Here is a 143,255-nt window from a genome sequence, read left to right as displayed (position 1 = left end):
CCATTTGGCACCTCTTTGGAAGCGCAGGGGACCCTGTCCGCTCTCCCCGGGATGTGCAGGGATGCAGCACGCTGACACCGCCGCGTCTGTGCTGGAAAACTCCCCAGCTCCACGCGTCCCTCTGCCCCTGTCTCTCACAGATGTGTTTCATTTGGAAGCGAGGGCAGATGGCGTGAATTCATTTCTTTCTACTGCGTAAACAGAAAACAAACCCCAAAACGGGACGCGCAAGAAGAGGCTGTACTCTGTGTGCTGATCCCAACATCCTCACAAACACAGCTCACTCCTGCAGGATGCTACCAGATGGAGACTATGGTAATTTTAAAGAAAAAAAAATACAAATATCACTTTGTGAGGGGTGGGGGGGTGTACATTTAAGTTTGCATTTGGCAGAGCAACACACTTTATGTGCCTAAAATACACCACCTAGAGCGGCACTCCACAAAAATAAGCCTTTGCTTCTACCTCCCCCACTGCCCACTCTTTTACTGGAGCTCAGAGCTTGTGTAGGGTTTTGGGTGGTGGAGCCACCCACCTCCTGTAGGATCCAGAAGAGGAGAACAAAAATTGCCCTCCAACAGAAAGAAGAAATTCAAGGAGATTGACAGGAACAAGGACACAGCAGTGAGGTCTCAACATCCATCATTTCATGGAAAAGACCAAGGACCAGTCAGTAACTGGCCAGCAGGTGGGTGGGACAACAGCTTTAAACCATATTTTAAAGAAAAAGCTGGCTTCACCCTGGTCCTGTGCAGGACATACCACTACAAATCACACTCTCACCTGGCTAACCCAGTGTTTTCCTTGGTTGTTCCATCCCAATGCTGACCAGCTCTGGAACTATTCAACCATTCATAACATCTCTGTGGATCTAAAATAGAAGGCAAAGCTCTTGTGTTGCCAACTCTTCCAGCATAAGTTTTCACTGTGGATCATAGCCATCTGCATGCACACAGACACTCATTTCTGTAATCTAGTAGAGGTATTTTTCTCCCAAAGGCTAAAACGCAAAAACCAAAAGAGCATGAAGAAAGATTATTTCTGTAATCAAAGACTCAGATGGTACATTCAGTATCTGGAGAGACATGTAGGCTGCATCTGAACTTGTCCTGATACCATGCCCATGGTGATGACTTCAAGCTTGAATTCCCCAGCCATTTTCACCACTTGGCTCTTGGGTCCAGCTGCGCCCGTCTCCTGCATGTACTCCAGCTGGACCACCAAGCAAAGCATCAGCAATGGTCATCTTCACCTGGCCAGCCCCTGCTGAGCCCCTCCACACAGACAGACAATGCCAGATCACAGCCTGCATCCTCACCCCACAGCCCCCACAAGGCTCCTCCTCAGAACTGCACAACGCTCAGCCTCCCGACATAGAGGATGGTGCCACCATTGTAAGTCCATGGTTTGTCACCTCTGGAGCATGTTGGACTCAGAGGGCAGTTATGCACTTCTTCTATGTACGGACAGAGTAGAGGATGTGCAGAATACAGTTCAGGCAGAGCACCAGCAACAGCTATGTCTGTAAGGACACTGCAGGAATCCTTCATGAAGAGGAAGGAGTGCTGTACCATTCTCCTGGTCAGGTATACCAGCAATGAGCAGCCTTCCTGCAAGGGCAGGCTGTGAGGCCCCCATCCGGGAGGGTCCCCTGGCACTGACAGCCTGCAGGGACAAATCACGAGCTCATCTACATCTCCTGTGCTCAGCCATGGGCCACCCTCTGGCACTGTACGCAGCAGCCAGACTCCCTCTGCCCCAGCTTGCAAGTCTGGCTACAGCCCTATTACCCTTGACACTCCAGGCCAGAGGAGACCTGACTCCACCATGCACTTGCTCTTGGGACAAACTCAAGCTTCTACCAAGAAAGAGCAGTGGAAGGTAAGCGAATCTGTCTTTGAGTTATTGGTCTTCCCAAGGGTGGCTGATGGTTTCAGAAGCACGTGCTCAGTTCCACCACGCACCCTCTTCTCAGGGACACTCTGCATAGGACACAAGCTCCAACAACGGTCCTTATTAATACCACCATCTTCCAGACATCAATGCCCACCCAGCACTGGAGGGGATGTGCCATCTACACCACGTTCAAACTGCAGGGAACAAAGATGACTTGCCCCATGTGAAAATTTGTGGCATGCACAACAACTAAGGTACCCAGCCTTGACTCCAGCAGCAGCCTTCCTCCTTCCCCAGGTTATGACTCCGAGATGGCTCCTGCTCCCTGTGTTACCCATCCCATGACCTGAGCTCTTACCACTTACTGGCTCAGGGAGATCATCCCAAATGCCCTTATAAGGCTCAGTTCTCGGAAGCGAGATGAGGGCGGTGAAGATGTGGGCATACGATCAATGGCAAAGCAAAAATTATAGCCTCGCCTCATTGCCAAAATGTGGGAAGGCGAGAGCATCATATAAGAAAGAAAGACCTGGTCAGCCTGATTAGGAAACATTTCACGTGACACGATAAAATGAGCTGCTGGCAAAAAAAGACCAGGAAATAAAAAAAAAACATCACTCAAGAGATTGGTGTAAGTCAAAAGAAGACAAGAAAGAGTACCTGCCTCGGGTCTTATTGCAGAGTCAGCCCATATGTCAAAAAAGGTTGGGATCCTGAACTCTGGATTGCAATGTCTGTGACCTTCCAGTGCTGCGAGACATAAAAGATCACAACAGCTCATGTCACAGCCAGTTCCTTCCAGGGCATTCAGGCGCCTGCTGGAGATCTGCATTGACCTGAGGATTGTCACACCTGAGCACCATGGAGGCCCCATCACTCTCAACTCCACAAGCACCCAAACCCCTTGTGCAGAAACAGGATGGTCTTGTCAACGTCTCACACACGCTTTCATGCCCAGTGTGACAGTCTGGGTCTATCTGACCCTATCTGAACAGTGTTCAGCACTAATCCAGCCCTCTGACTGTACTCGGAGATAATGGGTATGACAAAGGGGGTTACCCGCATGGGTGCCCCCAGACAGCTTCGGCAGCTTTATGAGAAGAGAAAGCAGCATTGCTAACTTCAAATATGAAATTGCCCAAACAAACCCCAACCTTGAGTCTCTAGGGGTTTGATTATAAAGGGTTACACTACGACTAGAAGTGTAAAGACAGCTTAGGTGAGACATGCTGAGATGCCTTCATTCATACATGATGCTTCAAGGTAAAACAGAGATAGGAGCTGGAGGCTTGATATGACAACAGTGAAAAGCTCTTCTCCACCAGTGGCTTCTAACCACGGAGTCCACCACTTTTTCCTTCCTTCCCTAAGTTGGGAACCTTTTGTGAAGTGGTAAGGGCACGATACCAATGTTGTGGAAGATATACTTTGAGCTGCAAGGCTTTCAAGGTGCACGAAGAAACCCAACTGTCTGACCAGGTGAGGGTTGCAAAACTGGGATTTGCAGAAAGCACCTGTTAGGAAAAGCAGAAAAAGGCTTTCTACTTTTAATCTGAACCCATACGAAATGGAAACACTGGGATGCAATGACTTCATAAAAGATCACAAGGGAGCATATAGAGGATTTAAGTTATTCCTTGTCCTGGTAAGGCATACCTCTGAATCCAAGCACAGCCCCTCTCATCACAAAAGAGCACTTGGTCTGGGAATGAGGGCTCCTGAGAGCAGATCTAGGACAGTGTGGGTCAGTGCTGGGGACTGGTCACCACCAAAAATGTTTATCACACCGGCCACTAACAATCACAGCAGTTTCCCAAAAGAACTGTTAAAAACTCACCTGCTGAAATCTCCTCTTTCACCTCTCCTGGAGGCCGTTCCTAGTCCTCTTCCCATCATCTTGCCCTTCATCTTCCCACCATGAGCAGGCAGGCAGCAGGCTGCAGCCTGGCTTTTCCACCCAGTCCTGCTCTGCGTCCCTGCAACAGCCTCTCCAGGGGAGAACCAGCTCCAGACTCAGACAACCATGGCTTGACTCATTTGCCCACACATGAGCACCGATTATCATTTTTACGCGCCCTGAGATACCTGAAGCATCCCTAGGGAGCTGGTACGTAGGGTACATGGAGCTGCCTACGGTACAAGACCAGAGGCACGTGCCCTTCTGCGGCGGCAGAGCACGGCTGGAGAGCAGACTCCAGGGAACTCCACCTGGTGCTCATGTTGAGGTGGCTGAATCACATCCCGCATCTACCTTGCTTATAACGGGGGGTTACGTCCCCAGGCACATGTACACAGATGCATTTAAGCCACTGAATCCAGGGCCAATTCCAGCCTTCTTTGAGTGCCTCAGTTTCCCCATCTATACAGTCGGCATGATGATACTCTATTTATGTAGCACCTTGGAGGACGAGACGAAAACGATGTCATCAGGCTGAAACAAAAGCAATCTCAGTGTGGGCTGCCTCACTTTCTTCACTGAGTTTCTCTTCTTCCACCTTGTACCTGAGCAACAGAGAGGTCCCCTCTGCGAGCACGGGTCTGCTCCAAAGCCCTATGGGCAGTTAATGGTGTCTCATGCAAACAAAGGTGATTTTGTTGAGCAAGACCGTAAAGAACTGTCCTCTTTACCATGTGCGTAGGAGAAACACTATGATCCCTCGCATGAACTGGAACAGCAAAGGTTTCGTGCATCTGGGGTTTTTTTCTCAAGGTACGGCGTTGTCCTTGTATGTGGTTACCAGGGAGAACCTCAGCTGCCAAACTGTCAGTTGATGAGACCACGAGATGGTAACAAAGCTGGACCAAATTTCAACACTAGAAAATTGAATTCCTGTTGCTGCTGCTGGCTACAAATGCTACACTTTTAGACATCTAATGCCAAAAATCCTTACTGTCTTTCTACATCTTGGTTTCTTCCATTCTATTTCTGTTTACTAATGGGAGCTGCCTTGCACATTCTAAAAGCAGTAAAAGAATCTTAAAAGCAGTAAAAGAATCAGAAAAAGGCGTAGCTGTTTTTTCCATATTATCTCCAAGCTGGACCTCTGAGCTGCTCACCGTTGCCTCCATCCTCATAGAATCATAGAATCGCCCAGGTTGGGAGGGACCTTTCACAGAATCACAGAATCTTCATGGTTGGAAAGGACCCTTAATATCATCGAGTCCAACCCAACAACCTACAATCTCTATCACTAGAGCATGCCCTGAAGTGTCACATCTAGACGTTTCTTAAACACCTCTAGGGATGGTGACTCAAGCCCCTCCCTGGGCAGGCTGTCCCAGTGCCTGACCACTCTTGCAGTAATGTAATTCTTCCGAATATCTAATCTAAACCTCCCCTGCCGCAGCTTCAGACCATTTCCTGTGGTCCTGTCATCATTCACCTGGGAGAAGAGGCCAACACCCACCTCTCTGCACCCTCCTTTCAGGGAGTTGTAGAGGGCAATGAGGTCTCCCCTCAGCCTCCTCTTCTCCAAGCTAAACATGCCCAGCTCCCTCAGCCTCTCCTCAGATGACCTGCTCTCCAGACCCCTCACCAGCCTGGTAGCTCTCCTTTCAGGTCATCGAGTCCAACCATCAACCTAACTCTGACAAGAACCATCACTGAACCGTATCTCTAAGCACCACGTCTACCCATCTTTTAAATCCCTCCAGGGATGGTGCCTCAAACACTTCCCTGGGCAGCCTGTTCCAATGCTTGATAACCCTTTCAGGGTAAAAATTTTGCCCACATTCCCCCTTATTTTCCTCCTGAGCTGGGAGAAAAACTCATTTTACTGCTATCAGTCTCACCCTCCCCATGGGGTGGAAGATTTCTCTGCGTGTCCATATTTTCTGTGCTCACCTAACTGCAGTCAAGGAGTTCCCTGCTTTTTCGGGTAAGGACTCAGACAGCAAAACCGACTCCTTCAATCAATGCTTTAAAGCTCACAGCAGAGTGGATGCCACAGTGCATCTGCCCCTGCACTGAAATCAGAATCTCTCTGAACTAGAAGCAACTTCTTTAAGAGCAAAAGAAACTTTCTTTTGCCACTTTTGGAAAAATATATATTTTTTCTTTCTGACAGTTTTTGTCCAGTTGTATTAGCTCGTTGTAATTCCTAAAGCTTTGCAGCTTGCTAAGCCTCGGAGTCCCCTTTTTGGCTCTGCATGAAAGCAAATATAGGCACAGACAGCTCTAAAGTAGTGTTTCTGTGTTAACGCCTTCGCCTAGCCATTTCCCACCCCAGAGGAAAATGTGTCCAAGCAAAGAGTGCTACAGCGTGAGACACAAACTGTGATCTCTGGAATGAAATGTTACATTTTATTAACCTCAAATATAAAGCCTCCCTGTGCTGGCAAGGAAATTATACCGTTCTAACCAAAAGGAGTTTTTAATAATTATTGTCAGAGAGGCGGTAGCTGTAGGAAGGTGAAATAACCTCCCAGTAAAACTCTACTGGTGTTAACGAATTGTAAATTGGATACTGTGAGCACCTGCCCACTGCTGTAAATTGTTTGCTTTTGAAACAGTCTGGCCCTTCCTCCTCTGGGTAAAAGGATAATGAGACTTGATGGTATAGTCTCGTTGCAAGAAAAAAGGAGGATCTAACAGAATAACTGCATGAAACCGGGGATGAGTGTCATGGCAATGGCCACGAGGTGGGAAGCTGGGAGGTGTTGCCTGGGGGGCTACAAGTCACCTTCATTCTTCGGTCCCCTCATGGTTCGGAGATATGACACTGAGTTGGGATGAAATCATAGAATCACAGAATGGTTCGGGTTGGAAGGGACCTTAAAGACCATCTCATTCCACCCCCCTGCCCTGGGCAAGGACACCTCCCACCAGCCCAGGCTGCTCCAAGCCCCATCCAGCCTGGCCTTGAACCCCTCCAGGGATGGGGCAGCCACAGCTTCTCTGGGCAGCCTGGGCCAGGGGCTCACCGCCCTCACAGCAAAGGATTTCTTCCTAATATCCAATCTAAATCTACCCTCTTTCAGTTTGAAACCGTTACCCTATGTCCTATCATTACACTCCCTGATCCAGAGTCCCTCCCCAGCTTCCCTGTAGGCCCCCTTCAGGTACTGGAAGGGACTCTAAGGTCTCCCCAGAGCCGTCTCTTCTCCAGGCTGAACACCCCCAACTGTCTCAGCCTGTCCTTACAGCAGAGGGGCTCCAGCCCTCTGAGCATCTTCGTGGCCTCCTCTGGCCCCGCTCCAACAGGTCCATGTCTTTCCTGTGCTGAGGCCCCAGAGCTGGACGCAGAACCCCAGGTGGGGTCTCACCAGAGCAGAGCAGAGGGGCAGAATCCCCTCCCTTGCCCTGCTGCCCACGCTGCTTTTGATGCAGCCCAGGATGCGTTGGCTTTCTGGGCTGTGAGCGCACATTGCTGGCTCATGTTGAGCTTCTCATCCACCAGCACCCGCAAGTCCTTCTCCTCAGGGCTGCCCTCAAGCCATTCTCTGCCCAACCTGTATTTGTGCCTGGGGTTGCCATGACCCAGGTGCAGGACCTTGCACTTGGCCTGGCTGAACTTCATGAGAAACGAGGCCCTTCCATCCAGCAGAGGATGGTGGCTGTCAGCAAACTGCTCATACAGCAGCAAGGGGAGAGCTTGAAGACTCTGGCCGGCCATGGGCAACAGGCTCAGGGGCAGGAACCGGACAGCTCAGGAGAAGAGCAATTAAACATCCCGCTGAACAGACGGGCAGGGAGTGCTGGCACGCGCAGCCAAAGCGCAATGCTGACGACGGCTGGGGACTTCAAAAGCAAATGAGTGATATGAGTTATACTGCTGGGTTATTACTCAGTCACGTTTCCAGTTTCACTTGGAAGCAGATTGCTGCAGACACTTTGCCTAGTGCCCTGCAGTTGTCAAAATAAAAAAATAAAAAAATAAAAAAAGGCAAAACAAAGTATTCAGCTGAGTCAAAAAATAGCAGAAAAATCTGTAAGTTCCTTTATATAACCTGATGCACACCCTCACCTGAAACACCCTGTTCTTTTCCAGCTCTGCTATTGAAGAGAATGCAGTGGAAAGCAGAGCAACTGGGGACAAGCAACGCAAATGCTTAATGGCACGTAGGAAGGGCTGAGAAGATTGGGATGGCTGGGTTAGGGAGAAGACAATGTGTACACAACATGATGTAGATGAAATGATGACTCAGACTCGAGCAGGTAAATTTATCTCCAGAGTGCCATAAACTGGAACAAGGGAACGGCTGATGACGTTTATGGAGCACATCTGAGGAATGGGCTGCTAGCGGTACAAAGCAAAATTAGTTAACGCTAAATATCCCAGGAGAAACAGCTCATCAGGTTTTTCATATGCTATCAACCACTTCTGTTAAATTATAAAATTAAAAATAGAAGGATAGAAGATAAAAATAGAAACAAACTAAAAGGAATTAAAAGTGAAAATAAATAATAAAACAAAAAGAAGAAAAGAAATCTTACCCAATTCGGGTACAAGCCTCCCTCAGCACGAAAAGATTAGGTGGAAATCAGGGTACTGAGCAATTATTTCCATGTTTTCCAATAATGTATTTCAGTGATAAACTTAGGAAGAATTTTTCTGCCAGAAGAAAGTAATTACAATGTGCAGGGTCAGTCCTATTAAAATGCACCATCAAGCTTGGCTGTAGAAGACAACGCTGGGTAGTTATCTGTGGTGCGGTGTTATTAGAGGCTGTGATTTTCAGTGGTCAGTCTTCTGCTTTTGCTGCCCGAGACTCTCTGAGTACAATCCTTTTCTGTGCAAAATCAGCTGGACGCAGGATACCCGCACGGGCACAGAAAAGGGCCCCTCATCCAAGGTGATTTCTCCAATTGCGATGAAATGTGCTCAAAACAACTGCTCTGTAGTTCTGCCCCGCTATCTGGAAGCTCAGCAAGAGCAAATCTGCCCGCACTCCTCCTTCCCAGGGCACCGGGGCTCCTAAAGACCTCACGTTGCTGCCCCGGCGAATCGCAGTTGCTTCTCACGTAGTGACAGCGCTGCTCGCCCTACGGACAGAACAACGTCCATCAGCCTGGCCGTGCTTCCGAGCCGTGACCCGTGTCACCCTACTTCCGTGCACAGATGTGGTGGATGAGCAGCACCGTTCCTTAGGATCCAGCTCCCAGGTAACGTCGTTATGACTTTCGGGATGGGGCCACTTCACAGAGCCACCAGACTGCAGTGAACAGTAGCAATAACAACAGTAAGAAACCTAAAAGCCATTGCCGTTGCAAACACAGCCCGTCAGTGTATCAAAGGCCAAGCAGCAACACCCATCAAAGCAACCAGCAATCAAGATACCGATGCATAACGAGCTGCTGCTCATGACTCAGCCGCAGGCTGATGGAAGGCGCTCGGCCCATTAGAAAACAAGAAGTGAAAAGTGCTTGTTTCCACCCCTGTAAAAGTGTTTTCTTACATAAAAGCCGGAGGTTCGTGCTGGCGGAATTTACTTCACATTCGCAGTGGCCTGAGAGTACACATTTTCTGTAGCTAATCAGATGAGCAATATCTTGGCAAATCGGAGTCACCCAGTGCCTTGTGACAGCCTAGGCACACTGTCTAGACCTGGCTCCGCGTCTTGGACATCCCAAAGTCCCCTGATGGCTCACTCTCCATTTTGAGACTACTTCCAACCCAAAATCAAGCAGAACTCAGTTCTGATTTCAACTGACGTTCCTCTCTCATCGCCTTTGGAGATGCTCAGATCCAGGATTCTGGTTCAGGTCCATTTGGGAGAAAACATAAGGAAGGATTTATCGAGAGCTGCTATTAGAGGAACTGGCAGCAAGACTGGCAGGATCCTTCTGCTGTCGCTAAGCTTTGACAAGCTGGCAGGAAGCAAGTGTAGCTCCGATCAAATGATGAAACAAAGAAGTTCCTTTTTTTGTTTTAATCACTGAATTTTGTGTTATAGACCAGAAAGGCACCCAAAGAACAGTTCCTCTCTGAAGTCCACGGCTTTAACTGATCTTGCAGCTCTGTGCCAGCAGAGGCTGCAGTGGGGAGAAAAGTCCCATCCCACCCACCCTGTGCCACAGGGCTTTCAGGAAGGGATGGCCTATGAATGCTTGGAAGTCAACAACCTTGGCTGGAAACCCCAAACTTGATCTTTCTGAGATAGGGCAAGCAACACAGTGAGAGATGTTATCTGGGGCTCTGCTGTGGGAGTTAACCACAGCTCCAGGAGTAGGGTGGCCTTTCCACCAGTGCTCTTCTTACTTCACTGGGAGCCACCAGGTTGGCTGCGCAGCTCTTTGCGCAGCATTTTGGGGGCTGAGGAGGCTTTCTGAGCTCCAGTGCTCTTCCCCTCATCCTGGGCAAACCAGTCCCCCCCAGCCTTCATGTCTTCTCTCACCTGGCCATCTCAGCTCCTCTTCTGCACTCCCAATTCCTCTCCCCTTGGACACACGCCTCACCCAACCTCCTGCTTTTTGAGGGTCCTTCTCTCATCATCATGGAATAACACAATTCTGTGGGCAGAACAGCACCTAGCCTGGCTCCTCTCCTTAATTGGTTCTGTTGTTTATCTACCTTTGCTCCACTGCATAACCATGCACGCACACCATAAAATCCCTTCTACAAATAAGAGGGTACCAAGGTTCAGTAGTCTGCTCACGTGTGATGTTCTGGACTCCCAAACCACAACTTAGAGAGTTTAGTCTTACCTCCCAAGCACCTCCATAGCCTGGTTCATCCTGGTTTCCTCTTCTTCTCCTTTAGATAATCTAATCACGGCCTCTCGGTGACCTCCTCTCTCGCTGTCCTACATCTTCAGGTGGTTGAGTAGTTAATTGTTATGCCAGAGGCTTCAAAAACTGCTTTTTGCTGTGTTAACCTCTGTGGCATCTCCCGCATTCATCACCTCACGGAGACAGTGCTGAGTCCCAGGGGCTGAAACCAGCGTCACCTTTTCTGGTCCGGCCGTGAAGCGAGGCACGGCAGTGCACAGAGGAGCACTTTCCTTTCAGCTTATCGGCCTTTTCAGAGCTGCTGCACACCGCAGTGAGTACAAGAAAATACACAAAGTGAAATCTAGCTTGACCTTATTTCTTTCCCTTTCAGGTGATCTAACCTTCTCCTTGGCAATGCCCCTCTCCCTCTCCTATCTCTTCCGATGCCTTGCCTTTTTAGATGTAAGGCCTTCGGGGGTTGAGACTTGCCATCGGAATGTGCTGCCTAGCAAGGGCTGCCTGATCTTAGGAAGGCTCTTGAGACATAGTTGTGATTAAACACTGCGTCAACCGGTGAAAAACATATAGTTCCTCACAAATGCTAAATAAAAAAGGGTCAGGGAGACAACCCAAACACTGGACCATGGATCCTCCCCACTGCCCAGCTATTGCCTCTGTCCCTGGCCCTGTTTTGGACCATCCTTGCTGCCTCCAAAACCTATCTCCTGTAAACAGACGCTAAAATTCTGAGCCTGTTTTATAACCTGGTTCTTCCTCAGGATGCCTTTACTCAGCCAGTGTGTCCTCCCGGGAGCCGCGAGTCCTCAAGGAGTGAGAATATGCAGCGGGGATGGGCAAATTACAGGTCTAGGCTTAAACAAACAGGTTATATTCATTTAAATTTGTATGCAAATGATTGGAGAAGACTCCAGGCAAAACCTCTGCATGGAGGCAGACACTCGCAAAGTGGCTATTACGACGACAAGAGGTTTCTTATGCTAGCAGAGCTCCTCATTCAGCACTACCTTTTCTGCAATGTGCTGTCATTGTCACCAGACAGTGGGGACACTGCTTTAAAGCTCCTGCCTTCGAACGCACGCAGCTGCCGTCTGAGGGAGATAATAGCACAAATCAGATTCGCATCTGATTGCAGTACCTATCTTTAGCGCGTTGCAGGGGCTACTAGAACCAGAAGAATTAGGAAATTCATAAACTTTGCATCACACTATCCACACAGTATCAGAGTAAACGCATAAACATCGGCTGGCAACCCCATTCTTTCTGAAGGCTGTGGCAAATCTCCTATGTGCTCCGAAGAACTTAGACGCTCTGGATTAGCAATAGCATGGTGCTATCTATTTTAACAGCCTGTAGGAAATATTCAGCAGTTTGGATGAGAAAGAGAGGGTGAAAGATCTCTGCTTATCAGAGTAACAAAAGCATAAATAATTACAGCAGATTGATCGGCTCATGAGCAGCGTTTTCCAAAAAAACACCAGAAGTGCCAAGGCAGATTAATCAGTTTGGTTTCACTTAAAGATGTTTCAGAAAGAACTTGATGTGAATGAAACCATGTGAAGCCAGCAACACTTCTGGGAGCCTAGGAGAAAAACAGAGCATATTTTTTCAGGATGGGAAGGGAAAAGAGGATCGTATTTATGGTCTACAAGTTTTCATGTTACTTGACTACATAACAGATTGAACTACGTGTGGTGGAAATTTTAGTACGGCCTCCCCCAGGAGGTTCCTGCCTGTTTTGGCAATATGTGCAACACATTGCCACTGAGTCATAGAATCATAGAGTGGTTCGGGTTGGAAGGGACCTTAATGATCACCTAGTTCCACCCCCCTGCCCCGGGCAGGGACACCTCCCACCAGCCCAGGCTGCTCCAAGCCCCGTCCAGCCTGGCCTTGAACCCCTCCAGGGATGGGGCAGCCACAGCTTCTCTGGGCAACCTGGGCCAGGGGCTCACCACCCTCACAGCAAAGAATTTCTTCCTAGTGTCCCCCACACTGCTTCCCTCGCTTTCGTTCCTTGAGCAACACTGACCAGTTCTGGAGCTGTTTGCACTTATAGAGGCATTCCTGAATTACCCATCATTGGACCATCGGGGCTGCATGTTATCCATGCCACAGATACCAAGCCTGGGTATGTTGAAGAGTATGTATTAGCTCAGAGAGTGCTCCACAGAAATAAAGGCCGGTTTCGGTGCATCTGATTCGTTGTGGTGCATGGTTGGCATTAATACACCCGTTGGACCCAAGCTGGTCTCTCACAGGGCTCCTTGGCTTTTGAAACTGGGGTCATGGTGCAGGCAGCCGAGGTGGAGTCAGCTGTTGGCTGTAACACATCCTTGCATTTCAGATCCAGTAATCCTGAAGCTCTGGGCTCATCCTAGGATTGTGGAATCATAGAATCATTTAGGTTGGAAGTGACCTTTAAGATCATTGAGTCCAACCATCAACCTAACACTGCCAAACCCACCACTAAACCATGTCCCTGAGCACCATGTCTACACATCTTTTAAATACCTCCAGGGATGGTGATTCAAAGGTCTTCCTGGCCTTTGAGGTCTCCAGTGGTCACTAAGACCACCAAAGATACATTTTGCAGATATTTCAGAGCTAAAAATACAAGACTGAGAGTTTTCAAGAGACTATTAATCTTAACGCCTCTCTTCCAGCACGGCATGAAGTAAGAAACAATGCAAAATCCCATTCTGCACTGTCTGTTGCTCAACGCGTACACGTTACACTGGACTATTACCATGATTCATTTCCTTTGTCACCCCTTCCTCTCTCATTTGATGTATTTTGTTTTGTGCTACGCAGTGGCGTGTAGGAAGCATAAAAAGCCCCCAGTGAATACAGGCTGACTGATGAGGTGGAAGAAGAAGGTTATTACAAGGACTGGTAGAAGTTCAGGCTGCAACTGCCGTGTAGATGGTACTCGTCTCTGCAAAACAGTATGGACGATAATAAGGAATAAATAAATGTATCTGCTAAACAAGATGTGCAGTTTGGGGTTGTTTGTGTCCTATAAAAATAAATGAAATGGTTTGGAAATAGCGTGAAGAGCTATGAAGATGGAAGACTGCTAATGAACTATGAGCTACTTCTTAAATCACTTACTGGAGTCCTTCAGCTCTGGCAGCAAATTCAGCTGCCAGACCGAGCTAGAAAGGCAAGCTGAACTGCTTAGAAACAGCTATGATTAATCTCAAGTGGGATTTTATCTAGTGTTCAGGGCGAGGGAAAGGGAGGCAGAACAACAGCTTTATGTTTCCTATTCTGCAAGGTGAATTGCGGTGTGAAAATTGAAAGGTCTGCACCAGCAGAGCTATCTTGGCACAGTGGGTCCTGGAGACGAGCGAGCTTTCCTGCTGGCTCACCTTAACAACGGATTCCGTCATGAACACAGAAGTTCAAAACCTCGGCGACTGTATTCAGCAGAGATGTCGCCCTCCAGGCGTACCAAAGAGCCACCGTGAGCTTGTGAAGCCCACGGAGAAGGCAGAGCTCAGCAGGAGCGTGAGCTCACTGTCCATCAGTCTCCAGCGCATCACAAGGCACCGACCATCAGCTATCATCTGCTAATCATCTCCATAATTAGTAGGTGGGGGTGAGCGCTCCTCATGCTTTCTTCCTGTGGGGCAATTTTCTCTTGGAACTGGCTTGTTGCTTATACAGATAGTTTTATTTTTGGTAAGAAAAGGACTAACCTGTTTTGTGCTTAAATAAATGACATCTGCCGCGCAGCATGCTAAACACCAGCCGTGGAACGCAACAGATTTATGAGTTACACAGATTTCTCTATTTCTTCAAAGTTAATCACTGGCTGTGCAAAAAGGTAGCTCAGAATCCATTATTTTTTTCAAATAATTCTTATAGCTGGATTATTCCCAAAGCGAATTACTCACTAAAAGGTTCCCTCCCTGGCATGAGAGTATACTTTCTCATCTGCTTACTGCCAGCGAATAAGCCTCAGGAAAACGTACGAATCTTAAAGGTAGTGAAGGAAAATGAAAAAGAAGCTCTAGCCAGCTAGTCTGGATCCAGACTTCAAACAACCTGAAATCCAAGCATGTTTGGATTCAGGATTTTCATGCACGCTCATCCATTGTAGGCAGTATTCCTTTATTTGAAAAAGAATAGAGGCTATTTAGACTAGAAAATGCTTTCTTGGAAACTATTTTTAAAATGACCCTTAAGGAAGAGTGAATTCTTGCTGTGCAATTTGCAAGATAAGTGCATTTGAAGCAATCCGCTGATAAAACAGCGTGATGAAAGGCGGCAGCGAGTGATTGACTTCACGCTAGCCCGCAACGTCAGAAACAGCTCAGGTAGCTATAAATATATTATTCTAGAAGAATAAATATGAGAGAGATTTAATTTGTATAGACACCATTGTTTCTCCAGTTGTGCACATGTGCACACAGCTGAGAAATACTGGAAACAAAGAGTCAGGAGAGGACAACCACCCCAGGGGAGAAATGTTCCCAAAAAACACAGCCCACGCCATCTCGCTTTGGGCAAGGTGGGAGCAGCCAGGGGAGAGATCACAAGAGACCAACAAAAATAAAGGCTGGTGCACGTGGATTCAGGTGTTCCAGCGCACTACAACACTACCAGGGGTGGGCTCCAGCCATACAGCAGCTCTTGGGACAGGGCAGCTTCACAGCCGGGCAGGCAACACGAGTTACGAGTGCTATCAAAAACGGTGCCGGGTTTACTGATCACATCGCGTGTAGGAAATGGGTTGACTCCACTTTTGGAAGGTTTCTGTAAGGAATCAGCAGTGCCATCGCTGCTTCCCTCTGACAGGGAGGGAGTGCTGCTGCTCTCCGACTGCCCCAGCTGGGACGGCACCAGAACAGGAGGAGACAGACTCATGCCACTCTCTGAAAACCAGAAAGCCACTTATCTAACCCCAAAGTTCTATGAGGAGTGACTTCGGGTATTTGGAGATTTGTTTAGCTACATACCACTTGCCTGGGGAGTTCCTTTAAGTGTTAATCATGCCACTGGGTGATCAGCAGAGGTGTCACAGCCCACAGCCCAGACACAAATAGCTGGGACACGGGATGGGACACTTTACTGCAAGAGTGGTCAGGCACTGGAACAGCCTGCCCAGGGAGGGGGTTGAGTCACCATCCCTAGAGGTGTTTAAGAAACGTCTAGATGTGGCATTTCAGGGCATGCTCTGAAGGGCAGAGATTGTAGGTTGTTTGGTTGTGGTGGTTTGTGGTTTTGTGGTTTTTTGTTTTGTTTTTTGGGTTTTTTTTTGTTTGGTTGGGTTTTTTTGCGTGTGTGTATGGTTGGACTCGATGATCTCAAAGGTCTTTTCCAACCATGAAGACTCTATGATTCTATGGTCACCCTTCACAGATGGAAGTCGTAGCTACCACTTGTCTGCTATTGTACAAGGAGACCGCGATTTGACGTGTTCGGTTTTCATGCCTTGCTCACAAGGTCACCCTTCCTTCTGACTCAGTGAATTTCTGGAGCCGATTGATTTTTCTAAAGTGCAGCCTTGCACTAAGGAGGTTGGTTTGATTTTGTTTATTTGGGACTTTTTTTCCTATTTGGGAGTTGCCTCCACTCAAGCTGCGATCTGGTGACCTTTAAAAAGACCGCACGCTGCGCAGAGTGAGATATTTCTTTTGCCTCTTGACACCTTAGTGGAGACAATCCCACGTCACTTTTTCCCTCGGTGTCATTGCTGGTCTAAGCACAGTCTGACCCCGACTGCTCATTCACGTCTCCAACACATGCCTTCACTTGTGTCGATACACCAAGCAAGGGTGGTCCGGGAAATCCAGCCAGGGAGCTGAGCTCCCACCACTCAGGTTTTGTGGCCCCACAAATAATTGGCAACGCGATGCAGAGGTGAGGCCGGGGGCAGGAGCTCCTCCAGCTCGCGTGGCAGCTCAGAAATCTGTAGTAGCAATAGCACCTGAGAGATCAAATGCTCCTTTCATGCTTTTCAGGAATACCATCGTACACTGCACTCTGTGTGCCACACCAAAATGTGACACGACCATCCCATCAACCAGTTGGACACGACTAAATTTAAATTTGAAATCCACCAGGAGATATGCTGCTGAGTTACCACCTTGTTAAGTCCAAAGTGTCAAATTTCTGCCTTTCACATACAGAAGATTATTAAGTTTGCAATTCCTTGGAGTTTCGGCCCAGCATAGGCGATCTGAGGGCACAGACAGCCCTGTGCACCAAATGGAGCTACGCAGCATGACACAGACATGGAAAAAAATCCCCTATGTCCAAAAGAATAAAGAAGTTCTATGGAGACAGTCCCAAAATCGTCATACAAGTTAAAGGAACCTTTCTGTTTGACTAATTTCCAGAATTAGAAAGCAAAGCTCTGATTCCACCCTGGAGGATTTGTTCAAAAGACAGAGAATGTCAAAATCAAACTGATTTACTAGATAGCGGATTAATGGGGAAAGACCACGGATAACAGATAGGGGAGGTCATCGATCAGACAAGGGGAAAAAATACACCGCTGAAGGAATCCTTTCTTGTGCTGAGGAGAGGAGGACAGACAGACCTTGCAGCTATTATTCTCTCCTTTAAGTACAAATAATACAGTGTCAAGATATGCGAGCAGGGTAGTTTTCAGCCACGAACCTCTCCAGAGAACTGAAAGCTGTTCTTAGGAGATGACTCTCAAACTCTTCCTTAAGTTTGTCTAACACAACAGAATGTAGAACAAATAGAGCCGTGTAAATTTTAACAGGAGACTAATTACATATAGCACCTTATAGCCCTGTGTGTGCATCAGCAATTTTCCTCTTACAAATTCCTACTTTCAAACTCTTTCTGTGACTATTTTGTATTTTTTTTACCACCTACGGCTTTGCAGATTTGTGTGTGCTGATATATACGTGTACATACATGTGTATATGCATGCCCACCCTTTTTTAGAGGCAAACTTCACATTCATCATGCAAGTACTGTGATGGAATAGTAACAAGGACAGTGTATTCCTGGAAACCACTTCCAACATATATACGAATGACAGGAATGTGACTGGGAGTAGTCATCATGGATTTAGGAAAAGGAAATGGTGCTTGACAAATCTGACAGCCTTCTAAGATGAAAAAACTAGCTTGGTGGATGGGGAGAAGAAGTTGACGTTGTTTAATCTTGACTTTAAAGAATCACAGAATCACAGAGTGGTGGGGGTTGGAAGGGCCCTCTGGAGATCATCTAGTCCCACCCCCGGCCAGAGCAGGGTCACCCACAGCAGGTGGCACAGGAACGCCTCCAGGTGGGTTTGGAATGTCTCCAGAGACGGAGACTCCACCACCTCTCTGGGCAGCCTGTGCCAGGGCTCTGCCACCCTCACAGCAAAGAAGTTCCTCCTCACGTTTAGGTGGAACTTCCTATGCTCAAGTTCGTGCCCGTTACCACTTGTCCTGTCCCCGGGCACCACTGAGAAGAGCCTGGCCCCATCCTCCTGACACCCACCCTTGAAGTATTTATAAGCGTTGATAAGATCCCCCCTCAGCCGTCTTTTTTCCAGACTGAAGAGACCAAAATCCCTCAGCCTTTCTTCATCAGAGAGGTGTTCCAGCCCCCTCAGCATCTTGGTAGCCCGTTGCTGTCCCCTCTCCAGCAGTTCCCTGTCCTTCTTGAACTGGGGAGCCCAGAACTGGACACAGCACTCCAGGTGCGGCCTCAGCAGGGCAGAGTAGAGGGGGAGGATGACCTCCCTCCACCTCCTGGCCACACTCGATACACCCCAGGATGCCACTGGCCTTTTGGCCACAAGGGCACATTGATGGCTCATGGTCATCCTGTTGTTCACCAGGACTCCCAGGTCTCTTTCCACCGAGCTGCTCTCCAGCAGGTCAGCCCCAACCTGTCCTGGTGCGTGGGGTTATTCCTCCCCAGGTGCAGCACCCTACACTTGCCCTGGTTGAATTTCATAAGGTTCCTCTTTGCCCAGATCTCCAGCCTGTCCAGGTCTCTCTGGATGGTGGCACAGCCTTACGGTGTGTCAGCCACCCCCCAGCTTTGTGTCATCAGTGAACTTGCTGAGGGTGCACTCTGTCCCCTCATCCAGGTCATTGATGAATATATTGAATGGAACTGGACCCAGTACTGACCCCTGGGGAACACCACTCGTCACTGACCTCCAACTGGACTCTGTGCCCCTAATCATGACCCTCTGAGCTCTGTCTTTCAGCCAGTTTTCTATCCACCCCACTGTCCATTCTTCTAGCCTATACTTCCTAAGCTTCCCTATGAGGATGCTGTGGGAGACCGTGTCGAACGCCTTGCTGAAGTCAAGGTAGACCACATCTACCTCCCTCCCCTCATCTGTCCATCCAGTCCTGCCATCATAGAAGGCTGTCAGATTAGTCAGACATGATTTCCCCTTGGTGAATCCATGTTGAGTACTTCTGATAGCTTTCTTTTCCTCCACATGCCTTGAGACAACGCCCAGAACGAGCTGTTCTTTAGTTAGACTTTCGACAGTGTCTCTCATAACGTCCTCATAGACAAAGAGATGAAGTACAGGCTAGATAAATGGACGGTGAGGCGGACTGAAAACTGGCTGAACAACTGGGCTCAGAATCACGAAGTCCAACTGGAGGCCAGTCACTAGTGGTGCACCCCAGGGACTGGCACTGGAGATAAGACCTGGATGATGGGACAGGCTGCACCCTGAGCAAGTTTGCAGTTGATAAAGTGGGAGGAGTTGTTGATAACACCAACAGTTGCACCGCCATTCATAGAGGAACCTTGACAGGCTGGGGAAATGGGACGACAGACACCTCATGAAGTTTAGCACAGGAAAACAGAAAGTCCCGTCCCTGGGGTGGGATAGTCCCAGGCACCAGTACCTGTTGGAGGCCAACTGGCTGGAGAGCACAACACCCCTGAAAGGTGACTAAATATTATGCCCACAGTAAAGGTAGAAAAGCTGAAGCAGAGCAAGGACAGCAAAAGGGCATCTGGAAACTCCAAAACAGGACGAGTCTTAACTCTCCTGCTTTAATACGCACACAATTCCCTCCATTAACTGGATATCACAGAGACTTCTATTTTTTCTTTAAATGTGTTATCTAATCAGTAAAAGAATGAGAGTGACTGCTTAAAAATTCCAAAACAGACTGGTAGGAATGAGGGGGCGACATGACCTGAATTTCTGCTGAATCTATTGGTCTCTCAAAGGGCCTTAATCCAGTATCGCCTCTCTTGCCGTTAACTGGACTTTTGCTATTGACTCTGTTCTGACCAGGCCACTTTAATGAGGAAAACAATATTATTTTTTTTCCTTTCCTATAGATGAAGACTGGGATACATCAGAAGGGATATTTTACAAGGACACAGAAAGCACTCAAATTAATAATTTTATTTCTGGTAATGAGAACAACTACTTTTGAACTGGATCAGTGTAATATGCGAGGTAGACCTGAAAGCATTTGGCTCTGCTTTCTCTGGTATTGAGCTACTTAGGAGATAGCAATTATGGCTTAGATTAGAGAAACATTAACAGAGACGAAACCATCCAAATGGCTGATTTCTTTTTGATATAACAATTGATTTTTCTTGAACTATCGAGAGTCCATCTGTAACTTGCATGTTTCTAATTTTGTTTGCACCTCAGAGGGAGCTGGAGGAGTTTGCTGGATGAAAGTCTACCTTAAACACGAAAAATCAGCACCGCAAACTTTCAGTGACATAAAGTATACACAAACTCAAACACTTGACTTTTACTGGTGGAGGGACCCATAACATAAGCATCTTTGAAAATCTCCCAGAAGTCGCTGTATTTGCTGGTGTAAACCCAGAATTAACGGGATGCCTTCTATTTGCTGCATACTTGAGTGAGCAGCACGAAGAAGAAGCAGCAGGATAATAACCTTCATAGACGACTTTAACTGCTCTCCTGTTGTGGTCCTCCGAGTTTTGTTTGTTATGATTCCGTATGTTTTCCCATTTGCTTCGCTCTCTGAGTTCCAGGAGAATCCAGATTCCTCTATGAAAAAGCACAACGCTTCGGCGCTAGAGCCCGGGGGCAAGGCTACGTTAGACCTTGCATTCACATCTTTGCCAGTACCGGGAATTTACTGGTTTGCACAACGCCTCCCCTAACGCCCTTGCAGCCTGATGAATTGCAGAGGGCTCGGCAGGAGCAGGAGGGCTGGGCTTCGCTATCCCAGCCTTTGGGTAGCAGGAGCCAAGAGGTCCTTCAAACCATGAAGGAAATACCTAAAAAAGGAGGGGATGGAAGAAGCAACATCTACCTGAGCCAGTCAGAAGCACTTCTTCTGCAAAAGAAGGCATCATTTATACATAACCAGGTCAGGCCTGGCCGATGAAGGGTGCGAAAGGGAGGGACTGTTTTCCTATGGATCTTCAGATCACCCAACATTTTGGTTCCCGTTCTGACTACGACTTTTATGGACATAAAACGCTGTAGCTAATTGTGTTGTAAGAATTTGTACGAACAGCGTGTCACCGCATTAATTGGTATTGTGTTTCTATGTATTTCTATTCCAAATGCAGTTGACTTGTGAAGAGGCTTAAGAGTCCTTTAGGGACTTATCCTTGTTGGTTTTGCAGAGAAATACAATGAGAGATTTCATGCAACTCTTTTGAGTGCAGATTTTCTCAATACTGTGATATGGTCAATTAATTTTTAAAGCAGCCACTAGCAGAGTTTGCCTGTAAACTAGATGTTAGTCTTAGGAGAATAAATAGTGACAGATTTTTTTCAATTAACCCAAGAGCAGCACAGCAATTAGTGTATCAGCGTGTGCTGTTGTATCGCGCGTCCTCTCATGTCTGAATCATTCTTCTGCTTTTCAGTTTGGATGTCTGCAAAAGATTTCTAAGGACTCGCTGCTCCAGATAATAAACAGAACATTAGCTTGGAAGGAAAAGTTGGATTTTATTCAAAGTCCCTTATCTGCTCTGTTGTGTTGTTAAGCTCTCCTCTCGGTTTTCAGAGATATAGCTCACTAATGGACATTATTATCTGCTGACATTTATGAGTAAGAATTTTTTGGTATAAAAGGGTTATTAAAGTAAATGCAGGAAAGTATATTGATTAGCATTATCTTCAGTAGATCCAAGAAGTAAGGGTGCTGGTAAGAAAGCTACCGAGTAATTCAGCCAATCCTCATTACTGTTCCCACTAGTATCACTGCAAAAGAACCTGCCTAACTAGGGGCCCATCAGTTCAGAAGAAATAAAAAGAGCCTAATTCTGATCTTGAACCTGCAGTTTTGTATTGGCATAATTCTATCCATTTAATTCTTGTTACCCCTTACTCAGTGTACAAATTATGAGGAGAACGTTACCTGCCATGTCCCACGTTGTTTTGCAAAGACTGCCAGATCACAAGAAGGTAGTGAAGGAAATATGCCTATAGACACTATTTAGCTGGTGGTGCCTCTGTTGCCTGCACCACGATGAATACAGTAGATATTATTGAAAGCACATAGAGGAGAAATTACTTATAAACAATTATAGCCATTAGTATACCAGTATTATGCAACTTTTGTGCTGAAAGTTTTTTAAATTCTTTTGCCTTTGGAAAAAAAATGCATCCCCTTATGAAAAGTTCATGATAGTAATTTCAGAGGGCATAAGAAAAACATGAAAAGAAACCTAAGCAGCAAATCCCAATTCCAAAGGTCTTGCCAAACATTGCCAGGATCCTAGGGTCTTAATCTAGCCTTAAACTTCCACAGTATCGATAGCTATATGTAAAATAGTCCCTGTAGGCTCTCTTTCTACTCAACAGGGAGAAACAGGCACTTGTAAGTTGTGACACATCTGGCATATTTTCAGTATCTATGTTAGAACGAGCTGAAGTGTCCATTACTCTCCCACCGACTACTAAAGTCGATTAGATGATGAGATCATATGTGTAGGTGTCTCCGTTTGGTCAGATGAGGCCCACCTTTTAATATTATTTTTGAAAGGGGAATGTGGAGAAGTAGCAAACTTGTTTGAATCTATAGCACTGACTCACTCATTAGCATGGGGAGCAATCTAAGTTGTCCTTCACCAGGAAGCACCAGTCGAAATATTTCTCTACAAAAACAAGGAGTTTTGGACAGTCTGTTCCCCCAACCCACCATTTGACTTCTGTGGGCATACGTATCTGCTGCCTCACTTACAATACAGAGCTGGCAAGATGCTAATATAAGATGCAAGGCAGGTTTGCTGCATCCTCCTCAATTCCATTCCAGGCTCAAGAATAGCCAAGACCAAAGAATTACAAATCCTAAAACAGTTCAGAAATTCAATTCAGTGGGTAAGTCAGTGATGAGCGTGTAGCTTCAGGTACTTCCCATGTATACAAAAGCACGCTCTCAGGATCTTGATGGCCACCGTATAAAACTACTGAGTAGCCTCAAACATCCGGCTCAACCACCTCTTACACAGTCCTGGAGAAATGGATGTTGGGAGAAGTCCCGCATCAGTGACAACATAAGGTTTGATATCTCGTGATTCCACTGGACTAGAAAAATGAGATTCCAGCTCTCCAGCAGGGAACTGATCAATTCCTTCTAACACTTTGACACTAAAAACATGGCGTTGTAGATGGAATATCTATTTTAGGCTTTTTTTCGTGGGTTTCTACGATGTGTTAGTTATAAATTATCACCCCCTTAATGGCTTGCACAGCTATACCCAGGGTGCTTAAGACAACCGTATTACCAGCAGAGGACAAAATTTTACAACTCTTAGAAATTTTCTGTAGGCTTCCCCTGTTCAAATATACGGCACAGTGTGACATGTTAAGAGTGATCCCAGAGTTCCAGCTCTTCACCCTAGCCTCCAGCTAAGAGTTACAGATGAGAAATGACAAAGGAAAACTCTTGCCCCAGATCTGGCACCGGGTCAGTGACCTACAGCCTGGCCCTTGCCGTGCTGTTGAAGAGCATCCAGCAAATGCAAAGAACGGTAAACACAACGCACCCACAGCAGTCCCACTGCCGCTAACAATGTTCACCTCTTGCTAGGAATGGTGCTCCCTTATTTTATCCAGGTCCCTACATTTTATTCAGGTAAGATTTAGGGTCAAAGGAGGCATCTTATTCCATTAACGAGAAGATTAAAATGGATTAAAATTGAGATAATTGGAAGAGTTGTACAGGAAAAGTCCTGTGTGACCCACACTGGAAGGTTCTTAGATATATGTCTTGTTTTTACTGTTATCTGGATGTCTCCTATCTACTGTGGAGGTAGACACCAAGATCTCCAGCTGCTTAACTTGTCAGGGGCCTCCAACTTCCATTAATTTTTCCTTTCTAAAAAGTCCTAACCACTGATTTTCCACAGAAAAGACAACATGGGAGTAAGTAACACAGGTGATTAGTTCTCTTCTTCGTCTCAAGCTTCCTTCACTATTTTGATCTTTTGCAACTTTGTGAGAATAAAGTGGTAGAAATTTGCTTTTCAAGGAATATATCAGACTGTCCCTACCTAAAGTCGGGAACAAAATGCTTCGGTTCAGTCCCAGTTCCTACCTTCATCTCCCTCTAGTACATAATTAACCCAAGGGTGGGAGGGAAGCCTGAGAATAATGTGGAGATGATTCACTAGCGAAAATATAAAGTATTACTGCATGCATCAGTGGAATTAAAGAAGAAATTAGTCTGAGATCACTTGTAAACAGATCCAGTCAGACATGATGGTTGCATGAATGGGAATGCATAAATTAGGCTTTGCCAAAGGTTACTAGTAATTCATAGTTTGGGCGTTTTGGAAGCTCCAAGCACGACGCTACTTATTGTATTGTTTATTGAACAAGTATGCTTAACCGGGCAGTCACAGTACCTAAATGCTACCTTGTCTCTCAAATATATCTTGATTGATGAGCAACTCTGAGGTGTCATAAGCCAAACACTGCTTTTGAAGTTGGAAAACATCTGTCGATTGATGCTTGCCTGAAGAGCTGTCAGAGGGAACATGGAAGAAAGAATATATGTGTCATAACATGCCTAATATTGAAGTGTGATGTGTTTCTTTTTCATTATTTCCAAAACAGAGTAAACTGAAAGATGGTTGATGACACAGCATTTAAATGCGGATAGGCTTTTTCGACATGTGTGTGGAAATAACTGATGACTTTGATATAAAGAACACTGTAAATAAGTAAAAGAACTAAAAGAACGAAAAGAAACACAAAATAGGTATGTCTGGATGCCTTTGATCCCTGGCAGTCACTGGGGAATTCCACAGCTCTGCCCTGTGTGGGGTGCTGATTAAGAGCGTAGCTCCAACTATTCCTTGCATGTGAACCCATATCATGTTAGAGTGTCATCTTTTTTATAGCTTAGGAGCTTAGCAAATCAAAATCATTATCTTACCAGTAGCTGGACAGAAGACCTATTTAGTGGAAGCAGTAGTTTAGATTTGAAAGACGGCATTCTTCCCTTGCTCCTGCAAATGCCTCAGCTTTGTGCTGAGACGGTCTCGTGCTTTCCTGAAGATAAGAAGAAATAGTGATCATTTGTTAGCCCCACCAAGTCATGGTGATCAGCCCTCTTCCAACGTGAGCAATTCCTCTGCCCATATTTCAGTAGGGTGTGAAGTCTGTCTCTGAACTTCCCCTCTGATCTCTATTTACTGTCTTCAAACACCTCCTTCCCTCCTCTCATTTGCCATACCCTTCACTTGATAGCCTTCAAGCTGTTGGAGGTTGGAGGTTTTTCTTGACCACCTCTTTGTTTGCTTTGACTTCACTTAATTATGAACTCCACCATGACTAGAGTTGACTTTGCACTAAACTCTCTCATCCATCCTTATTTTCTGATTCCTGTAATGCCAAATTTGAATACTTTTTTCTTTATCTAGAGTCACAATTTGGGACAAATGGGTTCTCTACTGCAGTGATCTCATCTCCTATCTGGGAACGTGGGTTTTACATTTCACGTACACCTGAAAAGATCCGTACGTGAAGTCACTTAACTTGCAGGTATCTGGTGCAGAGGGTAAGACAAAGGAGAGCATCAGCAAGCCACTGCGGGGCAGCATGAGCTAAAACACGAGGGAGATACACCAGAGAAGCAGATACCATTGTCAAAGTAAATGAGACTCCTTCACCCAAGTGAGAGGAAGGAGAGCTGGCAGTACCCCAGCAACCTGGAAGTCCCTTGCCTATGCAGCCAAATTAAACCCTGTAAGTATGGTTTTCCAGAGCATAACTTTTTGCCCGAAGAGACGGCATGTCCATTGTCCCGCTGCTGCCTTCACGAGCACTGACTGGAGGTTACGGGTCAGGAACCTTCACTGCTCCTGTCACAGCTGCTGCCGCATTACTGAACACATCAGCAGCAAATGGAAGACAGAAATGATGTGCTGCTTTATGGAAAGTTCGTTGCCTTGTGCTAGATGAGGGCATGTCTTCGATGTGCTCATCTTCTCTGTCTCTTCTTTAATAGCAGGAGAAACATGCTGCTGGAAACACTGTCATAAATCTTAGTGCAGTCGTTGCGGAACAAGAGCTGATGTCATGTTGAGCTGAATGTTTTCACTCACATAAACAACAGGAGGAAAACTTACCTCAGGGCGAAGAATTGAATTCAACCCTGACGCACAGTGGCAACTCAATTAGTTAATGAGTTTTTAAGGTATTTAGATAATGACAGATAGAAAGTCCCAATTTCTACTATACTCAGTAACGCTGAATTGGGTTCTTGAGAACACTATTTGCCATCAATCTACATATTTAGACACCTAAATACTTTTTTTCTTTTTTACCTGTCCCTTACTTGCCCCAGCTCATGTTCTTTCTACAGGGGGGTTCAATACCCTTCTTCTTCTTTTTCTATCTAACGTGAGTTCCTGGCTGCTGCCTGCACCCACCATCTCCTCCACTCCTGTCTGGAGGAGGAACTCGGCACAACGCTTCTTGGCAAGCCCAGGCAAGGCAGCCCCTCAGCAGCAAACTCACCTCTTCCCAGCACGGGAAGTGGTCCTCTTGCCGAACACGGCATCCCTGACATATCAGGCTCCGGTATCAGCCAGGCCAGGCTGCCCAGCGCTCACTGGGCTCTGCCGAAATCAGCAGGCTGTGAAGTACAGCAGAAGACGGGCCGGCTCCCAGCATTCATGACATGAGGTGCACTGTGCCTCGTACGATGTACTAATGTGAATTAGGAGCATGACATCTATGTGACGTCGTCTGCAAGAGCGCTGGGGAAGCAGCAGCAGTGCACGACACGGCTCTGCGGCCCCAACGTTATCACTTGGACCTTCCTTCTCCCTTGGCATCACCTCACTCTCCCAGCAGCCACCTGAAAGTCTGGATTGTCACAGACCCAGGACAACAGGTCACCAGTTCAGCCCGTGTGGTGCATGGTACAGGGCTGCCCCATTGGGTCACTCTAGGTCTGTTCCACAGGAGGAAGCTCAGGAAAACCATGCACCATCTGAGATCCTTGAAACACAATTTAAGAGGTTTGTACGTTGTCCTGGGCCTCGGTGCCGGGATGACTCTTATTTTTAATAACTTGCCAAGCCTACAAGTCAGGTATTATTGGCTGATTTGCTCTGCGTATGGACAAGGAATGTGTGTGATGGATGGGGAAACGGCACGGGAGAAGGGGAGGCAGGGAGACTACGTAGAGTCCAAGGGAAAACAAGCGCCTCTACTCCATGTGCAATGTCAGCAACCCGGCATCAGCAGTGTTGCTTACATGAATAGTGGCTTCAAGATGGGGGGACGTGTCCTGGCCTCTTAAAAAGAATTGAAATGTTGTGTTATCTTTCCTACTCTATTATTCAAAAAGCCAAAAATGTTCATTTCTTCCACCCTGGAGGTGTCTGCAGCCTCCCTGCAGCTGGTTTCTCAGTGCATTATGGGATGTAAAATAACAGCCCGGGGAGCAGCTGGGAGGAGACGCTTCCTCGACGGTTTCTGACTGTTCCAAAAACACCAGCCGCAAGCTGTGTATTCTCATGGGAGGCATTTCTGCCCATGCACCATTCACCCACACACCACTCACTACGGAAAGGCAGGTCAGCTCAGGATCCGGGGAACTACAGGCCTGTCAGCCTGACCTCGGGACCAGGAAAGATCATGGAGATGATCATCTTGAGTGAGCTCTCACGGCAAGTGCAGGGCAGCCAAGGGATCAGGGCCAGCCAGCATGGGTTTAGGAAGGGGAGGTCCTGCTTAACCAACCTGATCTCTTTCTATGACCATGTGACCCGCCTTCTGGATGCGGGGAAGGCTGTGGACGTTGTCTATCTGGACTTTGGTAAGGCCTTTGACACCGTCCCCCACAGCATTCTCCTGGAGAAGATGGCGAATCATGGCATAGACAAGTGTACTCTTGGCTGGGTTAAAAACTGGCTGGATGGCCGTGCCCAGAGAGTTGGGATTAATGGGGTGAAATCCTCTTGGCGGCCGGTCACCAGTGGTGTCCCTCAGGGCTCAGTTTTGGGGACAGTTTTGTTTAAAATCTTTATCGATGATCTGGATGAGGGGATTGAGTGCACCCTCAGTAAGTTTGCAGATGACACCAAACTAGGTGGGAGTGTTGATCTGCTTGAGGGTAGGAAGGCTCTACAGAGGGAGCTGGACAGGCTGGACCGATGGGCCAAGGCCAACTGTATGAGGTTTAACAAGGCCAAGTGCCGGGTCCTGCATTTCGGTCACAACAACCCCAAGCAGCGCTACAGGCTTGGGGCAGAGTGGCTGGAGAGCTGCCCGTCAAAAAAGGACCTGGGGATGTTGGTGGAGCCAGCTTGACATGAGCCAGCAGTGTGCCCAGGTGGCCAAGAAGGCCAACAGCATTCTGGCTTGTATCAGGAATAGCGTGGCCAGCAGGAGCAAGGAAGTGATGGTGCCTCTGTACTCGGCACTGGTGAGGCTTCACCTCGAGTGCTGTGTTCAGTTCTGGGCCCCTCTGTACAAGACGGACGTTGAGGTGCTGGAGCGTGTCCAGAGCAGAGCTACCAGGCTGGTGAGGGGTCTGGAGAGCAGGTCATCTGAGGAGAGGCTGAGGGAGCTGGGCATGTTTAGCTTGGAGAAGAGGAGGCTGAGGGGAGACCTCATTGCCCTCTACAACTCCCTGAAAGGAGGGTGTAGAGAGGTGGGTGTTGACCTCTTCTCCCAGGTGAATAATGACAGGACCAGAGGAAATGGTCTGAAGTCTTCATCGTCTTTGAAAGGTCATGGGGAACAGGAGAGGTGCCTGAGGACTGGAGGAAGGCTGACATCACTCCAATCTTCAAAAAAGGCAAGAAGGAGGACCCAGGGAACTACAGACCGGTTAGTCTCACCTCTGTCCCTAGGAAGGTAATGGAGCGACTCATTCTGGATGTCATCTCCAAACACATTGAGGAACAGGAAGTTATTGGAAGTGGTCAACATGGATTTACAAAGGGTAAATCACACTTGACCAATCTGACAGCTTTCTATGATGTTATAACGGGTTGGCTGGATGAGGGGAGAGCCGTAGATGTCATCTACCTTGACTTTAGCAAGGCTTTTGATACCGTCTCCCATAACATCCTCATTAGGAAGCTGAGGAGGTATGGGCTAGATGACCAAACTGGGAGGGGTGGCTGACACTCCAGAGGGCCATGCTGCCATCCAGTGTGACCTGGACAGGCTGGAGAGCTGGGCAGAGAAGAACCTAATGAGGTTCAACAAAAGCAAGTGCAGGGTCCTGCACCTGGGGAGGAAGAATGCTAAGCACCAGTACAGGTTAGGGGTGGACCTTCTGGGAAGCAGCTCTGAGGAGAAGGACCTGGGGGTCCTGGTAGACAGTAAATTATCCATGAGCCAACAATGTGCCCTTGTTGCCAAAAAGGCCAGTGGAATCCTGGGCTGCATAGGGAAGAGTGTGGCCAGTAGGTCGAGGGAGGTCATTCTCCCCCTCTACTCTGCACTGGAGAGGCCACAACTGGAGTACTGCGTCCAGTTTTGGGCTCCCTGGTTCAAGAGGGACAGGGAACTGCTGGAGCGGGTCCAGCGTAGGGCAACTAAGATGATTGAGGGACTGGAGCACCTCCCTTATGAGGAAAGGCTGAGAGAGCTGGGACTCTTTAGCCTGGAGAAGAGAAGGCTGAGGGGAGACCTTATTATGGCATACAAGTATCTAAAGGGTGGGTTGAAGGAGGATGGTGCCAGACTCTTTTCAATGGTTCCCAGTGACAGGACGAGGGGCAATGGGCACAAGTTGGAACATAGGAAGTTCCGTTCAAATACACGGAAAAACTTCTTTACGGTGAGGGTGACAGAGCACTGGAACAGGCTGCCCAGGGAGGGTGTGGAGTCCCCTTCTCTGGAGATTTTCAAGACCCGCCTGGATGCAGTCCTGAGGGATGTGCTTTAGGCAATCCTGCTCTAGCAGGGGAGTTGGACTAGATGATCTCTAGAGCTCCCTTCCAACTCTGAAGATTCTGTGGATGCTAAAGTTCTGTGGATGTTGTGGCAGGGGAGGTTTAGATTAGACATTAGGAAGAATTACTTTACTGCAAGAGTGGTCAGGCACTGGGACAGCCTGCCCAGGGAGGGGGTTGAGTCACCATCCCTAGAGGTGTTTAAGAAACATCTAGATGTGGCACTTCAGGGCATGCTCTAGTGGCAGAGATTGTAGGGGTTTGGGTTTTTTTGTGTGTGTATGGTTGGACTCGATCATCTCAAAGGTTCTTTCCAACCATGAGGACTCTATGATTCTACGATTCTATGATTGTAAAAGCCTTCTGAAATGAAGTTTCTCCTGCAGTTCCCCCAGCACACCGCCATGCCCGCAAGGCGTGGGTGCAGGTTCAGCTCCCTCTGCCAGCGACCTCCACTCTTGCTTTCCTCCTCCTGAGCAAGAGGCAGGAAGGGCAGAACCCTGACACCCTCTCTGGAGGACTCTGTCTTTCATTGGCCTCTTCCCTTTAACTAGACTAGGGCTGCACTTTCCAAATAGCCAATTTTAAGACCGACGGTGAAGTCTCAACCCACCTGAAGTGAAGGCAACAGAAAATGTGAAACCAGGGGGCTATTTACTTGTAGCACAGTCAAATTTAATCACGCATGAGACATCCCCACTGACATGGACGTTTCTTATTGTAGCTAAGATTCAAGCTATAATCTTTAAATTAAATGCAATTTTTTATACCGGAACACAATCACCCTATTAAATACATCCAATGAAAGAATAAACCAAGCACATGCCATACACATCTGTTTAAACTCTCATCCATCAGTCACGTCCAGGAGGCAAAATGAGCTCTTTGCCAACTAATTACAGACCAAATATCACTCTGGAATTACTCATCTACCAATTTTAAATCAGGAATGAACTCTGAGAAAATTGTGAGCAACCAGCATCGAAAACCAGTGAAGTCCACTGAATAAATCACTCCCGATTAATTTCTTGCTCAGCACTATTATAGTGCCAGGGATGAGTTGTTGGAGATTGGAAATAATTAGTGAAGAACTTTAGGATAAAGGATTTTTTACTTGAAAGCCATTTTGGAGTTTCTTAACCATGGGTCTACCCAGGGAGCAGATCTTGCTAAGAATGCTTTGCGAGAACTTTGGTTTTTATTGCATTCTAATGTGATTTTAAAGCTCATTAAAGCAACCCCTTCTGTGCTGCCAGCAACGAAAGCCTTAATGTTAAGAGTCCCCTGGAGTCCGCAGTGCAGATAAGCACCGTTGTTTTTCACTAAGCCCAGCCTCGTAAGCTACCAGCTCCCAGACAGAACAGGAGCTTGCTGCCAGCAGCAACCTGGAAGCCAGATTTCTAGATAACGCGCTGGCAACAAAGACACGGCCCTTGCTGTACAAAAATGCGTGAGCCACAGAAAATAAGCAGCTGCGTGTTGCACGCGGTCCAGGCTGTAACACAGAACATGTGCTGAGCGCTTCTTAAAATCACTTCTTCCACCTTTTACTTACCAAGTGTTCAGAGGAGAAACATCCAGGTGACATTACTGCTGCTTATCTATTTGGAATGCAACGACGAGTGCACCTTTTAAAAGCCATAATTAACTTTCAAATATAATTCCTCTCAAAAAAAAAAAAAAAAAGCCAGCTCTTGGAGCCTCTCTACCTGATCAATGGCTCCACATCAAATTCGTCCAATTTGCAAGTAAAATCGATCGGGTCTTGTTCCTAACTGACAGCATATTCAGCAGAGGATCAGGAAGTCGAATTGGTTGGGTTTTATTGACTTGCAAATCACCCACTAGTAATAACGATTTTGTGATACAAAAACTAAAATAGATTGCAATGCATTCTCCTGTAGCATATGAATTTTCCATGGAAATTAATAGAATTGAACTTCAGGATCTGCTTTACTAATTTAAAATATGTCAGTAAAGGGGGACAGATCTGCTGAGTCAGCAAGGGGGTGGGTTGGGCTTTCTTTATCTGTAACGGGGCTAAAAGGAACAATTATTGAATGAACTGCTTGTCCAACAACTCTGCATTCCAGTTAAAGCGCATTATGAATGCCTGAAAAATACATTCAGCTAAAATTTAAGGACAGAATTTTCACAGGTGAAGCTGTAAACTCGTAACGGCTCTTGTTCTCAATGAAAACTAGATACCTGCACTGACTTACCCCATAATTCTGTAAAACATTTCATCTCCCCTTTACTATTAATCTTGGCAACCAGTACTACCTTTTTAACCTTTGTGGGTGCAACGGGGTGCTTGACTCAGCAAGAACCTTAAATGGAAGCAACAAGATCTTTCTTTCGTTACATATGTCACAAAATGGAAAAGGTGCCCTTACTGCGAGAGCAGGAGTTATTTTAACTTTCACCTCAGGCAAACGCTGTGGCGTAAGCACCTCTGTGATGTGCAGACAACCTGGCCACCCTGGTGGGGTTAGCTACACTGCGCAGGCTCTGGTCCGGTCTCAGAGTCAGGACATCTCTGCTTATCTTCAGGTATTCTGTGTTGGTAAAGACCACGTAGGCTGTGGGCAGTGCAACAACATCTCCTACACACGTTGGCACAGCCCCCAACTTGCTTTTGACCATGGCCAGCCAGCCCTTGATCTCGAAAAGGCGTTCTTATGTGGTTTCTGGATCATCTCGTATAGTAGAAAGCCTTTTGGATTTTTCCCTAGGAGGGGAGCGGATACAAGACAACACATCCATCATAGTTAGAAGGTTCCTAGCTAAGGCCTGGACACAGTGCTGCTGGTGTGGAGAACCTCTTTAACAGCATTTCCCCTAAAAAGCTAGTGGACCTCTTCGGGCCATGCATAGCTGGTGAAAGCTGTGATGATTTATGGGCTGTGCACAGTGGTGAGGAGATATTTTAGTTTGAAGAATGGCTTTGGAGTGTCCTTCCCTGCCCATCACACCAGACTCCCATAATTTATACATGACTCTAAAAACCATGATGCCCTAGATCCTGGACTTCTGACTGACTCCAGGCCAAGCTAACTTGCGTCAAGACAACCCTCATACCCTTTCACTGTATGCTGGGCTACCAGGCAATCCCCAAGAGCTCGATTTGGGAGCTCCCTGTCACCAGAGCCTCCCTGAGGAGGACTCGCTGTGTAACACAGAGCCTTCAGCAGGTATCTAGAGTGCGGGACAGCAGCAGAGACGTTTTTCCACCTCAGAATTGCTCTTGATGTCTCTGGAAATGTTCAGGGCGGACCAACACATGCCTTTTCCCACCAACTATTGGACAATAAACTTATTTCTCCTTGATCACTCTTCTGCGTTATGTTCCTGAGTGTTGAAAAGAGGCATTTAGATGTCTTCCAAGTGAAGAGATACTCCAGTCGAATTCCATAAATGCAAATGTCAATGTTCCAGTGGTGAGCAATATTGTACAATGACTATCCCCACTGTAAAGCTAAAGTGAGAAACAGTTTACAACCAGCGTTAGTGCTGTCTTTCCCCAAATCATCTTATAATTCCCAACAGGGCAGTTCTCCTTATGACTGTATGGGAGTGATGTGACTCATCTGGTCTGTTTGGATTGTGAAGTTCCCCAGGTGCACAGAGTTCTGCCTACGCCCCCTGTCAGTAGTTTGGCACCTATTTCTACTCAAGCCAGACCCAAAAATTAGGCGAAGGAGCACACAGACCCCCTGGAACGCCTGATCAGATCAGCACGTGCTCTCACAGCGTGCCTAACGCTCCAGCAGCCTACTCATAAAATACAGGTGTAACTCCTTAAAACACAGGAGGAAAGAAAGCCAACGTCAGAGTATCGCTCACCTTTTATATAGCAGCTTCGTGTTACTGCATTCACCTGGGGGGTGAGAGACCCCAAAACACCTGAAACCACTCTCAAGAGGTGTGTTTTTCAGTCCCTTTGACCTGAACACAGATCTCCCACATCCTGGGCAACCTCATTGACCCTTCAGCTGTGCTAAGAAACGTCATCAACGTCTCTTCTTTAACAAGACCAGTTCTTTTCCCATTACTGATTTTGGAGATATACATCACGTGCACTAAACTCTGGCAGAGCAGAAATAAATGTAAGACCTTGAACATAAGTGCGTAATAAGAAAGCGTATATTTTTCTTAATTGAGTAATAGGATCATTAGTGTTAATAAGAGCACTACTGTAGACATTAGGATTTAAAATGTCTCTATACTAAATCACAAGGGTATTTTAGATTAAGATGTGCTCGCCAGACGCACAGTTGTAAATCTTACAACTACTTGCACTTGTGACTGGTGCTAAGGACTGTAAGAAAGGATGAATGTAAGTATACTAAGAGCTATCACAATACGATATTCAGAGAACAGACTACACTATACAATGGAGTATATGACCCGAGGGCTGGAGCCCCTCTGCTATGGGGACAGGCTGAGAGAGCTGGGGTTGTTCAGCCTGGAGAAGAGAAGGCTCCGGGGAGACCTTAGAGCCCCTTCCAGTACCTACAGGGCCTACAGGAGGGATGGGGAGGGACTCTTTATCAGGGAGTGTAGCGATAGGATGTGGGGTAACGGTTTTAGACTGAAAAAGGGTAGATTTAGATTAGATATTAGGAAGAATTTCTTTCCTGTGAGGGTGGTGAGACACTGGGACAGGTTGCCCAGAGAAGCTGTGGCTGCCCCATCCCTGGAGGGGTTCAAGGCCAGGTTGGACGGGGCTTGGAGCAGCCTGGTCTGGTGGAAGGTGTCCCTGCCCAGGGCAGGGGGTGGAACGAGATGGTCTTTTAAGGTCCCTTCCAACCCAAACCATTCTGTGATTCTATGATATCGCTATTGCCTATACCCCACAAATATATACGGAAAAAAATGTATGGTTTAGGAATAAAAACAATACTCTTAAAAGCTCAGAAAGAGAGAACTGATTGGCCAAGTTGAGATCTCTGGTATTCGTCATTTGGGAGTGTGAGTATGATAACTGCAACGATTTCACTTGGTTAATGTGCTTACTTGATGCTAGTGCTAAACCTGTATCGAGATTCTACTGCGCCTATTTTTCCCATATTGCCGTTGGACTGCTAAGGACAAAGCTAATTTTAAAAAAAACTATTATCCTATCACTTATCTATTATCTAATAATTTCTAACAAAGTGGTCACGAAGAAAAGGAAAACTGGAGCCTCCGTAATACTGCCTAGACTTTGTTCATTATGGGAAAAGAAATATGAGTAATACTTCAATCTCCTGTTCTAGTGAGTCTGATTGTTCTTACTCAGTGTCTTGCTTCCATAATATATGAGATAAGCTAATCTGTTTATCGCTACTGGAGGACCATCCTTGCAATAACTCTTACACTGAAAGTCATTTATATGCATAGATGTCTCAGTGTGCCTTCCCAATAACACCCACGCTACGGCCAACATATAAATATAGAAGCTTCTCTTGCTCATTTTGGCTGTCAATGAAGAAAAATGGCAGTAATGACCATTTAGAAAGAACTTCTTTTCACACATGCTATAAAGTTTGTGGTCTGGGGGAATCAACAAAAACCCCCTTGCGCCCTTTTATATTTGCAGGACTAGAGTGGGATTTTTTTGGTTGTTTATTTCACTTTTTTTGCTCTTTCTCTGCTACTAAACCCTTTAATTCCCAGCATGGCCCAGAGCCTCAGCTTAAGTGGGATCCTCATCTAAAATGGAGATGACCTGAATAGATCAGACTCAGTCACCTGGAGAAAAAGGAGTTATATGTTTTTAAGAAAAGGAAAAAATCGTCAAGATATCAATGTGCACAAAGCTTCACTGTGGCTTTGGTAAACAAAACATCTAAAGCTCCACATGTGGTCACAAAACTATGTCATCGCGAGAACAACAGAGACTTGGTGAGACTGCTCACACGCTGGCCTACTGCCAGGGATGGATAAAAGCTCTTCAGAAAGGACGGGCAGGAGAATGAGAATGGGGGTTGCCATGTGAAGGAGCAGCTCACATACATGCAGGGAGCTTCTCTACAGGACGGACAACAGTCAGGTTGGGAGCTTATGGGTCAGGTGTGGAAAAGAAGCCACTAAGAGGAACGTTGTGGTGGGAGTGTGTTACGAACCAACCTATCGCAGTAAGGAAGTGGGCAAGCCTTCTCTAACCAGCTCTGGATCACATGCCCTTGTTCCCATCGGGGACTTTAACCTCCTTGATATCTACTGGAAGAGCAGCATGGTGCAAGCAGTTCAGGAGATTTCTGGAGTGCGTCGGGGATAACGTAGAATCATAGAATCAGATCATAGAATCATTTTGGTTGGAAGAGACCATCAAGATCATCAAGTCCAACCATCAACCTAGTGCTGCCAAAACCACCACTAAACCATGTCCCTCAGCACCACATCTACATGTCTTTTAAATGCCTTCAGGGACGGTAACTCAACCACTTCCCTAGGCAGCCTGTTCTAGTGCTTGATAACCCTTTTGGTGTAAAAATTTTGCCTAATATCTAATCTAAACCTCCCCTGGCACAACTTGAGGCCACTTCCTCTTGTGCTATCGCTTGTTAACTTTGAAAAGAGACCAAACGCCACCTCACTAAAACTTCCTTTCAGGTAGCTGTAAAGAGCGATAAGGTCTCCCCTCAGCCTCCTTTTCTCCAGACTAAATAACTCCAGTTCCCTCAGATGGTCCTCATAAGACTTGTCCTCTAGACCTCCCACCAGCTTTGTTGCCCTTCTTCATAGAGGTACTGGATGGGTCCTCGCCAGTCAAGGGCGATACACAGCTTGACCTGTTGCTCACTACCATGGAAGGACTGGTTGGAGATGTAATGATCATTGGCATGCCTGGCTCTAGTTACCATGAGACAGCAGAGACCTGACAGGCTTTGTTCAAGAGGGCTGAGAGAACTGGCCGATGCCACAGACACAGTAGCAGTCATCTTTGAAAGTTTCTAGAGATTAGGAGAAGTCCCTGATGACTGGGGAACAGCAAATATATCACATCTGTCTTCAGAACACACCAAAAGGATGATTCAGGGAACAGCAGGACAGCCAGCTTAACTTCGAACCCTGGGAAATTCACAGATCAAGTCCTTCAGGAGAAAGGCTCCTTGGAAGCCACGTACAGGCAACTTTAGCAAGGCTTTCATCACTTTCTCCCACAACAGTCTCATACTCATTGGGAGAAGCCATTGAAACTCTTGAGGGCAGGGCTGTCTTCCAGAGAAACCCAGACAGGTTGGAGGAGGGGGTGCACAAGAACCTTATGAAATTCAAAAAAACCAAAATCACAAAGCCTAAGTCCTGCCCCTTGAAGGTTGAATTGGAGATCAAGGGGTTGGGGAGCAGCTCAGCTGAAAAGGCCTTAGGGCTCCCGGCAGGTGAAAAGCAAATAGACCAACAGCCTCCAGGGCTGAATGAACAGGAGCAGAGCCAGAGGATCCAGGGAAGTGATCATCCCTCTTGTAGATCATATCTAAAACACAGTGTCCACTTTTGCACATTCACACATCCCAAATACAAGAAAGAAAATGATAAAGAAAAAAATAATTTCCCCAGGGGAGAGGCTGCCCAGAGAGGCTGTGCAGTCACGGTCCTTGGAATCCCAAATGGAAAAAGCCTCGAGAAACCTGGCCTGACACCTGGGTGACCATGCTTTGAGCAAGAGGCTGAACTAGAGATTTCCCATCTCTCCCGCCCTGAATGATTTTGTGATTCGAATGAGATAGAGAGAACCTCAAATGAGACACATCATACAGACCACCCACAACGGTAATGATAAATTCATGCATATTATGATTTGTCTCAGCTCTTTTCATCCTTTTTCCCAGACTGCTCTTCTACTGGGGAGCTGAATATCTTCAGTAGCCATGAGCCATCGCCAAACAAAAGAAAGAGAATCACGACACTGAAGATGTGCTTTATGCTCCCCACCACAGTTACACATTCGTGACTGTGTGTTCTGTGTTTTGTTGTTGCTGCTGGATTTTTTTAACGTGTTTTTTTTTCCTCTCCCTTCTCCTCCACCTCAATTTCAAATCGACCTTTACACCACCAACCACTTAGTCAAGCAAATTTGTTCCACCTCTATAGGCTTCTCCCAGAGTCAGAGCATAAGTTGAATAGTAATACGATGGTTACACATCAACAAATGCAGTCCTTGCTGTTAAATCTAACTGTGACTGTATATGTATAATGAGTATTTCAATTATGCAGCAACTGGAATTTGCACCTTTTGTGTGTGTATATCGGCACATCAATTTAATGCTCTTTAGCATAGATGCTTCCAGCTTATGAGCAATATACAGATTTGCAAGGAGACAGTTGCAGTCACAGTTAAAGTTACGGTTGGTAGATGAGCCATCGCTACTGGCATTGAAATTCTCAACACAAACTCTGTTAGAAATATATATATAAGTAGCGGTTGCACAGAATATATCCCTCTCTCCTTTATTTGCATTTCATCAGCATTCCTGAGGCTGACTTAAATCATGTCCCACTTACAGCTTCGTAATGTGGTAGAAAAAAAAAAATCTAGCTTTTAAATTGGAAAATAACACATTATTTTATATTCTTCCCTGCAAGCAGGAAGAAACCTTCCAGTCAATGGTTACAAAGGCTGCTGAGCTGCTCCTGCTGAAAATGGCTGGGTGAGCTAATGAGGATATCAGCTGATCTTAGAATTGCTCCTTGAAAGCCACGGATGCCATCAGCGCACAGGCTTAAGCTGTGTTTGACACCACATTATCTACCAGTGGTGATGGCTCCAGCAGAAAGTAAGGGGTGTATTGTCACGTTGTCGCCACAGGCTCAGAGGAGGAGAGCCTGCAGACCCCGTCTTCAGCTTTATTCCAAGAAGCGCACAATCAAAGTTGTATAAATGTCACTTTTGTAATACTACAATTATAGGCCAGATGCGCACTCAGTTCATCCACTGAAGGCTGAAAACTCCTATAAATTACAGCATCCAGTAGCTCCAAAGAAGCAAAAAGAAGTGGGAATGGTGAGGCACGGGGAAGAGAGTCTTCCTCTGCGGCAGAAGCCAGCTTGTTGTGCTGGGACGTCTGAGGACAGCCTTGCTGTCTTTTCGGATGTGCACCCTACGTTGGCGCCTCAGAGCCAGGCACACGGGTCCGGTGGTCAAGTCTGCTGAGCAGAACAGTGCAAAACGGCTATTTCACACGAAAAGGCGTGGTTTGCTGTGTTCAGATCTATTCAGAAATAAAGTCCAAATATGGCCAAATATTCAGATTCGAAGTCCTCGAGCCTGCCTGTCCCTTTTGCAGTGTTTAAGAATTCTTGTGCGGTTATTTATCCCGATGTAAAGTGGATCTGAGAAGACTAGTCTCACGGGAGTGGGGGAGAGCCTTCTATTCCAATAGAAAGAAACAGATCCTCTGCTGGAGAAGCACAGGTTTCTTCCCCCTCCCACACGTAGTGAGACCTGCGCTGGAACGGTTTATGAATGGATATTGTTGATTCTTACCAAGTCGACATTCAAAGCGCATTTGTCCCAAAGTGATGGCTTTGGAAAAAAGATGCAACACGTGTTCCCTACTGCGAAACGCCAGTCTTTCCCATCGCAGGAGCTGAACGCCGTCATGCCATAATTGATCCCGTCAAGTGTGAGCTTAACCGCTGCCGAGTTCGTTCATTCTGCTCCGCACCCATCTCAGAGTCAGCTTGGAGCAGCCTCTGCCCGAGTTCAGACAACCCAAAATGAGACGACTCGTAGGCACCCGCATACCTTCAGGGAAGAGCAACCGCCTGCTCGTGTCAGGCTGTTAAAATTAGCCAGGTTTAGGGCTTTTGAAATCAGAACTCTCTGCCTTTATTTGGTTCGCTGGTTTAGTGTAATTCTGCATCATGCGAGCCAGGGACACCAATCTCATCACTCCTGGGCGCTGCACAGCTCTGCTCAGGTTCTGATGGGAGAAAACAGGCTTTGGTCCAAATGTCCGTCATGTTTAGATTGTGATTTTTTTTCTAAGAAAAAAAAAAGGAATTCACAAATTGAATAACTTTTTACAGAAGGATGCCATTGTTTTAGATTCAATGAAAGCTTTTTAAAATGTTGCATCCTTTTTTTCCTGTCCAGAGCTGGGATCATCTAACCTTCCCAGGCTTTCATTGCCCAGCTTGCTGACTTTTTAAACCCAGATTTATTGTTGCTTATCTACTTACTAGAGTGGAGCTTACTGATCCATTTTCTCTTGGATTATCATTTTTTAGTATACGCTTCTTGATTTTGTCCCCCAGAGGAACCTCTTTGCAGCTGAAAGAACAAAAGGGAGAGGTAGAAACACCAACATCCCTATTTCTTCACAATTATTTGCTACAGCAATTGCTTTGGATATACAGTAAATTAGAAGCAGAATGAACAGTAACGTCCTGTATGGTGGCTTGAGTTCTTTATGGAGAAAGTTATGCCCCAACATTTTTTGACATACATTAAGTGGCAAATGATGATTGTCTGATAATCACAACAGAGCAGACAACTGTAAGGTGCTGATCATGACTAAAGTTCATTTTTCACAAGGTTTTCCCAGAATTGGCTAGAAACTCCCCACGGACAATTTTGCCAACCATCTCTTATGGAAGCCAGTGGTGAAGAACCTGCATGGAAAGGGAAAGGACCCCTGCGCTCAGTGAGTGCACTCTAGTCCTTTCTTCTCTTGTTCTAGTGCTGCCTTGAGACCTTCTGAATCTGCTGCGTTTAACCCCAAACAGCAGGAGAAGCAGGGAGTCCAGGGGAAGGCAGTGGGGACAGACGCAGTTTATTTTACCACACTCCCTGCCTTTCCTTGGATGCTAACATCTTCCCTTTCTTCCTTCACGCCCTACACCATCAGATTCCTCGGGGTGAGCTCTGCAGAGGAGCACAGCTCAGGCAGCTGGCCCCGTCTCCCCCTTCACAGGCAAGTAGGAAGATACTGATGCCGAGTAGCAAAAAACCTGGGGGGGCCCATCTCAGCAGTAAGTGTCTAGGGAGGATGGGGAGACAAGGCTGAAGAAAAGTGGTGTGAGTACAGTGCTGTGTACTTTAACTGTGCCTTCCCTCAGCTCCTGCCGTGCGCTGCTCCTGGTGAGCTCTTCAGAGCTCTTTAGTGGTCTCCAACCACGTCTGGAAAGGACCTGATGATGACTCCCCATATCCGGATGAGACGTGGCACAGGTCATGTTAACCCACGTTAGCACAGATACACGGATACAGTGACTCTTCCGTCTGAGAAATTAAAAAGTTGGGCAGGATTTAATTCTGTCACTGCACGTTGCTCTTCTGGTTACCACTGTGCCAGAGCAGCTTCAGAGCAGGCCCTGCCCTTTGCTTCAGAGGTGGTAATCTCCATTCTAGGCCTCACTTCAAATTAGCCATCCAGTTCCTTTTGGACACGCAGGAGAGATAAATACCTTCTTTCAACGGGATCAGTAGAAAACTCTCGGAACTGCCTAGGTCCAGGAGGGCTTTTTGTTTCTGACATCACCACATAAAAAATGTTTATACGTGACCTACAAATTCAATAAAGGAGATTCCATTAACTTTAGACTAATACACTGGCCTCTCTAATTAGTCATTAGAAGAAGTGCTGGAAGCATTTTGCTCACTTTAAATGACTTTACTACAGTGTCAACGTCCTTCTGCAATGGGCCCTCCAATGAAGGGCAAAGATGCTTTAAGAGTGCTGACAAGTCTTTACAGATAACCTCCTCTGGGCAGAATGGTCCATCCAAGGACGGGAAGACACGTAGGTGGATCAGGAGACCAGCCTGGCTAATCAGGGAACTCATAACTGAGCTCCAATGCAAAAAGGACGTCTACGGGAGGCGGGTGTAAGGACAGGCTACAAAGGAGGAGCATCATCAGAATTAGAGGGTTCATGGGTTGTACTCTACCTGGGCGCCAGTTACAAGTGGAGCTCCTCAAGTGTCTATCCTGGGACTTATCCTATTTAATACCTTTATTAATGATCTAGAGGATGAAACAAAGTGTACCTCACGAAGTTTGCAGATGACACCACGCTGGGGAGCAAGTCAATATGAAGCAGGGCTGCTACTCAGAGGGACCTGAACCGGCTGGAGGAAAGGAACAACAGGAACCTCATGAAATTCAACAAGGACAAATACAAAGTCCTGCCTGTGGGAGGAAGAGCCCCTGGCAACAACACAGGCAGAGGACTAGCAGGCCGGCAGCTCTGCGGAGAAGTCCCTGGGGGTTCTGGCAGACAGCAAGCTGGGCATGGGCCAGCCATGTGTCCTGGCACAAAAGAGACCAACAGTCTCCTGGGCCGAACAGAAGCAGAGACAGGAGATCCAGGGAGGTGATTATCGCCCTCTGCTCAGCACTCATTGGACCACATGTAGGTGCTACATCCAGTTTGGGGGTAATACAGGGAAGACACTGATAACATGGAGCAAGTTCAGTGGAGGGCCACCAAGATGGTTGGGGCTGGAGCACTTGCCTGTGAGAAGAAGATGGGGGAGCTGGGCTTGTTGAGGGAAGGCTTCGGGGGTTCTAACAGCAGCCCCCAGTGCTTAATGGGAGGTCATGAAGGAGACAGAGCTGAGCTCTTCACAGTGGTGTACGGCAGGAGGATGACAGACAATGGATGTAAATTGAAGGAAGAGAAGTTTGCATCAGATGTAAGGATAAACCTTCCCCCTGAGGAAAGTCAAGTACTGGGACTGGTTCTTTGAGGTTTTCAAGACCCAACTGGATAAAGCCATGAGCAACCTAGTCTGATCTCATAGCTGACCATGCTGTGAGCAGGAGGTTCAACTAGAGAACTCCTGAGGTTCCTTCCAGCTTCTGTTACTCTGTGACGCTGCGATAACTCACATACTGTAGGTATAGACAAGGAATACTGGAACTGCCATATTTCACCAGACTAACTATTTACCTAGTCCAGGATCTTTTTCCAAATATTCACAGACTTCTGAGGAAGATGCAAGAAGCCCTGCTGGCTACTGTAAGGGAATAGAGGCCAGCCAGGAGAAGTTTCTTGCAAATGTTAAATATGGTGTCAACAGACAGCCCAATCAGCAGCCCCCTCCTCATGAGATCTGTGAGATAAATGGCAGCAAAGTCACCAAGCAGACCTCTCAGTAGCCCAGTGTTGGCAGCACATGAGTTAGAGCCACCTGGAGCACAGACATTTTGGCAAGAGCTAGAGCATGTAAGTCCTAAGTGTGAAACCCAAGTTTGTCCTACAGTTCTAACCGTGGTGTAACTGGGTAGCAAGGCTCTGCCTACGTACATACCTACTGCACTTGAGTCATTAATTTCCTGGGTGTCCAGAAACTCCTGAGCTCATCTTCAGGGATGAGACAATGGACTGGCTTGAGACAACAGTCCGACCTGAGACAAGGTGATTTACTGCCCTCCTAGCGACCCCTGCAACTAAACTCTTGACTACCTCAGTTTCAGAGACTCTTCTTGGCAGCTCCTGCCTGTGCCTCAACCAATTTGTTTGTCGCAGTGTGCCAAGTCATACCCTGGGGTGGTGAATCTGGCCATTACAAGAGATTTCCCAGGCAGTTCCTGCTACAGCTCACCTAACTGTACGCAGATAAGATACTTCAGTATATAGTAGTAACTATGCCTGCAGGTGCAAAAATGACCACTTAGAATCACAGAATGGCCGGGGTTGGAAGGGACCTCTGGAGATCACCCAGTCCCACCCCCTGACAGAGCAGAGTCACCCAGAGCAGGTGGCACAGGAACGCCTCCAGGCGGGTTTGGAATGTCTCCAGAGACGGAGACTCCACCACCTCTCTGGGCAGCCTGTGCCAGGGCTCTGCCACCCTCACAGCAAAGAAGTTCCTCCTCATGTTGAGATGGAACTTCCTATGCTCAAGTTTGTGCCCGTTACCCCTTGTCCTGTCACCAGGCTCCACTGAGAAGAGCCTGGCCCCATCCTCCTGACACCCACCCTTGAAGTATTTATAAGTGTTGATAAGGTCCCCCCTCAGTCGTCTTTTTTCCAGACTGAAGAGACCCAAATCCCTCAGCCTTTTTTCATGAGAGAGCTGTTCCAGTCCCCTCAGCATCTCGGTAGCCCTTTGCTGCACCCTCTCCAGCAGTTCCCTGGGACAATCTTCTGTGCATAGTTAAGACAGTTCAGAGATATTTTGTACATAGTTTAAGACGATCAGTAGTAAGGGATCTTTCTTGTGCTGGAGTGGTCCCACAGGACCATTAATGAAGCGGATATAGGAATACAGGAATTCAGCAGAACAGCAGCTTGAGGACTCTCAGCCAATCACGGAATCACGGAATCTTCAGAGTTGGAAGGGACCTCTAGAGATCATCTAGTCCAACTCCCCTGCTAGAGCAGGATTGCCCAGAGCACGTCACTCAGGGCTGCATCCAGGCGTGTCTTGAAAATCTCCAGAGAAGGGGACTCCACACCCTCCCTGGGCAGCCTGTTCCAGTGCTCTGTCACCCTCACCGTAAAGAAGTTTTTCCGTGTATTTGAACGGAACTTCCTATGTTCCAGCTTGTGCCCATTGCCTCTTGTCCTGTCACTGGGAACCATTGAAAAGAGTCTGGCACCATCCTCCTTCAACCCACCCTTTAGGTACTTGTAAACGTTAATCAGGTCCCCCCTCAACCTTCTCTTCTCCAGGCTAAAGAGTCCCAGCTCTTTCAGCCTTTCCTCATAAGGGAGGTGCCCCAGTCCCATAATCATCTTGGTTGCCCTACGCTGGACTCGCTCCAGTAGTTCCCTGTCCCTCTTGAACTGGGGAGCCCAAAACTGGACACAGTACTCCAGTTGTGGCCTCACCAGTGCAGAGTAGAGGGGGAGAATGACCTCCCTTGACCTACTGGCCACACTCTTCCCTATGCAGCCCAGGATGCCATTGGCCTTCTTGGCGACAAGGGCACACTGCTGGCTCATGGATAATTTGCTGTCTACTAGGACCCCCAGGTCCTTCTCCAGGTGAAAACATCATTGCAAGCACACCCGCAATCTCCCCGTAAATTATTTATCTTTATGACAGCCTGCTCAGGAGTCCAGTGCACCTACTTCATCTTCTACTCTCCATGCTGTTTCTGCAGGACATGCTCTTGTGCAGGTGTAGATCCAATGCCAGAGCTCCCTGGGGGGCTAAGCAGGCAGAGGGTGTGGGGACAGCTGCAGGCAAACTTTGCATATAAGCTCATGCTCGGGATGGACTGGGGATGGTGGTGACAATGAAGCTCCATAATTTGTTCTTCTACAAATGACAGTGACGGTATTTTGAAGCTAAAAGGCAGCAATGTGTACAGAAGTACCCAGATCACAGAATCACAGAATGGTTTGGGTTGGAAGTGACCTTAAAGATCATCGAGTTCCAACCCCCCCACCATGGGCAGGGACATCTTCCACTAGATCAGGTTGCTCAAAGTCCTATCCAACCTGATCTTGAGCATTTCGATGATCGGGTACCCGCAACTTCTCTGGGCCATCTGTTCCAGCGTCTCACCACCCTCATCACAGAACTCAACTTGTCAAAGCCTCTTCGAGCCTTGTTTGAGTCTCACAGTGGGCAAGTCCTTCTTGCTACCTCCTGGTTTGAAACCACCAGCTCCCACACTGAAACAACCTATATACTGTTTTGCACCAGGAGGTGATGGTCCATTATGATCCCAGTAGGAAAAGAAGAGGCGAGGCGAGGCGAGGCGAGGCGAGGAGAGGAGAGGAGAGGAGAGGAGTTCATTTAAAAGGATCATCTAGTCCAACTGCCTGACCAAAAGTTAAAGCATGTTGTTAAGGTCATTGTCCAAGTGCCTCTGAAACACTGACAGGCTTGGGACATCGACCACCTTTCTACGAAGCCTGTTCCAGTGTTTGACCACCTGGCGCAGCTTTGAACCATTCCCACATGTCCCGTCACTGGATCCCAGGGAGAAGAGCTCAGCACCTCCCTCTCCACGTCCCCTCCTCAGGGAGCCGTAGGGAGCAATGAGGTCTCCCCTCAGCCTCCTTTTCTCCAAACCAGACAAGCCCAAAGTCCTCAGCTGCTCCTCGTAGGACATGCCTTCCAGCCCTCTCACCAGCTTTGCTGCCCTTCTTAAATTGTGGGGCATTCAGAGGCAGTAAAGTATCAGTTAAGATGTTATTTATTAGAGCTAAGACTATACAGAAAGAGAGAGTCGTATAGGTAACCTTACACCCTTTTAGATGCTGGGAAGCCCGAGCAGTAAAACATCGAACCATCCTCCAATCCATGCACAGCACACTGTGCAGATCCCATCCATAAAAAGACACTCTCCCACTTTGGTCATTTGAGCTATCATAGGATTTTCTCACAAGGAAACAACTCTATTCATCACTTCCAGTGTTAAACAGGAAGGACGTTTGCACCAGAAGTTCTTGCTGCACTTTTTAATAAAAGCAAGGCCAGGCAGGTGGGCGATCGCTCAGACCGAGAACCGCCTGCCGGCTCCTCCCTTCCCGAGAGCTGGCTCCGTTAGGGATTCATGCAGCCCAGCTCCACACCCAGGAGAGCCCCTCCACTCACGTCAGCCTGCTTTAAACATGAAAGCAAAGCCTGAAAACCTGACACCCGCTTGCTCTTCAGTCCTCCCTGCAAGCACCACTGCATGGACGACCTGCGTCGGGAGGAAAGCACCACGCTGCCAGCGCTCATTCATCTTTTATAGGCCCCTGTCTCCTTCCTACTGGAGCTTTCGCTTGCATGAACATTTTCTTTTTCCTCCTGTGGGGTGGAAGGATTGTTTAACTGTGTCTGCCCTGGCTTACAGAAACCTGCCCGTGTTCAGCTTGTCGCTCTGCCACCAGACTTCCCCGAGCAGACTGGCATGAAATGTTTTGGTCAGATAGTCTCACTGTCATAAATTCTGAATTCAGATACTCTCAGCTACCAAAAGTGTCAAGTCCGGTTTCCACTCTTTTTTTTAATGGAACATTTGGAGTTTTCTGTTATGGAAACAAAGTTTTGAGACCTATGTTTTACTTAAATATAGTTTTTCAACTGTTAAAAAACCAAAATTAACTGTTCCAATTGACATGAAATCTGTTTCCTTTACTGTTGGGGGTGTTTTTGCTTTGGATCACGGCCAAATAAATTTATTTTAGTGTTTTTCATTCAGGCCATGAATACGAAAAACCAGCTGTTTCCACAATTCTGCCCCTCAGGACAATGAGAACGGTTTCCTTCTATAGCAGCAATTGACCACCAGATTTTCCCACTCCAGTTAACTCCTACCAGAGTTAAATGAAAATTGATTTTTCTCTCGCTACACTGCCTTGCCATGTTACTTTCCTGGGTTTGCCTGGCTGTTCGAATTTCGCTGCTATCAGTGACTTAGGAAATTGTTTTATGATGCAACACTTAACGATTCTGCCTTCAGAGCTGTTCTGATTTGAGCGAGCAACCTACCTGGCCTCCAGATCCGCAAAGGCAGAACACGCACATCTGCCCTTCCATTGATAGAAACTGAGATAACATGAGGTCGTTTTGTCAAGCAGACAGGGCTCTGCTGACGTACTGGTCTCAGAGACCAGAAGGTACCGAGACCTCCTAGGCTAGGAAACACTTCGGAAAGTGTTTTCTGACAGATTCATGGAGAAATGGAAGTTTTGCACCGATTTTGCCCATGTTGCATCACCTATTCAAACCTATTATCTGTGCCCAACACAGGAGACACTAAATAAATGTTTGGCTCTAAAGCAGCACAAGGATGTTCATCGCATCCTTTTGACTTGCTCGCTGTCTCCTAAGGCTGCCTCCTTGCTGCTGCTGCCGATCAAACTCACAGCCGATCCCCCGGGTGGCTGATCTGCCCTGGGACCAGGCAGCAGCTCTCACACCCAGCCTCACAAACGCGTCCGCAGAAACAACGATGCCCACATGTCTCTCCTCCTGCCCCCCGTGCGTCAAAGGCTTCCTGAAGAAGGCAGGTGGTAATTTCAGCCCACAAAAAGAAAAGGCCCTTCCTTTCCTCCCAAAGAGAGAAAGCAGGGAAGAAGAAAGCTAAAACTGTAAGTGCTGTGCCCCCTCCCATCACCAACCCAATTCCAAGGAGGGAAAAAGTCTAGTAAAAACTGCAGTAGTAGGTTCTGCTTATACATCCACCATTGAATAATGTGATTCTTGGCCCTGGTGGATAAAATCCCGTCAGCCCAAATGGGAAACAGGGTCTCTGGTTACGATACTGGTCCAGGTTTTAAGAGATTTCAGTTCAAGCCACATAACCGTCCTGGTTGTGTCTAACTGATAGCCTGAGCCCACGCTCTCCTTGAATCCAAACTCTTTCGATATGAAATTCACTCTCAGGTATCGGTTTCGAGCATATTCTAAAAAAATAAAAGGTTCAGCATGGTCTATTTGTTAGTGAAAGCCCACGCACGTCCTACTGGGGAGCTGAATATCTCTGGTAGCCCCAAATAAACACACCCAGCAACATTGAAGACGTGCTTCATGCTTTCCATCACAGTTACACGTTTGGGAGTATGCCTTTAGTGTTTTGTTGTTGCTGCTGGGTTTTTTTAATGCTTTCTTATTTTCCACTCCCTCCTTTTCCACCACAATTTCAAATCGACCTTTACCACATCCACCATTTAGCCAAGCAAATTCGTTCCACGTCTAGAGGCGTTTTGCCCTAGGCATTATGTGAGACGCAGGCAAAGCAGACAGCATGGTGCCCGGGTGGGGATGCACCCTACTTCTTATCCCGCTCTCCAGGTGTTTCCGAGGACAAAAGGAATTGTTCAACTTCTCCATCTGTGTTTGCTGCCTGTAAACCTCGTCTTTGGCTCCTCTAGGGAGAAGGTTGGCAGCCGGGAGGGAAATATCCCATGCACTGCCAGCTGGGTACAATTCTGGTTTAGGACTTACATTCCTAGACCCAGATTAACCTTTCCCTGAGCAATTATCTCGTCTAGCTACCGAGGGAGATAATTTCAGCTGGAACTTCAGTAATGCAAACAAATAGCAACAAAATGCTCTCTCGGTATCAGGAACACAAGAACGGCCATTTAAAAGATTTTTTTTTTCAGCTGAATCATCCACATACACGTACTTTTTCTGTTTTTCAAGGAAGCAATGTGCAAATAACTAAAGGTATTTCAAAAGTATTTGAAATAAATAAAAAGGATTTGCCTCGGTTGAAAGCAGATTTATAGAATAACAGCCTAAAATCCTTGGAAGTCCAGGACCTCTTCTTCTCACCTTCATAAATGTGAGTGACTCACACGAGAATTCGGACCACGCTTTGCTCCAACCACTCTTTTAAATCATGATCATTCTCTTCAGAGTCCAGGACAGGAGAAGCCCACTTTGCCTCCAGAGGGGTGATTCAAAAAAGTGAACTTGCAACGGTGTTTGTTCTTTGTAACTGTTTTCCTCATGCTAAATTACACAAATCTGCAAAAACAGGAATCATTAAAACTCTGAGATGGAGAAGAGGCATTAGATTTAATCCCTTCCCATATCAAATTTCTGTCCTGTATATTTCCTAAGTGATTCCATGTCAGGTGATGAGCTTTACTTGTACGGTTATCCAAGTCTCATCATCAGGAAATTTGTTATAGAAGTTTCATTTTCCATTCCTTAACTTAAGCCTGTTACTCCTTAATTTAATCCCATTACACCCAGGGCTGTGGCTGCTAGCCGCGTCCACACATCAGCACTGAAATGAAGAGTTTCTTTAAAATGTGGAAATTCAAATCATTTTATTACAACCCCTAGAGCAGCACAACTTCTAGGTGGCGTCTGTTCCAGGGGGTGGTTCGTCCCATACGCGGAGGGAATGGCACGCTAATGCTACTTTACCTGTGCCAGTTAATTGGTGTTTGGCAATTAGGACTGTGTAAGTAATTTTCCTGAGCATCCAGGAGAGACTAGACCTGGCACAGAACATCTACAATCGCAGCAAAATAAAGCAAAACTGCTTCTTTGCACTCCTTGTGGATATTTCAGAAATTCCCCACGGGCTTGTCTTAGCTCTGAGGTATGATCTCGGGTTAATAGTTTTGATTAAAGCAAAGGAGGAAAAGAAAAGGGGAATCAGAACAGAAATAATATCTCGGATCAAAACAATCCCTTCTTCAGCTTTATTTCAGTGTTCTGTACAATTTGTTTCCAACAGCTATTGAAACAGAGGTTGGCTGCTTTTCAACAGCGCAGCTTAACTATATACGCTGTGTGTCTGCAGACGCATACGCATAAATATATACTACACATACGCTATTAAAACGGCAAAACAAAGCATATGCAAGTCATAATGCCAGATTTAAGGTTACCCATGCTCGTGTTGTGCATGTGCTATGACTCAGTTGTGAACGACATGATCACACGCTATTTTCCTTACGAAAATGGGCGAGAAAATGTGGCAGGGCGTTGGCCTGGGTCAAACCCTTTGCTTTCTCCATTCTCTCTGTATTGTATGACGGAGAGACTGGAAGATGCTGCAAGTTCATCACAGTTCTGCAGGTGGAGGGTTATCCCACGCTACTGTGACCCACAAAGGTACATACTTCGGCCATGATGAGCACCTTGAGGTGTTATGTTACACCTTATGTAAATTTTAATTAGAATTGTCTATTGGGGGGGGAGAGAGTTCAGTTTTGTAGGTCACCTGTAGATACTGAGAGCATTTAATTTCTGAGGAAGGGAACAGAGAGATCTTAAGGGAGTTTGAAACTCTGCCTCAGCTCCAACCTCGTACTGGTGGCTGGGACATCTGTTTCTTCGTCTTTGGATGTGCTCCTCATGTCCTTGCACTCACACAGACGGTGTTGATATGGAATTTGTTGTGCGCCTTTCTCGATAACCACTTCATACATTCGGTAAATTGAGACAGCAGTTACCATGTGCTTCATAGCTTCAAGCTCTTCTTCACAACCCCAAAAACTGTATTTTCTCATTTTAGAAGGAGCTGAGATGATTGCAAACACATCACACAACTCCAAGAAACGGAAAGGGCAGATAACCGTACATCTGAATTTCTAACTGTCAAGTTTTAATTTGGCCTGGAGAAGGAAGCTAAAACAGCCAAAACCTGGTTGTTAAAAAGACCTGTCATTAGCTCCCATAAATCTTACCCCTTGTTGGGGCAAACCTAGTGCCCCTAACGTGAGCAACAGTGGAACAACCTCATCAGGGAGATGGCTCACATTTTCTGCGTATCTGTTACCTAGTCAGTAAAACTGTCAAAAAGGAGCATTATAACCTTAAATTGGATTGATTGCTGGGGAATCAGCCTAACGTTGGAGCGATGAACTTCTGCTCCCTTAGCAGAATAAAAACCAAGTCTACGGTATTTGCTTATTCATCCCCATTTACAGTCACTGCAGCAAACCAACCTGGAGGTCACCGATGCAGAAAGCCTTTGCTCGCACGGTTTGTGCGCTCGTGGCCAGGAACAAAAGACTTTTTGTTCATGCACTGTAATAAAACAGGGACCAAATTTCCTGTTGGGGAGTAGAATCAGAACTTGAATGACATCAGCAGAGATTTGGTTGCCACCAAATTTCAACTAGCATAAAGCACTTTGGAGATTGCCGCCAAACGAGTCTAATAGTTTTGCAGTAAATCCACACCTAATTTACAGCCACGCTAATGGGAACTGAATTTACCTAAATGCGCGTGTGTTCTCATCATAAAGTCAGCAACTCCACCATTCAGTCAGCTACTGGGTAAGACTGGCTCCGGGGGACTGAAGGTCAGGCGTGGGCTCTCTTATTTTGGTGGTTTAGAGGCTTCATGTTTAATTAACATTTGTGTAAGATGACAGAGCTCTTCGGTGTAAACTGCTGTACCTGGAACAGGGGAGAAAATCGACCTCATTTAACTCTGTTACGCAACGGCACATACGACTTGCTGCTGCCATTTCTGAAGGTCTGTGGCATTTCGCAGTTGGCTGCAGCGTATCAAACCATTGTGGCACTGCTGGGAAGACAAATGTCCTTACAGGCAAATGTAGTTAACAGCACGATGGCTCGCAGGGCAGATGGACGAAACGCGCGTCTAGAAATGAGCAGCTGCTACAGTGACACGTCTCCCTTGACACAGCCTCGCCAATCCAGGACAACTGTACCCTCTGCGTGTTGAGGGAGCTCTAAATGGAGATGTCCTCACATCCCCACTTGTCTCGAAGCAAGCAGTATACCTTTCTGAAGCTCATCTCTTGAATTTTTTAAGATCCCAGCTGGATTTATATTAACTTGCAAAGAAATATATTTGCTCTGTTTCCAGGCTCATAAATACTTGACCGCTTTGTGAAAAGCTCTTAGTCCTGGTATAACCTATTCAAGCAAGAAGATCTGTGGAAACAATGGTCTGCAAGCTGTTCCCACGATGCAGAGCACCGCGGTTAAGTGGGTGCTGTTTGTGCCTACGTGGAAATGCATCAACGCCCGTGTGGCCTCAAAACACTGAAAGTGCACTGTGTAATCCAAGGCAAAGTATTTTGGACTCCATCAGAATTTCTGAGCAACTTCAAGAGCCATGAAAAACCGTCTCCCTGGGAGCCGTCAGACCAGATCACAGTGACTTTTATGAACTTGTTTATGAACTTGTGCCAGCTTCTCCAGAACATCTGGGTCCTTCAGGATCTTTGCTAGACAGGTGTACAGGCGCTGGCTGGGACGGAGTTAACTTCCTTCCTAACCTCACGTATGGATCTATGCTTTGGATCTGTGGCTGAAACGATGTCGGTAACACACCAAAGTTTCGGCTATTGCTCTTCAGAGCTCACACAGCATCAAGGCCTTCTCTCTTTCCTACTCTGCCCATCCCACACAGCAAGTAGGCAGGGGGCGGGTGAGGGGCTGGGAGGGGACCCAGCTGACCCCAAGGGACATTCCAGACCATATGATGTCCTGCGCAGCAAGAAAAGCTCAGGGAAAGGAGGAAGAATGAGGCATGTTCATGGTTATGGCGTTTGTGCTCCCAAGCAAGTGTTACGAATGCTGAGGTCCTCCTTGCCAAGAAGTGGCTAAACATCTGCCCACCAACGGGAACTAGCGAATATGCCCCCTTTTCTTTTTCCGCTTTGCCTGAGCATGCAGCTTTTGCTCTGTCCTTACCTCAAACCACAAGTGTCCTCACCTTCCTTCTGTTTTCCCCCCAGCCCCCAAGCAAGGGGGTTAGAGTGCAACTGTTAGCCAGGGTCAACCCACAACGGTCTTTTTCAGGCGCAGGATGGGGCTTGAGATAACAACGGTTTTGATTTGAGCGTGCTATCAGCAGCTATAGCTGCTAACCGGCAGGTCCTGTGCTGGTCACGGTGCTCGCCTGCTTTACTGCAGAGTCCAGGGCTTGTCAGCGGCTGCTTTTGCTGTTTGCTGTGGTGCTTATCACTTTACTCCACTGTGCCTGGACACATTTTGATAAAAGCAATGGCCACGCGCCAGGGCTGGCATATGGCCCTGCCGTTCCTCTGCTGTGTGAGCTACCTTGCAGAGAGCATGAGGGACTACACCTCCCTCAGCTCCTCCGGCATGGATGCATCCACGGGCTCCCAAGTTTCTTGGACTTCTTCACACATCCTGTTTGATCATACTATCTAACGTCGTCGGTTGTTGGGTGTGTGGAACCCTGCTTGGTCCTGGCGGAAGAGTAAATAACGTGTTGGTGAGGTGACAAAGAATTGTGCCCCAAGGTGGTCCATCAGGTTTGTGAGAGGATTTGGGCAGGTGCCTATGGCGGTTATCACCTCTGATAGCCTGAGGTTTTACCCCTGAACAGGCATATAAACGCGCAGAATTGACACGCCATTTGAAGGAAGGGCACCTTGCCTAACCCAGTGAGATCCAGGAACTTCTAGCAATGTTTTGGGGCTCGGCCTGTGCCCACTGAGCCTCTGCCCAGCACCATCAGAGGAGAAGGATGAGGAAGTGACCAAGTCACCAAGGAGAGGGAAATCACTCAGGCCCTAAACCCCGAGGTTTTAAAGGAGCTGCAAAATCTGTGGAAAAATTACAGCCACAAGCCAGGTGAGTGGACTCCTGCCTTGTTGCTCCGATGCTGGGATACTGGATTGCTGTCGGGAGTCAGACAGCAGGCAAGCCAGGCAGCTGGGATCACTAAGACGCTGGGACTGACAAAGTGATTGGAAAGGGAACTGGAACCCACAGCCTTTGGACATGGTTCCTGTTGACTATGAAAGGCAGTTACCCCCTCAAGGACCATCTGGTAGGCTGCCTGGCAAGAGGACCACCACTGAGGAAGGTATCCAACGCTTGAGGGAACTGCTTGAGGGAACTGGGACTGCACCCAGTCCATGTGGCAGAAGGTGGTATGTAACTCACCAGTGTCGTGTGCCAACACCCTGGTGCTGACACACTGGCCGGACTCTGAACCACCAATTGTGGAGTGGCTGTTTCAATGGCTCCAGAGGTTCAAAGAGAACTTCCCCTCCTCCCTCCCTGTCATGGACCTATGTCTCAGCTGTCAGGGACGCCCCATGGAATCAGCTTCACCCTGCCAGAGGGAAAGGGGGAGCCAGGTTCACACCACGCCACCCTGCGGTTCCTCCTGAATGACCAGGAGGAGGACATGAAGAAGCGGGACAATGTGCCCACCTCAAATCTAGAAGCCCACATACATGAACTGCAAGGAAGACCGCCAAGAAGCACCCATCCAAGAAGGCTGACACTCCAGTTTCCACCAAGATAGTGGAAGACAACCAGCAATGCCCCAGACACAGAAGAAGAGCTGAGAACACTCCTCCTCCTGGCCTTGGTGAAGGAACTTCTGGTCTGAGACCACAGGACTCAAGAGCGCGAACACACCAACAAGGAATAAGGGTTCCTATCTCTGGTCAGGCAGAGGAAAGGGACAACCAGATTTACTGGACAGTGTGGATTGGATGGCCTGGCACGTGGGATCCACAGGAGTAGGCAGCTTTTATGGAGACCGGTGAACAGTGTACCCTAATACCATCAGAGTACAAGGGAGCAGAAACCATCTAGATCTCTGGAGTGGCCTAGACTGGGAACGTAAGCTTGGTGAGTTCAGGAAACATCAGGACATCTAGGCAGAGATGCAACATACAGACTGGACTCATGATCGAGGGGTGGACCTGACCACTGAAGATATCACACAGGTGGTAGGCGGCAGCGCTATGGAGGGCAGAGAAGATAATTCAGAAAGACAGGCAAGAGGAGTATCAGGCAACCCAGGACTGAAGTCTTCTTTCCCTAACCAATCTCCATACTAGAACTCTATTGCCTTCAGCCACATGCAGAACCTACACCTTGAAATTTCACAATGGCAACACACTGACACAGGATTCGGGCTTCTCAGTACTACCGGATTACAAAGAACAAGCAATAGCTTCTGCTGACACAAGTCAGCACGGCTCCATTGACTACAGCAACCTCACTGACTTAGATGAGACTTAATCGAATACATCTGCAATCACGCATTTTATTTCACTATCCTATTTTTTCCTTCCCCACTGGGGTCTCAAACAATGTTACTCAAAACATTGACAAGGACGAAAGTCAACAGAGTGTCATTAATACCAACCACAGCTTCAAAGTCTGCCTGTCCACTGCCCATACTCCATCTAAATTAAATTTGGTAAGATTTATCTGAGCCTGATGTAACTAAATTAATCATGCAGAGCACTGACCTATCCTACCACAGGCTCCTGTGCCCCATCCTGCATGTTTATTTCAAAGGTAATCTAATTTACTGCAAATGTGCTCATCTAGCTGGAAAGCAGACTGTGATAGGTACTCCAGAAGGAAGAAAGCTTTCCAGAAAGCACGGCTCGGTGAATTCCTTTCTATGAGGAATATAGAAGCTATTTTGTTGTTGATCTGCAGTGGAATCAGTCACCCGCTCCCTGCTCTTTGTCTCAATGTGTTTCTGAAGCACAGTTACGCTCCTAAACTCCAATCAGTTCAAAATGGAGTGGAACGCGCCGGCCCTTTCCTCTGGGTTTTCCGTAAAGAGCTTAAGCAGCTCTGGAGAGCTGCTGGGTAACAACATGCTGCCTGCAAGGCACCTTTGGCAAAGGAGAGTGAAATCCTGCCAGATGTTTGCTAGCAAAACGCTGAAGCCCACCAGCCTGTTGAGTAGCCAGCAGTGGTAGAGCCTGCCTTTGTAACACCAAGGAGAGCCAGAGCACGACACTCTGACCCGAGTAGTGATGGGAAACGAGACTTACGCTGCAGACGTCTCATGTTCCTAAATACAGACAACCCAACCAGTGCTGAAATGATGAGAGGACCTTACTATGATTAATAGCAAGTGTCTTCTAGACACCAGCTGTCTCCTGTCCCACTCCAGGCTGTTCGGCCCCACTCGCCGTTGCCTCCCAAGCTGTACCTTGCACTTTGGCTTTGTTTCAGCAGTGTGGTGACGGAGACATCAGAACCAGTTCTGCTTCCCGTGGCACAAGCCCCAGCAACAGGAGAACGGGGTTGTGAGGAGGGGTATGCAGGTGTCCATTGGGGCAGGGATGAAAGATGGATGATCCCAACACCAGGTAGAGGATGAACTGGGAGAGGATAAGGGACTTGTGCTGCACTCAAGACGTTTGGCCACTTTGTATCATGGCAAATTTCACAGGTTGAGTCCCAGCAGAGATTTTAGCACGTATGAAGGCAACCTTCTCCAAAAGTCCCCATCTTCCCTCTTTCCCCCAAGTCTCGGTGGTGCTGCAACACTTGGTGGTGGCGTGATGCTCCCTTTTTCCTGTTTCAGGACTGAGGTGGAGTCCAGAAAGACTCAAGGAGACAGGCATCACCTACCACTGCTACCAAAGTTCCCTGTCTCCTTGACTCTCCCTTTCCACGCTGGTTCACTTAGCAGCGGGATGGCTACAGAACCACCCAAATGACCAGAAAGAGCTCCAGAGGAGCAGGGTGGGCACCATGAAAAGACAATCTTTTAGCAGACAGCGTGATGCTTCCAGACTTCAATATAAGCTGTGTGACCAGTATCTGATCAGCAGAGACTGACAGGAGGCTGACAGCAGAGAACGGACTAACAAGGGATGGATTCTGCCTGAGCATCCATGGAAATAAAATCTACCTGAGGCCCCTGCCAGCAGCCCCGGCTTTGACAGGGAGGCACGACTTACGGCGTGTAAACAACCACTTGGACACTTTTACCATTTTAAACTCCTCGTTCTCTTATGCTCTGTTCCATTTGTTGAGATTAAATAGTATCTTGCTTTGCTGTAGCCGTTTGTACTCTGTTTGACACCCAGAAGAGGTGTGCAAGGGCTGAATTCAGGAACCTGTGCCCACTAACACGGCCAATACAGAGACTGCCATAGCCCAGCCCAGACCTCTTCTGAGGGTGGGAAGCTCAGAAATATTCAGAAACTAGAGAGCAGAGAGAAAGGGCATTCGTACTCAATATCTCCAAAAATCCAGCAGCAGTTTAGGTTTCTAAATGCAGTTCAGGGGATACCTAGCTTTGAAAATCTTTGGTTCACATAAACTCAGGAAAGGAACTTGCTAGTGATTCAGTGGGAAAATCAGCTTTAGGCTGGGAAAGATCTCAAAGAAAACAGGAAGACAAAAGGAGGTACGTGTGCTCGTGGTTTGCAGGAGTAGACTCAAGACAGATGGTCCTCTCCAGCCCCACACACCACTGACTAGATAGCACCACCATCCACAATGCCAAACCTTTGATCTGTATCCTGAAGCCAAGACAGACAGCTGGGAGCTCCCATGAAGGATGCCAGATAGAGAAAAATATATACTGTATAAAAAACAGGGGGGAAGGTTAAAAAATTAGTTAGCTTGTCTCATTAGTTTCCCTCTTTCCGACCACCTCATTGGTTTCAACATTTTTCTGCTGGGGATCCACATCTGCTTGCCCTCCTTATTTTCATCTGTTTGAGAGGAGTGCCTTCTCCCCTACAGCATCTTTGCAGCGTACGGCGGCACGAGCAATCCCTGCTGCAGGCCCTCGTCCAGATGGATGAACAGACAATACAGAGATGTGTTACTCGTGTGCGTGCAAAAGCTGTAGGATGGCTGGCTGAGAGCACAGGAATCACAGAATCATACAATCATAGGGGTGGGAAGGGCCCTCTGGAGATCACCCAGTCCCACCCCCTGCCAGAGCAGGGTCACCCAGAGCAGGTGGCACAGGAACGCGTCCAGGCGGGTTTGGAATGTCCCCAGAGACGGAGACTCCACCACTTGAAGGAGACTCCACCACCTACTGCCCTCCGCCGTATTTGTATAAATGACAATAAATAAAACAGAGCAGAAGGGTGAGCTGATCAGAAGACGCGCTCCCACCAACAGAGCCCGTCTGGCTGTAGGCTGCTGCCCTCCTACGGCAAGCGGCGACAGCTGCCCTTATCTCCAGAGCAGCTCTCTCTGTTACTAAGATGAACCGAGTTCAGTTGCTGGTACCGGCTGCCAGAAATTACAGCTTCCAAAACACCCAGCGTGCCGGCTCGCTGGCCGTCTGAAGTCGAAAATGAGCACCCTGCGGCACCCAGCCTTTCTGCCCTGCGAGGGAAGCCTTTGTGGTTGGAAAGGACTTCGTGCTGCTGAAGGAGCAACTGCCGTCCTGAGCCTGCGTGTGACACTGTTAGCGCTGAACAATGATGTCCCCGCAGAGAGGGCGCGGATTCGGGGCTCTTCTCCCTCAGTGACAGCTTTTTGTTGCTATTGTTGGGGTTTTTTTCTAATGTCTGTATCTTGGCAACACCGGAGTTGTTGACTTGGAAACTCAGCGCTTTAAATAAGGCTAGGCTTGTTCGAGCGTTTCTGACGAATCCTGCATCTGTTACCATGGCAGGACTGCGAAGTTAAACCTCAGCACAGGTACCAGGCGTTTCCTTTCCTGCTAACGGCCCTTCCAGTGAGTTCCTCGGGTGCTTGGCAGCTTCATCCCCCTGGTTCCGAAAACTGCCACCGGTAGCAGTGCTTTTTCCCCCAGATACCCCGTACACACCTTACTTCACCTTTGGTCTCATCCTCAAAGTCCTCTCAATGAAAGGCATGCCCCGAACGAGGAAATGCCTCCGAAAAATTAAAGATTCCCCCAGGAAGGAAACAAGGCAGGACCAAAGTGCCACGTAAGCGAGTCCACTGAAACGACAGCCCCTCGCGCTGAGTGGAGACGAGCAGTTCATGAAGGCTGAAGCCAACTTGAAGGGACCTTCAAGTAACTGAAAATCAAAGGATTTATACTAACAAGGAGACACTTCTGCTCTGAAAGCCTGAATTTTAACGTGCTCGGCTTAAAGCGTTGCAGCGTACTAGCTGTGAGAGAAGCAGGTCTGTCGGAAGAGCACAAAGGGGTGAGTTCAGACAACCTGCAGCTGCTAAGAACTGCTGAAAAATGCATCTTTTTTACTCACCGATGTCTTACATCATGGCTCTCAAACTTTACTGTTTCAGTTAGAACTTTTTCTTAAAAGTACCACTAGCAATCCTTTTTTTTGGTCTGCACTTTTATTTTAAGATGCAACTTCAGCATCCCTGGACTTCTACAGTGAAACAGATGTCTGAGAGAGCCTAATGTACTTTATTGTTACTAGCACAAACTGAAAAACAACTCAATTTTGCAAAAATATTCTGAGGCTATAAAATCTGTTTTTTGCTCTGATAGGGAATAACATGAAAACAGGTTGCAGTTTGAAAGCTTGACTTCCAAAATCCCACGGATCCAGTTAGTTTCATCTTTCAGAACGGAAGACAGGGCTGGTTTTATATTTAAAGTTGGGGATATTTGGACACAGGCTCAGACAGGTTCACCTATGGCAGTTGTCTGAGCCCAGAGGAAGTTCAGGAGAGAGAATAAGGGGAAACAAGTCTAAATCAGGAGCAGTTCACATCACCCAAATCGAGCTGGCAGAAAATAAGGCCCCTTAGACTCTGCACAGTCCTCTCCATCACAAATCTAATTCTAACTCTGTACACAGGCATGAAAGCTCATACGTAAAAGAAATTCAGAGTTGTTTTCTTTTCCAAAAGTCCGACTTGGGATTGTGTGCGTGTGCAGTGAATGTTCAGCCCTCGCGTCACTAGATCCTGCATTTTTGGTCTATAGGTTTGTGGCCTCCAGAGCGGAATTTGCCCGTTCAGACTGTTTGCAGGATGCTCCACGCCTGCACCTATACAGCTCTGAACTGCTCTGAATTCTGTACGGCCTATTGTAGGCCACCTGCTTTTTCTCAGGGCTCTGCCAGCCCAGAAATCATTCTATCCTAAAAGCAAGCAATGTCTGGGCCCTTACAAAGAAGGTCTTTGACAAGCTCTCCTGCGCTTGACAACGTTAACAAGTCTGTCTTACTCAAACTTCGGTTTAAGCACTCTCTGGGGAATGCCCAAAGCCCTGGGAACACCATCCTTGAGTCCCACGTACACCTCAAGGATGCTCCGTCAGGCTGACAACACACGCATGCAACTCAGCTGGCCCAAGGCTGCCTACCCGCTGCTCCGCAGCGTAGCACAGATATGGCCACCGCACCCTCACGAGGCGTTTTGGCCAGATCCGTTACGACAAACCTCCCCAAGCGCACACGCTGTCTGGCAGTAAAGCGAGGTGTCCTTTAAGATGTTCTTTTTTCTAACTTGCAGCATGACACCCGGGATGCGCTTCCACTCCTGGGCTGTCGGAGCACTGCCCACCCCTGGCGCCCTTGGACCAGCGCACTGACCCACGCAGGCCTCCCTCTGGACATCCCTTCCCTGTGCGTTTTCCAAGCAAGAGCAGTCGGCAGATTTTCCTATCCCCTCCTCTACCCGCTGTGCCCTGAGGGTGTTTCAGCTCTGCCTGTTCATCTCGGCTCTCAACAGGCACCAACACCTTCCGCACGCCCCATAGTGCCAGACGCCAGGCTGCTCCCTGCCACCAAGGGCCTAAAACCCCAACCGACCCAGATGCTGATTTGCCACAAATCAGCCTCTTGCATGTCTCCAAGCCTTGGACAAGCAATGAGAAACGCCAGTGGTCTGGAGCAGCCAGGCTGCTGACGGCAACTTGAGCTTATAAACGAGTACGGATGCGGGACCCGCCGCTGAGGCGGAACATGGCGGCCGGCGCGCTCCCGCCGGCAGAGGCCGCTGTCCGCGCATGCGCAGCCGGCGCTGTGACTCCTCCCCTCCGCACGGGGGCGCAGCGCCGCCGCCCTCACCCTGCGGCCGGGGACTACAGTGCCCAGCATGCCCTGCGCGGAACGACCGGAAGCGGAGGGCCGCCGCGCTTGCGCAGTGGGGAGGGAGGGCGGGCCGGAAGCGGAGGGGTGGTGCCGCCATGAGGGGAGCGGGGCCCGGCGCCGCGCTCTTCGCCTGGGGCTGCTGCTCGGGCCCGCTCCGGGCTCTGCTGCCTCCGGGCCCGCGGAGAGGTGAGAGGCGCCGGAGGGAGCCGGCGAGTCTGCCGGGCTGTGCGAGCACAGGGGAGGCAGGCGGCCCCCGGCCCCTCTGGGGGGCGAGGAGGAAAGCGGCGGGAGGGGGCACCCGGCTGCCGCGGCGGTGGGTAACCTCGGCCGCGGCTGCACAGGGCGTTTGGCGGGCTGGGCCGGATGCCTGAGTGCGATCCTGGGGGCCTGTTGCCGGTGGGTTGTGTGAGGCAAAACACCTCCCTTGGGGCTGCGGCGAGTCCCCGGGAGGGGGTGTGCTGCATGGGCAAGGGCGGTTGTGGGGACTGACGGCGTGTGAGACGGGAGGAGCAACGGGAGTCAGCCAAGGGGTGCAGAAAATCATCACAGAATGGTGTGTCAGTTACGGCCTGTGGAAACATCAGTCAGTTTTAAGAACAGCTTTGGGCTGAGAGCCGTGCAGCGAGGCTGGTGAGGGGTCTGGAGCACAAGTCTGGTGAGGAGCGGCTGAGGGAGCTGGGGGTGTTCAGCCTGGAGAAGAGGAGGCTGAGGGGAGACCTTCTCGCTCTCTGCAGCTCCCTGAAAGGAGGGAGCAGCCAGGAGGGTCGGGCTCTTCTCCCAAGTGACAAGTGATGGGACAAGAGGAAACAGCCTTAAGTTGCACCAGGGGAGGTTTAGGATGGATATTAGGAAAAGTTTCTTCACTGCAAGGGTTGTCAAGCATTGGACCAGGCTGCCCAGGGCAGTGGTGGAGTCGCCATCCCTGAAGGTATTTAAAAGACCTCTAGGTGTGGTGCTGAGGGACATGGTTTGGTGGTAACTTGGCAGTGCTTGTTAGGTTAATGGTTGGACTCAATGCTCTTAAAGATCTTTTCCAATGTAAAGGATTTTATGATGAAGTGAATACAGGAGTGAAGCAATAGGAGGAAGAGCAGCATGGCTAGACAACCAAAAGCTTCATGCTATAATATTGGCGATATATATGTTCAATCCAGTGGGAAAAAAAAAAAAACACTAACGCATTTGGAGGACAGAAAGCTCCGTGTTTAAAAGCTGTCGTGGCTCAGCCAAAAAAGAACATTTTCTTCCACCATAAGTTTTAGAATTATTTTAAATTATTTGTGCATAGTATTCAATGTTCATGCACTTAAATACAAATCTTTCCTTTGACTCTTTAATCTAATTTCTTATACAGACTTTGGTTTGGATACTACGGCTGTCTTAGTTACAGTCATTTCTTTAGAGTAGATACAAGATAGCACATAATTCGATTTGTCTAGCAGTGGCACAATATGACTTCCCTGTTGTTCAAATGATATAAAGCTTTTGTGTAAAGGTCTAGATAAGATACAGAACAACATTTTGGTTAAGGCAGAAAGCCAACAGAAAGGTTTCAAATAAGCATGGATTTAGAAGTAACAGGGCTTTTTAGATAACAAAGAATCTATCAGAACAGAATCTATAACATGCAAGGCCCCACAAAGATATGATGAAGGGAAAATATATTTCAAATAAAGTAGAAGTGGCGAAACATCTGGTGGGAAGGCATTCCTGTAATAAATAGGGTGGATCTTTAACTAATACCTCCCTCTGCAGTACTGGGTACAAACGTCGTATTGCTTTGTTTCCTCATTACTTTTCTGGTGAACAAACAAATTCATTCTGAACATTACATTTGCATAACTTTCTAAAAAAAAAAAAAACCCAACTCTGTAGCTTTATCTTTACAGGTGGCACTCTCCTTGCTGGAAGGGGTCGTGATAGAAGAAAGTGTAAGAAGAATGTGGTCGAGGGATTCTGTGAAGAACCAGATGAATGATGTTAGCTGTAACCAGCAGAAATTAGCTGTGTGTTAGAACTGCTGATGTTTTAAAAGTAGGAATGTGATTTAAGTTATGTTTCTCAAATATTACAAAACAATTGGTTATGGTGGTTTTAATTTTAGTGTATCAGGACGTACAGCTTCCTAGTTTACAAATGTACTTAAGATTGATATACGAGTCCTAGTTAGTATAGGTTTCCTACAGAAAAGGGACTGATGGTTTCTGACGTGTGCTGTAACCAAGCTATCAAAAGGATCCGGCTCTTTGTTGCAACATCCATGCAGCTTTGCTGTGATGAAAGAAATAAAAATTATCGTATCACATGATGAACGAATCCAGTTAAGTTTAAGTCACATGTTGTCCCTTCCAGGTTTTGCTGCCACGCTCATTAGGAAGTCATATGATGTCAGAAGAGTTGATATCACTCCCCTGGAGCAGAGGAAGGTGACTTTTGATACCCACGCGTTAGTGCAGGATCTGGAAGCCCATGGTAAGTGATACCTGATAAATAATTCAAAGGAAAACTTTTAGTTAAAAGTACAAAAATTTTGAGTGCTATCAATTTTCCCAAAGTACCAAAATGCTGTGCTATAAAATGTTTTGGCAGCCTCTTGAGGTGGCTGGCGAAGGAGAGGCATCTGATAGTTTGATGCTTCAGTACAAATAAACTGATAGGTCAACTTAACCTTATTTGTAAGGCAAGTTTATGTAGTGTCTTCCCGCCAAGGAATATAATATACTCAAGAAATTTAAAGTAACAATACCAGTTAAAGAACTGTTTTCTAGCAAAAATGAAGCTTTAGTAGAAGTTCCTTCTGCTAGCCTGCTAATAGTAACTTAAGGTGTTTGTCTCTAACTAGAAATACTTGCAGTAGCATAGTGCGCTTTTAGTTTGTGAGCGGGGCTGTCTGAAGTCCGATGAAAGGGCCGTGTGGCCCTGGGTTCTGTCTCCTGGCAGCAGCTGTGAGTCAGTGCCTGCAGAAGAGTGTTAAAATGGGGCAGATGCCTGTGACACATACTCTTGTACTTGCCAAGCAAGCCTCCAACTGTTCTCACCCTCAAGGTATTTTGGATCAGGTGTGAGTTTTAATAACCTTCAGTGGAATTCTTTTCATAAGCTTATTCAGTCCCTGAACCACTATAACCTGATTAGTACGCAGAGCGTCCTTTCTCATGGAGTTACGGGTATCCATTCCTTTTGTTTATGCAGAACTTGGCTTCCACGAGGTTAATTTGATGCCTGCTCAGCTCTTTTGTGGGAAGAGGGAATGACCATCTGATCTCTCATGCCACTCATGACTATGTAAACTTCCGTCATATACCTCCGTGATTCTTTTCCAAACAGAAGAGGCCTAGCTGAATTTTTCCTGGACCACTAACTTTTCCATGCTTTTGATCATTCCTGATGCCCTTCTGTGAATCTTTTCCACGTCTATCACAACCTGTTTCAAACGGGAGGGAACAGAGCTGCCAGCACTGTTTGGCAACTGACTGTCCTGTGCCTTTGGACAGTGACATAATGTTGCATCTGTTTTGTCCTCCGCTCCTTTCCTTAGTAATTCCTAAGGCTTTGGTTTGCTTTATTGATCCCTACTAAGCATTGAGCTGATAGCTTCATCACACTAGCAACTATCTTGTAAAATCGCAAGATCTTTCTTCTGAGTGACAGTAGGAGCTTTATACAATCTGAGGTTAGGATTTTTTTCACTATTTGGGTCTAATAATAATACGTATTAATAGTTGGAAGACTCCGAATAGTCCACTAACAATGTTTGTTTCTTTTCATGTGCGTCAGACTTGTCAGCTGGTAGTTCCCTGCGTCCCTTCTGCAACTGTTTTTAAAAACTAGCATTGTATTTGCCAGTTTCCAGTCCTTGGGTAACCGAGGTTGTCTGCGAGACGTTACTTGTCCCCAGTACTAATTCAGCTATTTCTTCTTCGAGTTCCTTTAGAACTTGTGGGGTGAAGTGGACAAAGTGTAATTTTTATCATCAGAAAGCAAAAGTCCCAGTTTGCATTCATTCTGCAGGCAATGGATGCAGCAGTTTTTACAGTCAGTTTTGTGTGTGTTCATACCTGCGCACAACCATTTCAATATATGCACACCTTTTCATTTTCTTCTCTAGGATGCATGCTACGTAGCTCGAGGTAAGTTTGGTTTTAACGGAACTTGCGAAAGTTCATTATAAAGTAAAATTTTGCTGAATTATTTTTATAAGGCAACAAGGTTAAACAATGTGCAGAAATTTGGTCCTCCTGTCAGCTGCATGCTTGGACTATTTCAGTGTATTGAAAGTTAACGTGCTTCAGATTTCTGCAGCGTTACGTCTGTTTTTTCTAATTCAAAGTCACAGTGACTGGCCCCTCGCTGACAGTTTTCAGTAGCCGTCTGACTCCCGTTGCCACTGTAGTGGCACTTGAGTGTCCTAGTTAATCGTGTGCCTCTTGCTCATCTCTTCATCCAGCTTTCTAATAGTACTTTAACTTGTAATCCTTCAACTGTCTTCTAGGCTTTGGGAAGGAGCAAGCGGAGACCATCGTGTCAGCATTGATAACCCTGTCGAATGTCAGCTTAGACACAGTCTATAAGGATATGGTTACGCAGGCTCAGCAGGTAAGAAGTAATGTATGGTGTACGTATGCAGCATTGTCTAGCTATAACGGCTCATAGTCGTGTATTTACAAGACGAGTGAGCAGCTCTGTGGTACTATAAACGCTTCACTGAGATAGGTTCCCTAAGTTTCAAGGTGGTATTAAGAATAGTAATACCTTACACCTTTCATCTCACGGGAGTGTTTTCCAACTGCAGCCCCAATGTATAAATGCAGGGCAGAGATTGCTTCGTTTGCTGCTGAAAAGCTCTGAGGTGACGCCACACTTAACTGTGCTTTACAGCAGAGGGCAGAAGAGACGCTCGAGGCGGGGTTCCTGAGAGATAACGAACCCGCCTGTCAGTGTCTGTCTTTACTAAAAATGTCAACTCAGGTCTGAGATACAGCGTATTTTTTCTGTTTTCCTATTCTTAAACTAAAAACTATTAAAACTTTTCCATTATTTTATTCTGCGTTTCAGTCTCCAAAGCTACATCTGTAGTAAAAGCTAAACATGGTTAGGGTGAGGGCACACACCGCCACACAGTTGTCCAGAGCCGTTGCGGTGCCTTGGTTTGATTTTTTGCCTTGTGCCAGCTCCGTGTCCCTGACCCGGGCACAATTTATATGAAAGTACAGAGCCAGGAACTGTTCCCAGCAGGCAGAGTGGGCAGAGCCACCTTGATTTAGGAGGAAGGGATTTTAGCCGGCTGGATGTCATCTGTGGTGTGTCGTGTGCCCTTGGGGACAGAAGCGAATTATTTCATCGTTGGTATAAACCTCTCAGTTCGTGCTGCTCAGCTCAGCCCCTCAGCCTGCACTCCAGCAAAGCACCGAGACGTCTCCTTCCGTTGGAGACTCAAGTTCACGTTTGTGGCCGTGTCTGGAGGCAGTGAATCAGTGAAGCAGCACGGCTGGTTTTTCTGTTGGTAATAGAGGTGGTGACGAGTTTCGCTTTTAACAAATTGCCAAAATAAAAAGAACTTCAGTTTTTCTCGTGGGCCAGACATCTGGGCCGGGATAATAAAGTTCTGGTGCACAGTAATGGTTTTAATAATTACCCAGGAAGGCTGTGCAAGCTGAAATTACATGCCATTCTTCTTCAACGAGTTAATGCAATTGCGCATTCATTGCTGGTTTTTTAAACTGCTGAGCCTTACTTCCAACGCATTTTTATCTTACTGGCATTTATTCTTAATAAAAGTTATTGAACTTTTTTCTGTGAATCTCAGAAGAAGAGAACTTTTGTCCCTCTAATTTTTTCATCGAAGTGGAAATCTTCCTGTTTGGAGACCCTATTATATGTAAAGAAAGTCAGTATCCCGAATATAATTTGCATGGAGTTGGGTTAGGCAGAAACCCTGGTTTTCACAGTGTAGTCAGTGTTGACGCTGGATGTTTGAAGAAGGGATGAGGCAAATTGGCTCCTCAGTGTAAATACAACTGGGGTTCTCCCAGGAACTGTAAAAACATCATTGTGTTCAGCCAAGTAGTCAGACTTCAGTGGGAGCTGGATCAGGGCACGTTTTAACAAATTCAGTTCAGCATAGGATCTGAGAAATGCCGTTTGACTGTGCTCTGAATGAGAGCTCTTCGTTTTGCGGGCGCTCAGCTTTAAAAGCAGAATCCCGCAGAGATATGTCACTTCCTGTGCTAAATAGGATAACCTCCTCCTCCTTGCTAAAGGAGTACTGCTTTTGAGATTCTGAAATACAAAGGTTCTCCCTTTATTTTCTTTTCTCTTTTTTCGCTCTGTAGTTTATAAATAGCAGTTGAAGTCCAAACACCAGGAAGGCTTTTTTTGTTGCTTTTCATCAGTCTTTTACGAGTCTGCCTCCCAACGCTGAGAGGACGGTGTGATATTTGTATCACTGAATCCTTGGCTTTTGATGACTTTGTGGGCAAGAAATGGAAGTGCTGCCTTCGGAACTGGATTCAAACCAACGGTTAATGTTTCACAGGCTACTGAACGCTCCTTGAAAATCCAAGAGAATGAAGGACTAACCTGAAGTTTCGGGTCTATTTCATTTCATAGCTACTTGGACTAATACCTCTCGCTTTTTTGCTTAAATTCAGAGTTAGTGTATTAAAGCACCAGAAAAAGTACAAAACCAAAACCTCCTGAGTCTTTCAAACAAATTTCAGCTATAAAATCCTGTGTTTTCTGTAACTTTCTTGTCGGAGAGTCTTCCTGGTTTTGTCCTTTGCCGTAGCTAATGTCATAATTTCAGACCTAAAAATCTTTAACTGTCCTGTACTTAGCAGAAAGAGGGCACCTTAATCACTGACGTGTTTTATTGCTTCAAAGGAAATAACTTTACAGCAGATCATGGCACATCTGGACTCCATTCGAAAAGATATGGTCATCCTGGAGAAAAGCGAATTTGCAAACTTGAGAGCAGAGAATGAGGTACTAATAAATATTTTTAATTAAGCTTTAATGAAGTTCAATCGTAATGTATGTTGGGTTATACCAGTTGTACATTTTTGTGGAACAAAATACGAATGTAAAAGTAATCATGGCTACTTTTATCAGAGTTTGAAGTGTTTGTAGATTACAACTTCTGTGATCACGTAAAAGATATATTTCACGTGATAAGACTTGCTCAGTTCTGCTATAAAGAAAAAAATAATCTACACATCTTAGAATTGCCTTCTGTATTTTTATTTAAGGGGATTCTGGTAGAGTCTGGTCACTGTTAACCATACAATGCAGGGAGAGCAGTCAGCCATTTCTTTGCAACAATTTAATAATAATAGTAATAAACTGGTGATAATAATAATAAATCGGTGATTTAGATACATTTTGCTTTTACGTGATAGCATTTTGGTATTTTTCTGCTGTCTTTAGTCTCAGAATAACACGATCATTGTTGTTACAAAATAATTCCTTTGTTTTGAGGAGAATTCCCAGCAGTTTATATGTGGCCGTAGAGATTGAGTACACTAGTTAGGATACTTAATTGCTCCGCTGGGAGAAAAATTATGGCAGAGTAATTGCGTGCTCGCGGTGGTAACGCTTGCATGACTGACTCACTTGGTCAGCAGTTTTCTGAATTTGTAAAATTGTTTTTTCTTTTCCTCCTTTGCACCTAGAAAATGAAAATTGAATTAGATCAAGTGAAACAGCAGCTAATGGTAAGTAAACAGCAAGTACCTACGCGCTCCCATTGGGGAAAGTAAGTAGTTATTTTCATAATCTTTATTTGCTTTAAAGAATGAAACCGGTAAGATCCGAGCTGACAGCAAGCTAGACATAAACCTGGAAAGGAGCAGAGTGACAGATATGGTAAGCTGGTCTACGCAGATACCCTCGTCAGTGCTGTGTCGTGTTTTCCGTTACTACAGTTGTGATTTATCGTTCATCCACAGTTTACGGATCAGGAGAGGAAACTGATGGAAGCAACGACAGAGTTTCATAAGAAAGTAAGTACTAAACAAAGCTCATCTTCTGCTGAGCGGGATACAGTTACGTGCTGCGTGTTACACAAACCCCAAACTGTCGTGAAAGTCGGTAGATTTTTGACTATGGTAAAGCAAAAGGCTGGGCTGCATCACCCGTGTCTGTTGGACGTGTGTCTTGCCGAGGTCTGTGGGATTTGCGCTGAGCACTGTTCGGGCAGAGAGAGGTACGTGAGCCTTGTCTCCTGCTCCCGGAGTATCCTAAGTGCAGGCTGTTACCGGCGGGGTGGGCGCTGTCACACCGCCCTTCCAAATACTAACAGACGAGCCGATCGGCTGCTCCAGAGGGATGGGTCAGGGGCCGGCAGCCAAGCAGATAGTTCAAGGGCTGGAAGTCCTCGAAGCTGCTCGCGGGCGCTGAAGGCAAAGACGGACGTGTCTCATTGTACCCCTTTTCTGGATGTGGCTCGTGAATGCCACCTTTCTTTTGCAGAAATGTAGGGGTACTGTCTATGCGCTGTAGAGTGCCTCCTTTAGGAGGCGCTGGCATATCAGAGACAAAAGCCTGCGCGATCTCGGTTTTCTCTTTTCCCGTCTCCCTCTTCAACATTCTTTCTGGGTCGTATTAAATGCTGCTCTCTGTATTCTGAGGTCTCACCAGTTCCATATTTTACATCAGCGACAGGCTGGAAAGGTAGCGCGGTATTCTTGTGTGGCTTTTCAAAGGTGAAAGGGCTAGAGATCATTGTCAAATACATGCTCTCTTTCATGTTCCAGGATTCAAGTACCAACAGTGTTATCTCAGAAATCAGTAATAAAATTGACACGGAAATAGCTTCCTTAAAAACACTCATGGAATCAAATAAACTCGATACGATACGTTATTTGGCAGGTATGTAACAGGCAAGGAGGTGAGTATCAGTATTGTATTTTGGGTGTATAGAATTTTGTTCAAGAATGCGTGCAAAGTGAATTCGGTTGTGTAGCAGCAGATAACTGGGATTGGGCGGGGGCCGATCCTCCCCAGTGAAAGAAACGTGACAGAGAACACGGAAGAGGTGGGAACCTGCAGACACTGCAGCGGTTGGACTAGGATTGTGCACAGAACACCAGGAGGAACGTGGACGTGATTTTTTTTTTTTTTTTAAAGGTTAGGAAAGAAGTCTGAATACCTTATCTAGTCTCACTGTACCTCTGCGTGCTGCGGGGCAGCCACTCGCGTGGCAGAGTTGTTCCCACGGTTTTCCGGCACGGATTTAAGTTACCCTGAAAGTCTGCTGGTATTTGGGACTGGTATTTGGCGGCCAGTCCCGCCTCCCACTCAGTCCTCCACAGGCACAGGGTTCCGGTGTGGCGGTACTGGTACTCTCCCCCAGACGAACTTCAGTCTGATTTGGGGTTGTCTTTGCAATATATACGTAACCACTGAAATCTTTATGGTATTGGAGCTGGACGAAAAGAGAGTCGGGTGTTATATTTGGAAGTGAGAGCAAGTGCAAAGGGAAACGTAATGAGCTTTATTCTGACACCAGCTGAAGCAGCAACTCAACAGATCCGAAAGCTCACAGGCTCCAGAGGCGCTGCCTGGATGCCTTAATGTCGTGTCAGACGGGTGTATTGTTAGTTCATTGCCTTTTCGTTCAGTGGGAAATCATCTTAATCACATCTACTGCAAGAGCTGGCACAGCCGTCTCTCCCGTGCTACCGGTCCCAGTAGGTGGGTGACAACAGGGAGAGCTCCTGTAGCCCGTTGTAGCCGTTCAGAGGTGTCCCTGAGAACACAGTTCCTCGGGCTGCTGCGTGTCGCCTCCCGTCTCACACCTGGGCAGTGCTACGCTGCAGGATCTTACATTTAAGACAAGTCATTGTCTCCTAAAATTATTCTATCGCACCTGCAGCAATTCAGGAAGTTTAGGAGGCTCTGCTCTACAGTCGTTCTTCCATCTGTTTGCAGTTAATTTCCTGTATGTAGAAGGTGATACAATTAGCATTCAGCTAATTATTTTATTTATTTTTTTTTTAACAGCTTCGGTATTCACTTGCTTAGCGATAGCACTGGGATTTTACAGGTTCTGGAAGTAGCTCTAACCGGAATAACTGCATCAAATACAGATGGAGAAAAGGCCACCCAGGCAACACCAGTCCGATGATCGTGTTTGCGCTGTAGATAACCGTGGTACCTTCTTGTTTTGATATTCTTACTGTGCGCTAAAAATGTTTTCTGGATGTGTAACACTAAAGATCAAAACCGTTGGGGGAAAGTAGGCAAATAGTAATATTTCATTGTCCTCCACTGAATACTGTATTTATTTCAAAGGACTCCTTATGCTAAATCAGGAAGTGGTTTAGAATTAGTTTTGTTTTCTTACGGAACATTCTCAATTGAATGTTCTCACTCTCGGCTCCTCTTGAAATGGAAATGTTAAACATGTGATAGGCCTTCGAAATGAGAATACTGTTCCCAAGTTAGTATTCCCAACATGGGAATAATAATGCCAGATTCCAACAGACCTACTCTGATCTAAGAAAATTAGTCTTAAATATAGGATCTGGATTTTCGCCTTCAGTCCGCTCCTCTCCTTTCTGATGGATTGAAGCCTGGCCCTTTGGGGTTTTTATTTATGTATAAACGCACACTCCAAGGCCTTTACTAAAGAATCCTTTTTTTTCTTGAAAACTGGTTTACATAAATTTAAAATCTCATGTAGAACTAAAATGTCTCCATATACTTTTATTGTTTATTTATTTTTTTTAAGTATCTCTTGCAATTTCTGTAACCCCCGAGGTAAACAGAATGGGAGAACTCTGTCTTTCCAAGGGAAAACGCCTCCACTCCCAGCTGTGCGTTACAGCCCTGGGGCAGAAAGTGCTCTTAGCGCCTCCGAGCAGGGCAGAGTATTGCCAATAAACCCTCCCAGGGTTTCTGGGTGTAGGATCTGGCTTGTAACGTGGAAATACTCAGCATCGTAGTGGTGCCAGCGGGGTGGTGGTCATCTCCCTACCATCTCCACGCTCCTCGGGACTGTTCTGTAATGCTGGGGGACACGCTGACCCCCCCAGCTTCTGGTGATGACCCCTCTACGTTTTTGCGAGGACCTCACAACTCATTGCAGAGATGGGCCGTAGCAGGCGGATGCCTTCCAAAACGGAAGCAGTTACATGTTGTCGAGTACAAATGCATATGCTTGGTTTGAGTCTTTTAATAAAATAAGAGTTAAAAATCTTCCTGGATTAAACTTCTAAGTAAGAGTAGGCCCTTTATGGGGTAAAGAGTATTTAGTACTGATTAGTGGCAATTTTATTTTTTTTATTGCAGTTTTATTCTGTTTACAGTTGAACCTGCTGGTATCCTGCTAATTCTTATATTCTGTGCATTAAAATATTTATCATCTTTGTTCAAGAAAATAAAATTAATTTCTTATATTTGCTATCTGACTGAGAGACTTGAATACAGCTTACCGGACCAAACGGGCACAGTGCGTTTACAGTGGGCGCTGAGGCCGCTTTTCCGGTTGTCTGTGTGTGCCCCAGAGGCGATGGTGCTGGCAGCAAGGAGCTCAGCAGCTCCTCGGCAGCCACTTGTCTCTGCTGTAACTGGTGCGCGTACAAATCCATCTTGTAAGCTACAACCATTTCTGAAGTTCTCTGAATCACAGAATCATTTAGGTTGGAGAAGACCCCTGAGATCATCGAGTCCAACTGTTCACCTGACACTCCCCAGCCCAGCACTCCACCCTGTCCCCCAGCACCACACCTACGCGTCTTTTAAATCCCTCCAGGGAGGGCGACTCCACCACTGCCCTGGCCAGCCTGGTCCAATGCTTGACAACCCTTTCAGTGTAAAATTTCTTCCTAATATCCAATTTAAACCTCCCCTGGCACAACTTAAGGCTGTTTCCTCTCATCCTAACACTTGCTACTTGGGAGAAGAGCCCGACCCCCCTGGCTGCCCCCTCCTTTGAGGGAGCTGCAGAGAGCCAGAAGGTCTCCCCTCAGCCTCCTCTTCTCCAGGCTGAACACCCCCAGCTCCCTCAGCCGCTCCTCACCAGACTTGTGCTCCAGACCCCTCACCAGCTCCGGTGCCTTCCCTGGATGCAGAACGACTCGGGTTGATCTTTTTTGCACTGTTCCTACGTGAGAATTTAGCACCAACGGTGATGTAGGAAATACCCCATCTGCTGCAGCGTCTCGCTACCATCCTCCCCTAGGCACGGAGGCAGGCTCTGGAGACTGGATTTCTCCTCCTTAGCTCTGGTACAAGGCTCATGCTGTCACTTGGTGTGCCTCTTCCTCAGCCTGGGCACACAAAACAAAGTGATTTTTTTTTTTCAGTACCTTTGCAATTCTCAGAGACTGAGTTTCCTTTGGTAACTAAGGAGAGGGCAGATCAGGATTCAAGCACGAGCAAATTAACTTTATAATGGAAGGATTTTGTACTGAAATCAAAACTCTCAAAATATTATGCCCGGTGAGGGTTTCAAAGGGAAAAGAGTTTCACAGTAGCACACAGATGAGAGAAAAATCTTGATACGTAAAGTCATGGCCTGTGTCTTCGGCACAGAAGGGAGGTCAGTATTGCCGTTTCTACCTGCAACATGCCCCGTATCCTAATGAACTCTTCAGCCCCGAGCTGGACTGGGAAGTCCACAGCCGCAGTTCATCTGCCACCTCATGAAGGAGTTACCTCCTGGCTCGTTTAGGAATGATTTGATGATGGAAATCAAGGGACCTGGCACTTGGCTGCTGAGAAGTGCTTCTCCCAGACTGTGTTCCGGTTGCACGCTGAAGGTTCTATCCGATTGTTAAGGTGCTTTTTTTCCCTCCTAAGGCACTAGTCAAACGGGAACGCTGTTCTCAGGCCTGGGAGGGCCTATGCCAGTGCTGCAGTTACCTCTTGAAATGTCACCTTATAGCCTGCAAAGCTGTTGCTAAACTACTACCTGGACAGGAAGAGACATCCTTCTGCTTTTTCTATTTTTAAATAAAAAAATGCTGCTGCTGTGATTTAAAAATATTTTCTGTCCCAGAGAACTAAAAAAATAGTTCAGCGAACTATAGAGCAATGAATAGAACAATGAACCGCGGCTCATCTGTGGAGCTGGGTACGCAAACGCTTTGCGTTGTCTGGGATATTGCCGTTCTCCCTCCTCCGTCTGCCTGTCCCTCCTCGGAGGTTCATTCCTCAGCGCAGTCTCACAAACACTCCTCCAGGGCTGCCCGCTGGCTTCTTCTTTGCTTTCTTTTTCTCTTTGCAAGACTTGGAGACGCTCTCAGCTTCCTGAAACAAAGGATATCGCAGCCATTAAATAGCAATCGCTGAAACCTGCTACCTCATACGACAGGATGTAAAAGACGTGGCTTTGAGTAACCCCAGAATATTGTGCTCAAACTGCAGCTGAGGCAGAGCGCAGTGCCAGCACGGGAGGGCAGGCACAGTGAGGTAAGATCTGAAGGCCCCTTGGGTGTAGCAGTCACTCGGAGCAGAAGTTTTTGAAAACAAACCTGCCTCAATAGAAGTTGTCTCCGGTCCCAGCTACTAAACCTCATGCCCAACTGGACCTTTTAAGGTTGCCACCGGTGAAAAAACTAACCACAGCCACTATTTCACCCTAGAAATGGGGCACTCTATGCCTCCATTTAAACCCACCAGGGAAGGAGAACGGGTAATGTCTTAAACTGAGCTGTGGAAGCAGAAAGTGGCTTTTCTTTCAAAGGTGGAGGCCCCCGGCTGGCCCGAGGGTCTCAGCAGTCCCATCAGCTTGTGGGCGTCACGTAGCAGGGAAAGGTCTGAAATGCCAGCTCTCCTGTCCCCAGAGTTAGCATGGGAACCTCTGATCTACCCTCAAGATTCGATTTTTTAAAAAGCTACAATTTTTCTGTCTTTGCTTACTAAGCCAATCAATAGTTCGTATCTGCGTCACCTTTGCTGTCAGCAGGCTTGTTAATTAAGATGACAGCAGACGACACACAAGAACACCCACCGAAACCAGCCGCTGCACCCAGCAGTACAGCGTTGTACTGCAGTACTCCACCAACTCACTGCCCCCAACGGGGACAAAGGCAGGAAAACAAACCAGTTCTAACAGCGAGTTCTGAAGCAAAAGAAACACCCTACCAGCCCTGCTGCAGTTGCTACAAACCACGCCAGCTGGGGGCGAGGGGCTGACACGTCGGGTTGATACCTGATGTGAGCAGCCAGAACGGCGGCCCGGTTACAAGGGGAAAACCTAACAGCAGGAACTGCCTGCCGAAAAATACTGAGAGAATAAGTCAGCCGGCCTGGGAACTGTGAGCCTGGAACAAGAAACATCCTTGAAAAGGGCAGCTGGCCGCTTTAAACTACAGCTGTGGTACCTGAGAACCAGGGGCATCCTGGGACACCACCAATAAGCGCAAAACCAAGGGACTGTTAAGGCAACTTACTATCTGAAAAGGTGGAAAATAGTCTGGAAAAAAGAAAAAATGGTCTGAAATAATAGAAACCTCATCATCTATCGGCTGTTACAGGTGGAAAGTAGAAAATTAGAAATAGGAACATCAGCATCCATTGTCTGCTTGCAGTGGTGGTGTTATCCACCCTCCTATGATACAAAAAGGGCTTAATATTTAATCCAAAATCGGGCCCCTCTCTCTGAGAACCTCCCGTGCTGCACGTACTTTTCTACTAAAGAGGCTGAATTCTCCGCACAAACTTTCTACGAGATCGTGGCCTCTCACCAGGGCCGCCTGGCTGACTCCACGCTCTGTGACGTGGATCATCTTTCAAGTGAGACTGTTATTTTCTTGGTCCCTCCCTGGGCCCACTTTTGGGGTTCAGTTTGTCCTCCCTCTTTTGGGGATGGTTGGGTCCCCCTTTGGGATGGTTTAGCCCCTTCTGAAATCTGTCTAAATCACTTCATACCGACATCACGTTCCCTTACAGGCAAGCAATCCGAAGTACGTCAGCTGTCAGGCTGTCCATCAGTTGGCTTCACTAATGCTAAGTCTGTAGTACCCTGTAATAGCACGTACCTACTTGGTTATGGCTATACCATCAGCTGTTGCTTTACTGTCGATTGCTACCATATTATTGATTGCTACTCTATTATTGATTGCTAACAGTATTTTGTAGTAGTTTGACATATATGTATTTATATTCGCTACATTAATCATAGGTATGCTTGCTGGTGGTGATTTTTGTGGTATTTGTGGTAATCTGTAATAAAGCAGAATACTGCAGAGGATAAAAGCCTCTGTGTCCTTGCGTATTACAGACTCCCACAAAGCCACGGTTGCGATCTCTACACACCCGCAGGCCAGGTAACCCTTTAGGTGGTGCCCACAGCTCTCCTGAAGCACCAGCCCAGTCCCAAATACCAGCTACCAGCCCAGATCAACTGGCAGTCGCTGCGTATGCAGCGTGGAAGTACTTGGGGATCAGTCCACTCCCGGTTTTGTTAATATGAAGATGAAGAATATCGGTGCTTCTCTGCCAGGGTACAAAGGGAAACTGATACCCTTCCATGGCAGAGACACTGACAGGACACGACGAAGGCTACGGCTCACTTCAGTGTCCCAAGCTAAAAGCTGCTAGGCCGTTTACTCCAGCAGTTCCTAGCACCGTGCCTGGGAATCTTAGCAAGAACAAAGATGCACAAGCAACAGGCAGTGGCCTCCGTCCCGCGCGTTGGGGGAGTTCGTGTGGCACTCACCAGGGGGACAGCAGGGGGGACGCGCGTTTTCTCCAGGCTCTCTCTAAGGTGGCTTATCTCAGCACGGTAGTCATCCAGCTGGCTTTCCAGCTTCTCCCGCCTGACCCGCTCATATTCCAGCTGGGCCTCCAGCTCCCTCACAGCCCTGCCAAAAACAGAGGAGACGAGCAGAGCACGAAGCACACCCGAACCTGCCCTGGCTGCTCCACGCCGTCCTGTGCCTTTGCTGAGACCCAGCAGACAGCAGTGCAGCACCCTTCACCCCAGCTGGGCCGGGTGCGCTCCCGTGTGCTCCTGGCTCAAGACCTTTGGGAGCCGCTCTAAACAGCCGCTTTTCCCTTCTCCGCCATCTGTGCCCAGCGCACTCTGGCCGCGAGATGGAGACGTCTCCCCACACACCCAGCCAGACGCCAGGGTCTCGGGCAGGCTGTAACCCGGCTCCGTGGCCAGCTGCAGAAGAGGGAGAAGCACCCGAGGAGCAAAAGGTTTAGTATGAAACTGAGAAAGAGCACAAAACTCTCATTCTGGAGGAGTCAGGGCCAGCTTTTTCGTTTACATGTGGTGCCTCTACATCTTTGCTGTTGATTGGCTTAGCCACGGCTGAGGAATACTCAAATGCCAGCCTGCATGACACTTACTAAAGGGAAACTGAAGCACCGTCTGATAAACAGTTGCACAAGATCTCATCGGTCACACCCACGACGGCTCCTAAATTAATTGAGATTCCTGGAACTGGTTAGCTGAGACATAATTCACATATATTCTTATCATAACAGCAACTGACCTCGGCAACTGAGTCATCTGAATTGAGCTGGCTCTTCTCTGTATCAGGATGATCTAGCACAGCTACAAGGATGGATGATTGGTACAAGGAAAAGGGAGACATTTGCCCCGTGGCTTCAAACAGCACAGCAGGAAAAGCTCCCAGCAAGAGTTACCGCATTTCCCAGACTGAAGTATTTCTGACTCATGCAGCCCAAAGCTTCCAGGCTGTATCAGACACTGCAAGAACGGCCCATGCTGATGCCAGGAAATCTGTGCTCAGGGGGACAGGCTGACTTCTTGCAATCTTCAGATTAATAACACACAGCTTTAAAACTGTGTGGGACACACATGGTGGCAATTTTTTGCACGCAATGCAGCCTGGTCAAAGCACTGGGCAGTGGTTCACAACAGGCCTCTTAGAGCCAGAAAACATGGTCTAAAGAAGGAATCTTCAAAATCTACGGCAACCTTCCCAAGTGGCAACTCCTGCCTTTCATCTAGCAAAATGGTGTTGTCATTAAATATTCTAAAATAATGAGGTTTTCTGGCATATGATACAAGCATCTTGGAGTTTATCCACAGGTGGGTGGCCTAAGAAGGGCAGGTAGGTACGCTAAAAAGTGGTATTTCCATCTCAAAAGGCCAATGTGGAGCTAGGGATGCTTCCTGGCCTCCACAGATGAAAGAAACCCTTCAGAGATCCTCACTATTTTTCTAGTTTAGCCGCACATGTCACAGAAAGCAAAATTCCTTAGAGCCTTATCAGAGCCCTCTAAAGACACTGTTAGATTTTAAGTAGCTGCTCTATCCAAAATTAACTCTCATTTCTGCCATTAGTCAACAATGACTCTTCCATCATTGCAAACCGATTGCTCTGACCTTCCAACACAGGCATCAACACCTGAGCTGGTCACCCTCCTCCTTTAAAGCCAGGAGAGATACTCCCAGAAGTGATGAATCTCATCCTGAAGGACATGTCTGATTATGCCCTGAAGGTGGCTACTTCTCTCCAAGGAGTCTAAAAAGGAGCTCAAGGTAAGTAACTTGGATGCAGACATCTACATTAGAGACATATCCAGGTAAGGAAGATGAAGTTTCAGCCTGGGCTGAGTCAAAGGATGATCTGCAACCAAGAAGTCCTGACCTCAGCTTCTTGGCTCACATATGGTTGTAAAATGAACTAATTAATTCCAGTCTGTGACAGCTATCACCTGCTCCAGATCTACACAGATGGGGAAGTCTGCTGTCATCTCGACGGCATGCAAGCCCTCGGGATACAATCTCCTCTTAGTGACCAAACAGAGACAGTGGTTTGGGGTGGCCCAAACACATAATGGACGTGTTTATCCAGAGAGACTGAGAACAGTGGGCAGCCAAATCTTTGACAGGTAGAGGTGGAGACAGGGCTGTCCTCTGGATGACGCATTACTGTTTAGGCTCTCAATCTTTGATAGACAGAAAGGCTTTTCTTTGACTTAGACAGTCTGCCCATCAAATCACCCGACCGATCTAACAGAACCTTTTCATTTAATGGAGACCCTGAGAATCAGACAGACATTATGAAAAGTGCTTCACGTGCAAGGGCAGGTTTGCTGAGATTTCTTTTTTTCTGTGTCTGTATATAAGCTAATGCCTTCTTGAGCACAGAAATATTGCCCTTGACACACAAATGTAGCAGGTCATTGAATAATTTCTGCTGTATATGCACTTCCACCCAAGCCATGCTAAGACTAATGTCTTTTCTCAGATTCATTAAAGTGCATACACGTATTTGGCATCCTCAACGCAAACAAAACAGCCAGGACTTCTCAGACCTGCTGCACATATGCTGCAGGAAAACCTGACAGGCCAGCAGAAAATCCTGCACAAGAAGTATGGACCCATCAAACACTTGTGTCGTGCTGGGGGGATGATCCTGGTGGTAGAAGTCTAGAAATGGTCAGACAAATTGCCGAAGTCTGTTTCTTTTTGGCCTGGCTAAAGTTGGTAAGTGGAAAGGACAGAATGGCCAAAACAACCTGAGTGTAAGTCAGACTTAAATAAGGCTTTAAAATGGGCCTCACAGAGTTAAACATTAGCAGGACAAGTTAACCTTACTTCTCAACTTCCCTTTCTTCCTTTTTCATCTTCTTCTCCTCTTCAGTTATTCCTCCCAGCTGTCTGTAGTTGCTGTAGGCAATTTCTAGGTGGTGTTGAAGTTCTTGAATCTTGCGGTAGGCCCTTACTGTAAGACAGAGTTCTCCAGGTAGGTAAAGTGCATGGAGAAGACAGTCATGCTGGAATACAATAGTCCGAAAAACAGTCTCACAGACACAGAGCAGAAATCACACTGCTCAGCAAATGCTGAGCTACGCCTGACACCCACACAGCAGACAGATCTCAAAAACAAGCAGCAATCCAACATGGTTTCACCAACGTGGATTAAAACAGAGTAACAGTTACGTTGTGATTGCCCTCTGCTATGCTTTCGAATTTTCCACAATTTGTTTGAATGCCCAGTGGTACAGATGGCCTGTCAACTATCCATTCTTACAACAAAAAGTCACAGGAGTCGGCAGAAACCGTGCAACTAGGACTATAATGTCTCTAAACCAACTTTTTCAAATAAGGAGCGATGGAAAGACAGTGCTTACTGCGTGCGTTCCTTTTCTCTGCTTTATCCAGGGTTAAATCTTCTTTGCTATCTGTACTCCCCTCCACACCATGTCTTTCAAAAAACTTTACGTTGTTTGCATCTAGTTCTTCATCACTAGAGGTACTGTCTCCAGCTGTTTGTGTCAAAAGTTCCACAGCTGCCAGTTGGGCAAATCTGCACAGAGAACAGTTAACCTACACTGAAATATCCCCCATTACCTGGAAAAATGCAGCCACGCTCCCTGCGTGCGACAGAAACTCTCTGAAACTCTTCGTGTTCCCATTTATCAGAGGGGGTTTCAGGATTAAGGAAGCACTGGTACACAAACTATGGGCAGCTAATCTGCTTTTTGTAGCATTCTGATGGCATGAGCTCTGCCTCAATGAAATCTTACAACAATGACTCCGACATCAGAGGTATCTTTGCCTTTGCAGGTTTTCTTAATTGAATCTCATCAGAAACTGTATTATTTTTATTAAAGCAAAATTCGGTTGGCCTTTGCTAGTTCTCATTTACTTTGTACAGATGGAGCGTACTGGCTTACAACTTCCCTTTTGCAGATCAGCTAGTTTTCATCTTTTGTGTCTGACCTTGCTAAAAAATAAATTCAATTAAGTGAAAATTAAAAACTTTTATAGTTACAATACAGCTTTGTTTATCACTCCGAGCTGGAATTCATGGTCCTGATCTGTTCTTCCTCCATCACTGAAAATCGGGATTAATTCCCACAAAGCTGACATGATATTGATATATAATCAGTAAGCGAATAAACCACAAAGCTACAAGGTATGTACTGCTACCTCTTGGCTACATCCTTTGGAGTCTCTCCAGCGTCATTTGTAATGTCACAGTCGGCTCCCGTTTCGATCAACCACTGTAAGCAATGGATATGCCCCTGTTCCGCAGCTAAGGGAAGGAAGGTGCGCACAAGTCAGTTACAGACAGCTGAAGTGTTTCAAACCTAAAATGTCCCCGTCTTGTCATTATTTGGTTGGGTTGGGTTCACTAACACACCACAGGGGACATACTATTTTAGCAGAAGCCTATACTTCAAGATGGTCAAGTCACACGAGTACATGCAGTTTTGGGGAAGATCACACAATGTGGTTTTGTGCCTCTTCCTTGCTCCAGAAATTTACAGGCAACTCTTCCTGGACACGAGTTAAACAAAACTTGCCCAGTCTTACGCACTGAGCGTGGACCACACAAATAATGCTGCCTCACACTCTCTTACAGTAAGGCGTATATGACACAGATTTGCAGCAAAGCAGTGCCACCTCTCTCCAACACCGGGCTCCCATACATCAGACACAGCCGGCTGCCCCCATCTGGTGCTGTCTCAAGGAGGAGAGAAGCCAGGGCTTTGTGCTGGAGCTACAGATACATCATTTCTTGGGCCAGGCACTGAAGGCAACACTTCTCCACTGCAGCCTTGCCTAATCATATGATCTGGCAGGGCTACTGCTCGTCCCACGTGGTCTCACATATGGAAGATGGTATTTGGCATGTGTAGCTGAAACCTGTAAGCTGTTTTTCACAAGGAAGAATAAATCCATTTCTTGACAGCACCCCCTTTGGATGTTTGCCGTATTTGTTTTCTTACTGAGATAAGGAACTGAAATGGCAATTAGACATAGTATTTCCCCATAACACCAACATTGCACGTAAAGACTGTGCATGAAACAGTTGTAGGTGAGCACATTCCAATAAAAGAGGGTGGGAAAGAATGTAAAAAACACTTTTAAAATCAATACACAATTTTCATGAGAAGTTTAATTATGTTTTTTAAAATTCTACCATTTATATCTATTCAAAAAGGTGTTTAAAAGAAGTGTTAAAAGCATATTACGAGAGTATCTCTCTCTTTCTTTCCCCTCCTATTCTTTCAAACATTACTGTGAAACCCTCAAACACAAAAGGGCCATTTTCCTGTAATGCGAGCACTCCGCCAGATCTCAAGGTGTTAGGTACCAGCAGTTTACTTTCCTTCACAGCGTACTACCAAATTGCTTTGTTGTGGTTTTTACAACACATCTCCACTGTACTGATATGCTCAGTAAATAAAAGCCTAGGCCACGAAAAAAACATTCTTATACCTAGCTAGCCAGCGTGTCTAAAAGTCACATCTCACCTGATAAAAAAACCCCTACGATTTAGTTTTCAGTTGCGATGTTGTTTTCTCTTTAACATAAACTCTTCTTTCTTGACTTCAGCTTGGTTATTTTGTTTTTAAAGTGACACCTACGCACACATACATCACAAAATCTCTTTTTTAAGGGTTGCCCTTTTGAGCCCTTAGGAAATGAGATGCTGTTGTTCATGAAGTTTATCTGATGAGCAGCCACTTGAAAAACTAAGTCAACAAGTCAGCAACAAACAGTAACAAGCTGAAACACAGATCATAATTACTCACCTTTGTGCATGAGAGTGGATCCTTTATCATCCCGCTCATTAATATTGATTACTCCACTTCTCACTAATCGTCTAAGCTCTAACAAGTCCCCTTTGAAAACAGCGTCATGGGCTGGGAAAGCTAAAACTGAAAATGAAATATATATAATATTTCCAAACGGATGCCAGTAATTCCACCAAACATGCCCTTAGTTGTCTCTCACCGCTTGCCTCTTTGATAGCAACTGATGCATAGACACTTTATAGCCGTAGTTAGCCAGGTTAATGCACCCTCAATCATTTAAAATGCAGCTGCATAACCAGCACTGTTCATTATAGACTTGATTAAACATGTCTTGGTTATGGCTACCGGCATCTTATAGAGTTAAGAGATTAATTTCGTAAACCCTGAAATAACAAGTATACCTTTGTTTTACAGTTGATGTTGCATTACTTGTAACTGGAGTCATTTGCTCATTTTGAATTTCATAGTCTGACCAAATATATAAACTATTTTAATTCTTGCTTAAAAACTACCCATGCAATTTGCTTTTTCTAGTCATTTTTTATAGGCGGGGAGTACTGACACATATACATATATGTATAATGACCAAAGACTAGCAGATAGGGACAGTAAGTGCCTGGAAAAAGTAGAGAAGTGAAGGTGCAGTTCCCATATCCTTGCTCTGCGGAAGGTTCTCCTTACAGACCTTGCCACTCTTGCATCCTTTGGCTGTTCTGACGGCAGTAGTTATTGCTCGTTAGCAAGTAACCTTAATTTCAGTGGGACATTTTCAGGCTAAGTTGCTATTCAATGCGAATAAGGGATTCTGAGCAGGCAAATCTGAAAACTCAGAAAAATTATGCAGCTTGTCTGGATGTCTACCAGAGTCTAAGAACACGAATAACTTGGTATTCATAGTTCAACATAGTGTGACATGGTTTATTTCAATAATGGGTAAACCGAAGACATTTATAAAATCACATTGAGTATCCCAGCCTTAGCTATCAGCAAGTGTAGTCAGTATTGAAAGGAACAGCTCTTCCTTATGTTGGGAATTTAAATGTTATACTTCTGCTCACACGAGTTTTCAGAATCAAGCATTTCTATAGAATTACAATGCCTATTATAACAGTATTTTAATCCACGCTCACCTTCCTGTGTCTCTGGATGCCCTTCCTCTTTTTCTGCACCGTCGATATACTGCAGAATATTATCTTTATAGAACCGTTCCGCCAAGTCCCTTGGAGTCTCTCCGTGGTCATTCCTGGCTTTCAGCGTGTGCACGACACTGGCCATTTTACTGACCAAGAACTTGAAGCAAGGCAAGTGCCCTTCCACTGCTGCCAGATGAGCTATAGCACAGGGTGAAACAAAGCATGTTAGAGCAGAGCACTGCTGCCCACCAAGAAAGCAGTGCTCTCACCACTAGTTAGATCGAGCTCGTCTACCAGCATCCAACACGGCACAACAAGTAGGAGCAGCCTCAGTTGGACAGGGGATGCTCAGCTCCTACCCAGGACAGAGTTTGGCTCTACGCAAAGGAGGTAAAAGAATCAATGACAGGATCTGCAGAGAAGATTCCCTGGTCGAGCTGACTGCAAGAGACAACACAACACTGCCAAGACGCCTTTGAGCACTAGCTAGGAGAGTGTGCCGCTGTGGTCTCATCTTCCCCACGAACACAAATGTCACTCCTCGGCAGCTGTCTGACTTCGCTGTCATTACAGAAGGCCAGCAAGGGGTTTCCTTGATTAGGAGTTGAGGTCGGTTCTCCTTTAGTCCCACCTCTACTGGACCACCACAAACAAGTTTTGTCACACCTCTGCATCTCCGTTACCCCACCTATAAATTGAGGACAGCGACATTCACTTTACTGGGTAAAATATTTGAAGGTGCGCCCCGTGACAGAGACTTCTGTTCACAGCACTTCTGCCCTACGTTTCTTTCCTTCATCCGCTGTAGAGGGTTGCTGCGTGCGGGGCTGCTCCGCCTCCCCACGGCAGTGACTGCTTCCCTGTGGGGGTCAAGTGTTTCCTGTCCTTTGTGCTATGCTGAGGTTTAGTTATTGGATACCACTAGAGTGCTGGGCCTATAACAAACTAAGAGGTACACAACACATGCTCATTGTTTTGAAATTATTAGTATTCTCTAGTCCCATTAAAGGGAAGAAGTTGCCAAAAAACATGCTTATTACATGTTATCACTCCATGAAAAAGCTCTGTAAAAGCTGGCTGATGTTCTATAGGCAAAAAGATTAGTTTGTCTCCAAATGAGAATCTCATTGTATTCATAGTTAATAAACAATGTAACCAGGACCAAAAAAAACCCATGTCACTTAAGAGGTAATTTTTGGCGCATCAAGTTCTCTATTGCAAACCACCCACAGCTTTACAGAGCATAACTGCTCCAAAAGGTGATGGATATTTGTTTCATGGCACGATGACAACAGTTAGGTACAGATGATTGCTAAAATCTAAAGCTCCAAAATCTGAGCTTCACTGAAACCAGGGCAGGTTTTCCCATTGTCTTAATTTTCTTCCCTTCTCCCTGAGTTAGTTACTCAGGGAGAAGTAAAAAGAAGAGGTACCACCTTAAAATTAAGTACTGATTACTAGTCAGCTGGTGAAACACTGACTCAAGCCTTATGAATCCACTTTCAGATACCTAAAATCTCAAGGATAAAACTTCACCTTTGGGGATGAAACTTTGTTTTTAATCAATCAGATGTCTGTCCTGTGCACATAAAGGAACATTTCATCGGTGGCTTTTAATCTGCGTGTTTCTCAGTAGCTAGTGCCCAACACGTAACTGTGCCGGGTGAGCCTCAGGCACACTGAGCACTTGCAGCTGAAACTGAAGACTGAGAGTACTGTGATGCTGAGAACTTTGAAAAACCTGGTCTCGGGCATCACAAATAGGCAGTGGGTAGTTGGTGTTGGTATCCCAACTTCTCCGTGTTTCATCTCGCCTTTTATAAAATCAGGCTAACACTATTCGCCCTTCTCAAAGTGGCGAGTGAAAAAACAGCCTGTGAAAAATTCAGATGTTGCACTACAATTAACTTAATATTGTATTTAGAACAGGCTTAACCACTGAGCAATAAATGAAACACGGATATGGCCAAAAAACAAATACAGAGAGAAAACAAAATGTTGACACAGCCTATTCAGTACACTGAATGAGACACAGTTCTCCCCCAAAATTACCATGCTATAGGTAATTAAAGCCTCGACTACAACACACACATGCAAAAGGTGCAGCCAAGTTTTAGATGTATGGCATCGCAACCTCAGTAAATTTCTTTCAGTGTAACGTTAGGAAAAATGATAGCGCTGTGCAGCTAATCTTGAAGCTGAAATATGTAAAGATGCTTTAAGTTCACTTCGCTGTTTCAGAAGCCGAGGAAAAGCTGGTCTGTACATCACACCACTTTATTAATCTTTTACTAGCCATGTTCCAAAGCATTTTCTTTCCTTTGGATGATAATATGATCAAATGAAACAGAACAAAGGCTGGAGGATCAAGCTTCTGTATATGTCAAAATAACAACAAAACCAATTTTCTACTAACCAGTATATAGAGAGCATTTAAGAAGAACTCTGCTGGCATTTGCCACTTCTCCATAAAAGTCTGTTACCAGGGAAGTGTTCCCAAATGCAAATAAAGCTACCTTCTGCACTGCCACCAGGGTGCCTGTCATCATGACCCCTTACGGCTCACACACCAGATGTCCTGCTGGGATGCAAGGGCCTCTCATCCTTTAACAAGACCCAGGTTTGCAAAACAGAACATAGATATCAGTTTACGAGGTAAAAGTGATGTTTAACAGAGGGTAGAAGAATTTAAGACGGGATTTTAAAAGGTAACTCTAAACAAGTTACAGAAAAAAAAATATATGTTATTTGGAACAAATAACGTGGCAAAGCATAAGAAGGAAAATGCTAAAAGGGAAAGGATGCAGTGAGAACACAGGGTATGAAAATACCGTTCAATTTACAGAGGATATTGAGGCAGTGGCATGGTAGGCAGAGGGACACTGCAGAAAATATGAAGAGCAAGGAGTAAACACTGCCTGTTTTTTGTGCTGAAGTGACTACACTCATGATTATGAAAACAGTACAGATTACAGACAATACAGAATACCAGTATTCCAGAAATCAAGATGAAGAAATCGAAGGTAAATGTCAGCAAGGGTTTTACCAAATCAGTTAAGAAACAGTGGGATACAAAAACCTGCGCAGGAACGTGCCAGAATCTGATCACACTGGCACAGCCATTAAAGCCTGGCACAAATTCAAAAAGAAGCATATAGCAGCTGAAACTGCCTCCTGCTCCACCTACCCTTCTCCTCCTGTCACCGCCACTGGCACAGGCGCCCCATCACACGCATATGAGATGCTGCCCACCTACACAGCGCGCTCTGCTCCCTATTCCAGCACCCACCAGCTCAGAGCCCTGCCAGCAGCAGGAGGTGAATAGGATACGGTCACCAACAGATAAATACTTTGGGTTTTATAAACTCCCCCATCATTACAAAAATGGAATAACTACGTTGATTGCATGGAACCAAATAGCAAATGCTGCTGGTGTGCATCGCTTATAATTTACTACAATTATCACATCACACAACTGTAAATCAAAGGTTAAAAAAAATATGATTTATCCTGATATACCTGGAAGGTTTCCATTGTTATCCACATCATCTATACAGGCTCCCCATCTAACAAGAAGCTGCAAACACCCCAAGCGACCATGAAAAGCAGCGTAATGAACAGGCTTCCAGTCATTCCTGTCCGAAACATTTACATTCTAAAACGAAAGCAGCAGGTTCATTCATTCATGTATGAATCTTAGACACAAGAAAAATTTTATAAACAGGAATCAGCTGTTCATTGTGTTGTTATGTAAATCAAATGAAATAACTTTTTTCAAAGTCCATGCCATGTATGCAGTTTGCATTCCAAGACAGGTACTTTTCACAGGTTCTTGGTCTTATTTAAACGATACACATATAAAAGGTGCATTTTTAGACACGCTTCTATCACTGCATTCGTCATTATTCCCTAAATATGCATCTTTTTTTTTAAGTTTGTATCTCCTTTACTATAGAAGATTTGTACAATTGCAAAAAATCCCAACCACCGCAGGGCCTGATTTTCACTTAATGACATCCTCAGTGGATGTCGCTTACTCACGTTATTGATTCTCTGTAGATTTTTGGATCATTTCTCTACTGTACATTACAATAAAAAAATGGAAATTTACCCTAAAAATAAATTCACCAACAAGAACGTGCCAACAGTAATTAATCTATAGTCCTAAATCTCCGTTTAATCTAGGGAGTGTTTTGTTTGCAAAAAAATGTCAGACTTTGGCCCTGCGCTAGGGAACCGCAGGTAAAAGTCTCTCACCGCTCCACTCCGCAGCAGGGTCTGTAAGGTGTAAGACTGCCCGTGGGCTGCAGCTAAGTGGGACGGAGTGCATCCACGATCATCTTGAGCTTCTGCGTTTGCTCCATTTTTTAACAAAGCCTAAAAGAAACACAAAGCCGAAGTTCAGTTCACAAGCTGAAAAAGCAAACACTGCCAAGCAGGATGTCCTGGTTTCAGCTGGGATAGTTAATTATTTTTTTTTCTAATGGTTGTTGTGTTTCAGATTTGGTATGAAAGAAATGTCAATAATGCATATCATTTCAGTTGTTGCCAGATGATGTTTATATTTTTCAAGGACTTTTTCCAGCTTCCCACAGAAGCTGATAAGGAGTATGGATAGTATGAGGGAATGGCCAACGGAATGTTCCGCACTGCAGTCGTCGTGCTTAGTATATAAATGGGGTTAGCCAGGGGAAGGGGGGTACTCGCGATCTCTCCTCGGGACGGTGCCAGTTCACCAATTTACTGGGTAATGCAAGTCACTTGTGTCTTGTATATTCTATTATTATTAAACTGCCTTTATCTCAGCCCACAAGGTTTTTTCCCCTTTCCCCTCTATTTCTCCCTCTTCTCCCTGCCCTTCTCAGGGAAGGGGGAAAAATGCACAGGCGGCTGCGTGGCCCTAGTTGCCAGCTGGGGTTAACCCATGACACAGGATGACTTGAGATGATCAGCAGATGAGCAACGCTGGGCTGGCCTCAAGGCAATGACACTACGCAAAACAAATCTGTTTGCACGGACAGCGCAAATGAGTTCACTGGTTTTAACAAGAGTGACTTGATTCCAGATGTAAAGACGTCGAGATGAGATACTCATAGCTCCATTAGGAGTGCTCTCAGCTGATCTTCATAACGAACTTGTCCAAACTGAAGTTCTGCCCTACTTACTTTCTCTTGAGAGTGAAGATTTACACGTACCTGCATGCAAGCATCCTGACCTCGGATAGCCGCGAGGTGAGCTGCTGTCCAGCCTCTGACAGTCACCTGCGCTGTATCGGCTCCGTGCCAGAGCAACCAGTGAAGGCACTGCTCAACCAGAACCAAAGGGGTTTATGTAACTATTCTTATCCTGTATCTGAGGCACGCTTTAATTTATCAGTCAATGTTACATTTCAAAACCGTATCAGAATATGTCATTACGGAAATATGACACCCCATGGCATGCCTTAGCCAGAGACTTGTGCATTAGGAAGTTACAGGTAAGTTATACTTTCCAGGTTTCACCCAAGAGTACAAAAAGTGCAAATAACCTACTAATTCAGACCCTAGCATTGATTTACAGTATGGCTTCTTAATTTTACTCTCCCAAATTTAAAATGTAATCTGTGAGAGTATTCACACAGCGTGAGGTAAAAGCATTGGAAAAAACAATGCAAACACACTCACTTGAATTCCAGCTAAAATTACTGGCAGGAAAAATACAATGAGCCCAATTTAAAGCCTCCTCTAATTTATTAGGCTCCTTAGGTGTACGCAATTCCATCTCTCTTCTCATCCTTCCACAGCTTGGTTTTGCTTATTCACCTTTTTCCAGCAGATATTATTGCTTGCAATAGAAAGCTTTATGGACTATCCAAAACCACCTAGAGGACCAGTTAAAACTTTTGGTTATATATTATTATGATTTATTGTCTTCTTTTAGGCAGCCTACAGCTCCGGTTCCTCCAATGTTTCTACGAAAGAGCTTAGCAGCAAATAGATGACAGATAATTCAATAAAGTCTGATACATTGATTGCAAAGTAGGAGAGTCGAATGAAAAATGGCAGAATTTATAGAGGCAGAAAAGGGTGGGTAAGCAATTTGTTTTTAAGGTTGACAACATGATGATCAGCATTTCTTGACAGTTTCTGTACATTCCTGTAACAGCATTGCACTTATTATTTCTTGAGTTTATCAAGAACTTTACATTCTTTCCTTTGGGACATGAATTTTTATATGGTTATTTGTGGCCTTGTTGCTTCAAGGTTAGATTGCTATAAAGATTGTACAAGGACGCTGCAACAAGAAGGTGAATATTGTGCTGAATGCAGCAGCTCCGTCCTCCTGGCAGTTCAAAACATTCGTGCCAGCACCTGCTGATTCCTCCATCAATATTCAACAGTTTCATTTATTCAAATAAAATGTATCAATCACGACTATTTGTATAGAGAAGGGGGCACGGGACAGGATATTGGTAAACACAACAAACATGTTTTCACATCACTTCTCGCCCGTTTCAATCACCTGCAGAACATTTTACACATCTTACAGGATTTTCTAGGTGTCCCAAGAGAAGGGAAAAACACAATAGGGACAAAAGAAGGTCATGAGTCTGGAAGGGCACATGAGGCCATGGGGCCCATTTTGCTCAGAGTAAGAAAATCACTGATTTTGTAAAATCTGGCAACGTTGACTATATAAACTGCCTGGGGCTTCAGAAAGATAAAATGAAAACCTAAAACCCTGTACTTCTGTTCTTAGTGAATACATTTAATGAGAAAAACAGGCAGAGGTTATTGATTTAGCTTGATGAAAGCTAGCAATTTTGTGTCCAGCCTCTCCCAAAGAAGGAAAACATTAACCTATATAAGTGTTTTACCTCCAGACTTCCAGAGTGTGCAGCACAGTGCAACGGTGTGAATTTGTGGACTAAATCCACCTCATTAATGCCAGCTCCACTTTTTATCATTGACACAAGCTGTTCTACATCACCAGCTTTCACTGCCTCATGTACACTAGTATAGTTTTGCTTCTTCTTGACAGCTAGTGAGGAATAATAAAAGGGCATTAGTCAGTTCAGCAACATTTAAGAGCTATAAAATAAGTGATGAGTCAAAGAAACATCAGGGTGTCAGCTTCACAGGAATCAACCAAAATGTTCGGAGTAACCTATAAATCTGAGATTCATTAACAGCAGGAATCACAGAATCACAGAGTGGTAGGGGTGGGAAGGGCCCTCTGGAGATCATCCCCTCCAACCCCCTGCCAGAGCAGGGTCACCCAGAGCAGGTGGCACAGGAACGCCTCCAGGCGGGGTTGGGATGTCTCCAGAGACAGAGACTCCACCACCTCTCTGGGCAGCCTGTGCCAGGGCTCTGCCACCCTCACAGCAAAGAAGTTCCTCCTCATGTTTAGGTTTGTCCAAGTTTGTGCCTCTTGTCCTGTCCCCAGGCACCACTGAAAAGAGCCTGGCCCCATCCTCCTGACACCCACCCTTGAAGTATTTATAAGCGTTGATAAGATCCCCTCTCAGTCATCTTTTTTCCAGTCTGAAGAGACCCAAATCCCTCAGCCTTTCTTCATCAGAGAGCTGTTCCAGTCCCCTCAGCATCTTGGTAGCCCTTTGCTGTCCCCTCTCCAGCAGTTCCCTGTCCCTCTGGAACCGGGGAGCCCAGAACTGGACACAGCGCTCCAGGTCCAGCCTCACCAAGGCAGAGCAGAGGGGGAGGATGACCTCCCTCCACCTGCTGGCCACACTCTTCTTGATGCACCCCAGGATGCCAGTGGCCTTCTTGGCCACATTGCTGGCTCATGGGCATCCTGTTGTCCCCCAGGACTCCCAGGTCTCTTTCCACCGAGCTGCTCTCCAGCAGGTCAGCCCCAACCTGTCCTGGTGCGTGGGGTTATTCCTCCCCAGGTGCAGCACCCTACACTTGCCCTTATTAAATTTCATAAGGTTTCTCTCCGCCCAACTCTCCAGCCTGTCCATGTCTCTCTGGATGGTGGCACAGCCTTCCGGTGTGTCAGGCACTGCTCCCGGTTTTGTATCATCAGCAAACTTGCTGAGGGTGCGCTCTGTCCCCTCATCCAGGTCATTGATGAATATATTGAATGGAACTGGACCCAGTACGGACCTCTGGGGAGTACCACTTGTTACTGACCTCCAACTAGACTCTGTGCCACTAATCCTAAATCACTTCTCCCGTTTGTGAGAAACAGAGCAATATACAAAAACCCGAGACAGCCATGCTCCCTCCAGCCCCAGAAAAGGGCCCAAAAGAGTAAGACCCAGAAGAAAAACAACAAGAAGCACAGCTACTCCATCTATGTATGCAAATGCTAGAGCAGGTCCACCCCAACGCTGGCTCTATTCCAAGATGTGGGCACCACAAACTCTTACATTAATCACATTTTCAAGTACAACACCAGCGAGGCTTCTCATTTGGGCAAACAAGCTCTCAGCCATCACTCCCCAGGTGCTCCACATGGCCATGCTCCTGCTGCTGCTGCCTAAGGACTTGGCATAGCATGGTGTACCACACTGGAGGGCACCAGAGCCTTCACCAAATGAGCATACCCTGTAATTGCTCTTGACTGAGCTACACAGACCAGTTTCAGGACAAACTGATGTCAGAATTAAAGCTGCTGTAGAAAAGTAGTTCTTTACACAACGTGTTTCCTGTGTTGTTCTCTTGCTAGAACTATGGCATTGCTCTGTCACAGCTCCCTGTTAGCAGCCTGATATTTTGATCCCACCAAAGTCAATAATATTTTCACTGACCTCAGTGGCACAGAATCAAACTCTACATGTAGAAGCAGTGGGGTCAAAAAACAAAAAACCCTTCACCAGGCCGTGGGATCAAATAACCCGTGTTCTCCTGCAGGCCTTTCCAATGACTAACTACGTGACTGGAAACAATGGGAGTTACATATCCAAACCCCGTGGCAACATCTTGATATCTTGCCAAAACTTGCAAACAGAAATATGTGATGCAAGTAGATCTAATGGCGGAGGGGGCTAACTTCAGATAGCCAAGCATAAGAGGAACCTCAAACAATTAGTAATCACCTTCTTGAGTAGTCATCATTCCAGTATCAAAATGCGCTAACACTGTTTCATAAGATTTCACGCTGTTAGAAAAAGTCTTGAAGAGGTGGGCTGCTGTTTTGCAAGTCAAGCAAGCATGAAAATGTAGGTCTTAAGGTATTAGTGCCTCAGCTTCTCCACCTGTGGAGAAGAAATGGTAGTAGTTAGAATTGTTACGCAATTTGAGATAAAAAATATTAAAGAATATAAATGAGAGGTTGCGTGAAAATCTTCATGATACATGTAAAACAAAATAATCAGTAAATATGATGAAAACCAGCCTTCACATCTTACCAGTGCCTTTTTCATGTAATCTGTAGCGTGATAGCAGTGCTCAGGCAGATTTGGGGTTGCCACAGAGAGGGAAAGAGGGCTGAAGCTGTTTCAATAATCCCAGCTGACAGCGGCACGCCCTGTGCTGTTAACACACCACTCGATCTTGTGGCTGTGTATCACTGCACTTCCACCTCGCCCAGCGGAGCAGGCTGTATCGCTGCCCTGCACAACGCGGCTTCAGTTAGGAACCGGGACTCCATCCTGCAAAATGCTGTATGAACAAACAGCAGCAGCACACAAACACAGAATAATGCAGGTTGGAGGGGACCTCAGGAGGTCATCTAGTTCATGTTTCCAGACAATATTTAAGTATGTTTTGTGGTTTGAGTTGTTTTTTTAAGGAGACGATATCACCAGGACATAATTTTCCCACAGGGGAGCCATTTCTCATTACGCCAAGTGAGGGTTACAGACTTCAGCGCAATTATACAGACTTACATCAGAGGAAGATCTGGCCAATTACACAACTTGCCAAAGTACTAATGTGTTTTACACAATGTTCCACTGCTACAAGTTCAAGGCAATCCTTTTTTTTTTTTTTTTTTTTTTTTATCTAGAAGAAAAGCAAACACAAGGCCCACCAGCAGAGTGAATTTTGTCTCCCTTCTCCCTCTGGAGACCCACAACTGCACGGAGATGGACGCCGAGTGCTGCTGCGCTGCTTCTTGGCGCAGGCCACCACAAACAAGCCGAAGGCAGCTGCCCTGGGACTGCAGTTCAGCAAACAGCTGTTAACGTGAATTCTGGACAAAATGCGTTGATTTTGAAAGTGAAGGACGGGGTTCCATCATTTCAGTGTAATTTTTTTATCAAACCTGTTATCAAATGCTCATTGAACGTTCTGAGAGGAAACTCCTTTGGAGAAAGGAGATGAGACGAATACTGGTTTTGAGACGAGTACCTGCCCAGAATTCAATTAAAGAAATTAAGTCACCTGGTCTATCGGGAGGTGTCCCTGCCCAGGGGAGGGGGGTTGGAACTAGATGAACTTTAAGGCCCCTTCCAACCCAAACCAATCTATGATTCTAAGTGAAGAAAAATAAGGCTCAGAACAGGGAAAAAGAGGCAATTTCAGGTTAGTTTCTGTAACAGACAAACCCAATCCTACACAGAACTCCTTAGCAGCAGCTCCAAAGGACGAGTCGGCCCTGGCCAAGTCCCGCTGCAGGCCAAGGCCAAGCCGCCGGGCCTCTGTGGGGGTATTTTGAGTGGGTCCCGGTGGAGCCCCGTGTCACAAACTGCAGATTTGGGGCAAAATAAATGAGGGAAAGCCGAGGACGAGGGAGCGCGGCAGCGGGCGGGCCCCGACCCGCTCCCCGCCGTGGCGCCGCCGCCCGCGGGGCTTTTCCCCTCACGGCCCGGGCGGGAGAAGCGCCGCTGTGGGGGCGATGCGACCGCCCGGTGCCGCCACGGCCGGGCTCGGGGCAGGGGGGGGTGCTACGGAGGCTGCCCCCAGCCCTTAGGGGAGGGAAAAGGGGAAGAAGGAGCGCGGGCGAACCCGTCTCACCGGCCGGAGAAGGGGGAGGCGGTGCGGCGGCCATCGGCATGGCAGCTCCTCAGAGCAGAAGCGGCCGGCAGCCCGCCGCTCCCACCGGGGAGCCTGCCTCACTCGCTGGGCCCTCCTCCTCCTCCTCCGGTTGCTATGGGCACAGTGTGCGCTGCCCCGGCGCCCGGGAGGCGGCGGCGGGAGGAAAATGGCGGGCAGGGCGGGAGAGGCGGCGTGTGGCCGGCCCGGGGGAAGCCCGAGGGGAGGCCATGGCGCCTCGGTGGGCGCGGGGAGCCCGCTCGCCCTCCGGCATCGCTGGAGGCAGGGTTCATCCGTATGAGCTGCAATAAAGTTTCGGGTGGATGGCTGGAGGGGTTGGAGAGCAAGGAAAGGATGGCGGAGGGGGGAACTTGCACTGCTGGGTGGCACCTTTCTGGCAGCCCTGGGCTAAGTGTCTTCATGCACCCCTGAGGGAGAAGCGTGACAAATCAGCACGTATTCTGATCTCCGAGACCATCAGTGATCACAGAATCATAGAATCGCCTAGGTTGGAAGGGACCTTTCAGATCATCGAGTCCAACCATTAACCTGACACTGACAAAAACCACCACTAAACCATGTCCCCCAGCACCACATCTACAAGTCTTTTGAATACCTCCAGGGATGGCGACTCCACCACTGCCCTGGGCAGCCTGGTCCAATGCTTGATGACCCTTTCAGTGAAGAAACTTTTCCTAATATCCATCCTAAACCTCCCCTGGCACAACTTGAGGCCGTTTCCTCTTGTCCCATCACCTGTTCCTTGGGAGAAGAGCCCGACCCCCCCTGGCTGCCCCCTCCTTTGAGGGAGCTGCAGAGAGCGAGAAGGTCTCCCCTCAGCCTCCTCTTCTCCAGGCTGAACACCCCCAGCTCCCTCAGCCGCTCCTCACCAGACTTGTGCTCCAGACCCTTTACCAGCTTCGTAGCCCTTCCATTGCCCAAGATGTATTGACCAGGAGCTATTTAACCCATTTATGCTCTGCCTGTTTGTGTAACCCTCTCTTGGCACCAAGGGTTCACAGTTTTGAATACCTTCAGGCATGGCGACTCAACCACTTCCCTGGGCAGCCTGTTCCGATGCTTGATAACCCTTTTCCTGCAGTCGGTCCCGCTCCTCGTTCCCCTTGGCCGAAACCAGGTGGATCGCCAGAGGGAAGCCAGGTTCCTTTCATGGAGTGAAAGAAAGCACCCTGCGTTTCCAGGCAGGATGAACCCTTCCCTATCAGATCTACAGGCCTGCATGGACAATCGCACAGACCCAGCAAGGTCCGCTTAGAGCTGAACTGTCCTCATCATTAGAAAGCTGCCATAAATCCTCCTGCTGCAACTTACAGGTCTCTTTGTTCTAGCCCTAGTACGATTTGTTCCCTTTTTCTAACAGCCTTCTACATATTTAAAGACCTCAAGTCTCTGCTCAGTCTCGTCTGAATTTCGATTTGTATGATTTCAGAGACATTTAAGGTGCTGCAGGACACAAAGTGTCACTTGGGCCAGGCCCACATCCCTGTCCCAGGAAGGAGTTCCAACAAGTAGCAGAGCGGTACCTCCCGCAGCACGGCCACCGACCCCACACCGTGGCCACCAGCCACACACCACCCCACCAGCTGACCTCTCCCTCATCCACCTCCACAGTAATTTTGTTCCCCTAGGCTGTCTCCAGTCACAAAGTAGACTTCAGGCTGGCATCTAGAGCAGGGCACGCTCACGCTACAGCCGTCATGCCAGAGTCAAGGAATTATTCACATCTTAAAAACTGCTTGAAGCTGGTTGTGAGGATGGGAAGAAGCGTTGCAGCCAACAGCAAAACCACCTTCACAGCTTATTGTTTCTACTTAGATCGCACACTAAGGGCGAGTTCTTATCTCCCAAGTATCCTCACCGCAGGAGTACCACACCGGGACTGTGACATTGCTCTTTTAGTGCTTCTCGCTTGCTCCCAGCAGCTTTAAAGATAAGCACCACGCACACAGCAAAGTGAATGAAACATTAAATGCATATTGCCCTGAAACACACAGTTGTATTGGTTCCAATCCCACAAACACGCCAGCCACACGCACCCAATACTGAAAGGAAGAGACTCACACTCAAATAAATGCTTAATTTTATTTAGTACATTTAAGAAATATTAACATCTCAGGATATCTGGTTTACCATCTAAGTCCAGTCATAAGCAACGAAAAAAAAAGTTAATCATGTTTCAAATGAGCATTCTTACATTCATTCCCCCCTGTAACGTAAAGAAAATTTGTTCAGCTGTATTAAGTTCCTATGTGTTTGACTAATGAAAAAAAGAAAAATCATTAAAAATGACTTAACTACCAGGCATCCTGGTTTGTTAATTGTTTGTTGGCACTTGTGTTCACAATCAAGCATTCCGGTTGGTTTGTTAAATTTTCCCCTTCTACCCAGAACTGTCTTTTTGGGTTTTTTTTTTGTTTGTGTTTTTTTGTTGTTTTGTGGGTTTTTTGTTGTTTTCTGTTTTGTTTTTTAATATCTGGATATGTAAGTTTGTTCAAAAAAGTTTAAAAAGAAAAGAAACCTAGGGCTGGCTGGCTGAGAAGTTCTTGCACTGCTTCCCTTGGTAACCCACCTGGGTCATCTGAATAATAGGATAACTGAAGGAAGTTATTTGCTTTCAATGTTTCTGAACCTTATTGAGCAAAAGTTCTTTTTAATTCCATTTAAACTGAAAAAAGTACAGAAACACTGTCTTCATCTGATGGTGTGCATAAACATTACACTCCATATATAGCAAAAATATCTTTTATTTATAATTTACATTTCCACAAGTGAAAATTGTACATTTTTACACATACCGTTTCATTTCATTAAATTTTCACGCATCTACAGAACTTTCACACAATGACACCTGAAACTGTGCAGGCATTAAGAAATTCAAATACAAAAATGTATTTATTAACCAAACAGCAGTTGAGGCCCTGCCTCAGTTGAACATTTTTATTTCATATAAAAAGTATTTGCCTTCCAGAGTTAACACAGCAGCTCTTCTGTAAAAAAAAAAACCTGTAGTCATACCTCAGTTAATTTAAACAGACTCATCAGGCTCTGTTTTAATATCTGTAGATGCAGGTGTGCTCTCTTCTGCACAGGCAGTAGGGGTGTCATCAGGTTCTTCTTTGATTTTAGGTGGTGAGTCACAGGACTCCTGTGTTTCTTGTTTAACAATGTTCAACATTATATTTAGTGGATTTTCCACAGGAGTCTTGCTGGGAGATGGTGTGCAATCAAATGATGATGTCTGCAAAGCAAAAGTCAACGTAGCATTAACACACATTAAAAATAAACATTTTTAGCTTTTTTCCCTTTTGCTCTTTTTCAAAATGAAATACACTGATAGTCAGCCAGTCAAAATCCAAACTTCTACTTTATCAAGATCCTAAGAAAACAAGCTTATTCTTTAATAGCATTACTTTTTCACAATTATTTTGAAAAGGTATCATCCAAGCAGTGAAGAAATGCTTAACACATTACCATAGACTATTCCCTGCCATCCCCAGGGGAACTATGACTCCCGGAGCATTACCAGTGTAACACACACCAACACCATTTTTGCAAATTCCTAAGATTATGCAAGTTACTCACAATAAATGCATGACCTGTTTTCAAACCATGGTTTTGCTTTTATGACACACAAGCTGTTGCGGTACACCACAACACGACGTACATCTTAGCTAATTCTGTATTACGAACTCGCCACGCCCATGGCCTTCGAGTCTTTGTCTAGTCACAGGCAAGAGAAACGGGTAGCACGTTCTGAACACAACTGCTCCCCGCAAAGTCGGAGACCAAGCATACAAACTGAAAGCAAAACGCTTCAGAAAACATGAAGAAGGATTCACTTACGTTTTGGTAATCTTCATAGCAAGATGGATGGTAAATCTGAAAAAGAATTGTTATACATTTAAATACATTAAAACCAATTCATAGACTCACAGAATCACAGAGTCACCTAGGTTGGAAGGGACCTTTCAGATCATCGAGTCCAACCATCAACCTAACTGACAAGAACCATCACTGAACCGTATCTCTAAGCACCACGTCTACCCATCTTTTAAATGCCTCCAGGGATGGTGCCTCAACCACTTCCCTGGGCAGCCTGTTCCAATGCTTGATGACCCTTTCAGTGCAAAAATTTTTCCTAATATCCATCCTAAACCTGCCCCGGCGCAACTTGAGGCCGTTTCTTGTCCTATCGCCTGTTACTTGGAAGAAGAGAGCAACCCCTCGCCCTCTACAACCTCCTTTCAGGGAGCTGCAGAGAGTGAGGTCTCCCCTCAGCCTCCTCTTCTCCAGGCTAAATTATCCCAGCTTCCTCAGCCGCTCCTCAGGATTGCTAGTTATGAACAGAGCAGTGTCAATCACACGTATCTCACAATTTGTCTAGAAAAATAATGGTATGAACAGGCCAAGTATGGTGTCAAATATGACTGTGACAGATTTTGTGTATGTTTCTTTGGGAAAAGTTATCATACAGAAGCCTGGTATGTGCTGGGAATTACAGAAGCCTGGTAAGTGCTTGGTATTACTTGTGTACAGCTGCGTAAAGAAATAACGGAACCAATATCTACACCCATATAAACATTTGTTTTTCTTTTAGCCCTGCAGTACAAGGGAAGGCTAGTGAGCCTGTACTAATGATGCCAGGACGTCATGCACTTCCAAAGGTTGAGAGATTTATGTACCTAGCGGACAGGAAAACTACCACGGGAATTCTTCAGGAAAGAAAAAAGCACATGGCCCTCCCTTTTTTTTTTTTTTGCTATAATTCTTTGGGTTTTTTACTATAAATTAAGTATCACATGTAAACGAGATCAGATTACCTTTTCATCTACTCTGATAGCATTCTTCAGGTGCCACTCTTCCTCTTCCTCATCCCAATACTGTTCAAATTGCTCTTGGCAAATTTCACAGCTCTGAAAAGTTATTGGAGTAACAGAGATAAATTATTGCAACAAGTTACTGAACACATGAAGTTCAAGAACCTAGTAACAGTCAAACAAGGTTCTTTTAAATGAAGGTAAGTACATTAAGACTACAACACGATCTTTCCTCCACACTTTAAAAATAATTTTAGAAAACTTTAATTACAAATCATTTGAGTATAGTTTGCAGATTGAGCAACAATCACCATCTGGCCTTGACGACTGTTCTCACTTAAGAAATGTAAGCTGTGTCCTTTTAGCTAGGAAGACTCTGCACAACACTGTAACAATCTAATGCTGGTTTACTTGTCATGTAAGACAATCCAGTACAGGGATTTTATTAATTTTATTTATGGCATTATCTTCACTCTTCCCCTTAACTTGGAGTCGCAAATTAAAAAGGCAGAACTTTTAGATGAATTAACATTTTTACTACTTCTGTGCAAAATAATCACCTTGGAGAACAAAGAACAAAAGGTACTTTTTAAAATTAAAACAAAGGCCTTCATGGTTTGATATCTAATTTCTTAGAGGCTTACCATGTAAAACTAAATTGTAATTCTACCAACATCGGTATTTGATTACCACACCAATTCATCTACCAAAATGCAGATCTACTGGTTACCTCAAGGTTGAGATATATCTTTGTCCCAATGTCTATCTTCTACAAAAAAAGAAATATCTGTGTAAAAGTATCACACACCCAGAAAACCCAATCATTATTTGAATGACAAAGGACCATTTCCAATTCACTTGCTCTGTTTGTTTTCACTTGCTTTCGGTGGAAACATTCAGTAAATTAACACACTTTGCCTATTTCAATTCTGCTAAAAAGATGGAATGCCAAAGAGTCTAAATTTTGTTTGAACTACAGGTGATTTATACCATCATCTGCCCCTGGGAAACAACCATTACATACACAAACACGCCACCTACGAGGTGGCTGCACAGAGGTCCGAGAACAAGACTTCAGCTACGTACAGCCCACTGCACGAAAGACTGCTGTAAACCTCTGTGAAGTATTAGACGATTCTCACTATCTGGGCTAATAAAGGCAAGCTGCGACTTACCTCAACTGCTCCAGCCGGTCCAGCAGGGACACTCTGAAACTCCTTCTCCTTCGCAGCCTCTTGTGTCTTCAACACAACCTCTTCGTGAGCTTTTTCAAAAAACTGGCTTTTTGCACGCTCCTCTAGGTCGGCTATTTCTTCAAATTCAATCCAGTCCTAAGGAAAAAGTTATAATTTACACTCAGACACTGACAAATATCCAGAAATGTTTTTTTAAAAAAAAAAAAATCCCGGGGAAAGAAAAAGACAGTCCAAGAGTACAATATTTAATAAATCTTACTTCATTAAAACTGAAATGCTGCTCACATGCAGTATTAGCACAGCGCATGCTTTCTCACAATGCTACACTTCAAAAAAGCTTTTTCCAGAAAAACAACTATCCTTCAATTTCCATTCCATTCTCAGTGCGATGAAAACAGTACCAATAGCTTCAAATTGTTTACTGTTCATCATACAATTGCCTTTTGTATTTTGAGGGGCATTTGAAAACTACTTGAAATATCTAAGACATCGTTGTTTACCAAAGGCCAACTCCTGTTACGATGCAGATTTCAACTGCAATCCTACGGCATATACAGAAGTAAACCAAAGAATCCGGACTGTAATCTATCACGACACACTCTGCGTTACTTACCGTTAAACTGTAGTACCATCTTCTGTGTGTAATTTTTCTGCTAACATCTTTTTCTGTCCGGTTCTGACGATAATGCCAATCTAAGTGATCCGCATAAACATCTGTCTGTGAAGTAGTGAATCTCATTCCACACGAGTAACACTGAATTCCAGTGTACAATCGATTTATTACACTATCGTAACGCCTACAAAAGGGAAAAAAAATAGTCTTAACATTTCTTCGAATAGAAAAAGGTGAGACGTTTCTTAAAAGTTGCTTCATATGCCCACAAGAGTAGAGGAAAAGCATGGATCTACTGCAAGGTTAAAGCACACAATATAGCTAAATTCTTCCCTTTTTCGTAAGACAATCAATTGAAACAGTCAAATAACAAACAATGGGCTCATATTAACTATTCATGAGAAACAGCCAGTGTTGTGTTTCATGCCTACTAGCACGATACACGCACGATCACCTGATAGTGCATAAAACGGTAATGCTTGCATTTGGCTCAGCTTTGCAAACTACTGCAAAGGCGGTAAAATTAGTAGTAATAAAGGAAGAAACACCAACTTCAATCCATACTACAACCTTGCCGATTAAGTAACAAAATGCAACTTGTGCAAAGATATAGTCTTCTCGGGTTAATTTTCCCTCTTTTTCCTCCCTCAAATTCTCCAAAGCTAACATAAAAACTGCAGGCCCTCTGAGCCACAAAGTGACGTACAAAGCTCTCAGCTGCCCTGGATTAAGCATTAGATACTACCCTGTCATTATTCTTACTGCACTGTAAGCTTGTTCTACTATACGCACTGTCTGAGTTCTTCAACTGTGAAGTTAGTGAGGTCTGGGACATTCTGATCTTCATTCTGGTCATCATCTTCCTCTTCAGCAGCTGGTTGGGCTGATGTGTCATTCACTTCTAGAAAGCATAAAGATATCGTTTTATCAAAATTTCAGTACGTCATCAGAAAGAAATATTAATAAATACAATCTGACTACGCTAAAATACAAATGTGCAATAGCTAAGCCAGTCATCTTCTAACATAATTTAAAAAAACCATACAAGATACTGTAAGTCATTCAGAATTTCAATTTAGGAAAACAGTGCTTCACCTCAGTCTCTGGCATTAAAATGCAGTCTTCAGAGACACAGGAGTATTTCAGAAATCGACAAGAATCTAACTGTAATCACGAACAAGTTACTGACGCACAGCACCAAAGACAAAACTGACCACCCTGGATAGCTGAAGTGTACAAATTAAACAAGATACTAAGAATTTACTCCATCACATGTGCTAATTTCCTCCCCCAAAACAAAGTTCAGTTTAAAAAAACATGCAGGATTTCCCAGAAGTTCTTACACTTAGCTTTACACTTCAGCTGTGCAGAAACTGAGTAGTTAGAACATAATGGATCTACATACGTGCTGAAGTGGCATCAGTTTTTGACAGTTTGAGGATCCCTGTTTTCAGCAGTTTAGCAAACAACTCATTGACATCGACCTGCCCGAGGTGGTTATCAGGGTATGAATGTGGAAGGGCTCCTAGGAAAAAACATGGACATGCAAGGAGACAAAAGGTTAGCATCAGAAATTTACTTTGCTTTTAACAGCATATTTCACAACACGCTTTTCCTTCTGCATCAACCCTCTTTACGGCTAGTCCCTGGCTAATTTCTTCCCTTGCAACAGCTTCCTTCATGCGGTATTCTGAAGTGCTATCTAAGCTGGCTGCCCATACACAGATTTCTACTGGATACTGTTTATTAAAATGTAGTATTTTCCTCGGTTTATGCTTGAATATTTCACCAGGACCAATCTACTTCATCACCTACTTTAACCATCTACCACTTTTTAGAAGCTTTTCATTACGGGGAAAGTTTACGCATTCTGGCAAGCACAAACCAGACCTACAGACTGGTACCTTCCAGAAAAGCAGAGCAAAGTATTTTTTTTTTTTTCCAGCACAACTACATAGCAAAACCACCTGGTTAAACAGTGATGGTTTTCTTTAGTTTTCATTGAGTGAAACCCCCAAAGAGAAGGTGGTACTACAGAAACCACACCTACGGCCACCTCACTGAAGAGGCTTCCCTTAGTCCACACAGACCCAGTACACCAGGACATTTAAAAAGGGTAATTTTTGTGGCTACTAACAAACAGAACAATCCAAAAGAAATAAAAGGAAGTTAATCATTTCGTTACACACCTGCAGGGTTCTGAACAAAACTTCCAGGATTTGGCAAATACTGTTGACCTTGGCCATAAGGCCCTGGTTGAGCAGACATGAGAGAAACCTGTGAAAGCAGACATTCAAGTTATTTACTTCTAAACATTTCTCAATAATTTCATATGTATTAAAGTCCTCCCAGGAGTGACCGATGTCAGTTTGTTATTGAAAGGTCCACAAATGACTGTGTAGCGTTTCCTCCTTTTTCATTTCCCACTAGAAAAATTTCAGAACACATATTCATTTTGCCTAACAGGTAAATGATTAAAAAAAAAAATTTCTTCTACCTAACAAGCCTTCAATCACGTTTTCCAAACACGGTACTTCCTTTTAAATTGTTCCTGTTCACCGAAACAGAGCTCATCAGAAGAAATTTGGAACAGGTTGCCCAGAGAAGCTGTGGCTGCCCCATCCCTGGAGGGGCTCAAGGCCAGGCTGGACGGGGCTGGGAGCAGCCTGGGCTGGTGGGAGGTGTCCCTGCCCAGGGCAGGGGGTGGCACTGGCTGGGCTTTAAGGTTCCTTCCAAACTGAACCATTCTGTGATTCTATGATATTTGAGAAACGTAAATGTCTAGTAACAAATGCCACTATTAATTCTTATCTAAGAACTGAAACAGCATCCACTGTATAAAACACATCTTGAAAGTAGGATTTTTCAGCAAACAAGCTACATTAAGCTTCAGATAGAAAACCAGTTTTTATAACACACTTGTAATAAAAATGGTTGGTTTTTTTCCTAATTGACTGCTTTCTGGATCTATAAAAAAAAGTTCAAACTGTTTAAAATTTTATCCTGTTAGAGGTTTGCAGGACACATTACCCGCTTTCATACAATCAGTTAACTCTTCATGTTCAATTATTATCCCCCAAATGAAAAAATGCTCTCTAAAATCTCTAATCTACTGAATGAAATGACGTTTTCACTGATGTACAGTATCATTTTCCCCTTTTGACAAGAGCATTTCCAACAGGCACCAGCAAAGACAACAAAACTCGTAGAGCATGCTGGTGTCAAGATAATTTTAAAAAACTGTAGTTCAACCACGTCCGTATCTTTCTTACAATTCCCCCAGGTTACGGATATCTCTTTAAAACTGGCTTGTCACCAGTACTAACAGCTGCGAAAAGACAACAGAATTATTTTGGCCCATTCTAATTCTACACCCCCTAGAAAAATTAATCACGTATATTCACTTGCATTATTTTTCATGCTTTATAGAGAATTCACTTCTGTGCAAGTTTAACGAAAACACCACAGGCTTCCAATTACCTAGTTTTGTTTTCAAGTTAAAAAGACTAATTTCACTGTCACAGTCCGAGCTACAAAGTGACTGTAAAGATCCACTATTTTGTTTCATTCTTAAAAAAAAGCTTCTTAAAAAAGAGCAATGCATGTCCTTCTTAAATTATCTAGAAACTACTGAAGAAGGATGACTTTTTTAGCTTGAAACTGGCTCCCAGTCTGCCAGCTCTTCAGAAAAATCTTCCATTTTTAGAGGAAGAAAACCTGCTAATTCTCTACACAAAAAGAGATCTGCAAGCAAATCGTCTAACACAATCAATTCTTACCTGATTACTTCCCATTGGCATGTTATTGAAGTTCCCATATTGAGGACCCTGAAGACCTTTTTCATCAAAGTAATGTCCAGCTGCTCTCAGTGGGAAATTCTGTGCTCCTGGGCCAGCTGGCCCATTGAAATTTGGTCCAGGCGAACCATCAAATAGATCAGGCCTCTGGAACTGCATCCCATGAGACGGTCCATTGTAGCCCTGTTCGACAAACGGGCCACCTTGTCCGTATGGTGACATTTCTAGTCTTGAGGCAGGATGGTTAGCTACATTTTCGAAACGTGCACCTTGAAGGCCAAGGGGCAAGTCAAATCTAGAGGCTGGCTGGTGAGGTCCATCAAATCTTTGAGGTATGGCTGTATCAAATCGTGGTTGGGCCTGTTGGCCAGGCGCCCTTTCAAATCTTGGACCAGGCTGTCCGTGAATTCCATCAAATCTTTGCAAAAGAGATAGCTGTCCAGGCTGACCATCAAATCCAGCTGCATGACAGCCATCGAATCTTGGACCGGCCCGACCCAGAGGACCATCAAATCTAAGTCCACCAGCTCCCTGGTGTACTGGTCCATCAATCAACCGAGGACCTACACCTGGCTGACCATGCGGTCCTTCCAATCTGAGCCCACCACCTGAAGGTCCATGTGGCCCCTCAAATCTGAGCCCACCACCTGATGGCCCATGTGGCCCCATTGGCTGACCATGAGGCCCCTCAAATCTGAGGCCACCTCCATGTTGACCATGGGGCCCCAATGGCTGTAAATGTGGTCCCTCAAACCTGAGGCCACCCCCTGGTTGACCATGAGGCCCCAAGGGCTGACCATGGGGTCCCTCAAACCTGAGACCACCCCCTGGTTGACCTCGAGGCCCCATAGGTTGACCATGAGGTCCCTCAAACCTGAGACCACCTGAAGGCTGACCACGGGGACCCTCAAACCTGAGACCAACTCCAGGTCCTTCAAATCTAGGACCACCTACAGGCTGCCCTGCAGGCCCGTCAAACCGCAGAGGCCCACCTATCTGCCCAAGAGGTCCCTCAAACCTCAGTGGACCTCCTCCACCAACCTGTCCTGGGGGTCCTTCAAACCTCAGGGCCCCTGCCAGCTGCCCTGGTGGCCCATCAAATCTCAGGGCTCCAGCTGCCCCTGCTCCTGCCAATGGTCCATCAAACTGAGCTGCACCCGCCCCCACCAAAGGCCCCTCAAATCTCATTGCAGCCTGTCCAGGTGGCCCATCAATTCGGGAACTTGAGCCAGCAGCAGGACCATCAACAAAAGGACTTCCTTGTCCATCTACCCCAACCCTTGCAGCAGCCGGTCTGGGTGAGCCATCAAATAGAGGTCTGTCTTCCATTAGTGCGCTTATCCTCTGCTTTGCTTCAATGCCTCCAAATCTTGATCCTGGGCTTTCCGGAAATGGTGCTTTCTCTGGATCTTCATACCTAGCTCTTTTGAAACGTTCAGTGAATGGTGATCTTGGTTCCTCTCGAACACCTAAAAAAACCAAACCAGAACAAACAGATGAATAATTGGCAGCATTCCAGTGAGGGGTTAACGGCTGTAAAATAATGCAAAACCACATACCAGCTTGCCCAAGAAGCTGTCTTTCTTCACGATTATCAAATCTGCAGATTGCGTCACCATCTATTTTCTGGAACTCTGTTGTGCTTTTCCCCTGTTGTCTGAGAGCATCTCTAAATTCATCTGATTCTCCCCAGCTGTCATAAGGATCGAAGTTCTTAGAACCTCTTGCTCCTTTGGTAGCATTTTGTTCCTCAAGTCTTCGCCGACTCTCAAGTGGTGAGAGGTTATCAGCAAAAGGTCTGTTAGTGCCACTTACAGGAGAATGTCTCCTAGATCTTTCTCCAAATGGTTCTTTTCTGTCAAACTGTACTCCACGTTTGGCTTTTCCTTGCTCACATTCTATTCCAGAAAGCAATGAATCAGGCAAATGATAATCCAAAATATCATCAGGATCCAACAGATCAAGCCTTGACAATGAATGCTGAACTTGTGTTCTTTTTAGTTTAGCCTTATGTTCATAGTATGTTAATTCTGCATCCGATAGAAGAGGTTTCTTTTTCATACCACATTTTTCCTCTGTAGGGCTATCCCAGACATTACATCTGTGCTTTCCTTCCTGATACTGGAACAGCTGTCGTATCTGATGAGCTACCATGAGGAACTCATCTTGTGTTATTTCACCAGATGTTAAGCGTTCATTGGCCTATAATATAAAGTTACAGTTTAGACTTCTAAAAAGAAAAGAAAAGAAAACTATACCCAGGACACTTCTATGAAGATAGATTCATTAATATTACCTTCTTAAGTAATTCTCTCTTGCTTGCAGATGTCAGTTCTTTGGGAATCTGTAAATTAGCATCCACACTTAACCGGTGCTGCTGCTTTGGTGCTCGGGGTGATAAAATCCCTTTACCAGCAGGCCAGTTTTCCCGGTGTCTTTGGTGAGGGGATTTACCAAGCGCTTGGTGTTCTTCGTTCTGCTGTGAGCTGAAAGCAAGAATACATTTAAAATACAGATTACATCTTTATTCAGGACATAACTGTTACATTCCTATTAGAACTCATCATGGCAAAACATCACTATCACCTTGGAATCTAAGTATGCGTAATTTCCGTATCTCACTAGTAGAAATAAATTAAACTTAGAAATTTTAACAATCTGAACATTGCCTCCTAAAGCTGACTATTCTGAAGTCAGCAGTAGAATTTCCACCGACTTCAAACAGAAGTTGTTTAAAAGATAGTAACTTACTTTTTATTTTCTTCCCAACCAGATTTCCACCTCTTGCCTGATTTGGATCCTTGCCAGTTTTCTGCATTCTCCTTTGGATCAGGAGAAGCTTTTGTAGAATGCTGGCTTGCTGTTTCTTGGGGTCTGTCTTCTTGGGCTTTTTTCACTCTCCTTGGATCTCGCACCTCTTGTTTAGCATTTCTCTTATTAGAATTTCTTTCATCTCTTGCTGCTTGTGTGCCTTCTTCAACATGAGATTGCTTAGGGCCTGTCTGACGTATCTTTGCAATTTTAGGAGCTGATGAAGTGGGAGATAAACTCCTAAGTCTTCTTTTGGGCGATCTCCTCTCTCGTCTTTTTGGAGAATGTGTAGATGGCGACCGTGCCTTAGGAGAGCGTGATCGTGACCGTTTTCTATTACTTGATCTCCCTTGTTTTCCACTCTGTTTCTCTGACTCCTCTGTAGTCGCATCTTGTTTCTGAACAGCACCATTGATTACTTTATTTCTGCTGCCTACTGGTCTATGTTCAGATGTCTTATGTTCCTCTTTTTCTTTTTTCTCTGTACATCTCCTCTTTTCTTTCACCTCCTCCTCTTTGCCCTCTGACTTATCTTGAAGATGTCTTTTCAGTCTTGGATCCCGCTTACTAATGTCAGACACTTTTGTGCTTTCACATTCCTGGATTTTACTATCTTTAGTATTGGGTAGCTTATTTTTCAAAGGGGATGGTGATTTAGATTTTGCTTCTGACTGGTCAAGTTCTTTCTTCTGTGTTTTTTCACTTGCTTTCAATTTTTCTTGCTTTGTTGAGTTTTGCTTTTCAGCCTGTGTTGTTTTGTTTGCCTTGGTATCAGACTGACTGGTTGCGTTTGGTGGAAATTCTTTCCTATGAGATTGATCTTTAGCATGGGAAGAATGTTGAGCCATCCGATTAAGTCGAGGATCCCTATTTACTATTTTCATATCATGAAGTGGAGGACTTGGGGATGGTTTGTTTTTTTCGGATTGCACAGCAGTCTGATGAGGTGGTTTAACTGTCATGTGAGGTGTGGGAGACATGTGTTGCTTGGAAGGTGCTGGAACTGAAGCTATAGTAGATGACCCTTGCTGAACACTAAGAGATACGGCCTGAAAGAGCGAAAAATCCAGCATTAATCCGCATGACAACTCCTACCCAAAGATGGTCATATTTTGTCTCGAAACCAAAACTATAAATAGAAATATCTTGAAAGTTATGAGATTCAACCATTGAAATGAAAGTGACCCATTAATTGCTAATTACAAGCATTAAAATAATGCAGTACTGTTACAAAAGGTGAAATATAATGGAAAATCAGTACTACAAAGTCAATGCTGCACAATACGTAACTTAGGCACGTGGTCTCATTACAGTGTTAGTTTTTCTATATATTCCACATGCTCAAGGCAACTAAGCTGCTAAGTATGTGATACAATTTTCATATTTCTACACTTAAAAGATCCTTTCTCTTGGTATGACCAACTGTCAACATAGCAAGACTTTCCATTAGGGATGTAAAACAACACAGCTTAACCGCCGCATTCTGATGGTGGCATCAAACCAACTTGACCTAGTAAGGAAACTGACTTGATTTCAAACGACCGGGCTTCCTTGTTTTATTACAGCAAATCTATTTGAAAAAGCCTGGCTTACTGTGAGCCCCAAGAAGAGGTGGAAGACAAGGATCGTTTTGGAGAGAAGTTAGAAACAAAAACCCAAGAACTTCACTTTTTTACCTCTATTTTAAGTGTAATTCTTAAGTTTTTTAGGTAACAAACGCTGTTCAGGAACCACAGCTCGACTGGCATTGCTCTAGTCCTAAAATAGCTAAACTTGCCTGACAGGAGGAAAAAAATAATGCACTGCAGTTACCAGCATAGCCAAATCCTGTCCGAAAGAGAGCCCCAACTATAAAAGCTTCACCAGCTATCCTACTCACCAACTGTGCTTTAGTCTGCTCCAGCTCCAACTCTAATTTTTTTTGCTGAAGTTCTAACAACTGCTTTTGCTTTGCAAGTAATTGCTGCCTTATCAGTTGCTCCTGTGTCAAATTCTTTTGTATTTCAGGAACAGCTGGAGGAGTAGAGGCACCAGAAGTGACAGCAGAGGTAGGTGCAGTAGATTCCTCTGGCTAAAAACAGAATAAAAAAAGTTACATTTAAAATCCTGATGGAATCAACTAACTCCATCTCCTTTAACTGTTATCACGACCCAATACTGGGACTTAGTCTGCATAGCGGTTATAAATTGCATTTTAATGCAAAATATAAGAAAACTTTTGCCCCACTAGGATTTGCCTCCTATGACAGGTGTATGTCACTTAATATTAATCCATCAGTGTTCCAAAATCTAGGACACGGTTTTGACATATAAAACCCAAACCCATCAAATATTCTGAATTCAGAAACTCCTCTTACCTGTCTACAAAGATCAGATACTTCATTCTTAATACACTAAATTGTCAAAAAGCAGCATACAAACAATGAAAACCACACGTATTACCATCTGTTCATACAGTAGGCATAAATACTTACCGATTTATTTAAAAATTTAGGATTCACATGGATGCTAGAAGTATTCACATTTGGGGGCAGAGGTTTAATTGGCCAAGCAGGATCTAATGAGTTGACTCTGACATCAAGTGCATACAGTTTCTTCAAAGGAAAAATATCATCCCATGTGGAGCGTAATTTAAATAAACTTTTCCTAGTATTTTCATCCACCTAAAACAATAAAACAATTCTATGGCTTGATAAGTTAATATAAAACAATTTCTTAAACTTTTCTGTAGAACTTAAGATTTAATTTATTTCCTATTTCTATCAACAGTTTGCCATTTCAACACATTGAACTTGCTATACAGCATTTATAAGCAGTGCAGATCACACATCTATACCAACGGAATCAGTAACAGAAGGTCAAATGTGGAATTGTAGTTTCAAGGCCATTTGAAGGTTTTATTGTGTATTACCATTCTCTGAGAATTTTCTTTCAACTTTTCCATTACCAAAATTCTCATTTTACTTGCTCAATTTCTGTGGAAAAAATACAGTAACAAAAATATTGAAAGGCAACAGCCTCTGAGACAATACATTGTTCAAGTCTTTGTGCTGAAGGGAGTATAACAATGACAAACAAATCAGGAAACAAACTTTGTGAACAGAAAAGGTGTTTTGCTCAGCTGTTTAGTCACTGAAGGATTTTTTTTCCAACAAATGCAACAAAAAGGGTATTAGCTAAAATGAAGTCAATTATATTTCAGTTCAGCTGCAAAATCAGACTCATTTGTGAGCCACAGATCAAGCAGACTTGTACGGCCAGGGCCCACTTTATCTCCTCACAAACCATTAGCTTGGATTACCTCATGACAGGTAAGTTAGAAATTTACAGTAAAGCAAAATTTAGTTCGTACCTTGGGTTGTTCAATTAAACAATAAACAAAAAACATTTGAGGACAAGATATATGCAGCTGTCCTAATGTCAATATGCCAATTCGATCATTAAGTACTGACTGCGTAGATGGGTTTTGCTGCAGTTTTATTTTTAAGATGTTACAGCAAGACATAGAGTAGTCTCAAAGTTTGGAGGTTCTTTTGGGGAGGAGCAGGAACTTCAACAAAAATAATTCATACCTAGCTACTGGGGGGTTGCCTCTATACAGTTTTCAATAAGAGGGCATGAAGTTCACCGCAAATGGTGCAGAAATGGCTAGGCAAAACTTTCTGACATCATAAAGTGTCTGAAGATACCTTAGTGACCATTTACTGATAAAACAAAATTTGTAACAGTGTCACTGCTGGAATTCTACTTGCGTCTTTTAACACGACCAATTAAGCTATTAGAAGTGACTGACACTTTACACGTTTAATTAATACACATGAATTAAATAGTTCTAGTTAGCTTAGTGCACAATTAACCTATAAAACTGAAAATCTGTTATTATCCAGAGCTTCAGCTGCAACACTAAATGCAACTCAGTAAAATAGTCGCAATTTAATAATGAAAAATAAGTTAAGTGTCTAGCTATCTACTCTACATATAGGATTTAAGCCTTCTATGGTCATTATTACAAGCTATTCCTTGTTTCATCATGCATTTTACATCCGAAAACCATATATAAAGCATACTGGGATCCCAGATCCTCACTGATATATACTGATAGATAAATACGCAAAAGCTCCATTCATCTCATTTACATGAGATGCACTTTCTTATAGCATGCAGGAAACCACAGAAGCTAACCCTTCCTTTCTGATCCAACTTAAACCCATTCAAGTCCAGCGTTTCCAAAACTGGACTTTAATTTTTCTCACTGAGGGATAAGCACAATTAGCTCACTGGGTTTAAAGACTAAGAGCAAAAATTAGAAGATATAGCAGCCGTTTTCAGCGTAGAATGAAATTAAAACACATATTTGTAATGTAATATAGCAATACATTCTAAGACCCTCCCCCCCTCAACATTTTTTTGAAATCACAGACCACCAGGAGAGAATCAGGTGTCAGTGCTACTCAATCTTCACAGTTTAAGCACTCATTTTGCACATCACGAATTAAGTAAATCAGACAAATCTAACTACAGGAGAAAGGAGCTCCGAGAAATCCGCAAGAAACTGATTCCCAGTCTATTCTTGGCATAAAGACTATTTACTATCTTAAAAATAAACCTACAATTCATAATTAGTTGGTCTATACATTACAAAAAGTCCATCCAGGTAAGTACTTGGTAACCAAAATACCATTAGTAAAATCTTGCCTGGATAGGAAAATTACAGACCTTTATGAACCAAATTAAGCGAGACTTTGCATCTTTCAGCTGACATGTAGCTTACATGCTCGACAGCATCAGGAATAATCTTCCACAGTATAGATACAGTACTGAGATTTATAAAAAACAATCCATTTGTATAGTTCGCCACCCAAGAAAACCCAGAAGTGAAAACATGTATTTATTTTACCAGGAACAAATTTTGTTTAGAATACAGAACTTTTCTGAAAGAGTATATACCTTTTCAAATACACAAATAAATGTTGCAACTAGGTTTTTAGTAAATGCAGTAAGATATTCTCTTCCCACATTCTTGACAATGGAATCCATAAGGTACATAACAGGGAGCTTCTCTGATGCAGGAGCCTGGAGTAATAAGAAGAAACTGAGAAGTTTAGTAAAACAAAAACATATTTTAAGCTTTTTAAATAAAGGGATTACCAATCCCAGAAATACAGACCTCTCTTTTTGGTTGCCACTATAAACACCAAGGGATTTGGCTTGGGATTTTTTGTGTATACAAAAACTTAATCTGGAAAATCGATACTCAGTTCAAAGTATAACGCAGCGGGTCTATCACACAAAAAAAGGAACACCTTAGGTTATTTTGTTTGCTTATCAAAGCTTTGGAAAAAGGGAAAAAAAAAAAAAAGAAGAAAAAAGAAGCCCACAAGACAGTATTGCCGCTAGCGTACCGAGCGTAACCTTCCAAAACCCACTTCAGAAAGTAACTTTAAGTTAGCGAGAAACCATCGTTCGCACTTCAAGGAATTTGTTTCTCTGGATTTCACAAAACACAAATCAGACTTCTGGCAAACAGCCCAAATCAGTGAACTTCTGTAGCTGTAGACAGTACGTCGCGTATCACAGTCTTTTCACAAACTACACGCAGAAAAGGTCGCAACTATTTCATTGTAATCCAAACGGACGGAGCAAGGAGTCCCATTCTCTCTTGGCACTTGTTGACAGTGACAGTTCAGATTTCCAGACTGCATGCAAAAACGCCGAGTCAGAACAAAGTTCAAAATCCAAACAAAACTCAATCAGCTAGTCAACGGGGAAAACGCACAGACAAGCTCAGGAACTGCAACCACGATTTTCACCGAAGGGAGTCTTCAAACTCTGGACACATCTTTGCTACAAGAGGAGGCTTGGGTTTTGTTGTTTGGGTTTTGGTTGGTTGCTTTTAAATCCATTTTCAAAACTTGTCGCAAGTTTGTGTGGTAGAAGTGTGGTGACGCTGGACCACTACAGCAACTTCAAACGTACACAAAGCACTACTGGCCCAAATCAAAGCGGTTTTAATGCCCACCATCAGCTTTCACAAAGCAGAAGGCAAAGTTCCAGAAACCATCAGCAAGTACACTGACTTGTTGAAGAGGACAACGTGAAAGACAACACCACGAGCCGTGTGTTGACCGTGATTCCCTTAGAAGAGCATCCACTCATAAGAAGTCCCATTCACCATCCGGTAAAAGCTCAGGATAAAACCAGAATTTCCCTCACTGCCCATTTTAAACAGGATAGGCTACTAGGTTAATTAAGACACCTTACTTCACAGCCCCATTGTCCAGACAAGTGTGTGGAGGTGCTTTTGCTTTACAACTTTAGGTTTAATTCCTTCCCCTTTAAGGTGGTTCACAGAAGGACACCGACTCAACAATACTTTTATATGAGTGAACCATAATGTCTCCTTGCCCTTAAATGGGTATTAATTCACCATGACCTGAAACTCAGCATCGAAGAGGGCAGAATTCCTTGTTAGTGGGGAGGGGGACAGAGACGGACATTACTGCCTTTGAGCATACTGAAAAAAGTAAAAACAGGCAGGTGGTGTATTTTGTACATAACAGACAGAAAAATGCAGTTCAGTTAGCTAAAACTAATTGCAGCACATTAAAAGCCTATCTTACACTATGATGTAATACTGAGCTGTAAACAAGCTAACATGCAACGGTGTTAGAAAAAAGGCATCTCTCTAGTCTCAGAAAGCAAAGACTGGGGGGGCTACAGCTACTTAATATTAGATGTCTGTGTAATACTGGTTTCTTCTTTAAAGCAGTCTGCACAATGGCACATTAAAAACACTCCTCCAAGTTCTGAATGCATTCCTTTACAAAAAGTGACAGTGCACCATTTCTGACTTTTAAAGTCAGCTGTTAGGGAAACAAAGAGCTGTCTCAGAAGTATCTATGCCCAAGAGCTCCTGACATAGCACGTTATAGTCTTCTATTTCACCAACGTATGGAAGTAGCTCACTATGCTCAGCTACACTTCAAGTTTGAGACGCTGGGGAATTACTGAGTAGCAAAGGCACTGTAACAAGTTTAACGGTCACTTTCATTATGTATCAGATGGTTAAAAGTAATCATACATGGAAGCATGGTAATCTAGTCGGGAAGCCTACTTCAAACTACGGCGCAGTATTAGAAGCTTAGCAGCCTACCCTGCTTCAAATATAAGCTACTCAGGTGTCACATTTTAAGAACCATGACTTAAATATGGTTGGAATATTTAAGCCTTCTCTTCTGGAAGTGTTTGTTATGTCAAGACATACTCCAATAACCACAAAAGGGAACCCCAGACTTGAATGTATTTTGTTTTCAGGGGGTCTATACAGCATCCCCTAGCAAGAAAGAGGCCCACATGACACTAACCAAAAGGCAAGGAGGCGCCGCATCATCACCAGAACACAGAAGAACGCTAACTCTGAGCTCATCATTAAAGACTTCATTACACAACTCCCACTGTTCCTTCAAATAATGTAGGAAAGCTATTGTTGGAAATGAGTGGCTCTTTTTTATTAGTTTCCTAAAAGATTTCAAGTTTAAAACCGTATCTGGCAATTGAACCCCAAGACACAAACTTGTGCAAAAATTTGTTTTTTAAAAAAACAACCTTGTATACAAAATGGGTCTTGGAAACAAATTCTGCACTATACAATGGTAAATAAAAAGACAAATACATATTTCACACTTTTTATTTACAGATTTTATAATACCAGTCACACATTTCAGAACCATTTATTAAATTGTAAAGCAGACCACTCAAGTTTTACACTAAACAAGCTGTCTCCAGGCAACACTTTTTAAAAGTGGCTTTGTAAAGGAGATCACTTTCCCAGAAACTAAAAACTTGCCTTGAATAAACCACAGTCACAAACAGTAACTAGGCAAAACTAACCATTGATACAGGATTTAAGACATCTTAAAAAAAGAAAAACACACTTCAGGGCAAGTTCTAAATCACCCAGAAATGGAAAAAAAAATAAATTTGACAGCATTGATATTTATCACAAATCATTTTATACATATCCACTGCCCTTTAGGAGATATAATGGTGAGATCTATTAGATTGAGGTCACCTCCCCAAGGAATGGCGAAACTCAGCCACTGGCACCATTTAAAACTAGACTGGAAGAGGTCTGTGGAACACTAAAAAGCCATCCTGCATTGATAGAAAGATAGATTAAATAACTTAAGAGATCCTTCCCTCCCCATCATTAGATAGTACAATTCTCACCATTATAAAACAAGATTTAAAGCCAAAGGAAAAAAGCCTTGGAACACCTGAGATCAGAGGGAGCAAGGGAAACAACGGGGGAGGGGTGACTGGCACGAACAGGGGGGAGGGACTGAAAAAAGAACCCTTTTCCTAGAAAATGCTGCTGTTAAAAAGGTGCTGTAAACCCCCATCCATGTGCTGTGGCTGACTGATGTCAGCAACTGCCTGGGTTGGGCTCAGAGGGAGCCTCCTCTTTCCCTTCTTTTTATATCATGTGCCTCTCAGACGCCATGTTAGGATCCTACAGGCTGCTGCAGTTTCTACAGTCAGGGAGAATTTCTTCTTCCCCATCCTCAACCAATAAACTTCTCTAGCCAAAATAAACTGAACACACACGCACAACGCTAGCAGTACTCAGGGCACGGATCTCCTGAAATCCAAACAGATTATCCCAAGCCCACAGAATTTTCTCTAATCAGGCAGAGCAAAACAACCCCCATCACCACCACACACGCTTCTCTATCCGGAGCGGATGATCACCTTTCACCCACAAACTTTGCTATAAGTAAGGGTGCCCACCCCCCCAAAAATTAATATCTCACAGGGACCGCACTGGGAAAATAGCCTTATCTTAACTGGTACTTAAAACTCATTATATTTAGCCCTTCAGAAGTGGATAATTTGCGTGCTATAAACTTAACCTTGTTTTCATTCCTTTGAACTACCCCCCCCCAAAAAAAAACCCCACCCAACCCTCCGCAAAATCCCTAATGATCGCAATATTCACCTACTGTCGAAATCGCTAAATACAAAGGGTTTAGGCACTAGATTCGAGACACTGAATCCTGGCTCCGTGTAGGGGGAAAACCCAGCTACAAGGGCGAGGTGCCGCTGCCCAGTCACTGCCAGGCCGCCATGTTGTGTCTCATATTTACACGGGGTTTAAATCGCGACCCACGCTGCCCTCCCACAGCTTTTTTCTTTTTTTTTGTGTGGTTTTTTGGGGTTTTTTTTGGGGGGGCGGGGGGGGGGCAGTCCCAAACCCTCCCCTCACTACGAACAGGGTGATGTGGGGGCCGTCCCCCTCCCTCGAGTCCCCTGCTCCCTATGGGGTGTGAGGGGAGGTTTAGAAGAAGCAGCAGCCTCAAGCTCCGCGATGGAAGGAGGAGCCCCCGACGCCTCGCCCCGGTGCTCCCTTGCTCCCCTCTGGGCCACGCTTCCCTCCGCCTTCTTCTTCTCCCCCCCACGGCTCCCCCAGCCCTCCTGGCCCCGGGCCGCTCCCCACACCCCGACACCCTCTGCTCCGTCCAAATCCTGCCCTCCCTGCTCGCCCCCTAATTAGCCAACACCCTCCTCAACCTCCACTGAACCCCCTGCCTCCCCCCCCCCGCCCCAGCCCAGCTATACCCGCCCGCCGCTGCCTTCCTCACCACCGCCTCCCCCCGAGCCTCTCCCTCTCCCTCTCTCACCCCTTCCGGCCCTTCAAGGCCTTCTCACCCCCCCGGCCTTCGCTGTCTCTCCCTGTCCCCCTCTCCCCTTCCTCCTCCTCAGCCCGGCTCCGCCCGCGCCCCTCGGCGGGCCCGTCTCCCCCACGCCCTTCCTTCCTCAGCCCCCGAGGCCACCCTAGCCCGCTGCCCCGGCCGGTCCCCCCAGCAGTATAGGTAGGAGTAGTAGTCGGTGGAATATAAAAACCTTGGCGATTTGCGCCTCGATCAGGGAGACGATGTCCTTGGCGAAGGGCACGTTCTCCTCGGCCAGGATGGTCAGCATGTTGATGTGCGGCTTGCTGTTGAACGTCAGGTCCTCCAGCGACGACTGGTAATCGCGGCACGCGTCCTCCCGGGCCTCGCTGCTACCAGCGCTGCCCTCCGGGGCCGACATGCTTCTCCGACCGGGGCCCGCACTAGGACCCGACCCACCGACCGACAGCCCCCTCCCCGCGAATCCCCTGCCGCCGCCGCCGCCGAGCGATGCCGCCCCCCCCGCCGCTGCCGCTGGGCTCCTCTACCGCATCCTCCGGGCTGCGGCTCCCGCGGGCTGTGGTGCTGTTGCCGCCGGTACTGCCGCTTCTTCAGCCGCCGCCGGCTGGAGTCTCGGCGCTCACAAAATGGCGGCGGCGGCTACGGTTCGCAAACCTCTTCCTCCAGCCGTTGCGTCATGTGAAATTGTTCTCGGGAAAGGGGCCGGCGGCTTGGAAAGCCCCTTTTGTCCCCTGGCTGCGGCCTTATTGGCTGGCACCCCTGCTCTCTCAGCCCGCGATTGGCTCGGCACGCCCTCCTCCTCCTCTGACTGGCTCCTACCCTAAAGCCCCGCTCTCGCCTCGGCGTCCCGTTGGCTGCGGCTCTCTCCGCCCCTGCTCCTAACCCGCTGTGCCCCTTCCTACCGCCTTCCCTCACTGCCCTGAGCGTTAATTGGTGGCCCCCGCCTTTCCGCCAAGCCCTCAACTGCGACTGCGCGTTCCTGCCCGCCGTTCGCTACTGGCTGAGCGTTGGCCTGGCAACGCCTGTGCGCGCAGCCCCGCCACGCCCCTCGCTCACTATTGGATCAGCCGTCGGCCTGGCAACGCCGGGGCACCCGCCCCTCGCTCGCTATTGGGTGAGCCGTTGGCCTGGCAACGCCGGTGGCCCGCCCCCTCCCCCCCCTGCCACCGCCCCTCCCCGGGCAGGCCTGGGGCCTGGCTGCCGCCTCAGCGCCTCACGGAGCGCCATCCCCGGGGAACGGGCTCTCGGCGCCGGGAGAGCGGCGTCTGCCGGCGGCCCCCTACCACAGAGAAAACAGCGCTCGTAGTCGGTTCCAGCGAGTCGCACCGGTACAGGCTGCGGTGCTCACCGAGGCCCGTCAGCGGCCTTGTCCTCCCCCCGGGGGGGGTTGTGCTGCAGGAGCCGGCGGGGCCGGTGTGCCAGTTGACCCAGGACACGGGATTTTCCCCACCTGACGCGAATTCATTTGCTTCAGCAAGTGGCCCTGGCCTCCCTGCTTCTCTGACGGCCGTGTGTTTTGTGCCTTTTAACTGGTCACCCCTCACAGCAGTGGTTTTAGGTCTAAACAGGGCCAGCAGCAGCGTTTCTCCTTTTCACTACGCTGGCAGGAGTGTGCTAGTACGGTCAAAAGTAACAAAACCAGCTCTTGGTCATGAGATTTGCCCAAAGGTACCTCTTGGAAGCTAACTCGCTTGCAAAGCATTTTAGAGTATAGCCATTCCTTCCTACCTGCCGCATATTACTTATTAACTGTGGCCAACTGTTGGCATTTGAAAGTAGGCCGGGGGTGAATGCTTTGTTAAAATCCACCTTGAAAAACACATTATGTGAGACAATTTTTAAAGTGCAAATTCTGTAAATATAGCAGAAAGATAGCAAAAATGGAGACCTGGCAAATTTCTGGTAAAAACTGCTGTTTGCCGTTTTATCTGGATAAAAATGTATTTTAGTTTCTGTATTCACATGTGTATCCCCTTTCTGAAAAATGTGGCTTTCAAAACAGGGAAGACGGGACAGGAAATGCAACAGCATCTTTTCGTTGTCCGTTGGATTGTATGTTCATGTTTGTTCCTGTGAGCCTCGAAATGCTGTACTTTGTACGCACCACTTTGCCTTCACAGTGTGTCACCACAAGATAAGAAAATGAAACTAAACTTTCTGTCTCTGGCTGACCGAAGCTGGGACCGCAAGACTTTTTCTCCGTGTAAATATTAGCCAGCTATTTGAAGACACACTGTCCGTGAAGAATATTAATTATGTACCAGGAATCAAGCCATAATGTAAACCCAGTTTATTTGGCAAAAGCAGTACATATTGTTCTGCTCCTAGGGGAGAAATATGGGAGTGGGGAAATCTGGCTCCTCCTGAAACAACTATATTTGTAAGTTAGAATGCTCGTTCATACTAATTACAGGAACGAAACCAATAATACGAGCAAAACTGCCTTGATGAGGATGTCATGTGGTCCAAGGCCACCCTCAAAACCAGATTTGCTGTTTACTGATCAGCAGAGGACCAAGCCTGACAGGAGGCGAAGCAGTTTGCTGCCGTCCGGAACACACGCAGCTCCCTCAGACTGTGTACACCCTGCGTGCCTGAGCAGATCCAGTATTTTAGTGTATTAGGAGTTTGTCTTTACTGGGCTTCGTATGAAGCCAGAAGTACTTCAGCAAGGTCTACAGGCTGTTGGTGAGAAGCTGCCCATGAGGCCCCCACGCTGATGAGTTGTGGGAACACTCCACGCTCGAAGCAATTCTTGAAACAGCTCATTAAGAGAGGCACAGAAATGCCCATTGAGTCTATCCTTGGGCTCTCAAATGAAAAGGTGACTATTATTACAGGAATTTTGTTGTACCAGCAATACAGAGTGTGCGTTTATGTATGCTCACAAAAGCGCAGTTCAAACGTGTTCTTGAAACCAGCTCCTATCAAAATCATAGTTTTGCTGAAATTATTAGTTAGAAATGTTTCTGGCGCAACGCTGTCCCACTGCTTCTTATCCCAGTTGACATAGCTGTCAGTTAAAATTGGGGTGTTTTTTTTACAGATGCAGCTGGGGATTTTGCTGGTATAAAACCCACTGAAAAGCCTCTAGACTAAACCTACATGTATCACACTTGTCTCAAGAATCACCAGCAACCGATAATTAAAGAAGTTTTGCGGGATAGTTGTGAAATTACAGTGCTACATGAGAAAATATATCAAGGTAAGAAGTCTTGCAAGAACTTATTACATTACAAAGCATCTGCTTGAAAATACTCATACTTCTGTTTGTGCTTGAGCTGAATTTTCTTGGGAAGTTTAATAAAATTCCTTTAAACTCTTTTATAGCTAGGCAAGGATTAAAAAAAAAAAAGGATCTCTAGGCAACCAGAAATGCTCTTCCTGCTTTTCATTCTGCAAAAGTAAGAACAAAAATAATTGAAAATGCATCCTTTTTGACATGTTTGGAAAAGAAAAACACAGACACTAAAGAAAAAACACAGTGTAGATTTTTAAATATTGGTTTAATGAGATGTAAATTACCCCTCTGTATATGAGCTGAAGTCCTTTGTTCTCCAGCCGAGATTCACTTAAGGAAGCAGACAGTGTTTCTCTGTGGTTCCTCCCAAAGGGCGAAAAGCTTTACGCTCTCCTCAAGCCTCCGAAGCAGCTCTGCTGTCATCAGCCTCGCACTCTTCAGTAGCTGATTTGTAGAACAGCCTCGACTAGAAAGTTTGCCAATGTAGAAGAGGTGGTAAACCCTCCTAGAGACGGGATCCAGTTTAAATTGCTTTAATAACTATGTACTGCTTATGTCAGAACTGCAAAGGATGTTCTGCCATTGAAACTGCTTCTGCAGGTTTTCCCCAGCAAAGCTGTATTGATTGCTAAATGTTGTTATAGTCCTGGTATTGCTAAATCAGCAAAACTTTTTAAATATAAACCGGGCCTCCGTCGTCTGCCAGTCAGGTTACTCCTTGGTTATGCAGGTCTCATGCACCTTCCCTCACTTGTATTCGCATTTAGAGTTGTGCCTTGGTGACCTCTGACCAAATAACCGTAAGCTTTTTATAACTGGATTATCTCCAGATATTTAGAGCTAAGCACCTAGGTTACTCCAAATGCAGAAAGCCTAGTTTTGTTCGTAAGGTCAAAGTGTAGAGCACTGGAATTACAGACTGGGGAAAGCACGGAATATTGCAGTTTACTCTTCGGGTGTCTGGCGGTGAACAGAGCTGAACTGGAGATGCATGATGAAGGAACCATCTACTAACATTTCTGTACTTAGGAAATTACGCATAGTGTAACTTCTATAATATGGTTTGGGTTTCACAGCCTCAGAAACTCTTAAGACAAACTGAATATATTTAGGAAAAATAATTTGATAGGTGAATAATTAGGAAAAATTAAAATACTGACATACTGAAAAATATGTGTAGAATGTCTAGACAAATGTACTAACCTATATTGCCCTTCAAAGCTTTGCAAGATAGTCCTGACAGCTTGTAATTTCTCTAACATTTTCATTGTGATGGGTTCATCTTTACAAGAACTACAAACAGCAACTAGCCAGGATCAAAGGCTAACGATAGGGAAGAAACTGTTGAATCCACATATTTCTGTCAATCTACACTAAATACCATGGCATAAAAACAAGATCTCTGAAATATTTTGGACAATATTATCAAACGCAGTATTCGGTATGCGGATATAACACCCACAGATGTGACAGTAGGCTTTTGGGAACCACGTCTTTATTTACACGGACTCTAACTACCTGGGCTACCGGTCAGAGCCCGACCACAGCATTTTGTGTTCCTGGTGCTGAGCACTTGCCGAGTTCCCACAAAGGCTTATGTAATCTTTCGAAACCCTGTGCTGTCACAGCTAGATTTTTACTGCCACCTGAGTTGACATGTCACCAACTCACCTTCTGAAATGACATCTTGGTGGGTCTTGGGAGATTGAAGGACTCAAAACCCAGATATATTTTACTCTGGCCCTTCTGTGTCACCTTCAGCTACCCAGGTGGTTATTTATTACTGTTCTTTGTTACCTGTGACTGGGTGGCATTTTGCTGGGCAAAGTTCTGGGTTGCTACAGAAACCGTCTCTGCAAATCCATTCAATCAAGCAAGGTTCTGGTGACAAGGCTCGTGCTTTCAGCAGGAACATAAATAATTCACGTTTTTGCTGGCCTGCTCTCTGTGCCTTCCCTACAAGCAGGCTGGCGGCTCAAAGGAAAGCAACTGTGATTAGCTTGAACGCATACCTAGAGAGTTAAAGGTATGTTTACTAAAATATATTATATTTTTAAAACATTGTGCTTCAGACCCCAGTCTTTTTTTTGAGAGGAGCAACACCACCAAGCCTCTTGGTCTACCGTTTTTCAGAAAGATAGCAGGAGACTTCGTTTAACCAAGCCCGCTCCTATCACATCGCATCATGCTCCACCAGTTGTCCCTCGCCGCAGTACAGCCTCCAAGGAGGCAGCTGTCTCTCTGGCTGATAAAGCATGCAGTCACGTAACGCTGTGCAATTAACCGGGAAAATATCCCCCGGAGTTTCAGATTTGCCTGGCCGTCCCTACCCCCGGGTGGCAGCAGCCGTTGGCACAGATATCGCTGGGTAACCATAGCGGTGAAGGACTCACAACATTTAGGCTCTGTTTATGCATGGTGCTGGAACGGCTCGTTAAAACTTGATGTTAAGCTGTATAATTACTAAGATACGTCTTCTACCTACAAATTTCAGAGGATTCCCTCTGTACGAGTTGTAAACCCTTCTCAATCTGACTTTTCCGAACTGTGCAAACTACCAGTTCAGTATTTAATCCATCCCACTCTCAGACACGCTTCTTCAGAGCTGGGAGTTCAGCTCTTCCTTCTGCAACAACAGCATCCCCTTTCACAACTGTTCTCAACGAATATGGAATGGATGTCAATGAATAGGGGATGGATGTCAACAAGTATGGGATAAATATCAACGAATATGGGATAGATGGGAGTCTGCGGCAGTGCTTGGGCGAGCCACCTTTAGCAAGTCAATCGCCCAAGAACGTTGTTAGTAAATTCCCTGTAGTTAAATAGTATTTAGGTTGTATTTGTGCTTAACGTGCCTGCAGCTAGCCTGGCCTCCGCTCAAGTCATGGGCTGACCTTTTTGTTACGTTACAGTGTCTGATAAGAAGCACACTGTATGGTATGTAATCCATGTAAAAATAAAAAAGTCCTTTAGCATGTACTCGTCATTCGTCTTCTTTAGTGGTCAGCTGCATCTGGGGGAGGTTGTGGGTGCCAGACCACTGTGCTGCCACCCGAATTACAGCCCCTCCTGCCTCCCCCGTCCCCATCCCAGCTGCGTCTGGCTGCAGGATATTCTGTATTTTGGTGCTTCTGTGCGTTGCACCAGCTTACTAAACGTTTTGGAGTTGGTGTGGGAGAATGTATCTGCTTTTCCTAGATCTCTTTTTAGAAATGTTGCTAGCCTGCCAGCTCTGTGGAGTAAACTATAAAGAGACTGAAAAGCTCTAGACTTCTGGTTTAGGTGTCCACTCTGAACAGCACATGGGTCTACACCAGGGTGAAGACCTGTTCCAGCCACAGCCACGCAACTGCCGTTTCTGCCACAGAAGATCATGTTGTGATCCATTTTACTTCCCAGATCCTTTTGGGAAAGCCAACTGCTCCTCATCCTGTATCTGTGTGTCGGATCGTTCATGCCGTAGTGTACGACTTTGCCCTGGTCCCCACTGAGTTTCAGTCTTCAAGACGTTGCTCCGATTGTCAAATTTGTTTTGAATTTTAATCCCATCCTCTATTATATTGTAGCCTTTACAGTTTTGCACTATCAGCAAATTTCATACATGTATTTTCTATTCCATCATCTGCATCATTAGTGAAAACATGGAACAAACTAGGATAGACCCCTGTAGCCACTTTTCCGCGTTGAAAATTTGTGAAACCAGATTTGTACTGACCCCGTAGGTGTTTCAGCCAGTTTGTTTATGAGAATGCACCACGAGACAAAAATTTCACTGAAGTCTAGATATCTGGTATCTACTGCTTTTTGCTTGTTTATGAGTCTTGTTGGCCTACCATAGAAAGAAATTTGATTGCAATTTCTACCTGATATAATTTCTACCGGATGAATCCATGGTAGCTGCTACTCCTCTCCTTGTTCTTTTCCAAATGCTTACAAATAGCTTCTTATCTGCTCCAAATTGAGGGAACTGAAGATGGCTGGTCTTTAATTTGTTAGTTAATGATGACTAGGCCCATCAGATCCTGCTTCTTATTGATGGTATTGGAGTCACACATCTTACATGAACCCACTAGAAATGCTGGAAGGGATTTACATAATGAATTTACAGCCTGCACAACTGCATCCTTACAGTGAGCGAGGATCTGCCTAACTGAGAAACATCTGACCTTTGCACCAGCACTTTAAAAATCAATTGGGGGAAAAAAAAAGAAGAGGCAATGCGAACATCACGCTCTGAAAAGGAAGAGCTGTTCCTTAACGTGGTTACGGAAGCAGGCCCGAGACAGACTGCTGCAGGGGCATCGCTCTGTTCTGCCACTGAATCACTGATAAATATTTTTGGAGCACAGTTACAAAACCAGTTTTGCACCAACACTATAGAAGTTTCAGCTGCTTTGCTTAGGGGACTGTTACGTGAGACAAAAGCCCTACTGAAGCAGACATCTTTAGTGCTTTCTTCCTCTCCAAGTATCTTCTTACCCGTACAAGGATTTCTATTGGTTTGATAAGATTTTTTTCACATAAATGGATGTTGCCAATTACTGATGGTTTTGTTACCTACTGTGGAAAAAAAAAAGAAACTGAAACTTTGGCAAAGATTTACAAGGGATTTAAAAAATATATATTTATTTTGTGGGTTTTTTTTAATTAAAAGCAAAGCTCCAGATTTTCTTTAACAAAAACACGCTGTCCGTTAGAAAATGCATGGTTTGACTGTGAGATGCAAGTAGTTTTCCCTGAAGTCAGTAGATAAGGTGGGTGGTGTTCTTTCTTTTTGGCTCTTCAGTTAGATTAGAAGGAAGCTCTGTGAAGGGAACTCGATCCTGCTCCTCGGGGCATTTTTCTGGGAAGAAATGTTGTGGTTCTTGGCTAAAAATCTCTTCTCACTTGCCTGGAAGTGTGAGTTTTGGGGGTTCGGCTTACAGGACTAGCCCAACGATAGCTTCATATTGCGGTGAAAAACCTTTGTGTGTGTACTGTATTGCAAAAGGTTCCCAGCATTTCTCTTGAGAAGAGAAAATCTGGTCTCGGGATGGCATTTTAACTCTTACTTACTGAACACAGCAGGGTTCTATCAGCGTTAGCGCTCACGGGACCTTGAGCTGGGGCTAAACCAGCACCCTCTCTTTTCCCACTCCCACGCTGGATGGTTTGCGCGGCTGGGCATCTCCCTGCCGACACATCTCTGCCCTCGCTTATTTTCCGTCTGGACAAGAAAACACATGCATGGGTCAGAAAACAATAATTTTTGCAGTGACCTGAGCTTGCGCGGTCATTGAATAAAATTGTTGCTCGCTCAACTGCAGAAACGCTTCCAAGAAACTCATCTCTCCTTATCCCACCCTGGGCAGCCCTCTTGTATATAAGGATATAAAAAATGTAAAAACCAACACTAGGACTTTGCGGCCACTGACACCGGAGTAACCATGTAGAGGGTGGGGGGACCGCAGCATTATCAGCACATTATCTCTTGTTACCCGGAGTAGGCTCTTCCCTGATTCTTCAAACAGGATTTTCCTGTTACTGTGTGTGGGCTGGAAGGTTTAACTACAGTCTGACTCTTCCTGCTGCTATGATTGTAATTGTCTCACAGGAATCTTTATGGATACTGAGTACGGAGGCATAAGCCTGCTCGGTAGGACGGTATCAGTGCTCTGCCAACCCAGTCTCTCCAGGGGACACCTGTCATCATCGCAAAACAGCCAAGCGAGCAACCGCCCCCCTCAGCCTCTACATTAAGGAACAGTTTTTAACTTAAGCCTATTTTGTATCTTGTAAGAAGATTAAAAGAATTACAGAGAAACCAAGTGACCTGTTTAGTCCATTTAATATTAAGCATATGACACGTAGCTTCATCTTATGCAGGGTCAGAATAAGCAGAAGGACATAATTATACGCCTTTTATGCTGCTCTTGAGGACTTCCAAGCTGGAATGCCCTGCCTGCATCCATCTCCAGAGCATCCCCAAAGCTTCGTAGAGGCAGGTACATGCCACCATCCACAGTTCTTGGAAAAAACATCCTATTTTGGTTGTAGCAGGGTAGTTATTTCAATATATGAAGAGGAAAGCTACCTTGGCTGTGCGGCAGAGGTTTTGAGGAGGTGGAAAGTGGCTGGGGGGTGGGTGGGGTGAGGCATGTGAAGCCGCGGCACCCTGGTAGACCCTGCCTCAGGGCTCGTGCACAAGTGACCCAGCACTTCATTGGTGGTTTGAGTAGACCCCGCTCATCACATCAGTGCAATGGTGGCACATTGTTGCGGGTGACACGGGGCAGGGGGCAGAGAATATGGCCTTGAAAGAGGAGCCTTATAGCAGATTTGTGCCTGACAGCCCGCTCTCCAGTGGTGCAAGACCAAATGATAAAAGCACGATGGCTTCTTCCCTTACTGGTGGTGCCCAAGGCCCTCGCCTTTCCCGCTGAGCCCCAGTAATGCCGAACTGAAGTGCGGACTTCTAAAGGACTCCATGGACACTACAGTAAAGCAATTCACTGGCAGACCTAAGCGTGGATGTTTAAAGAAGGATGCACAATGTTCTTCTTCAAGACCATCATGAAAGTCCTGGGCTAATTCCCAAGTGCTTTTGCAATCCATTTGCCCGAGTTGCCAGCAGGGAAAAAACTCCAATACAGTTTATCTGCACACTTTAGGAACATACGGCTGCCTAATATCCCTGTCAGCTTGCAGCACCGTGTTTGTCCAAAAAGTACTTACAATAAATATTGTCAATCACAAACAATCCGTAATGAATTAACAAACTGTTCTCTTTACCTTGGGAGCAGCTGGTACATTGGGATATAGTGTGAGAATCAGCGTCTGGAGATGTGCCCAGTGAGACAGGAACGGGGACGGGTTACTGGCCCGGTCACCATCAGTTCCTGCTCTGAGTTGGGTTTCTGTGAGACAATACCGTGGTTGGGTAGTTTGGCATAATTTTAAACATATTTAGACAAAGGGTGAAAGTTGTGTATTTCTGTGTTTCATTAACCACTTCAGTGCTGTGAAAGGAGCCAGAATGTAGCCTTATAATAAAATCAACCGTCGATAATCCGTATATATATAGATGCTCTATATATTATATGATTAAGGCTGCAATTTCAGTTACGTCAATAACTTAGCAGGTTCAGACTATCCAGTCACCAACTTAATACAGCAGATAACCCGAACGTGTACATACCGACGAGCTGCAGCAGAACTCAGCAGTACGCGGGCACATCAGTAGGTTGCCCAAATAAAATCTTTTTCAGTTCTCTCTAGCTGCTTTCTCTTCCTGTTAGCAGAAATTCTGGCTTCTCCTTTTGCCCTTTCCCCCCTCGCTGCTTCCATCACAGGAACAAGGAAGTACACAGGTCCCGATTTGTTTCACTCGCACTATGTGAAATACCGCAAAAATTGCACACTAGCACGTAAATAAGCAGAGGGGCGGCAAATACGCCTTGTTCAAGCTCTGCATCTGTTATAAAGGGCCCATGCTGCAAACTTTGCGCAAAGAGACAAGCATTTAAAAGGGCAAAAATCAGACTAATTCATTTAGCCCAACAAGTTAGCTCTGCTGCCGTGCTTCACGAGTCTTTCTCCTTTGCCTTGCCCTTTTATTGCTCTTTACCTCTGTACTGAGCACGCGTAGATGTGATTGATCAGGAGAGCAACTTGATGCTTCCAGGCCAAAGTTTAGCAACGGGTTTAAATTCAAATCGCTGTGTTCTGCAACTTACTCTTGCCTTTTAAATGTGCAAATCAATGCATTAAGCATAGGGCAGCGGAACGCCATTTTTGGCAGTTAACTTAAGGAATTCACGTTATAATCCTGCAAGATACCTAAAGGCAGGCAAATTCATTTTGGAGGTAATAAACATACATTGTGATACTGGCTCTCTGGTACAGTCAGCAGATCTTTGAGGTGGACACACCTCCAGCTTTCCCTTGCAACAGATGTCCCAAAACACAAAGCTCTTAACTTCAGAAATCAGTTTTTGTTAAAACATAAACGAATACTTTCTTAAAAAAATAGGGAACACTTCAAGTAAGACAGAAGAGAAACAGAATTTTTCTAAACTAACTCCTCGTAGGGCAGGTTCTTTCTTTCAAATGTTTCTCTCTGTCCCATCCTGCTCTTAAGATGGTTCACCCAACTCATCGTGCTTAACTGCACCAAAGAGAAGCGTCTCGTCCCCTTCCACGGGCCCAACTGTGGCTGCAGCATCCAAGACAAGACGGAGGCAGCCTTCCGCCCTGGTGCCAAACAACACCCCGCGTGTTATCATACATCATGTTCCAGGGAACACGATACACAGGAAAAATGAGCAGAACAGGTACTACCCCTGCGGGCTGAAAAAGTGAGCCCGATGGCTGTGTCTGTTTGGCCCTGCAGCAGCCAGTTACATCCTCTGTGTAATTGCCTGCTTTGTCCTGTTCCCGCCTGGCTGTGTGTCCAGGTAGGCGTGCGTTACAGCTGAATGTATTTGGCAATTGTGTGTCTTAGAATCACAGAACGGTTCGGGTTGGAAGGGACCTTAAAGATCATCCAGTTCCCACCCCCTGCCCTGGGCAGGGACACCTCCCACCAGCCCAGGCTGCTCCCAGCCCCGTCCAGCCTGGCCTTGAACCCCTCCAGGGATGGGGCAGCCACAGGCTCTCCACCCTCACAGCAAAGAATTTCTTCCTAGTATGTAATCTAAATCGCCCCCTTTTCAGTTTAAAACCTTTACCCCGTGTCCTGTCGTTACACGCCCTGCTCCAGAGTCCCTCCCCATCCTTCCTGTAGCCCCCTTTAGGGACTGGAAGGGGCTGGAAGGTCTCCCCGGAGCCTTCTCTTCTCCAGGCTGAACCCCGCCAGCTCTCAGCCTGTCCCCACAGCAGAGGGGCTCCAGCCAGTCTTGTGTTGACTTACACGGGTGAGTGAAGGCACATGAGCAAATCCATAGCCCGTAAGCTTATTTATAATTTATGAACAGCGACGTTCTCAGTATTGCAGAATAGATATCTATTGTGATCATTTTATGGGGGTTGTTCCAGCCTGGGCAATGTAAGGGATGTAGGTGGTCGCTCTGGAGACAGACACAAGAGGCTGGTGATCGCACTCCAGAGCTTCCCTCTGCCTTCCGAGTTTGTGACCAGGTTGTGGTCTGATGGGGTAAATGCATCTCGTGTCCCACGTATGTGTCGCATAGAAAGGGTGAGTGCACAAACGTGAATCTCATCAAGCACACTACTGACCTCATTTACCCACAACTTCACCAGACTGATTAAGAACAAAGCAATGCTCTATATTATATATGACGTAGGCTGCAATTTCAGTCAAGTCAATAGATCAGCAGATTCAAATTATCCAGTCACCAAGTTAACGCGGCAGATAACCAGCTTACATTATGAAAGAAGTAGTTCTTTTTTTTACCCTTATCTTAGAATTTAATGAAGGTCTAGTTTTCTTTTAAACAGAAAACCCAGCTTCTATTTAGCTAATGGTTTATTGACATAGTTAACGTCACACTGCCATTACCGGGCATAGGTGACTGTTGAATGTTAAGTGTATATTTTGGTCTTAGGCCATTTAAGTGATGCACGCAGACAAGAACTGTACCCGTGCTCAGCTCCGCCAAGTACAGTAAGACAAACGCCTGCGCCATATCTTCTTTAAATCTCCCTGTTGATACACGGCAGCACCTGGATGTTGTTCTTTGCCAGCACTATGCAGTCACACGGAACCTTTTTGAAGAACCAACATGTAGACGGATGACGGATGAATCATCTCCGACAGCGGTTTTCAAACAGCACTGGCTGTTTCACGGAGAACACTCCCGTGACAGAGCGCTTTCCGGTTGTAGTCACTGTAAAAGATACAGTTCACCCTCCTCCTCTGACTGCCTTAACGACACCATAAATACGACATTGGAGCAGATGTGCCCTAACCCACTCTCCAAGAGGCAGATCCAGCTTTAACTCACGCTGTCAGTTAAAATTTCTTTATAAGTTTGGTTGATTTTTTACTGACACACTTAGTGCGATTACAGCTACTGCCTCTCTGTGCCGTTGTCACCTTCTGTCAGATCAGGTATCAGCTACCAGCTGTTGTAAAACTCCTCTGAACTCCATACCACGGGTACTTAATAATTCACTGGAAATGTGGTGGCGTGCCCACACCTAACTGGATCCAAACCCCTGTGCTTGGGGACCCGCTGGCGCACGGATCCGGTAACACAAACGACGGAAGCAGCCTCACAGGAGCAGTGCACACACACTAAAAATAAGACGTGCTTTCACTGAGGAAAAGTTAAAAATAAAAAGCTCAGGCAGCTGTTTAATTTTTCAGCATCTGTCTCCTTAAAGTCACTCTGGGATTTTCCCATACTAGGTGTTCTTCCATCAGGGGGAAAGGCAGAGAGCGTAAGGGTCTCGGTTGAGAAAACTTAGCCCTGGCTTCTGGATGAGATTGCAAACGCAAGGCCTACATCAGTATCAATTCTGTTGTATAAAAATAACTAAAATTTCTCCAGCACACTATCTCCTTACATCCCTTCTTTTCTTGTCAATCACTGTCATGTTCTCAGCATCTTTAAGGCACTCCAGATTTTTACTGTGAAGGAACAGAAGCAGTAATAAGAGTTCACCTTGTTATCTTTTGACCTAAAAACCACAAGGCTGTCTGGCATTTTATAAGAGGACATTCCCCTCACAGCTAAACAATTCAAGTTTTCTTGTTCCAGTTATCAAGGGGCCTTTAAAAAGCCTCCCATGTTCTTCTCTTCGTGTGTCAGTGAATATTCAGGCTTGGGAATACATGGTATGCTCTTAATTTTGCTTGTGATGTTTCAGGGACGGGTGAGGAGAAGAAGGAGAGAAGTGGCGTCATCACTGCTTTAAGTCAGTTCTCGGGCTCCTGGCTGCTCGTTGGACTCCTGAAAGATACAATCGCTCTGTGCACTGCTTAGCACCTCCGCTGCTTTGAGATTGATCGCTGTGTATTAAAAAAACGGCATTTTTCATACACTCAGGTTTTGCACCGTTGATGCGTCTTGGAAGACCGACATGTCTGCCCCAAGCCAGCCGTGACCAGCCAGCAGAAGGGCAATGAATGAACGTTCCGGTTTTTTGCTGCTGTACCAATAGGTACTTCCTTCCTTTGCCATAGAAGCTGCAGCACGTGGTCAGTAGAAAAACAAACCCTGCAATAACTGCAAAGGCTTCTAACCATTACAGTCCCCGCTGGTTTTAACGCTTGTCTTACTTCAACTCAATAGAATGACTGGGGTTTAAACGCCATTTGCGTAGATGTTCTTACTAGAGTAAATCTCTTTCCCTTGGCTTCTCACAAGACAAAACAACTCCTTAGCACTGCTGCAAGGCAGAGACAAGGCAGCCGCAAGAAAGAGTAGAGCTCGTGTTGCTGATAAGAAGCTTCTTTTTGAATTACAGGAGTAGCCTCTCCTCCGAGCGTGCGCTCTCTTCAAGCATGTCACAATTTCCCTGTTGCTGAAGCCCGTCCTCTCAATTCCTTCCTCGTTGATTCCGGCAGAAAGTTCATCCAAATCACGTCAGTGCTGACAAATCTCTGCTCTGAGAAAGTAAGATCCCCCTGGGAAAGCTGAGCATCGCCATTAAAACCTTCCACGGGAAAACCCATCATGTCGCACACATATTTTCTTTGTCAAAGATTTTGCAAAATTCTGTGCCTCGACGAAGCGAATGTAAATGGTCACTATCCAAAGGCACCGCGCTTCAAATCTGGAAAATTATTGGCTCTTTTACGCCACTGACGTCGTTTAGCTCTTTCTACCTTCTTTCCTCTTTCTGTGTGGGATAGGATCTAAAAAAGACTCGGTTCTAGGCAGGCACGATGGCTATACAACTGGTATATGGATTACGCACCATTTCACACTGTATCAGCTGGGGCCAGTGACAGGCAAGACCAGTAAGTGACTTATAATACTGTCCGAGAGGCGGGCAGGAATGTCTCGCTGGCAGAAAGGAATTAACAACAACATAGCTCTGCGCTCCCCGGCTATTTGTCAGCACACCCGTCAGACCGTGTAGCCCCGGAATACGCAGCTCTTTAGCCAGACACTATGTTTTCAGAGCCAAAGTTAAACTAAACTCAGCCACTCTGAATAGGAAGGCGCATCCATCCCGCTTTACCTAAGCCCCTGCTGTATTCTGTAGAGAAAGGATAAAATATACGACTGTAAGAACCTGATGAAGGAATTTATGTTTTCAGGCACCTCCTCCATTTCAGCCCTCCAGGCTCAGATGTCGTACTGCTGAGATTTCAGTGGCATTAGGGGCTCGCTCCAAAAGGCAGTGAAATACGATCCGGTGGAGCACTGCAGCATCTACCTTCCAGCTGAATCCAGAACTTGGATCCAGAACTTCTTGGGGCCCTGGGCTCATTACGCTGTGGGAGCAGAGTTAGGTGCCTTGACATGCAACACAAAACAGTCTCCTTCTTAGGGAAGACACCACTTTAAGTCGATACGCCACGTGGGAAACTGCCTACAAGATGCTGGAGAAGTTGGGGACAGGAGCATTTACTGCCAGGACACACTCCAGGCATCGAGTTAGGGCATACAAACAAATCACTGCGAGCCCTACAAAGCCAGAAGGGTTTGTGTAGATGGCAGAAAAGGTCTCCATAGGGGACCGTGATCTGTGAGGCACATTTTCGTAGGCAAATAGACTTTTGGGTGGCAGGGGTTTGTTACTACACAAAAAATAAAATTCTTCATTTTAGCAGATGGAACCAAAACCACGTTAGGAGTTGAGCTAGGTGGTGGAGTCTCTGTCTCTGGAGACATCCCAACCCCGCCTGGAGGCGTTCCTGTGCCACCTGCTGTGGGTGACCCTGCTCTGGCAGGGGGTGGGACTGGGTGAGCTCCAGAGGGCCCTTCCCACCCCCGTGGTTCTGTGATTCTGTGATTCTATGAACGAGACTGTAAGAGTAAGGGCATCAATGGATGTAATATCACAGATGTGAATGAATTTGGCCTTGATTACAGACCCGCAGTACAGCTTTAGGACATACTTTCTTTATAGCTTGGCTCCGTTTAACAAAGCAAAAAAATATTCTTATCAAGATGATACTAGGGGATGACCTTCCCACACCTCATCTCTCTGTATTATGGCCATTGTATATGTATATATGTACATATATCTTATGGGCATCGCATGGAAAAACAAAAGCAAACCAGAGTTTGCCTCCTCTGAGAAAAGGTTAAGGGCTAAATCACCGACACAATTTAACCTCACTTTGGGGAATCGAAAGCTAGAGCTTGAAGTGAATGCAAGTAATTAATCCCCAAAATCAAGAATTCATTCATTTAACCCAAACTACACACAGCTCACTTTTTGGCAACTTGTTATAAGTCAGATTAACAGTGAGGTAGCTCAACCCTTTCCTCTAGGAAAAAGGCTGTAATTCATTCACAACTGATAAAACTGAGACAAGTTCAAGTCAAAGCTGTTGTCCAGTATCATCAATCCAAATCCTAGGGGACAGGCAGCAAGTAACAAAGGGCCTGTACAGGGGAGGCTAAAGGGCTAGAGGTGACTCAATATTTCACCACATCGTTGCAAACAGGAAGGGGTTATTTCATAAATCATGGGTCATTTCCATAACTTGAAAGCCCGTACGTACACGAGCAGGTCGTACGGCAAGGAGTCACACACAAGACTTTCCCTATTATTAAGCTCCAGCGGAGCGCAAGTGCTGGGCACACTTAAATCCTGCCGAAAGCTCTATGGAGTCTGGTGCAGACTGGAAACTGTTCCAGAAGAGCCACACACAGCACATGCTGGTGTCATGAATACACCCCCGGGGCTGCAATAACCTTGTCTTATCCTCCTGGCCCTCTTCCGCCAATCCCTTAATCATTCTCATGGCATTTCTCTGCGTTCAAATACATCAAACACCTTTCTCGCACTGCGGACACGGGTTTGGAAACGGGTTCAAACAGCTTGATCCCTGCAGAAGAGGAGGATGCAAATCCTACTCGTGTTTGGTGTTGCCTGTGTTTTGTGGAAGGGAAAGCCAGAGGAGCTCTGCCGCATGTAGCCGTGATGGAAGATGCCTCTTCTGTCTTTTGCTTGAGTTGGTCACGAGGTTGCTCCATTTCTGCAAGCAGAGAGGAACGTTACCTGCTCCGGTAGACGCTAACGCCTCATCTGTGCTATACGTCTGAAGTAATTCAGAATGAAGACCGCTGGTACTAAGTTTTTTGGAAAATGAAAGAACTTTAGGTAGGAATTGCATTTTGAAACCATAGTTTCTGAGTGGTAAAGAAGCTGAAATCAAGGACGGGAATTTTTGACTTTTTGTTCAAACCTTTTCAAACTACTTAAATATGCGTAGAATTCTCAACAGAACATTTAATACAGAATATAAATCACTATGTATCAGAACATGATAAATTTTCCATCATCACTACTACCTTTTATTATATACAGCTTCCTAAGAGATCTCCAGCCAACAACAGCCTGAACTACTTACACGCGTGGAACTGGTCCCATGTGGAATCCCACTGATTTCAGAAAAGTTAATGACGGTCTGCTAATTACATAAGTAACTCACACTTTATGACATTATGGAATCAGATCTATAAAATCTGTTAAGTGCCTCCAGACCTTTAAAGACGAGGCAGAGTATTACCCAGTATTAGTAACGCCAGCTGCAGACGCCGCAGGTGAGATGTATCTCAGGTAGGTGCGTGGGTTAAAGTCCGCCTTTGAGCGAGTCTAACCGCTGCTCCCTCTGTACTCAACAGAAAGGAACGGACACCTCAAGAGACAAGTTAGTCTCCCTGAAACACAAGCACGAGAATTGAGCCCATTCCTGCGTAATAGTTACTCACGTAATTAACTGTCTGGTCATTAACTGTCTCACATAGTGGGACTCCACATGAGAATAATTAAACATGCAGAAATGTTTGGGATCAGGCTCCTGCTAGCTCGTGTTCTGTAAACTCAGCTTCCTAAAGGAGGATAAGAGGTACTGAAATCAGCCTTGGGATGTGTGCGGCCCCCTCCAGGGAGCGCAGGGAAAGCCTCAGCACGGACTGGGCGTCTCAGGTGTCTGAAGTTGGGCGAGATGCATTCCATTCACTATCGGCGTCTCAAGTTCCACTCCCTAATAAATGCTAGAACACTGACAACGCAGTCACAGAGATATTTCTTTCAAATACTTTGGTCCTCGACTGAAGCACCAAAGAACATGGACCTGTTGGAGTGGGTCCAGCGGAGGGCCACAGAAATGATCCGAGGGCTGGAGCCCCTCTGCTGTGAGGACAGAGAGAGCTGGGGGGGTTCAGCCTGGAGAAGAGAGGGCTCTGGAGAGACCTTATAGTGGCCTTCCAGTCCCTAAAGGGGCTCCGGGAAAGCTGGGGAGGGACCCTTCACCAGGGGGTGTAGCAGCAGGACGAGGGGGAACGGTTTCACAATGAAAAGAAGGGAGATTTAGATCGGAGATCAGGAAGAATTTCTTTATTGTAAGGGCGGTGAGCCCCTGGCCCAGGCTGCCCAGAGAAGCTGTGGCTGCCCCATCCCTGGAGGGGTTCAAGGCCAGGTTGGACGGGGCTGGGAGCAGCCTGGGCTGGTGGGAGGTGTCCCTGCCCAGGGCAGGGGGTGGCACTGGGTGGCCTTTAAGGTCCCTTCCAACCCGAACCGTTCTGTGATTCTGTGATTCTATAAGTAGTTCCCAAACTCAAACCTGTCTTCCTAAATTTAATTATAACGTTTGGTTATTTTCATCTGGAAGAATAATGCCAAAGCGAAGTAAACAACGAGGAAACGCTCAAATGAAAATGTTCGTTAAATACTTAGTTTCTTATGATTACTAACTAGAGATAAATCGAGGGTGAGGAAATCAAGGAAGCACTAAGGCCGTCACGCTCAATATTCGGCCTGTGAGGCGTCTAACCGTGTGGACGGTGGCGCAGCCACCCTCTGCCGGTAGAGACCCCCACGCACAGTGGGCCAGGGGCCAGAGCAGCCCCTCGCATTTCAAAGGGATCAACGCCTCTAACGCGCGTTTTGCAGCACCGTGTAGTATTTGGCCACACTGCAGACCTCAGAGGCGCGACCTGCGTGGCGGGGAGCTGGGGGACGGAGGGACCGCGACCCTCTCTGCCCGTGAGCGTCACAGGGCGCTGGGGTTCCGCCGTGGGGGAACGCTGCCATTCCCTCGCCCCCCGTACGGCTGCACCCAGCCCAGGGTGAAACCCACAGCCACGTCCCTGGGAGAGTCCGGGACGGGGAGGAGACAGGAGGAGGATTTACGCCTGCGAACACAATCCGGGTTCTCTGCGGCTCTGCAGGCACACAGGTGGGCTGGCGAACCACAAACCCCGCCTGGACACCGACTTTAGAAGTACGTGCATGCATTCATTTTATTTAAAATTGAATGCAAACATAACGTTCCTGTTTTGAAAATCCAGGCTCCTTTTGTTATTTTTACTGTTTTCTAAAGAAATACCCCAGAGCCGCTTTGTGCCTTGGACTTCAAAAAAGTGAATGTATTCAGTGACGCCACAAAACGAGACGCGTGAACGGAGGTGAGCAGTTGAAAGTGATAACTGCAAGAAGGTTCAGGAGTTCCATTTTACCTACAGATGGCTTCCAAGAGAATCCTTACTGAAGTGGGAATGGTCATCAGCTACATTTATTAGTGCATTAAAATGGGGGGAACCCTGTAGAAGTAGCGTTTAGTGTTTGAATCTCCTCTTTAAAATGCTGTCAATGAGTTTTCCACGGGTTTTTACACATAATACCGTAGGGAAGAAGTGTCGAGCCACCTTCGCACTGTGAGCTCACCAGGCAGAGGATTTCGGAACCCTTATGCAAGATTACGACAATAGGGCCATGGAAGAGTATTTGATCGTGATGCCACTGAAGAGAAGACCAAGCCACATAAGGCGCTTTGTCCAATTGAGCAGAGACCACATACACCTCTGCAGAGGTGTTTCTTGGACCATGCCCACATTAATGTCCCCTTTATTACAAACTGCCTAAGTGTTGAGGGACGTTAGTTGTTTAGCTTAAATAAGTAAGTTTTAATTAGGATAAATTACTTAAGTTTATAACATGGTGTGATTTATGCTGTTTGCCTAACTTTACACGGCATGAGCAGCCAGATTTGCTGAAGCCTTTAGGCCGCATAGAGTTAATTTTCTTAGTAATTTTCATAGACTCATAGAATAGTTCGGGTGGGAAGGGACCTTTAAAGGCCATCCAGTCCAACCCCCCGCCACGGGCAGGGACATCTTCAACCAGCTCCGGTTGCTCAGAGCCCCGTCCAACCCGACCTGGAAAGTTTCCAGGGATGGTGCATCTACCACCCCTCTGGGCAACCTGGGCCAGTGTCTCACCACCCTCATCGTGAAAAATTTCTTCTTTGTATCTAGTCTAAATCTGTCCTCTTTTAGTTTAAAGCCATTACCCCTTGTCCTATCACTACAGGCCCTGCTGAAAAGTTTGTCCCCATCTTTCTTGTAGGTCCCCTTTAGGGACTGGAAGGGGCTGGAAGGTCTCCCCGGAGCCTTCTCTTCTCCAGGCTGAACCCCCCCAGCTCTCTCAGCCTGTCCTCACAGCAGAGGGGCTCCAGCCCTTTGATCATCTTCGTGGCCTCCGCTGGACCCACTCCAACAGGTCCATGTCCAGCCTCTCATCAACCAACACCCCCAAGTCCTTCTCGTCAGGGCTGCTCTCCATCCCTTCATCCCCCAGCCTGTAGTGGTACCAGGGGTTGCCCCAACCCAGGTGCGGGACCCTCCACTTAGCCTGGTTCAAGCTCATGAGGTTCACATGGGGCCACTTCTCAAGCCTGCCCATATCCCTCTGGATGGCATCCTGTCCCTCAGGCGTGTCAACCGCACCACTCAGCTCGGTGTCACCCACGAACTCGCTGAGGGTGCACTCGATCCCACCGTCTATGCCATTGATGAAGACATTGAACAGTACTGGTCCCAGTACAGACCCCTGAGGGACACCACTTGTCACTGATCTCCATCTGGACATTGAGCCATTGGCGACTGCCCTCTGGATGTGACAATTCAACCAATTCCTCATCCACCCAACAGCCCACCCATCAAATCCGTATCTCCCCAGTTTAGAGAGAAGGATGTTGCAGGGGACCATGTCAAAGGCCTTACAGAGGTCCACACAGACAGTATCCATAGCTCTCCCCTTGCCCACTGATGGAGTCACTCCATCATAGGCGGCCACCAGGTTGGTCAGGCAGGACTTGCCTTTGGTGAAGCCATGCTGGCTGTCTCGAATCCCCTCCGTGTCCTCCATGTGCCTTAGCACAGCTTCTAGGAGGATCTGTTCCATGATCTTCCCAGGCACAGAGGGGAGGCTGACGGGTGGGTAGTTCCCAGGGTCCTCCTCTCTACCCTTTTTAAACATGGGTGTGATGTTTCCCCTTTTCCAGTCACTGTGAACTTCACCTGACTGCCATGACTTTTCAAATATCACGGAGAGTGGCTTGGCAACTGCATCAGCCAGTTCCCTCGGGACTCTGGGATGCACCTCATCAGGTCCCATAGGCTTATGAATGCTGAGGATGCTCAGGTGGTCAGGTTTCCTAGCAGCTGGTACAGTGCTGTGTTTAGTCCTTTAGTATGAGGAAAATGTTGATAACACTGATGTTTTGGTAGTGTTTTACCTAAGTCTGGAGCTTTTCAGTTCCCCCGTTCCACCAGCAAGTGCAGGGGCACAAGCAGCACAAACCAGAAGATAAGGCGGCTACAACCGTTAGCAGAGACTGCAAGTCAACAAGATAAGAGCAGTCAGAGGCCCACCTGGACACAGAAAAGAACCCAACAAGGTGTTAGAAGAAAAATCGCCATTGGACTAAAAGACACGTGAAGAGCACGTGAAGAGCTCGTGAGAGGCAGGTGTATAGATCGCAAGGGTCTAACGCTCAAGGATTTCTTTCTTCAATGTGCCTCTCTGGAGGCACCCAACTAGCTGACCCTGCTGCTGTACCTTTACATTAAATTATTTATTTTTATAAAATCCAACACCTGAGACTCTGCTGTGGGAAACCCAGGGTCGCCCCTCAAGGAGGAGGAAGCGCTGCCAAGAGCAAGTGTGTGTACGCGTGAGGAGAGTCCAAAGGGGCACCCATCAGCTCACTGGAGTCGCCCACGGCGAAGGGACACCGGTCCTAGCAGTTAAAAGACGTGGTTGGGGTGCGTGTGGCTCCTTGAATGGTGTGTGAAGCTGCTCGGGCAGCGGCTTCTCCTTTAACAGCAAGGATCTGAAAAACGTTCATCTGATGGCACGTCAAGACACATAAAGGCCTCCTGTACCTAAAGACTGCTGGTGCCACAGGGCCATATTTATCAGAGCAGCTGCTTTCACGCAAGAATGGAAGTGAGCTTCAGGAAAGTGGACACAGAAGCCACAGGGACAGAAAGTGACAAAAGTCGAAGATGGCACCTCTTGAGACTGGTGTCCCCCTCACCTCCTCCACCACAGGGTGCAGGTGTCCCACCACCCAGGGCAGGGGACGGATGGAGAGCAGCATCTGGCCTGACCCCTGCACCAGCTCTGGAGCTGTTCAGGACATCCCAACAGACAAGGAGGAAAGGGGGGCTCCTTCCTCCAAGCTTTCTTTTTCCTTTATCATGATGGATGCGATACCCGGAATTCTGCAGCCACCGGAATCACCAGCTACACACTGCTGAAGGAATGGGGAACGATCCCAGGGCTCCTCACACACGTCAGGGCATAACCCCCAGGCTGAAGGCTGAGTGCCATGTACCGCGTGTGGGTGACGGGGAGACACTACAGGAAAGGCAAAAACCCCAAAGTCTGGAAAACTGCGTGCTGGCACAAAGCCTCCCTTCATACCTATGTGTTAGCTAGAAACAAAACGGCGACCAAACCCAAATGCCATCTGTAGGTGGGGGAGACAAGCAAAATACTGCCTCGCGTTCCCTGCTATGTCACTAACTGCTGAGCAGTAAATTCAGGGAAGACTGGAGCAGCCATCCCGTTGCATCCCAGAGGTGAATGTTCCCCGGAGGCTGTGCACATAAAGCACTGTCGTAGCAGAGGGAAAGTTCTGGGTGCACGTTTCCTTCAGGAGGAACAGAACGGACACATCAACTGTAGCCAAGAGGCAGATCCACCCCCACTGGAGAGCACGGCTGAATATTACAAGGAGGCGGGCATATTCCAAACCAGGGGGCTTGGCTGTCATGAGCTGTACCTAAATTTACCCTCAGATAACGGAGAACTGACTATAGCGCAAGGCTGGGATGTCTGAGATACCGTCAAACCCACGTGAAAGGGGCCGCAGCGCCACTCGGAATGAACGGCAGCAGCGTCATCCATTCTGGAGAGCCCCAACACCGAACCGTTGACAGAAACTTGTGAGAGACCCCACACGTATCCGCTTCCACGGCCAAGCACGTCACATGCCTCCGTACTCACGACAAGGTTAATCCGCAGCCAAACAACCTTCTCAAGGATGAGTCTAAAAGACAGACAGGATTAGAAATTTTAACAAAACAAGATGATTCACACAAACTGCGTTTGTTGGGGACCGGAGTGTCACGTTCGGTCTGTTCTCAAGAGGGAACAGCCACTTCACCCCAGGAGTCTGCTGGCAACACACAGCTCCTCTGTCTTCCTGTGATTCCCTAGCTTATTAATCTGTATTTTATAGATCGCTAATGTATAAATTATTTATACAATATATAAATGTATTTAAATTGATACATTTATATACATATATGCATATATTTCCAGGTATGGATTTATAAATATATTCACACTATAAAATACCTATAAATTATTTATAAATTAAATATAGTTAATTATTTATAATGGAGAGTACGCAAACTCATTCGTTTTCATTGAACCAGAGCACCTTCTAGAATAAACTCTCCGTCCTCCCTCCCTCGTCTCCAGGAGGTAGCACTGGGACGGCGGTTGCTCCAGTCACAACCTCCCCGGGAGACGAGAGGAGCTCTCAAAGGGCAGGAGTTTGCGGGAAGCAAAACAGTAAAGCACGACCGCCCTTCATCCCCGGGGAGACGTAACACCCCCCGGCTGCGCGGCGCCCCGCTGCCAGCTCACGCGAGGATTGCATCTGCCTGCGCTTCTCCTCATTTGTTTTTCCAGAAAGGTTAACAACCACAACAGCCTAACCCTTAGGGGACACAATTACTATTTTAGTTGACGCTCGCTAGAGCAGAGCAAGTACGGCAAAGCCACTGCTCGTCAACAGCTGCCACCACATCGTCCTCATCAGGGGACGACAGTCACCGTTATCAGAACGGAGGCAGTAAATCGTATTTGCGTTGCGAGAGCTCATGGCAGCGAAGCTGACTTCACTCGTACCAGGAGCACTGCAAAAATGCTGACGTGGAAAACCGAGCTTCGGCTTTTCATCTACCGTACTTCAAATACTTTAGTGCCCAGCTCTCTTTTGCAGCTCTGCCATTACATGTAAAAGGGATGTTGGGCTAGGTGCGCAGGGGTGACACACGGCTCCCTAAGTGCAAGAAATTAGTTCCACCATAAGAGAATATATCGGTACCGTCACAGTCAAAAAACCCCAAACTTAAGGGAAAACTGCTACGCCTCTTACTCCGTCGCTCTTCTCCCACGGGGATTTGTCCAGACTCCATCTAGCAGTCACCGCTGCTGCTTACAGCACGGGGCTTTCTCGAGCTGCCGCTGCCTGGCCAAAAGGCTTCACGCAGCAAAACGCTTGGCTGGGTCACGAGACCTAAAGCAGAAAAACACGGTTAACAGAAGCATCCATGTGCACGAGGGACACCCTGCTGCTGCTGCTCCCCCCCTGCAAAAGAAACCGCACCCTCGGATGCGCGGTTCAATGAGGCAGGGGCTTTAGCAACAAGGCCGAGAGCTCCTGACGTCTGCGGCGCACCTGGGCGCCTATTCTTAGCGCCACGTTGCAAACGCTCTAAGCCAGCTCACTAACCCGGATCCTGGTTTTAAGAAGCCGCGCAACTGCAGACCTCCTCCACTTTCACCCGCAGCCACGGAAAAGCAGGACCGGGCAGGGATCGTGCCCGCCAGCCCGATCAAGACACCGACAGCTCACTGCGCTGCTCCAGGTAGTTGCGCTGGCACGAGCAGCAATGGTGTACTGCGGCGCAGGAGGGCGAGGGGCTAAAGATAACACCAAACTCCTTAATCCAGCAACGCCACCAAAGCCCCTGCGGCTGCGTTTTCCGAGCGCTCAAAGCAGGGAGCGGAGGTAACACACCTCCTCAGAACACATGCCCCAAAAGGCTCTACTGAAGGGAAAACAGCTCTGATATCCTTAGATCCAGAGCCTGGGAATACCGCTCTGCTTTGAGCAAGGTGGTTTAAATAGTCAGCTTCACACCTCCGTGCCGGTTTTGAAAAACCTCTCCTGTATTGCAGCGTCACACCTATTAATACCCTAAACCCACACCCTTCTCACCTCGAGAGCCTCAATTCCCCTGCATGCAGAAGAGCAAGGCTCAGAAGAGACTTCGGGTCACGCAACTCAGCAGCTACAGATCAAGCCTTTTCTAAG

At 46.1% G+C, this 143,255-nt stretch overlaps 3 protein-coding genes and 1 long non-coding RNA gene across 11 annotated transcripts; 2 read left to right on the top strand and 2 right to left on the bottom strand.

The window, feature by feature from the left end:
• The first annotated feature begins 61,064 nt into the window (after positions 1-61,064).
• On the top strand, positions 61,065-72,396 carry CCDC90B (coiled-coil domain containing 90B). The gene is made up of 9 exons (XM_063325695.1): positions 61,065-61,178; positions 63,345-63,464; positions 65,485-65,588; positions 67,875-67,976; positions 68,663-68,704; positions 68,784-68,855; positions 68,939-68,992; positions 69,746-69,860; positions 70,995-72,396. The coding sequence occupies exons 1-9, from the start codon at positions 61,088-61,090 to the stop codon at positions 71,048-71,050; spliced, it is 756 nt and encodes a 251-aa protein (XP_063181765.1). The 5' UTR covers positions 61,065-61,087; the 3' UTR covers positions 71,051-72,396.
• A 145-nt stretch (positions 72,397-72,541) lies between these two features.
• On the bottom strand, positions 72,542-94,625 carry ANKRD42 (ankyrin repeat domain 42). 6 transcript variants are annotated; one of them, XM_063325643.1, is made up of 14 exons: positions 94,516-94,625; positions 92,967-93,219; positions 92,655-92,813; positions 90,465-90,628; positions 88,804-88,911; positions 87,866-87,985; positions 87,128-87,263; positions 83,606-83,806; positions 82,473-82,598; positions 80,860-80,965; positions 80,058-80,233; positions 79,522-79,648; positions 76,660-76,804; positions 72,542-74,246 (listed from the first exon to the last, which is right to left on the bottom strand). In XM_063325643.1, exons 3-14 carry the CDS (start codon positions 92,671-92,673, stop codon positions 74,151-74,153), a joined length of 1,524 nt encoding a protein of 507 aa, XP_063181713.1. In that variant the 5' UTR covers positions 92,674-92,813; positions 92,967-93,219; positions 94,516-94,625; the 3' UTR covers positions 72,542-74,150. The 6 variants fall into 6 exon arrangements, with proteins under 6 accessions (XP_063181713.1, XP_063181722.1, XP_063181739.1 ...); XM_063325652.1 differs by having other exon boundaries at positions 92,967-93,209; positions 94,516-94,618; XM_063325669.1 differs by lacking the exons at positions 76,660-76,804; positions 94,516-94,625 and having other exon boundaries at positions 92,967-93,477.
• Positions 94,626-97,280: 2,655 nt separating this feature from the next.
• Positions 97,281-118,439, bottom strand: PCF11 (PCF11 cleavage and polyadenylation factor subunit). 3 transcript variants are annotated; one of them, XM_063325612.1, is made up of 16 exons: positions 117,692-118,439; positions 112,736-112,861; positions 110,263-110,451; positions 109,668-109,859; positions 107,729-108,837; positions 107,274-107,463; positions 106,537-107,179; positions 104,960-106,446; positions 103,370-103,457; positions 102,586-102,705; positions 101,973-102,078; positions 101,181-101,364; positions 100,547-100,702; positions 99,375-99,467; positions 98,398-98,433; positions 97,281-97,792 (listed from the first exon to the last, which is right to left on the bottom strand). In XM_063325612.1, exons 1-16 carry the CDS (start codon positions 117,878-117,880, stop codon positions 97,580-97,582), a joined length of 5,121 nt encoding a protein of 1,706 aa, XP_063181682.1. In that variant the 5' UTR covers positions 117,881-118,439; the 3' UTR covers positions 97,281-97,579. The 3 variants fall into 3 exon arrangements, with proteins under 3 accessions (XP_063181682.1, XP_063181674.1, XP_063181691.1); XM_063325604.1 differs by having other exon boundaries at positions 101,973-102,081; positions 117,692-118,438; XM_063325621.1 differs by lacking the exon at positions 112,736-112,861 and having other exon boundaries at positions 101,973-102,081; positions 117,692-118,438.
• A 276-nt stretch (positions 118,440-118,715) lies between these two features.
• Positions 118,716-131,823, top strand: LOC134511516 (uncharacterized). The gene is made up of 3 exons (XR_010069895.1): positions 118,716-120,304; positions 120,527-120,685; positions 131,716-131,823. It is a non-coding gene; the product is annotated as an uncharacterized LOC134511516 (long non-coding RNA).
• Positions 131,824-143,255: the final 11,432 nt, after the last annotated feature.

The sequence above is a fragment of the Chroicocephalus ridibundus genome, chromosome 1 (assembly GCF_963924245.1).
Source record: "Chroicocephalus ridibundus chromosome 1, bChrRid1.1, whole genome shotgun sequence".
Taxonomy (NCBI): Eukaryota; Metazoa; Chordata; class Aves; order Charadriiformes; family Laridae; genus Chroicocephalus; species Chroicocephalus ridibundus.
Note: the sequence above shows the minus strand (reverse complement) of the source record. Positions and strands in the feature narration are given on the sequence as shown.

Coding starts and splice junctions, on each gene's coding strand:
- CCDC90B (XM_063325695.1), top strand. CDS start 61,088: ATGAGGGGAGCGGGGCCCGGCGCCGCGCTCTTCGCCTGGGGCTGCTGC. Junction 61,179..63,344: donor GCCTCCGGGCCCGCGGAGAG/GTGAGAGGCGCC, acceptor TGTCCCTTCCAG/GTTTTGCTGCCACGCTCATT. Junction 63,465..65,484: donor GCAGGATCTGGAAGCCCATG/GTAAGTGATACC, acceptor ACTGTCTTCTAG/GCTTTGGGAAGGAGCAAGCG.
- ANKRD42 (XM_063325634.1), bottom strand. CDS start 90,653: ATGCCCTTTTATTATTCCTCACTAGCTGTCAAGAAGAAGCAAAACTAT. Junction 87,986..88,803: donor GTCAGGATGCTTGCATGCAG/GTACGTGTAAAT, acceptor TGTTTCTTTTAG/GCTTTGTTAAAAAATGGAGC. Junction 80,966..82,472: donor ATCCACTCTCATGCACAAAG/GTGAGTAATTAT, acceptor TCCTTCCCTTAG/CTGCGGAACAGGGGCATATC.
- PCF11 (XM_063325604.1), bottom strand. CDS start 117,880: ATGTCGGCCCCGGAGGGCAGCGCTGGTAGCAGCGAGGCCCGGGAGGAC. Junction 107,180..107,273: donor AGAGAGAATTACTTAAGAAG/GTAATATTAATG, acceptor TTTATATTATAG/GCCAATGAACGCTTAACATC. Junction 98,434..99,374: donor CTATCAGAGTAGATGAAAAG/GTAATCTGATCT, acceptor ATTCTTTTTCAG/ATTTACCATCCATCTTGCTA.